Consider the following 121,896-nt stretch of genomic DNA (forward strand, 5'->3'; position numbering starts at 1 on the left):
AAAAAGGCACCGTTTGGGAATTTGCACCCGATCAGTGTGAATGAGGACAGGTTTTCAGTTTCACCCAGTTCTGGACTCCCCAAAAGGGTCCAGATGAAGGTGAGGGAGGGAGGAGAAATGCAAAAGTTGAGGGATAGGGTTAGGGGAATAGAGCTCATTCATTCAGTCGTATTGAGCGCTTACTGTGTGCAGAGCACTGTACTAAACGCTTGGGAAGTTCAGCTCAGCAAGAGAGACAGTCCCCGCCCACAACGGGCTCACAGTCTAGAAGGGGGGAGAGAGGCAGCAAAACAAGTAAACAGGCATCAGTAGCATCATTATAAATAAATAGAATTATAGATGTATATGTCATTAAAAATAAACAGAATTATAAATATGTACATATATACACAAGTGCAGTGGGGTGGGGAGGGAGCTTGACCCTGGGAGTCAGAGGACCTGGTTCTAATTCGTGTTCTTGCCCCTTGTCTGCTGTGTGACCTTGGACATGTCACTTCACTGTTTTGTGCCTCACCTTGTCTGAAAAATGGGGATTAAGATTGGCTCACATTGGACTGTGTGTACCCCAGCGCTTAGTACAGGGCCTGGCACATAGTAAGCACTTAACAGATACCATTAAAAAACATTAAAAGTGAAAGCGTGAAACTTGGGAATTATCACACATAATTAAATACAATGGGCTGGGTATTTTTCCTGAGGTTGGATCAGCCTGTTTGCCTTTCTTGGGAGTGTAATTCAGTAATTTACAGTATGGACTGGTGGATAGTGGAAAATGAAAAGTTAAAATCCTGTTAGTGTTAACCTATTGGTTACTTGGAACTAAATGGGGGAAAAGATTAGAAAAATTGAGGAGCAATTCCATTTTAACATAATTTTGGTGCATGGCTGTTTATCTTAAATGTTCATGTTAAAGGAACCTGGAGCCCCTTAAGGGAAATATTTACCTCACAGAGCAGTCTATTACATTTTTGACTATGAGGGTGTATCTGTAAGTCTAAAGCCGTTCACCTTAAGAAACATTAAAATGCAATCACTGTTGGGGTGATGAAATTGCAACCAGTAACGCAGGCTATATTTTAAGCTCTTTCAAGATGTTTGCTGTCTCGCATAGCAAACAGGATGTTGAAAAAGAGGTTGAAATCTTTTACCCTATTTTTTAATATTAGAAGTGTTGTTACTTCCCCCTTTGTGGTGTTTATTGTTTGGATAATGTTTCAAGTAGAGAAGGAAATTTCATTAAGTGCTACCATCAAGAGGGTTGAGGAAAACAATGTTGCTTTTGTATATATATAAAAAAAAAAATCTTTTCATGCATCATCAGGTGATCAGAAATTATAGGTAGAGGAAAAAGAAAGGATTACTGTTTGAATAAAGCCAATGTAACATGGTCAAGTACTAGAATACTGCTTTTATCAAATATTCTCCGAGAGTTACACAAACCTTTTGAAGCCTCTGACAGAGATAATGTCAAGTGAATGATGTCAGCCCTCAAATTAAGATTGTTTAAAAATGTTTGGTTAAGCTTAACAAAAAATGTTTTCTCTATAAGCAGCACTCTTTACATCTGTTAACCAGACCACAAATTAATTGTCCCAGTATCCAAACGATGGTAATTCAGAAGGAGTTGGTTTTTTTTTTTTAAATCACACTACTCAGAGTATATTAACAGGTCTTTGTAAATGCTCTTCTTTGTGTTAGAAAAAGCCTGCTAAATGAAAGCAGCTGTGCTTTTTATATATGTTGTTTCTACACTTGTAAAGTCGGGGCTGCAGGCTTTGGGACAAATTGACCTTGTGAGGGGTCCCGTTTGAGGAGGGCTGAGGGTAGAGGAGTTAAAAAAGAAGTGCAGGTCCTGCCCTTAAATTTCTTTCAGCCACCTACCTCTCCCCTTCCCCTGCCCCAACACTGTGGCCATCCCCACACTCTCCCACCCTTCTGACAGGTCTCCAGATAGCTCCAGGTCCTGAACCTTTGGGAAGCATCTGGCATCAGATTTCCAGATTTCCACCGCTCTCTTCTTCCCCATCCCCGCCTCGGCCGCACTTCTCCCGGGCCACCTGGAGCCACTGTCAGCATGGCACAGTGGAAGGAGCCCGGGCTTGGGAGTCAGGGGTCATGGGTTCTAATCCCGGATCTGCCATTTGTCAGCTGTGTGACTGTGGGCAAGTCACTTCACTTCTCTGTGCCTCAGTTCCCTCATCTGTAAAATGGGGATTAAGACTGTGAGCCTCACGGGGGACAACCTGATTACCGTGTATCTACCCCAGCGCTTAGAACAGTGCTCTGCACATAGTAAGCGCTTAACAAATACCAGCATTATTAGTATTATTAGTGGATGGAGTGCTCACCATAGGCTTGGCTTGGGAGGAAGAGCCAGTGCTACCCTCGTAGTAGAGAGTCCCAGGGAAAAGGGGCAGTGCCCTGAGGGAAAGGAGGGCAGGGGAGGAGAGAGTTGAATGAGTGAAAGCTCTTCTCTTAAAACTCCTTCTCCTGCCAAAACTCCACCATCACCTACCTTCCCACAGCATACTGCAAATGCAACTCTGGGGAGTTGGCCCCACTCAAAGGAGGAAGGGAAGGAAGGGGGTCTACAGGCACTTGGGCTCAGGAGTATGACCTCTGGCCATTTTCCTTTTGTCCTGCATGGTGACGGAGCTCTCCAGTCAATCAGTGGTATTAATTGAGCGCTACTGTGTGCAGGACACTGAACCAAGAACTTGGGAGAGAACCACCCAGTATGAAAGACACATTCCCTGCACAAACGAGCTTACAGCCCTAGAGGGGGAAGCACGTGAATAGAAATAAGTAAATTATGGATAGGTACATAAGTGCTGTGGGGCTGGGGGAGGGGGTGGTGAGTGAAAGGACAAAAGAGTGGGAAAAGGGCTTAGTCAGGGAAGGCCTCTGGGAGGAGATGTGCCTTCAATAAAGCTCTGAAGGTGGGGAGAGTAATTGTCTGTTGGATATGAAAAGGAAGGACATTCCAGGCCAGAGGCAGGTAGTGGGCCAGAGGTAGGCAATGCATCCTTCTCCAGACCTCGCACATGAGATTCTGTCAACTCTATTGTACTCTCCCAAGTATAGGACTCTGTACCCTGTAAGCCCGTCAAACGGCAGGGACTGTGTTGCCGACTTGTTCATCCCAAGCGCTTAGTACAGTGCTCTGCACATAGTAAGCGCTCAATAAATACTATTGAATGAATGAATGAATGTACCCAATAAATGCTTCATAAATAATAATGTTGGTATTTGTTAAGCGCTTACTATGTGCAGAGCACTGTTCTAAGCGCTGGGGTAGATACAGGGGAATCAGGTTGTCCCATGTGAGGCTTACAGTTCATCCCCATTTTACAGATGAGGTGACTGAGGCACAGAGAAGTTAAGTGACTTGCCCACAGTCACACAGCCGACAAGTGGCAGAGCCGGGAGTCGAACCCATGACCCCTGACTCCGAAGCCCAGGCTCTTTCCACTGAGCCACGCTGCTTCCCCTCAATCAAATGCCATTGATTGAGACAGGATGAGTGGCCATAATTGGAACTTCCCAATAATAATAGTATTTATGAAGCCCGTACTGTGTGCACAGCACCTTGCTAAGCACTGGGAAAGAGTCACAGGTGGGAATTAGGGTCCTTGGCCCTAACGAGGTTCACAATCACTAAGCATCAAATGGAGGAGAGAGACAAATAGGAGAGATGAAACAATGAAAACACTAAAACAATGAAAGACAGGGACCAATACCTATTCACTTTGGAGGTCTGGACACTTCCTTCATATTTGAAGGTACTGTAATGGCACTGTTGGGGAAGGTTAGCTGTTTAACACTTATCCGCATCTATTATGTACTAGATGCTGTTCAGGACAAGGGATAGTTCTAACTCTCTAGCCATTGATGAATCAAGTCTGTCTTCTATCAGTGGACTATGTAGGCAGAGCAATAGACTTCTTAAAGGACTACCTAGTCCCTATCTTTCAGAAGGTTGAGGGGTGGCGAGAAGAATGTTTTCCCTTCTACTAGTGTAAATTTACTGTCTGGTGGAGGGGTAGGGGTGAGAGGGGAGTAGGAAAAGGGAAAAGGAATTGGGAAGGGGGAGAGGACTACTACCTGGTTTCAATTGTCCTCTTTTCTTAACAGCAGTGGCAGGTGGCCTCTGAAACAGTACTTAGTGACTGTCTGTTAATGAGGATGGTATTTGTTAAGCGCTTACTATGTGCCAGGCTCTGTACCAAGTGCTGGTCACTGTTTTAAATGCCTGCTGTGTGCAAAGTGCTGAATACTAAGTCAAGGAAAGAATTAAACTGATGAGGATTAGACATGGTCTCTGGCCTTCCAGGGGCTCCCAGTCTAAAAATCAAGTGAGGAGGTTTGGTGTCAGATACACACAAAGTAGTAAAAAAGAGAAAACATAAAAAAGATAAGGCTAGGAACAAGTACCGTAACAGTTACAGAACACTGTGGCTGAAGGAGCTAATTTCATGTTTCTCACTGCCCTGGCAGGGTTGTTCAGAATCCAACAGTCAAAACTCCTAGCATCATTATCATTAATGGTATTTGAGTGCTTACTTTGTGCAGAGCACTGTATTAAGCGCTTGGGAGTACAACAGAGTTGTAAGCTCCTTTAGACTGTAAGCTTGTTTTGGGCGGAGAACCTGTCCACCAACTCTGTTCTATCGTACTCTCCCAAGCACTTAATCCAGTGCTCTGCACACAGTAAGCACTCAATAAATACCACTAATGGATGGATTGAGTTGATGGGCACGTTCCCAGCCCACGAAGTGCTTATGGACCGCCACCGTCCGAGAGGTTAGCTCTGTTGGAAGGCAGCCTGTCTCTCGCATTGTGCATATCACCTAGTCTGAGGACACTCATTGTTCTGAAAATTGCCTGGCTGTTGAACATGTCCTCCACCCCGGGCTCTAGCTCATTAAGGAGGAGAGGCACCTGATCAGGCTATTTCCACTTTTGACACCCACATCCTTCAGTGCTCAATGAATGCTCACTGGCCCTTGCAGTTGTCCGTCCTCTCCCCACCCTGCATTTCTCATTTAACAATAATAATAATGTTGGTATTTGTTAAGCGCTTACTATGTGCAGAGCACTGTTGTAAGCACTGGGGTAGATACACAGTAATCAGGTTGTCCCCCGTGAGGCTCACAGTCTTAATCCCCATTTTACAGATGAGGGAACTGAGGCACAGAGAAGTTAAGTGACTTGCCACAGTCACACAGCTGACAAATTCGGGTGGTTTTCCGTGGCAGGCAGGTTTTTCAGGTGTCTAAGGGTGCCTAACAGACGGCACTGTCAGTAGCTCACATACAAACCCTTCTGAAAAGGATTATTCCATACTTTCTTAGCGTCATTAGTGTCAGTGGTTGTTGAGACGAGATTGTCTAATTGACGTATGGGGGATTTTTTTTTTTGAACCACCCAATCTGGATAGACTCCTGCAAGAGAGAGGTCTTGAGGAGGACAAGGAAGATGGTCATCAATCAACAAATCAGTCGTATTTTTTGAGCACTTACTGTGTGCAGAGTACTGTACTAAGCACTTAGGAGAGTACAGTATAACAGCTGGTAGACATGTCCCCTGCCCACAGTGAGGTTATAGTGTAGAGGGAGTTTACTCTAGTCCTTAAGCTCACTGTGGGCAGGAAGTGGGTCTGTCAAATCCATTACATTGTATGTACTCTCCCAAGCATTTAGTAGCTTGGTAGTTAGAAGGAAGTTGCTTATGAAATAATAATTGTTAGATGGGAAGAAATGGTGTGGCTCAAAAAGGAAAGGTTGGGGGACACTGAAAAAATCAAGACAGGTTTGGAGCAGGAGAGACTTTTCAAAGCTCTCAGTGGGTGGGTGACCTTACTTAGAAATGGATTTCACTTCTCATTTACAATGAACCTTATTGTGCTAAGGGATGGTTGTGGGAGTTGAAAACCCATTCCTGGAGACTTCATTGCTCTTGAAAGATTCACAAGAGTATGTACTTTTGCATACTCATACAGTGTCTCATAATGTACTCATTCAATAGTCCAGAAATATTAAAGGACTATTACTCTTTGGCTTGTTTTCTTCCTGCCTTATAGTTTCAGAGCTTCTAATGTTTTCAAGGCCCATGAGGTGATCTCCCAGTCTTAATCTCCATTTTACAGAGGAGGTTGCGGAGGCCTTGAGAAGTTAAGTGGTTTTCCCAACACGTCACGCAGTAGACAAGTGATGGAGCCGGGTTTAGAGGCCAAGTCCTTCTGACTCCAGGGCCTGGGCTCTGTTCATTAAATCTGCGACTCTTTCCTCTGGCTGACTTCTGCTCTACTCTACAGCACTCTGCCCAGAGAACACTCTCTGAATGTCTTCTCTCTGCCAGGCAGGGACTAGGCAGGGACTAGGCAGGGAGGGACCTGCTGGAGATGAGAGGGCAGTTGCGCCCCTTCACTCTCTCCCTAATCAAGTGCTCTGTACACTGCTCTGCACGCAGGAAGTGCTCAATAAATAGGATTGACTGACTCTCCCTCATCTCCAAGAGAAGTGATATCCAGGAGAAGAGAGCATGCTTTTGATGTGGAGAGGAAGTACAGTCTACAGCCCGTGGAGATTGGAAGCTTCCTGGGGGCAGGGATCACATCTACCAACTCGAATAGTTCTTTTCCAAGCGCTTAGTACAGTGTTCTGCACAGAAAGTGCTCAAGGAATACCGTTTATTGATTAATGAGCAGGCAGTGGCTGCGATGTTCAGTACAGAGGCAGGAGTGGCAGAGTTGGGCTAAGAGGACTGGCTACCATCACTTGGTGTGGAGAAGAGAGCTAGAAGGGTAAGCCAAAGGAACATGCTTCCAGGCTGGGTAAGGAGAGAGAAGGAAGGATTGGATAAAAGGAAAAGGAGTGAAAGTTATTCATTATGGGGGTCAAAAGCTTCATTGGCATGTAGACCTTAGGGTGAAGGCATGTGCTAATTTGTGTGGTGAATTTGTGGTTAGAGGCCCTGTTTATCTTTTTATATTTCCATTTAACTGTTCAGCGCATGAATCCACTTCTGAGGTTAGTGGAAGCACTGCGTACAAAAGTAAAAGATCTATTTTTCTCGACCATTTAGGAATGGGAACCTTAAGATTGAATCACTTATCACATGATCCGAATTACTGACTGGATAGTTATGAACTGATAGAGAAGCAGTGTGGCTTAATGGATAGAGCATGGGTCTAGGAGCATAGGTCTAGGAGTCAGAAGGATCCGGGTTCTAGTCTTGGCTTCACCATTTGTTTGCTGTGTGACCATGGGCAAGTCCCTTAACTTTTCTCTGCCGCAGTTACCTCATTTGTAAAATAGAGATTAAGACTGTGAGCCCCATGTGGAGCATGGATTGTGTCCAACCTGATTAGCTGATATCTACCCCAGGGTTTAGATTGATGCCTGGCACATAGTAAGTGCTTAACAAATACCATAAAAAACAACAACAAAACTGTTAAATCGAATTTTCAATAATTGTATGTTCAGTTTGTTTAACCGTTAGGTTTCCTTAAATATTATTGTCTGAATTTATAACTCTTAAGGCTTGGATTCTTTAAAATGAGGTATTTTACTCATTTCGATCATCATTTTAATAAAGACTCTAAATCTCTAAAAGCTAAAGTAATGAAGACACAGAAAATGGCATATGGTATTTGAAGAGTTTATTTTTATAATAATATTGAGGTGGTTGACTTGACAGGCCAAACCAAGGGGAAGTGGGTTTTTCTGTGCAGCTGTTACTAAGTATGTACTCTGCATGATTTCAGAATGACTTGGCAGTAGAAGCAGAAGCAAAGTAGGTGGAACATTTGAATATCTGACTTTTCTGTTGCGGTGATAGTTGATCATTCTCTACACTTCTATTTCAGTTGACAAAAAAGCTTAATGAGATAGAGGATGGGCAGTCGGTTGGGCTTTCTGCAGTTATGAACCTGATGCTTATTGCAAACAAATATGTTCATAAGAATGCACAACTAGTTTAGTACTAGAAGGACTTGTTTCTCTAGAGACTTATTTTTATCATTTCAGCATTAGCGGGGGAAATGTGTTTTAGCTACCCAGCCCCAGTCAGGCTTTGTGCAAGCTTTGAGAAATGGTGGCTTAGCCAGACAAAATGGAGACCCGTCGCAGTCCATCCCTTGGCATTCTGCTACTCCTAGGGACTCCAGCTACCGGAGTTACTCCTGTTTGCTTAAACAAGATGTTTAGGAGGCAGTCAAGCAGACCTAAAGGTAAAACAGCTCAGAGGGGATGGGCTGAAGAGAAGGGGCAAATGCAAGTCCCAGACCACCTGGTTTCCACACCCAGAAGTGGCCTCCCCTTCTCTTCTGAGGCTGGCCACCCCTCCCTCCCAACCTGGATAGCCCAGTTGGCTCTGAATGATTGGATAAGCCTTCTTGGGCTTGAAGAGCAGCTGCCATCCAGTGCGGAGATTATTCGTGGTTTTACATCATTCAAAGGTTTTCTCTCACTAGCTCCCGAGAATACTAAATGGTTAGGAGAGTAGAATACAACAGTTTGGGTAGACGTGTTCCCTGCCCACAAGAAGTTCACAGTCTAGAGGGATGACCTGGGTAGAACAAAAACTAACTGGGGAATGTCTCTTGGAGGAGGTAGGATTTCAGGAGGGCGTTCAAGATGGGGACAGCTGTGGTCTGGTGGATCTGAAGGACTAAGAACTTCGGTGCCTGAGGTGGGAGAGAGAAAACAAGGAGCAAGTAGTTTAGTTGGGCAGGAACAAAGACAGTGAGCTGGTGTCTAGTGGAAAAGAGAGTGAATGTAAGAGAAGGAGCTGATGGAGCTCCTAAAAGCCAATGATCCAAAGTTGGTAGGCCCATTCCTTATCCACAGTGACCAAACAGCTGTTTGTATAAGGATGGAAAGCCCTGCAGATCACTCCAACCCCATTCAGTTGCAGAGGAAGTGACAATGACAGAAAGTTAGATTTACAGAAAAACCTGTATTTAGTTGGAAAACTGAAGTCTAGCAAGACATTTCTTCTAAGAATCTCACACTCTTCCTCAATGCCTTCAGGACCTCTAAGCATAAAAGGAAAAATGCTAAACATTCATCTGCCAGTGCTTGAATTCCAGAATCCATCAAATCCACTAATATTTGCTTGATTTAGAGACTTTAAGATATTTGATTACACTTGAGTCTAAGTATGGCTAAGACATCACAAGCTTTCAGTTAGTGGAAACTTTTCAGCCATTCCCATAGTAGTTAAAAAAAATCAGGTAGTGGCACGCCACAAACTAATTAGGAGAAATTATACTGTGGCAATTAGGGGTCCTTCCTTTTCCTAGTTATCATGAGGGTGAACTTGGCAGTGTTTCTTTAGTGGGGGACAGGAGAGGGAGGGGAGGAAGAGGGGGAATAAGAAGGGGAAAAAGAGGAAGGGGAGAGGAAGAACAGGATAGAAGACAAAGGAAAAGAAACACATTTGTGCTGCTCCTTCTCCTCTTCCTCCACTCTCACTCTTTGGGTTCTCAGGGCTAGGTCTGAGAGGTTCCTCTCTTCCCCTTCATCCTCCCCCAGCTCCAAAGCTCTGAAAGGAGGAGCCACCTATCCAGACAACCTCTGCACAGAGTAAGCGCTCAATAAATAGGGTTGACCGACTGACAACCTGAGATGTCCACCAGCACTGGGCCTGGGGCTGGGTGTTTTGGAAGACTGCCCCCACAGTTGCAGCTGCTGCTTTGGAACCAAGATTTTCCGGTTTCAGAAACACCCCAGCTCAATCACCGCAACCTTGGATCTCAGCCCAAAAGTGTGTATGATGCTTGTGTGAGAGGTGAGAGAGGATGGAGTCTGAGGCATAGGTAGAAGGGGGAAATTTTGAAAGCAGCTGGGAGAACCTTTTGAGAAACAGGAGAACGGAGGGTGTAGAATTGTGAGACGAGGATGAAGCAGCAAGGAGGTAATGGAGAGCCTGGTATTTCACTTTACTTGAAGATAATACTCTCATTATTGTTTTCAACCTGAAGAAGTTAACTAAACCTTTACTCTAACAAGTGGAAATCGCAAAGCCTTGTCATAAAATACCTCTAATAAAATTTTCCCCCAAACTGTTAAAAAATTGACAGATTGCCTCCTTTTCTTTATCTGCTTTGCAGATGGCCTTCTGAGAATTGGTCATATAGCAGCCATTCTCTTGGAAATGTGGTTAGGGAGTAGGAGTAAGCTTAAATGAATTATTAACAGGAAGGTAAAATGGTCAGAAAAGTCTGCATCCTGAATATACTGGTTGAAAAAGCCTGAATCCATACTATATCTTGAAAACAAGGCATCCTAAAAGTATTTGGATTACTAGAGAAATAATAGGTAGAGTAGAAACAAAGCTACATTTTTCTGTTACTCGCCAGGAAGAAAATATTTACTAAAAAAAGGATATTATCTTGAATTTAAATTTCAGATATTAGCAGAATTTGACTCTTGGACAGTCCTCTCAGGCCCAGTCTCTTCATGGCCTTTCTGTCTCTCCTTGTTAGCAGGTCAGAAACTTCTAATTCATGCATATGTTAATGTCATCTTTGTATATATAACCAATGGTATTTATTAAGCTCATATAATGCATAAACCCAAGATTATTTTAATTATTTATTTAGGTATATTAATATCTATCTCCCCTCAAGAATGTGAGCTCATTGTGGTCAGGGAATGTATCTGTTGTTGTATTGTACTCTCCCAAGTGCTTAGTACAGTTGTTTGCACACGGTAAGAGCTCAGTAAATGCAAATGAGTTAATTAATTATTTTAAACTTTGGTAATAATAATAACTGTGTTATTTGTTAAGGGCTTACTATGTGTCAAGCACTGGGGTAGATATGAAATCATAAAGTCCCACAAGGGGCTCACAGTCTAAGTAGCAGGGAGAGCAGGTATTTAATCTTCGTTTTGACGCACTGAGAAGTTAAGTTCATTCATTCATTCAATAGTATTTATTGAGCACTTACTATGTGCAGAGCACTGTACTAAGCGCTTGAAATGTACAATTTAAGTGACTTGTCTAAAGTCACAGAGCAGGCTAAAGGCAGAGCCAGGATTAGAACCAAGGCCCTATGACTCCCAGACCCATGCTCTTTCCATAGGGCCATGCTATTTTTTATCCTTTTCTGATTAGTTGCTTCATTCTGAAGAATGAAGGACAAGAGAGATCTTATACATTTCTTTTAGCATGTAGCAGCAGTGCTTATTAAGAGCAATAATAAGAAGAATGGTGTTTTAATTTCTAATCCATTTTTTCCTCTTTTTAAAGAAACCTGAATATTGTAATACTGATAATCAGCTGCTAGAATATTCTAACAGGAAGCACTACTCCTCCCTAATATAGAGCTCTAAATTATTTTTAATTTAAGAGTATCACTTATTAATGCCAGCATATATACAGTATCATGAACCAATCTGTACATATCTCAGTGTAAATAACCTTGATTTCTAAGCATTTCTCTGCTTATATTAAGAGCCCAGGTTTGATTTCAGATATTTGGTGAAGTGCTCATTTATTTTTACTGTTTAAGTTTATATTTCTACTGCATATATTAGCACTCTGGTGAACATCCTCTTTGTGTCCTTAATTTTATGCGTCTAGGGTTGCAGATCGTGGCAATCACAGGCATACCTGGAGATGTTATAGATATTTAAAGAACCCCAACTTTTGTTCTGGGAATGTGTATTTGGTATCTCCAGCAGGTGGAAGCAATCTCTTGCAGCATTTTGTTATATGTAACTGGCATTTGGTCTGTCCAGAATGTTAAAAAAATCACCAAATTTTATCTTGCATAACATTTTTCTGAGTACAGTTTCTTTTAAAGTTTTTAAAGCTGTGCCAACGTCCAGTATTGCCAGTATCATTTGAAGGGTATCTACATTAGTGAGAAGTATCTGAGTGAATGGTAGTGTTCATTTCCCTATAATCTATATCTATCCCAGAGTTCAGAACAGTGCTTGGCACATAGTAAGCATGTAACAAGTACCATAATAATGGGATTTTGTCACTCCTGATGTTGGGATTGGTTTGAATAATTGTCCTAAAAATGAATGGCTGTAAAGTGCTGTAAATCTCAGGAAGGGGGATTAAGCTGAAAGAATAACACAGTGGTGATTAAATTAAATTTTAGTATTAGCAGAATGAAACCATTTTGGTGCTTACCAAAAATAATTTGCTTTTATTTCTAAGATTACTTTCCAAGGGTAGCTAACTTTCTAAATGCTAAAAAGTGTTAGGTTCTTTCAGGAGTATTTGGGGTCAGATCCCAATCCGGGCAGGAGGGAGAGAGCAAGCAGAGTAAGCCTCTTCTCACTTTTGATTTTGTTCTCCAAGTTCCATCCCTTTCCACAGGTTTAGCTCTGGAAAATGGAGCTTCTGGGGATAGCGTTTACTGTGTCCTGTGCCTTCTGGCTATCGTGGAGTATGGTGGGCATACCTGCCTATTCCAGTTATTTTCAGCTCTTTTCTTCCCTACTCTTTCATCATCCACTTCCCTCCCTGAACCCTTTCAATCACCAGTTCTTCATATATCAGAAATAAGGTATAAACCAGATTCAGGCAATACATTCCCTGTTGCATTGTGACTTCTCTTTCCCCTCATAAATAGAGAGGCAGCGTGGTATAATGGATAGAGCACGGTCCTGGGCATCAGAATGGCCTAGTTTCTAATCCTGACTCTGTCACTTGTTTGCTGGGTGACTTTAGGCAATTCACTTCACTTCTTTGTGCCTCAGTTACCTCATCTGCGGAATGGGGATTAAGGGCCCCAGATGGAACAGGGACAGAGTTTAACCTGTTTATCTTGTATCTACCCCAGCACTTAGAACAGGGCTCGGCACATAATAAGCACTTAAGTACTATTATTGTTATTATTATTAGCAGTAAGAGACTCTCAAAGACACTCATGCTTGGGAATAGATTCTGTCCAACAGCAACACCATCTTTGAATCAAAGGATCATTGTTTTGTGGGTCAAGATAACATCTTTTATTCAGTCCCTAGTCAGCAGGGCTGGTTACCTTTTGACCAAGGTCCCTAGTTATGGTGGATAGCTTTCTCAAGTTCAGTTTATCCAAATGTCTTTTCTCCTACCTCCTTCTCTCACTTATAGCCATCTGGCCAGATTATGATGGTGAAGGTTTGTGACATCCCTCCTGACTGACTCAGAGGTGACAGGTTTACTGTGCTGGTAAGGGAGCCCTTCAGCATTCTGATGGAATCATTCAGTCTGATGAACTGTCACATTGAGTCAGAGGGGAGGACCAGATGATGATTCATTCATTTATTCAATCATATTTACTGAGCACTTACTGTGTGCAGAGCACTGTACTAAGAGTTTGGGAGAGTGCAATATAACAATAAACACATATTCCCTGCCTACAAAGAACTCATCGTCTAGAGGGGGTGACAGACAATAATATAAATAAATAAATTACAAATATGTTCAGAAGTGCTGTGGGGTTGAGTGGGTGGGGGCAGGTGCAAAAGGTGAATAAATAACCATATCCTATATTCTCAGATAAAATTGGTTTGTACTTACATCATTTTGACCTCACCTTTCAGGAGCCAATCATGTCATAAGCGTGAGGTGCGCCTGAACATACTGCTTCTTACCAAACATAAATTTCCAGTAGCATAGATTGCAAACATGGGGGTTTTGGCAACTAAGCTCTCCAACATTTTAAGAGCCTTTATAGCTGCCTTTTCGGCAGTTTCGTCTTCTCTTCTTTAACCTTTTCTTGTCTGTATTTATCGGTTAACATTTATTGAGCACCGGCTACATATTTTTCACAGTCTTCCTGAGAACAGTTGTGTTTTAGTGGGTGTAGCCTATTGTTAAGCACCAAGATTAAGGTCTTTGTATTTATGAGGTCTATGAGCCTAGGAGTGCCTCCTATGTTCATTTCCTTTTTTAGCGGTCACCTTTGCCAATATTATGTTTGGCTCCTGGTTTTGCAATTGACATTATAAGGATAGTTTCCTTTGAGGTAAGAATTCTTGAATATGTGGGCATAGCAATTCTGGATCAGCTACTAGAGAGCCATAGTTGAACCATTTTCTCAATCTGGAGAGACAAAAATGGCTGTAGCGGCACGGCCTATTGGAAAGAGCACAGATTGGGGTGTCAGAGGTTGTGGGTTATAATTCCGGCTCTGCCACTTGTCTGCTGTGTGACCTTGGGCAAGTCACTTCTCTGTGTCTCAGGTCCTCATCTGTAAAAATGGGGGTTAAATCCTACGCCTTCCTATCCAGACTGTGAGCCCCATGTGGGACAGAGACTGTGACCAAACTAATAACCTTGTAGATACCCCAGCACTTAGAAGAGTGCTTGTTACACAGTAAGTGCTTAACCAATACCGTAATTATTTAGCCTGTCATGAAAGCTCAGGTGCCTGTGGCTTAGGGAAATATGATCATCATCATAAATGGTATTTATTGAGCTTTATATGCAGAGCTCTGTACTAAGTGCTTGGTAGAGTACAGTACAACAGAGGTGGCACACACATTGCCTGTCCAACCCCTTTCTGATTATCCTGCTCATTTTGGTATAGATTTAGTAAACCTGTTAGATAATACTCTGTATTAACCTTTTTCTGATGGCCTTATGAAAACTATATAAGGTGTACAGGGTATATTTGCATTATTTGTATGTGACATGCATAGAACTTAAATTACTTTTTTAGGTTCCCCTGAAGGTTGTCATATTTTCACTTGATTTTTTTTTTAATCTTTCCTCTGCTGCTTGGATCATTTTTCTAAAAATACTTTTAGTGTCTCCCCAGTCCTCAAGAACTTCAAGTGGTTGTCCATCCAACACTGCATCAAGTAGAAACTCCTTACCATCAACTTTAAAGCACTCAGTCTTGTTGTCCCCTCCTACTTGCCTCCCTGCTTTTCTACTACAACTCAGCCCTTGTACTTCACTCCTAATGAAAACCTACTCACTGCACCTCGATCTCATCTATCTCGCCACCAGCCCCTCACCCACATTCTGCCTCTGGCCTGGAACTCCCTCCTTCTTTATATCGGACAGACAGTGACCATCCTCAACTTTGAAGTCCTATTAAAAGCACATCTCCTCCAAGAGGCCTTCCCTGACAAAGCCCTCATTTCCCCTCCCTTTGGCATCACCCTTGTACTTGGGTTTGTACCTTTTACTCACCCACCTCCCCCAGCCCCACAGCAATTTTGTACTTATCCATAATTTACTTTAATGTTTTTATCCTCCTCTAGACTCCAAGTAAGCTCCTCTTGGGCAGGGATCATGTCTACTAACACTATTTTACTGTACTTTCCCAAGCACTTAATACAGCCTATCAATGGGCAGGGATTGTCTCTATCTATTGCTGAATTGTACATTCCAAGCGCTTAGTACAGTGCCCTGCACATAGTAAGTGCTCAATAAATACTATTGAAGGAATGCACAGAGTAAGCTTTCAGTAAATATGATTGATTATCACTGTTATCAATATTCAGCATGTATGTCTCAACTGGACTTTTGTTCTTTTATGTTGTGTTCTGTCTTGAAGTAATAAAATCAAATTGTTAAACTGCATCGTTGTTCATGCTTTAAGGTCATTTGTTCAGGTAGAAGTGGAAAAAAAAGTAGCTGATCTTCCAACTTCCAAATGTGTAAATTTTACAGCTTAAATGAGTCCATTTTTGGTAAAGATTTTGATGATTAAAAATATTTTATTTGGTTTATATTGGAAGTCCATTATAACATGATATATTTAGTGCTATTAAGTCGTGACATTTACAGGATACTTTTTTTTGGGGGGTGAGCTCAATAAATTAATGTGAACTAATTAAGTTACTTATAAAGCTTTCATACTGTCAGGAAGTAGTGTACTTATTTTATAGCAGGCTGACCGAGACCTGAGAAATTTGTAATGTGTCACATGACCCCTGCCAAATCCAAGACAATTCTGGCCGCATAATTTATAATCTTGGTTTCCCTATCCATTCTCTCCCACCCGCTACCAAATGAAAATCCCTTGCCACATTGAGGAGGTATTTGATTAGTATACTGTAATATTTGTGATATTTGCAGTCAGTTCTTTTTACTTTTTTCACATGTATTGTGGTCATAGGGCCACTAAGGTTCACATAATCCTATATTAATGTTCCTTAGGAATATATTGAAAGGACAGTTTATAAACAGAAATTTGGAGGCCTATTTTAAAATCTTACAAAACATTTTTGAAAAATCAACTGTTAACCTCTGTGGTGAGAAAATTTCAAGAGAAGTTCCAGCAAAGGTTCATACTTCAACAGGTTCCCCTTCTCCTACAAGCAGTTTAAAATACTTGTTGTTGTTTGAACAGGAAAGTGTTTTTTGTTTTCTTTTTGTCATTTTGTATACTGAGGAAAACTGAAGTACCTTCCTCAACCAAGTAGTTTGAGGTGAGTCAGAGGAAAAAACAAGATGAGGACCTCATTTCCTTGACTTGTCATTTTTTGTTGAAGTTCACCCAACCGCGATGTTACTTGGTATGTATACTCCAAAGAACTAAGAGAGCTTTAATCAGATGCCAATAATTTGTACATTGGAAGTGAGGTTCACTCCACATTAGTATATAAATCGGATTGAGGCAACAGAAGGGCGGTAAACAGAGTCACTCTAGCTTTTCAGCAAACAGAACAGTATTTACATGTTCTGTCCCCTGTCTGGTACGGATTTGACACCACAAAGTTTTTTGGTCTGTTTTATGCTTCCGGAGGCAGCTTAATGGATAGACCATGGGCCTGGGAGTCAGAAGGACTTAGGTTCTAATCCTGTCTGCCATTTGACTGCTGTGTGACCTTGGACAAGTCACTTCACTTTTCTGTGCCTCAGTTACCTCATCTGTAAAATGGGGATAAAAGAGTGTGAACCCCATGTGGGACAGAGACTGTGTCCAACCTGATTAACTTGTGACTACCCCAATGCTTAGAACAGTGCTTGGCACATAGTAAGTGCTTAACAAGTACCTTATTTATCTTTATTGTTATTAGTGCTTCTGTCTTTTTGTCTTTGACTCCCATCACCAGCTCAGATAATAATAATAGTAATTGTAATAATTTTGGTATTTAAATGTTTACTACGTGCCAGGCACTCTACTAAGCTCTGGGGAAGTTAAAAGGTAATTGGGTTGGACACAGTCCCTGTCCCACATTGGGCTCATAGTCTTATTCCTCATTTTACAGATGAGGAAACTGAGGCACAGAAAAGTAAAGTGATTTGCTCAAGGTCGTGCAGCAGATTCATGGCAGAGACGGGATTAGAACCCAAGTCCTTCTGACTGCCAGGCCCGCAATGTCTGAGCTCACCCAGGCCTGGGAGGGGGTGGCACAATGTCTTTGTCGCAGTTGGGAGAGTCATGGTATCCTTGAGAATTGCTCTAGGCTTGGGCTGAATCGGGCAGGCTTCTGCACAGCTGGCGACCACGTGATGTTATGTCACACATACCAGCTTAATACATGTGACGCCACATACCTCTTGGTCTCCTTTTTGTTGTTGTTGTTGTTGTATTTTTTTTCCAGTGCTATTGCTGATATGCTAGTTGTACAAAGGGTATTCCTTTCACATGTCCTTCAACTGGTCCAAGGGAATGTATCTGTTTATTGTTATATTGTACTCTCCCAAGCTCTTAGTTCAGAGCTTTGCACAGAGTAAGCACTCAATAAATGCCAATGAATGAATGAATGAATGAGCCTGGGAAAGGGGGCTTTCATGATTCACTTACTCCTGGATTCCTGGCTGGTGTAAATGCATGTGTGTCTTTTGATCTTTTCCCACCTTTTACCTTTGACTGGGATGCTGTGTGACAATGAGAAGTTGTCCCTGAAAAGTGTGAGCTGCTGACCAGCTGAAGAGTCTAGCTAGCAACATGGAGCAAGACTGGACAGCCTGGGGAAGGATGGTTTGAGGAGATGGGATCTGAGTGCCCCTAATTTTGGAAAGATCTTGTCCCATTGTAGTGGTAGCAAGCAGTGGAGTGTTACCCAATTAGTTGGTGGAATTGGGCCTTTCCAATCTGCCCAGATGTAGGAGCAGCTTGGTGTAGTGGGTAGAGCTCAGTCAGGCCTGGGAGTCAGAATGTCATGGGTTCTAATCTCAGCTCCACCACATGTCTGCTATATGACTTTAGGCAAGTCTCTTCACTTCTCTGGGCCTCCATTACCTCATCTGTAAAATGGGCATTGAGACTGTGAGCCCCACATGGGACAGAGACTGTGTCTGACCTGATTTGTTTGTATCCAGCCCAGAGCTTGGTACAGTGCCTGGCACATAGTGTTTAATAAATACCACCATTATTATTATTATTAGAAATCTGGTGACATGACACTGCTCTGATAGTTTGCTTATGCCCAGTTCAGATGGCCCTGCTGTTTTCTGGCTAAGGTCTGTCTGGCTATGTACGGAGCAATTGCTTTTTTTTTTTGGTGGTGGTCTTTTTTTGTTTGTTTTTGCTTTTCCCTTGGTTTTCCCTACTGAGGAGAAAAGATCCCCACTAAGCCACTCTGAGTATGGTTTTCCCTCCCCTTCCCTTCCTTTCCTCCCTTCCTCTCTCCCTCTATATATAAGCTTGTTGTGGGCAGGGAATGTGTCTATTGTTATAATGTACTCTCCCAAGGACTTAATACAGTGCCTTGTATACCGAAAGTGCTCATTGAATGAATGAGTGAATATAATAGTAATAATAATAATAATGACGGTATTTAAGCACTTACTATGTGTCAAGCACTGTTCTAAGCGTGATACTGATGACTTACGTATTGGGTTGGAGATGCAGTGTAGTCATTGCTGGAGGTTTTGGTTTTTTTTGTAATGGTACTTAAGCGCTTAGTTTGTGTCAAGGACTGTGGTAAGCACCGGGGTAGATACAAACTGATCAGGTTGGACAAAGTCCTTGTCCCACATGGGATTCACAGCTTTAATCCCCATTTTACAGATTCTTTTCTGTAATCACAGAGCACTGTCCTCTCTACCAATTACGTCACAGTGCAGGCTGCAGGGAAGGGTGGGGGCCCTGACAGAGAGTGTGGATGGCTCAGTGCAGACCAATACCACTGTTGAACCACTATGTGCTTTTAACTCAAGCCACATGTCCTGCTGACATTCCTTTCCCCTGGCAATCAGTGGTGCTTGAGCAGGTTCACCTGAATGGTATGGGGCAGAAAAAGGTACACTACTGGATATTCATGGGTAAAGTATGTAAGAGATTCTTTGTCAAAAACTCACCCTCATGGATGCATCCTCATCCTCAAGCCAAAGGACAACTCTTTTGTCATGTCACTTGAATTTCATTCATGTGTTAGTGGAAGTTCAAGTCCAGATTTGCTTGAAAAAGGCTTTTTAAGGCTAGCTTCTTGAATGCAAGTTCATGTGTTTTTTGGCAAGATAGGTCACTTGATGTCTTTTTTTGTGGGTTCCTCTTAGCTATAAATAAGTCCTTTGTGTCTCAGCCTTTCTTTCGTTAAGGTTCCAGCTTAGTCCTTAATTGTTAAAAACCTGTTTTTCTGGAGGGTAGTTTTCCTTTTTTTTCCTCCCCAAGCCTAGCAGCTTTAAGGGACACCAATAATCCCCCTCAGATGAATTCTTTTATAGATGACCTCACTCCTTCCCACTCTGGGTGTTTGGTCACACCAAGGGTTTAACGGTTTGAAAATGTTATTAGTAATAGTGCTTATAGTCTAGTTTGCTTCTGTCCTGTTCCAATTCCCAGAATTTATAAAAAATGATCTTCCATTATTTAAGATGGATGGGTTCCCATGTACCCTCCAGAATGTATGTATTTTCCAAGACATTTGAGAATCTGGGTACACATTCCATTTAGAAGGACTTCTGATAACATTATAGGAAATTGTAAGAAAAAAACCTCAAGAATTGTGGCTATGAACTTCTGGTATTTCTCCTTCCTTTGAGAAAGATTACTCTGCAATTTCTCATATTTATTATTGCCTAGCGAAGCCAACTTAACATACTTGAGATGAAGTATGAATTTGCCAGTAAACAGGGTCTTTTGTGTGTGTGTGTGTGTGTGTGTGTTTGTGTTCGTTCCAAGTGACTGTTTGCTTCATAGTACAGTTCTGTCTTTTGTCATGTATTGCTTTTCAGAACTACATATTAGAATCCAGTAGACATGTCTTATCCCCATTTATCTAGTGAGTGTGTGTGTGTGTGTGTGTGCATGCACTTAGGGACACTAGGGAGTTTCATGAGGGGCAGAAGGAGTTTAATAATCAGAACCTGAGGACTTTTTAATAAAGAGGTCTCAAGAGTGTATCTGTTGGAGTAGAGGGGAATACTTTTTTATAATGATTTGGAGACAGCAGGTTGGGTAATGTTGAAAGACTCTTCATCTCTACCCATAATTTTGTTCAGCGATTTGAATTAGTCTCATCCTGCTCACTAAAATGCCAAATCATTCTTCTACTGTATAAGGAAGACAGTATTCAGTTTTAGCTGGAGTCTTCCAGCAGGAATGTTGAATGTGCCTTGGTCCTTAGATCAAGAACTTGCTCGAGGGAATCGATTATAGGGCTGTTGGCTTGTGCAACACCACTCGCATTCTTTCATCCCTCCTCATCTTGTTCCTAATGGGGTAGAGAGTGCAACAAGTGTGTTAGATGGGCAGAGGTGTAGCACAGTGCCAAGTGCACCGATATTAGAATCCAGGTCTTCTAACTTGCAGAACACTGCTTGATCTATTGGACTTAAACACCTTCTCCCTTGTGGAACTGACTGGTCCATATCGAGCTTCCCTCCCCCATTTTTTGAAGGATGTGTAAACTCAGCCCTGCCTGATTCAAAAGAGAACTGAATGTTGCTATGAATGTAGGCAAAGTTTGCCCCCATCTATCTCAAGAACCTGCCCTTAAAAACCATCTGAAAAATGGGGAGATTTGACTGATTGCTTTCTGTGGTTAGCTCCTTCGCCCTGTTAAAGACAGTGGAGCATATATGTGTTTATTCACCTTTCCAGTGTGCCAAAAAATAGTTTACCAGGGAGGGGACTGTGATCCATTTTCTTATTATCTTCATAGTATTTTTGACCAGAAAATAGGAGCAGAACATTCTGATTTTATTTTTAGAAATGGGAAAGCAAGGCACAGAGATGAAGTGATAGGGATAAATAAATGATGGGATTAAGGTAAATTGTTTATACTGTTATAGAATAGCTTTGACAATTAAAATAATTATTCTTGTTATCTAGGTAGTAACATCAAGTGAAAGCTTTAGATAATGTGCTTGCATCACACGTGAGAGTTATGAAGAAAGCATGGCACGTAGAATACTCTAGTCTGAATAGGTTCTGATTTAATGTTGTTCTAAGACACAATAAAATACCACTGAGTGCAAAGAGAAAGTCACTTAGCTGTTTAATGTGATTTTAATTTTTTTTTCTTTTCTGAAGGGATGTATTTCTGATCCTGCTCGTGTAGTTGGTAAATTTAGGAAGGGGAGCTATGTGAGCCATTGAATTTGCTGGAAGGTTCTATGGAACCTTTATAGAAACTAAGAAGAGCTCTTTAGAACACATGAGCATGGAAAATTGGATCTAAGATAATAATAATAATTGTGGTGTTTACGAGTTTATTGTGTGCCCAACACTGTTTTAATCCTGGGGTAAATACAAGATCATCAAGTCAGTCAAAGGCCCTGCCCCACATGGAATCCACAGTCTACAAGGGAGGAAGAATGGTATTTAATTCCCCATTTTTCAGAGGAAGAAACTGAGGCCCAGAGAAGTTAAGTGACTTGCCCAAGGTCACACAGCAGGCAAGTGGCAGAAGTTCATTCATTCATATCATTTAATTAGAACCCAGCTGTTATGAGTCCCAAGAGCAAATAAACTGTAAGCTTGACTGCAGCAGAATATGCAGGCTGGGATATTCATGGACATCAGAAAGGTGGGGCCATGTGGGGAAAGGCTAAAAGGCCAGAATTCTTGTCAGATGAAGCAAGAACATTGATCTATGTCAATTCCATAAAGATTCCAGTGACTGGAAGAATTAGCAAAAGATAATTAAAAACACTATGGTTGGGAGCTAAGAGAGGGAAAAAAAGATGTTTACACCAAAGAGGAGTAGAAGATTCACTAAACTAAGCTTTTAGGTAGTTTTGTTCAGCAGAGAGTTCCACAGAGCACTTTGTGATTAAGATTTAAGATTTGTGATCGTGGGTTAGAATCCTGACTCTGCTGCTTGTCAGCTGTGTGATTTTGGGCAAGTCACTTAACTTCCCTGTGCTTGTTACCTCATCTATAAAATGGGGACTAAGACTATGAACCCCATGTGCGACAACCTGATAACCTTGTATCTACCCCAGCGCTTAGAATAATAATGTTGGTATTTGTTAAGCGCTTACTATGTGCCGAGCACTGTTCTAAGCGTGCTTGACACAGAGTAAGCGCTTAACAAATACCATCATTATTATTAACAGTAAAAATTCTGTCAATATTCACAGAAGCACAAAGCCCCTAAAAGTACCTTAGCTAATACAATATTGGAAAATAATTCTTCTGTCAGAATGAAGACTCTTTGAAGGCAGGTATAATGCCTGCTAACTCTACTGAAGTGCTTAGTACAGTGCTCTGCACAGAGAAGATGCTCAATAAATACTGTTGATAGAAGGATAGATTGGAAAATCTCTTGAGTAGGGAACGTTCCTACCAACTCTGTATCGTACTCTCCAAAGTGCTTAGCTCAGTGCTCTGCACAGAGTAAGTGCTCAACAAATACGATTGATTGGCATACTGATTGAGAGAGATGGTGCCACTAAATACTGAAAAATCTTAGATCCTCAGTTAGGAATTAGAGCCTTCCTCTGTGTTGTTCTGTTTGTCGGCATACCAACCAGATATAATCATAATCATGGCATTTGTTAAACGCTTACTATGTGCCAGGCACTGTTTTAAGCACTGGAGGGGATGCAGGCAGTTTGGGATGGACACAATCCCTGTCCCACTTGGGGCTCATAGTCTCAATCCTCATTTTCCAGATGAGGTAACTGAGGCGCAGAGAAGTGAAGTGACTTGCCCAAGGTCACACAGCAGGCAGGTGACAGTGAGGGATTAGAACATATGACCTTCTGACTCCCAGGCCAGTGCTCTAATCTTTATGCCATGCTGCTTCTCTAGCTGCTCTGTGCTGCTTCTACATCGTAGAGGAGTAGAAGATTCATTGAGCTAGAGTTTTTAGCTTTTAGGTTGTTTCCTTCACCAGAGAGATCTAAAGAGCACTTTGTGATTAAGATGTAACACTAAAAACTCTGTCAATACTCACAGAAGCTACTCCTCCTTTATATAATGTTCTATAAAAAGGTCCCTAAGTCTAGAAGTGTTGTCAAGCCATAAGTTTCCCCAGGGCACATGCAGATTTTGTATCACAGTTCAAGGCTTAGACATCTGTTTTTAGCCCTAGTGAAAACGAGGGGTTTCTTCAACCCTGCATACTGAGTCCCAGTCATCCGATCCAGACTGGCCACAGGGGCCTAAATTGTTGAGCTGCCTGACAGCAGGTGAGGCAACAGCTCAATTTAGAAGGCAATAGAAACAGCTTCGGAAAAGGATGATAGGAAGGAAAGGCAATGTGAGTTTTGGGGTGGAGGAAGAGGAGGAGATGAATTGGGAAAGAATTACAGAAGTGGGGTAGGTGGAATGTGTAGTCTTGGGGTGTTGCAGGGAGGGGATAGAATCTGGCATACTCTTGCCTAGGGCATAGTACAGTGCTGAGCACACAGTAAGCACTTGGGTTTGTGCTCCATAGCATTTTGGTGTTCATCCCATCTCCAGCCCTACAACACTTGTGTATGTATTGCCATACTCCCCATTTTCCCGTAGCAATATTTCAGTGTGGCATAGGGGAAAGAGCATGGGCTTGAGAGTCAGAGGACCTGGGTTCTAATTGCAGCCTTGCCTCTTGTCTTCTGGGCGACCTTGGGCAAGTCACTTTAATTTCTATGTGCCTCAGTTACCTCATCTGTAAAATGGGGATTAAGACTTTGAGCCCTTTGTGGGACAGGGTCTGTGTTCAACCTGATTAATCTTGCATCTACCCCAGTATTTAGTACAGTGTCTAGCATATAGTCAGCCCTTAATTACCATAAAAAAAAGAAACAAAACTGGAGTCACACCAAATGCAGACAGGGTGTGCTACGTCTAGGTAGGGTCTGATTCAATAACATATTTTGCATGCTGTGAGACCAGTTTTAAAAATAAGAAAACATTCAAGTATGAACCATTTAGCGGCAATGAAAGGCTGTTCACATGAGTGGAAAGAATGTTAAATGGATTTTGCAGAGGTGAGTGCTCTTTTAAGGAAATTGGCTAGATTCTAGCCTGACCTAACCGAAGTTAGGTTATGAAATCTTAAATTGGTTGAGATTAGAGAGTTGCTGTTGCAGCAACATATTTTAGAAAGCATGTAATAATGTTCGTATTTGTTAAGCACTTACTGTGTGCTGAGCTCTGTTCTAAGCGTTGGGGTAGATACAGGGTAATCAGGTTGTCCCACGTGAGGCTCACAGTATTAATCCCCATTTTACAGATGAGGTAACTGAGTCACAGGGAAGTTAAGCGACTTGCCCAAAGTCACACAGCCGACAAGTGGCGGAGCCGGGATTAGAACCCATTACCTCTGACTCCTAAACCGGTGTTGTTTCCACTGAGCCACGCTGCTTCTTTATTTAATATAGAACCAAATTTCATATTAAAAATTTGTCAGTTTAGGACATTTAGCATAGATGCAGCTGGGGGAATGGAATGGGGAGTATATTCTTAAAAATGTATTGCAGTTTGTATTATGTGTAAGAAGTACACGTATGAAGTAATTGCAATTGGTTATATTTTATCAGATGAAGACACGCACGCTTTCTCTCATCCTTTTCACTTATTGAAAAAAGATGTGCTGGATGGAGAATAATGATATTCGTATGTAACGTCAAGGTCAGAGAAACCATTGTTACCCAAAGTACTTGGAATATGCCTTATGTCATCATTTTTAATTGGCAATACACGAGGGCAGAGATTGCCTGTACTGAAGCGATGGCAACTTGCTTCATTCCCTTCTGCCTGCAGCATCCAATGGTGTGGAAATGTAGCAGTGAGCCAGAATCCCATTCTGACTCATCACAGCACAGTAGCCTCACTGAGGGGCTGTGGAAAATCCCAACATAGCCCCCAAACGGCTCTGGAAGTTTGGGTTAGGCCAGGGGCTCCCCAGAGAGCATGTGTGGGGCTGGGTCTGTTCCAGAATGACCCAAACTTTTCTAAAAGGCCCAGAGAGAGACCTCACTGGAATTGGGTAGGGAACGTGTCTACTTACTGTTGATTGTACTCTCCCAAGTGCTTAGTACAGAGCTCTGCACATAGTAAGCACTCAATAAATACGATTTAATGAATGAATCACTTCTGGATTCTCTCAAGAACCTTGGGAATTTTGCAGCTCTAAATTGGATCTGGCCATCTGCAAGCTGTGTTAGGCATGAGTGAACCATCCTCCCCACCCTTGCCCTCATGCTCATTTTTTAAAATCGTATTTGTCAGTAATAATAGTAATAATAATATTAATACCTGTGGTATTTGTTAAGTGCTTACTGTGTGCCAGGCACTGTACTAAGCATTGGGATGGATGCAAGCAAATCAGGTTGGACACAGTCCCTGTCCCACCTGGGGCTCACAGTCTCAATCCCCATTTTACAGATGAGGAAACTGAGTCACAGGGAAGTTAAGCGACTTCACCAAGGCCACACAGCAGACAAGTGGCGGAGCCAGGATTAGAGCACTTGACCTCAGTCAGTCGTATTTATTGAGTGATTACTGTTTGGAGAACATTATACTCTGCCCACAGTGAGCTCGCAATCTAGAGTCTACAGTCTGTTTGTTAAGCGCTATACCAAATGCCAAACACTGTTCTAATTGCTGGGGTAGGTACAAGTTAAGTTGGACACAGTCCCTGCCCTGCATGGGGGACACAGGAGGGAGAACAGGAGAACTGAGGCAAGAGAAGTTAAGTGACTTGCCCAAGGTCACCAAAGCAAACATTCAGCAGAGCCGGGATTAGAACCCAGGTCCTCTGAGTCCCAGGTCTGTGCTCTTTCTATTAGGTGGGCCATGCTGCTTCTCATGAATTGCTGGGGAGAGACTCCTGTTTCACACCAGTAAGTCAGATGTTCTGGCAAACCATCTTTCTGCCGTATTCTGGAAGTTTTCGCAGCCAGATCCGGGTCCTGTGACTTGCTGGCACAACAGATTTGACTGTTCTAGAGGTTCCTTTCTTTCCCACCTGCATATTCTCTTCCAGCGCTTAGTACAGTGTTCTTCATACAGTAAGCACTTAGTAGCTACTACCACTGCTATTACTATACTATTTTAATATTGCTCTTACTAATGCTACTACTAATTTTATTCCCCAGTGTACTTATTGGGTTCTGGAACCTCACGAAGTCACTCAAATGAGGACACTTGGTATTCATACTTATTTTCACCAGAAAATAATATTCTAGTGTTTCCAGAATGATGCCTTTCCAATATTATTTGCCCTTTTTTAATCTCAAAATACATTTGGGCATAGACTTATTTATTTTGAGTATTAACTTTAGTCTAGCAACCCAACTATTTTAGCCTCATGCCCAACTACCTAAAATGGATATTACATTTACATATACACAAGGATATTACATATTCACATCTGTACTCTGAAAAGAGGAATAAACTTTGTGTTGCTGCTTATTCTGTGTCAGTTATAATGTGGTGGCAGCTGAAAAGTATCTTCAATAATGTCAATTCAGTGATATTTTTGTCAAGTTATTAGTTCGACTGCCCTTTCCCCTTTTTTTTTTTAAATTCCGTAAAATGTGAGCTTTAGTCATTGTTTAGCAACAGTTTGGGCAGGCGTTACCAATTTGCTCTAGTGTTAAGTAAATAGTTGAGAATTTTTCTGCCTCTGAAAAATTTGCTACTTAGTGTGAGACAGTGTATCGATAGACTATATTCTTAGTATAATTTATAAATTTAAGAGAACATATGAGGGTAACTTACTGAACTATGAAAACATATAACTAACCTTACGGTGAGGTTTATTTAATATAGAATGGCAATGTATTTTGAAAGAAGAATCCTGTTATTATGTGGAGTCAGAACCCTCTGTTATAGCAACTGATTTGTGTTTACCTAAGAGAACCTGTTGCTAAAATAGTAATGAGTAAGGTTGTAATGTAAGTATGGTCATCACCCTTGCTCGGGAAGTAATCAGAGCATTATGTATGCATGTTGTTCAGTCTTCTGTTGGAAGGTGGAAGTAATGTTGTGTCCGTCTCTCTCTTGTACAGCCTAAAATGACTAACGTGTGATTGCAGTGGAATAAATGGCGTCCAAAGTAACAGATGCTATAGTCTGGTATCAAAAAAAGGTAAGCCAAATAGCTATAATAAATATTGAAAAAGGAAGAAAACAAACCAGAAAGCTTTGAAGTAAAAAAAAAATTCAAGTTTATCCATTATTAGCTTTTTTCCATTTGCTTTCTGAGAGGGTTTTACTATTTACTGTATTTTGGTTTATTTTCTGAAGTAATTTTAAAAAGTCAATTTCAAAATATACTTTTAACTGCTAAGTTCAATTTCATTTCTTGTGGGCTGATTGTACTTCTGAGAGGCTGAAAGTTGTGTGTACCCCACCTTGTTTGAACCCCTAAGATCCTAAACTTTTTTTGGTTTAATCTTTGTTGACCATAGTGTATTCAGCACAAAAGTAGTATTCTCTAAGTGGTACGTTTCCCTAGCTAATACAACCAGTGTAGTTGAGAGAGCCCAGGAAAAGCTTATCTTTGCATAAATCCTAAATTAATCGCTATCTCTTGCAAATCGAAAAAGAACTTTCATTCTTCTTAACTTAGAAGTTTTTAGTTCTTTTAGGTTAAATAAACATACAGGAGACTTCCCCAAGACCACAAATGAAATATGAAAGTGTTGATGTTGATGAATTAGAAATTCTTAGCTTCCCTTCATATCTTTTTTTAAATACAGTTTTGCAGGGGATAATTCTTTCGGTTAATGAAGAGTATGTCTAAGATACCCAAATGATCTATTTTGAAAAGTGAATAGAATGTTAACTTTTGATTTAGGTTTCTCCTATTTTAAGTGGAGTTCTTAAGTTCAGAACTGCTCTAATTTACTGATGTTTGTGATGTTCTATGTAAATCTTTCATTCATGCAATAGAAAGCAAAGTCCTTTCATGTAAGAAGATAATCTAATGGCCGAAAGGTTTTTGAAGAATGATTGTTTTTCAAGATTCTTTAGTTGGGGAATGAAAGCAAATGGTGATTTAAAAGCTATTTTAAAGGTGAGGGAAACCCACAAGATAGTCATTCCAATTTTTTCTGACTCGCTTTATGAGCCATTTAGTTCCATAGTATGTTGTCAATAGGTATGTCTGGTTTCATATCGTTGTGAGCATTGTAGTGCTTACCTAAAGCAAATAATGTATTGCTTTCCAAGTCATTTTCTTGTAGATAATTTCACCAATAATTTATAATTTAACAATAGAAATCATCTTAGAAATCATCATTAATTAAAATATTGTGATAGTGATTTTCCTTGGTCAGTTTGGGTAGGGTAACTGCAGATCTGCTTGTTACAGTAGTATGGAGAATTCAGTTCTTCAAAGGTGAAAAACCAGTAAGACAGTAAGAAGCTGTCACTGATTGGCATTGGCTACACTCCACATATATTAGAGGAAAGAAATCTTAAAAATTAAGCAGTTAGTGCCCAGTCTGAAGATGGTAAAAGTGGTAATAATAATAGTATTTGTTAAGGGCTTACTGTAGGCCAAACATTGTTCAAGGAAGGTAGAAAGCCAGAAATAAAGCCACTGGTAGTCTAAGGAAGGTGAGAGAGCAAGATATAAAACCACTCACCTTTCTCCACAGGGTTCAAATTGGTGATAATTCAGGGGAAAATTCCATCTAAATCTTTGCAAGTGAAGAACTCACTCCGAAGCATGAAATTAACTGTTTAATATGCAGGCCAACCAATGCAGTTGATCTCTAAATTATTCTGTCTACCAAAATAAACTTGCTATAGTGTTTGCAACAAAGCAGAATAAAAGAGAAAAGACCATTTGTAACAAGACCTGGGATTTAATAGGAGGGAAAATTTCAATTAAAAATATGTTTACAGTATCTAGACAGAGTTTGTGGAGTTGAGATTATTTAGTCCCCACCAACGTTTCTTCAGAGTTCATCAGCCTTTCTGCCATTAAGGTTTTGAAAAATAAGCTAATTCACATTCCTGACATTCTTAATCTATGGCAATATAAGTGAAATCTACAATTCATATATTTCTTAAAGGTTAAATATAAAGAATAAGATAGCAGAAAGCAATTTCAACAACAAAACACAAACTTCTATAGAAGCCAGGGGATCCTAGAAAAATTATTTGGAAATAAACTGCTTTTCAAATATTTTGGTAGACTTGCTTGCAATTATAAAGAATAGACCAGTAATTGGCTTTAGTACCCATCCAGAAATGAAATACTAAGACAGATGCCTCTAAAAATATTCCTAAAAACGTATAGCCCTAGAAAGACTCAAATGCATTATGTGTAAAATTTTACTGCATAACTATTTATGAATTTTCTAGGGATGTTTTTGAAAATACAGGACGATCCAATGCAGTCTAGCCAGATTCAGTTGGTAAAAAAATTTCATAGAGTTGACCAATCTCTTCTGAAAACATCTAACGTTGATTTTAACCGTTACAGTTCTCTGCTGATTCTCCTCTTATTTCTTGGGCTGCTCCTTATCAGTCTTCCACTAGCTCTTCTTCTTCTCATCCCTTAACTGTGGGTGTCTCTCCTGGCTATGTTCTGGATCCCCATGTAGCCCCACTTTACACTCACTCCCTTGGGGAGCTCCATCTACTCCTTGGCTTCAGCATTTTTTAAATGCTGTTTGTTAAATGCTTATTATATGCCAGGCATTGTGCTCTGCGCTGGGTTAGATACAGGCTTATCAGGTTGGACACAGTCCATGTCCCAGATGGGGCTCACAGTCTCAATCCCCATTTTACAGATAAAGCAACTGAGGAACAGTCATTTGCCCAAGTTTCCACAGCAGAGAATAGAGGTGGAATTAGAACTCAAACCCTTCTGACTCCCAGGCCTGTGCTTTATCCACTAGGACATTCTGCTTCAATTTTCACTTCTATGCTAATAATTCTCAAATTTCTCTTTGCTAGCCCTCAACTCTCACCTCCTCTACAGATTCACATTTCTCTAAGACACATATCTGTGGGTGGCCTGCCAGCTTCAAAAGCTCAATATATCTAAAGCTGAACTCCTCATCTTCCCTCCCAAATCCTCTCCTTCACCTAACAGTTGACAGCACCCACATCCTTCCTGTTTTAGAAGTCTGCAAACCCAATAGTATTCTTGACTCTCTTTCTGCTTTCATATTTGACTTGTCACTAAATCCTGCCGATTCTTTTCCAGTTTCGCTCCTTCCCCTCCATCTAACAGGCCACCTGCCCGCCTTGACAATTCATAAAAACTCAACTAGACTAGTATTTCAGCTCCCTTACTCTTCTCACTGCTTCCAGTCTCTCTCATTTCCAGTCAATAAATACATTGTTCTACTGCCCTCATAATTTTTTTTTAATGATCTTTAAGTGTGCCAGATATTGTACTAGGCACTGGGGTAGATATAAACTAATCAGTTTGGACACAATCCATGTCCCAGATGGGGATCACAGTCTAAACCCCCAATTTACAAATGAGGTAATGGAGGCACAGAGAAGTTGTGACTTGCCCAAGGTCACATTGAGGGAGCTGGGATTAGAACCCAGGTGCTCTAATTCCCAGGCCTGTTCTCTTTCCACTTAAGCCACACTCCTTCTCTTTCTAAGATGTTGTTTGTCACATGCCTTTCTATTCATCAAAAACTTGTCAGCAATAAGAAGAAACTCCTGATCACTGCCTTTAAGGTGCTCCACCAGCTGCCTCCCATTTATTCACTCTTTTCTCCCATTAAGCCCCAGCTCATGATCTATTTTTCATGTCCAGCTAAACTACTTGTTCCTTGTTTTCTTTCTTCCACCTCCTGCTTTGAAGTGTCCCTAGCCCTTTAGAACCACCAGACCATAATTATCCCCATCTTGAAAGCCCGTCTGAAATTCTACCTCCTTCAGGAGACATTCCCCAGTTAGCCTTTGTTCTTCCTGAGTCATCGTTCTAGACTTTAAGCTCTTTGTGGGCAGAGAATGTGTCTACCAACACTCCTGTACTGTATTCTCCCAACCACTTAGTACAGTGCTCTGCACCCATAAGCACTGAACAGATATCATTGAATGATATCCTCCTGAATGCCACCTCAGTACTTCTGTGCCACCTGTCTCCTCAGCTAGATTGTGAACATGTTTGGGGTAGGGATTATCTCCTTTGAGCAGAAGAATTTTTTCATCTGTTTAGCTATTCCCTAAAATGGTGCCTGGGTTTTTGCTTCATTTTTAAAAAGAGGAACTGAAAAGTTCTAAAGAATTGAAAAATATTTTTACTGGTCTTATGCTTTACTTGGTTTTTGGTATTTTTATTGATGACATAATAGAAATATATAAAATACTCTTTTAAAAATAGCATTCCATTATCTAACACTTGATAATGTGACTGCAGTAATTTACAGTAACTCCATCCTGTTGCTATGTATCGGAATCAAGCATTTGGTAAATTTTTTTTAAATGTTGTTTTTAGAAACTGAAATTCACAATTTCAGTCTCCTAGCCACCCCCACCCCCACCCCCCCGCTGTCCAATCCAGTTCTATTTTACTGAAGTGAAAATGAGTGTATTAAACATGAGAGAATCAAATTTTACATCAGCAGTAATAATAATTATTATGGTATTTATTAAGCATTTGCTGTGTGCTAGCAAATCACCCTTCTAAGCACTGGGGAAGATTATTAGATAATCAGGTTGGATACAGTCCCTATTCCACAAGGGGTTTACCGTCTAAGTAGGAGGAAATAGTAAAGTAACTTGCTCAAGGTCACATAGCAGACAAATGGCGGAGCCAGAATTTAGAACCCAGGTACTCTGACTCCCAGGCCTGTGCTCTTTCCACTAGGCCACTCTACTTCCTAAGCCCCTAATGGATCACCCCTCATTCCCAGATAAATGGAACAGGAATAGGTGAAGATCAGTCTTTCAGTCAGTAGAACAATCATTCAATCTTGCCCAAAAGCTTTTTTTTCGGCATGTACTATGTGGAACTCCATACTAATTGTTGGGAGAACACATTAGAATTAGTAGACATTATCCCTCCCCCAGACATGTTTATAATCTAGCTGGGGAGACAGACATTAAAATTCTGAGGGGCATTAAAGGTTTTAGACAAAGGGAAAACTTCAGCTTCATCATTCTGGAATACTAGGATTTGAATACATTTCAAAGCATGAAATATGCAACAGACTTTTTTCCCCATAAATTGTGTCATACACTAATGGTATTCATATTTTTGGTACCTAGAATTTCTTTATATGCTTGTTAAGGAATATGCTACTTCCCACGAAGCAGCTTAGAATTGATAACTAAATTTTAACAATCTCATATTGTTCATTGAATTGAGGCTGCAAATGTGTGTTCCATTTATGCATTATTGATAAACATGTCATATTCTTTCCCTTCAGGGAAGAAAAACACATGTAAATGAAACACTGTTTTTTAAGGTTTTGGTTTTAGAGAATGGTCAAGCCTACTTGGATATAAATTATAAATGTCTCTTGAAATATTGATCATTTCCATTGGAATCACAAGACTTTGAGGGTATAGTGGTACACTGATACAGTGTGACATTTGTTTAAGGTGAATACTGATGATGGGGAGGGTTTGACATTTAAACAGCTTTTTTAAAAGGTGGAGTTCTTTGTGAAATAACTTATTATGTAGTATTAGGGCTGTTTTTATGTTGTTCCCCCTTCACAATCCTTCCACTTCGGGTTTTTCTAAATACACCATACTCTGCAGAAGCAGTGTGTCCTAGTGGGAAGAGCAGGAGCTTGGGGGACAGAGGACCTGGGTTCTATTCTCAGCCTTTCCCCCACCTGTTGTGTCACCTTGAGTGAGTCCCTTAGCTTCTCTGTACCTCAATTTCCTCATCTGTAAAGTGGAGATTAAATCCTCCTCCTTCTTACTTAGACTACGAGTTCCAAGTAGCATAGGGATTGTGTCCGACCTGGTTATCTTATATCTACCCCAAAGCTTAGAACAGTGCTTGGCACATAGTGTGTAACAAGTGCCATGACTTATTTTTAATCTATTCTCTGAAGTTTGCCTTTGAAACATTAACTCAATTACAGCTACTTCCTTTGTACTAATTATAATGTGTCGCTGTAAAATTTGGATTGAAAAAAATCCAAAAGAAAGTTGGATAGTATCTCAACTTTCAACAGGTGGGAATATATAGCTTTTGCACATCTTTGTTCTTTCCTAAAAGGTTATACCGGTTTTCAAATGTAACACTAGGGAGAGCCATTTTGTGTGCAAAATATACTGGGCCCTTGGGTCCCATGGTGAACTTTTCATTAACACTTGCACATCCTTGGCTGAATTTCATCTTGTGGTGTTGCCTTTGAATGCAAAGGATAATGTTAAACACACGCACCCCCCCCCCCCAACCCCTTTTATTTCTGCAGAAAAACACCTTAGTTTGAGATTACATGTAGTTCAGTCAATCAAATTGGTTGAGCATTTACTGTGTATAGAGCACTGTACTAAACCCTTGGAAGAGTCCAATATTGGAGTTAGTGGACAGTTTTCTTGCTCACAATGAGCTTACAGTTTAGAGGGGAGAACAGACATTATTATAAATAAACGCCAGATTCATGCACAAGTGCCATGGGCTGAGAAGGGTAGCACAATAAATTAATCATTGACTCTTAATTTATTTCTACTTATGAAGATTGGAAAAACCTTAAATCAGAGAAATACCACATAGGGATTTAAAGGATTTTGGGGGGAGGGGAAGGGAGGAAGGTGCTGATATTTGTTAAGCACTGCCTATGTTCCAGGCACTGTACTTTGTGCTGGGGTAGATACAAGCCAATCAGGTTGGACACAGTCCATGTCCCACTGTGGAGAAGCAGCGTGGCGCAGTGGAAAGAGCACGGGCTTTGGAGTCAGGGCTCATGAGTTCGAATCCCAGCTCTGCCACTTGTCAGCTGTGTGACTGTGGGCAAGTCACTTAACTTCTCTGTGCCTCAGTTCCCTCATCTGTAAAATGGGGATTAAGACTGTGAGCCCCACGTGGGACAACCTGATTCCCCTGTGTTTACCCCAGCGCTTAGAACAGTGCTCTGCACATAGTAAGCGCTTAACAAATACCAACATTATTATTATTGTTACATGGGGATCATATTCTTAATCCCATTTATACAGATGAGGAAACCTAGGCCCAGAGAAGTGAAGTGACTTGCCTCAAATTACCCAGCAGACAGGTGGTGGAGCCGGGATTAGAAGTTGATCCTTCTGGCTCCCAGGCCCATGTTCTGTCTACTTCTCAAGAATTCTGTTTTTGAAGGAAAGCAAAGGGGAAGGGCATGGGAGAAGAATGCTCTGAAGTTACAGCTCAGCACTGCTTCACTGTGGAACCAGGAATGTCTGAGTGACTATAGAAACAGCACACCCAGCCCTTGTTGGGATTGAGGATAGGGAAAGAGGAAACGAGAACACACCTTGGTTTGTTCCCTAAGTAGTACCCTTCGGGCAGAGAGCAGGCAAGATTGACAAACTTCGAAGAGACTTGTGTTGGAATCTCCCAGATGTAAAAGATGATAATCCTGTTGTCACAAATGACTAAAGCATCTTGGCTCAGTCACGACTTTGGACCGAGAACCCATATAAAGGAACTGATTATAGTCACAGGGGTTTGCACACCCGCCGTCTCAGCCCTGACAGTCACGTTCCCCCCGAGGGGAATGAGACAACAGGCGTGCAAATCTCTATGACTATGATCAGTTGGGCAATGGGCACAATTAGAAAGGACGAGGCTGAGGGCGCATCACCTTGTGAAAAATCTTATGTACGAAACCGGCTTATAAAGTGACTGCAATCTAATGTCGGTGCTAGCTGGGTCATCTAGACCCTCAAGGCATTTTCCAGGGTGAATGCCTTAGTAGCCACTGAGGTCTTCGCCATCCATGTTGGCTAGCTATTTTTAGGATTTTTGCTGAGCCTGACAACTACGTGAAATGACCCAGGTTATAATTCAAACAGAAACCTCACTGCTGATGGGCTAGCCCTAACAGGCATTCACCTACTTCTTTTTTCCTTTTTTTGTAATTGGTATTTAAGTTCTTACTATATGCCAGAAATTGTACTAAGCACTGGAGTAAATCTCTAAGCTAATCAGGTTGGACACAGTCCATGTCCCACTTGAGGCTCACAGCCTTAATCCCCAGTTATAGATGAGGTAACTCGAAGGCAACTCTGAGACACAAAGGATCAATCAGTCTTATTTATTGAACTTACACTATTCAGAGCACTGTACTAAGCACTTGAGGAGGAGAATCCAGCAGAGTAGGGGGACACATTCCCTGCCCTCACTGAGCTCACAGTGTAGAGGGGGAGACGGACATATAAATAAATAAATTAAGGATATGTATATAAGTGGTGTGAGACTGAGGGGAGCAAATCAGGGTGACTCAGAAAGGAGTAGGAAAAGCAGAAATGAGGGCTTAGTCGGGGAAGGCCTCTTGGAGGAGAAGTGCCTTCAATAAGGCTTTGAAGATGGGGAAAGTAACTGTCTGTGGGACATGAAGAGGGAGGACCTTCCAGGCCAGAGGCAGGTCCTGGGCTAGAGGTCGGCAGTGAGATAGACGAGATTGAAGTACAGTGAGTAGGTTGGCATGAGAGGAAGAAAGTGTGCAGGGTGGGGTGTAGTAGGAGAGTGGCAAGGTGAAGTAGGAGGGTTCAAGATGATTGAGTGCCTTAAAGCTGATGGTAAAGGGTTTCTGTTTGGAAACAGTTATTTTTGAGGGGTGGGGAAACCTGAATGTTAAGTGATTTGCCCAAGGTCACACAGGAGACAAATGGAGGAGCCAGGATTAGGACCCAGGTCCTATGACTTCCAGGCCCGGGCTCTATCCACTAGGCCATGCTGCTTTTCCATTTTCATCCCCTCTATTATGATGAGGGCTGGGATGTACTTTGTGAAGAGCTATAAGGAGAATAACAGAAACCATTGAAATAACTGGCATTAAAACTTATTTGGCAAAAGTATAGGTATCTAATAAAAGTAGTAAATTCAAAGAAACTTAAGAGAGTACAAAATTCTGAAATGTTTAGTATTTGTATAATGACTTCATAAATGCTAACAACTTCAACACTCTTCTGAAGTAGGTTTTGCCAATATGAATAAGACAGTTTCTGAAGCAAAGAGCTTTCTCTACATACGGGGAAAAATTTCAGTTATTAATCAGTGGCATTTATTGAACCCCTACTTTGTATCGAGCACTGTCCTAAATGCTTGGACATCAGCAAATCAATGGTATTTAGTGAGCACTGAGTGCAGAGCACTGTACTAAGCTGTTGGAAAAGTACAGTACAATAGCACTAGTAGGCATGAGCCCTGCCGACAAGAAGTTTACCGTCTAGAGGGGAGCCAGACGTTAAAATAGATTATGGATATTAGAAATAGAGTTTAGGAATATTGAATTACTGTGGGGCTGGGTAGTAGTAATAGTATTTATGAAGCACTTAGTATGTGCAAAGACTGTACTAAGCTGTAGAAAAGAGACATATGGATGAGCAATAGATACAATCACTGGCCCCCCCAAGAGGCTCACAATCTAAGAATAAGGAGGAAAGGGTTGGCAACAGACACTTAAGGAAAGGCAAACAAAACTGAAGGACAAGGATGACAATAATACATTGGAATTAGTAGAGCAGAACCTTGCCCTCAAAAGAGCTTTCAATTTAGCCGGGGATGCAGACATGAAAATAAATTATAGACTGGAGGAAAGAGGAAAAGGTTCTATGTGGATGATTTAATGGCTAAATAATAGGGTATGATGCACACACATGCACATCCATAGTATGGAAGGACTTAAATGCTTAGGTGTCGCAAGAGTGCTGATATAGCAGTTTGGGAGATATAAGCAGGGGAGATCAAATTAAGCTGCTAGACCTCCTGGAAGAGATGTGATTTCAGAAGGGTTCTGAAGATGGTTGAGAGCCATGATCTGATAGATTTGAAGGAGGGGAGAGTATCAGGTTGGAGGAGTATGTAGTAAAGTGAGAGGTCAGTGGTCAGAGCAATGAGAAAGGCACAGCGAGTAGGTTAGTTTGAGAGGAAAAAGCTGGGTGAGCTGGGGTAGAGTGGGAGAGGAGAGGAAGTAGGAGGGAATCAGCATGGCATAGTGGATAGAGCATGGGCCTGGGAGTCAGAAGGACCTAGGTTCTAATCCTGGCTCTACCACTTCTTGGCTGTGTGACCTTGGATAAGTCACTTCACTTCTCTGTGCCTCAGTTAACTCATCTGTAAAATGGGAATTAAGAGTGTGAGCCCCACATGGGGCAGGGGCTGTGAATAACCTGATTGTCTTGTATCTACCTAAGCTCTTAGAATAGTGCTTGATAAATAATAAACACTTAACAAATACCATCATTATTATTATAATTGAGCACTATAAAGCCAGTGGTCAGGTGATTCTGCTTGATGCTGAGAGGAATGGGCACCTTTTGAAGGTTATGAGTGAAGAGATGTGTGCAAAATGACATTTTAAAAATATGATCTAGGCAACAGAATGAAATATGGACTGGAGATGGGGAGACTGTAGTTATGGGAAGGTTTTTTTGTTTTTGTTTTTAATGATATTGTTAAGCGCTTACTATGAACCAGGCACTGTGATAAGATCTGGGGTAGATACAAGCTAATCAGGTTGGACATAGTCCATGGCTCACATGGGGTTCACATTCTCCATACCTATTTTCCAGATGAGGTAACTGAGGTTTAGAGAAGAAAGTGGCTTGCCCAAGGTCACCCTGCAGACATGTAGAGGCGAGATTAGAACTCAGGTCCTCTGGTGCCCAGGCCTGTGCTCTTTCCACTAGGCCATGCCGCTTCTCAAGTTATGGCTAGTACCTGGACTAGTGTGTTGGTTGTTTGGAGGAAGAGGTAGGGGTGGGCCCTAAAAATTTTTTGTAGGAAAAGTAGATCGGATTTCATGAAAGATTGACATCAGAGAGTGTGAGAGTGAACTTTGGAGGGGTTGCTGGAAGTTGGGGTGGGGAGGGCGGGGTGAACAGAAAAGGAAGATAAGGAGGCAGGAAGGGAACGAATGGAAGATGTAGGAAGAGAGGGGAAGGGGAGAAGGAAAGCAGAAGCAAAAAGTGCTAAAGAAGGGAGCATCTTCTTCGCTGTCACCTCATCACTGGGCCTCACTGGGTAATGGGACTGGATGCAGGTGACTGTCTTTGCCCCCTTCTGCTTGCCTTCCCTCCTCCGCTGATCACATGACCAATAGGACCACCTGTGAGCCCTCCCTGAGACATCTCTGTGAGACCAGGTTCATGCCTCAGAGACCCCAGCCTTGCACTTACCTCCTGCTCACACCAAGAAAAGACCAGCCAGATTTGTGCCAGGTTGAATCACAGCCCAGGCCAGTCCCACTTTGTGCCACGAGGGCCCCAGCCCACAATCAGCTTCCACTCGTGCCCAAGAAATTCCATCCTCTGCAGCACACAACTATAAAGAGGCAAAAGGGGTAACCCACCACTTTGGCTCCTCCTGTAATTCTTTAAATCGAAGAGCAAGGTGGGCTAATTCTCCTACCCCTCCTGCGTAAAATGGTTGGGGAAACCTGTGGGTCAAAGATCATGCCAAGAAAGTAGGTTTCAGAGATGGGCAGAATGGTGCAGTTGTCATGTGGGATGTGAAAATTAGCTGGAGGAAGGGATTTGGTAGGGAAGATGAGGAATTCAGTTTTGGACTACTGAGCTTGAGGAGTTGGCGGGATTTTAAATCTATCTTTGCTTTACAGCCCCTTAGGTACTAAGTTCATCCATTCATTCAATCATATTTATTGAGCGCTTATTGTGTACAGAGCACTGTAATAAGTGCTTGGAAGTACTATTCAGCAATAGAGACAATTCCTGCCCACACTGGACTTTAAGTCCAAAAGGGGGAAGACTGCCATCAAAATAAGTAATTTGAAATCCTTAGGAACAGGGACTGTCATAATCGATCTTTTTTCTACACCAGCACTCAGTCAGTGCATGACATCTAACAAGTGCTTAATATTACATTTCCTTGCATAATTGCCCCACTTTTGAACATAATTCTTGCCATGCTAAAGCAGAGGGCCTACTAGGTAGGAAAAAAATCTAGTAGTAAAAGAAGCAGGAAAAAAGGTTAAGAAAGAAAAGAAGAGGAAGGTAAGAGGGCACTTGATACTGCTTCTCTTTTACTGCATTTTACCAAGTGCTGTATTCAGTAGGTACAAAATGAGTTAAATCCCTCTCACCTCTGTTGTGTTTTGACCCTTCTATTTTTCCTGTGTTGGCCCCTGGCAGTCTTAATGAAAACCCCACCTACTTGGTCTTAGTTTCACCCTTCTGCTCCTTGTCCTCATTCTCCTCCTCCCCCTGCCTATGGCTATTTCTGGTTACAATTATATGGTTCAAAAAGTAATCTCTTATTTCCTCAAATATCGGAGAGAGGCAATGCTCTGGAGTCAATGCTTCTCAATCCCCAGCTTTCCCGACACACACTTGTAGAAAGGAAGAGGAGTTCAGTGGCGGCAGATCTATTTGGAGTTGGCAGGTAAATTTCCAAATACCACACTATTTCCATGTTTGACTTAAGGGATCTGTGTCAGGTAATACATGATAAATGATGAGCTTAATTATGACCACCAGAAGAATAGGAAGGGTGTGTGCCACATATCTATTATCTGCCATTAGGAACAACTAGATTCCATCTCCATACTAGGATTTCTGTTTGGCTAAGGAAAAAAAAAATAAGCTAGAGGCAAAATTAAGGTGGTGATGGCTTGGTGGAACTTAAATTGATGGTTCTTCATTTTATTTCATTCAGGCTTTTTTATAAGGTAACTATTATTTTCAAACCCAAGTTCATAGCTTCCTGACTATTTAGATAATAAAATAGACATTGTCACCATTGAACTGTTGAAGTCTTATTTAAATAGCTTTGAGCCACCTTTAGTGAGTAAGCTACTTGTAACATTCTGGGAATGGAAAAAGTATTTTGAGAAAAGCTGGAAACTATTCTCTAACCTGTTTCTTTCCATGGTGAATGAGTTTAAAATAGGGCTATATTTTTTGAGGATTTATATACTTGCCAATTATCCTCCAAATGTCATGCAGTTTAAATATAAATACAGTAACAAGCATCATGGTGGTGGAATTAGGTGCTAGGTTGCTATTGGCAGGTTAAAATTAACCTTCGTAGTTATGTAAGCATATGAGCACCACGGCGTCAACTTTTTACTAGTTTGCCTCTTAGTATAGACTCACAAGTACACAGTGAACGCTTTGAAATGCTGTTAAGCAGGATGTTAAATTAGCATGTGTTACACCGCCTTTATTTCATGAGCTTTTACATGAGCAGATGACTGCTGTTGTATTATTTCATTCTCCAAGATGGATTCAGAGAGACAAAAATGATAAGAATAGGTGCAACTTCAAAGTAGTCTGAGTTAATCAGATAATTTCATTGACATTTTATTTGCAGGTGCAAATAAATCTCTAAATCTCTAGGCAACCTTTGCCGATCCCTAGGATAGTTTTAATTTTGTAAATATATTTTATTTTGCCTCGTGTTTTCTTTTCCCTCATATTTATATCCTAGTTTATGATCTATCAAGCCAGCTAAGGTAGTAGATTGTCAATACCTCCTGTTTTTAGGGAACCAATCTTATTTATTGAGCACTATCTGTAGAGCACTGGACTAGATGCTTGGGTGATGCAGCAGGAAAGAGCATGGATCTGAGAGTCCAGAGTCCTGGGTTCTAATCCTGACTTCACCACTATCTATCCTACTTTGTGACCTTGGGCATGATATTGAACTTCAGTGTCCCTCTGTTTCCGCATCTATAAAATGGGGATTCACTATCATTTCTCCCTCCTACTTTAGACTGTTAGCCACATGTAAGACAGGGACTGTTTGACCTGATTATCTTGTATCTGGCTTAGTGCTTAGAACAGTACTTGGCATACAGTAAGCACTCAACAAATACCATCATCATCATCATTATTATTATTATTACAGTCCACTAGAGTTGATAGTTAAGAGCCCTGACCATAAGGAGCTTGTAGTCTAGAGGGGGAGACAGGCATTAAAACAGATTACAGATAGGAGAAATTGGCAAAGCGTAAGTTTGTGTGTGTGTGTGTGTGTGTGTGTATCGCTCACCATCATTGATATTTATTTGAGTGCCTATTATGCACAGAGCCAGTCAGTCATATTTATTGAGTGCTTACCAGGTGCAGAACAGTGTACTAAGCACTTGAGAGAGTATGATATAAGAGAAACGTCTCCTGCCGACAGCGAGCTAGCACTTGGAAGAGTACCATACCAGAGTTACCAGTCAGGATCCCTGCCCACAAGAGCTACAATATATATGAGTGCTGTGGGGGTGAGGTGAATGTCAAATGCTTGAGGCATATAGACTCAAGTACATAGGTGACACGGAAGGGAGGGTGAATAGGAGCGAGGATTTAGGGCAGTCCTTGGAGGAGATATGAGAATGGTGTAGTGGATAGAGCACGGGCCTGTGAATCAGGAGGTAATGGGTTCCAATGCCGGCTCTGCCACTTGTCTGCTCTGTGACCTTGGGCAAGCAACTTCACTTCTCTGTGTCCAGTTACCCCATCTGTAAAATGGGGATTGAGACTATGAGCCCCACATGGGACAGGGATTGCGCCCAACCCTATTTGCTTGTGTCCACCCCAGTGCTTAGTAGTTTGTGGCACATAGTGAGTGCTTAACAGATACTACAGTTATTATTGAATTAGGGCTTTGACGGTGGGGAAATTGGTGGCCTGTCAGATATAAAGGGGGAGAGAGTTCAAGGCCAGAGGGAGAACGTGGGTAAGGGGCCAGCGATGAGGCAGACTTAGAGCAGACAAAAAGGACTTTGGTGAAGGAAAAGTTAGTAAAGTGACGACTCCTGTAACATGATTGGTGAGGAGTCAAGTTTGATACCGTTGCTGCCTTAAGCAGTTGGGCAGGAAGCAGCTCAGACTTTAGTGGCTCTTCAGTCATATTTATTGAGCAGCTACTGTGTGCAGAGTGCTGTGTGCAGAGTGCTTAGGAGAGTACAATATAACAATAAACAGACATATTCCCTACCCATAAAGAGTTTACAGTTTAGAGGGGCTTACTTTTGGAGCTGCCATTGTCCACTGTGTTTGATAACTCTTTTTTTCTTGATGCAGCAGCTTTCCTTTTATTCATCAGGACGTTTAAGGGAGGACAAAGACGTGGGCGGTGCTGATTTGAGTATATAATGTACTTGTTACAAGGTGATGCTACCCATGGTCATAGTTTTATCCCCATGGGCCAGTGAGGCTTAAAAGGCAAATGAGGAACTGATAATCAGATCTATGCAATATATATCTAGCGAAAGATGAAAGTTGTGCTATTTTTTTCTTATGGTGCCATATGCACTTATGTACATTACTGTAATTTATTTATGTCAATATCTGTCTCCCTGCTCCAGACTGTAAGCTCTTTGTGGGCAGGGAAAGTGTCTACCAACTCTCTTATATTCTATTCTCCCAAGCATTTAGTACAGTGCTCTGCACACGTTGAACACTTCAATAAATATCACTGATTGTTTGATTTTAGAGTATTTTTCTTATGATCTTACCAAAAGCCTCTGTTTTTGAAAAGCCTTAACCAACCCGATTCTGGACCATCATGTTGGTTCAGGCAAAAATTGATTATTGTGAGTTTTTCCATTGCAGGGTGATTTACTAACTGTATTGAATGATACTTTCCCAAACACTAAGTACAATGCTCTGCACACAGTAAGTGCTCAATAAATATCATTGACCGATTGATTGGTTGACTGAGTGTTGTGAGCAGACTTTACCCAATCTCTGTATATTTCAAAGATGTTGACATGGTAGAAAAAACATCCTTTGACTTTTCTCAGATTTTAGCCCTACATGGTTCTAGCTTCCAAATTTTGATTCCCTTTTCTCCTTTGACCACTGACCCCTCCCTCACCCTTCTCTAGATCCTCCTCTGATACATATCTTGACCCAGTTCACTCATTCATTCATTCAGTAGTATTTATTGAGTGCTTACTGTGTGCAAAGCACTGTACTAAGCGCTTGGGAGAGAGCAATATAACAATTGCCAGCATTGGGTCCTCATTATAGTAGTTAGGCACATCACAAAACACTTAACCATGAATTCTGTGTGTGTTCCTCTTTTGAGTCCAGGCACTGTATAACTATAAAAAACAAAACTAAGTCATTCTATTTTCTGGCCCTATTTTTCGGTTTAGAAGCACACTCACCAGCAGTTAAGTGGTAAGTGCCTGATTTTGAGCCCTGATTATAGGTGAATTGCATGGAATTATCAGAAACCTCCACTGTTTTTCCCCAAAATATTTTATTGTATACCATCTGCTGCTGATTTGAATATAGAAAATCTGTGTTGTCATTAGTACTTAATAAAGTAATTCAAGAACTATATGATTTAACAGAAAACAGCGAAGTGGCGTGGCCACGATAATGCCACAGTAAGTACCGTAATAATAATTGTGGTATTTGTTAGGTGCTTAGTATGTGCTAGGCACTGTACTAAGCGCTGGAGTGGATACAAGTAAATCAGGTTACACAGTAGTGGAAAGATCCAGGATTTGGCAGTCAAAGAACCTGGGTTCTAATCTCTGCTCTGCCACTTACCTGCTATATGACCCTGAGCAAACTTTTTTGTGCCTCAGTTCTCTCATCTGCAAAATGGGGATTCCGTACCTGTTCTCCCTTCTACTTAGACTGTGAGCCCCATGTGGGACCTGTTTTCCTTATATCTGTACCAGCACTTAGTTCAGTGCTTGGCACATAGTAACCACTTAACTTTTTTTTTTTTAAATAAAGTATTTTAGAATGGTAGCCATATTGGGGTTCCTGATGTTTTCAGTCCTCCTAAAGTTAAATTGCTTATGATTTTATTTTTACAATAGAAAATATAAAATGTTATAAGGAAACACTAGTGTAAGGGCCCCATGATGAGTGAAAATGAAAGGAGGGAGCCATGGTGGGGTGACAGGAAAGGGAGCTTGGAGAGAATTTTCACAGGGGAGCTTGAGGGAAGAAAGCAAGGAGGCCAGTAGGAGAACTGATCACAGACCACATTTCCTGGCCACTCCTAACTCCCTACCTCCGGATCATTCTCTGACCCCTTGCTTCCCAATCCCAAAGTTCTTCCAGGCCACTTTTATCCATATCCTTTTGTTCAACCAATCATTCATTCAGGCATATTTATTGAGTGCTTACTGTGTGCAGAGCACTGTACTAAGCACTTGAAAAGTACAGTTCAGCAACAAATAGAGACAGTCCCTCCCCATAATGGACTCACAGTCTAGAATGGGGGCTTGGTGAGATCTAGATCCAGAAACTTCACAAAGTACTGCACCTACACCAACCTACTTGCTTGTTGCCCTCTGAGCCCCTGTGGGAAAATGACCAGCGGGGATGAGAGTCCGAATGGGGCTGGACAGACCAGAAGCACTCCAATCCATTCTTTCACGCAAGTTCTCCATCCTAAAGTCTCAAGACCAAGATTTATGCATTGTTCCTGACAAAAGATTCTGTAATCATAATCCCTAATGTGAAAGACCAAGTTTTCGGGACCATATAATGTCAATGAAATCAATCACTTAGATTTTTTGAGCACTTATGGTAATAATAATAATAGTGGTATTTAAGTGCTTACGATGTGCCAGTCACTGTACTCCAAGTGCTGGGTGGATTCAAGCAAATCAGGTTAGAAACAGTCCCTGTGCCATGTGGGGTTCACAGTCTTAATCCCCATTTTGTAGATGAGGTAACTGAGGCATAGTGAAGTGACTTGCCCAAAGTGACACAGCAGAAAAGTGGCGGTCGGGATTAGAACCCATGACCTTTTGATTCCCAGGCCTGTGCTGTAGTCACTACACCAGGTTGCTTCTCTTGAATGATGTGTGGGGCACTCTACTAAACACTTGGGGGAAGACAACAGAAACAAAACCTGTGCTCCCTGCCTTCAAGGAGTTTGCAGTCTTGTGGGGGAGATGAGACATTACTTCAGTAGGGCAAAGGAGAACTGTATACACTGCTTGGAGACAAGTTGGAGAAGTTGTTGAAAGAAAGCATGTCCCATATCATGTATAGTGATATGCTTATTAGAGGTTATTAGAGGTTGCATTCTTAGATTTTTCTAGTTCTGTTTCTAAGTTATTTGTGACTTTGGTGCCTTTCAGGTTTGTTTGTTTTTAGAGGTATTTGTTCAATGCTTTCTATGTGCCAGGCACTGTACTAAACATTGAGGCAGATACAAGATTCCCCCTTTTAGACTTTGAGCCTGTTGTTGGACAGGGATTGCCTCTATCTGTTGCTGAATTGTACATTCCAAGCATTTAGTAATAATAATAATAATAATGATGTTGGTATTTGTTAAGCGCTTACTATGTGCCGAGCACTGTTCTAAGCGCTGGGGGAGACACAAGGGAATCAGGTTGTCCCACGTGGGGCTCACAGTCTTAATCCCCATTTTACAGATGAGGTAACTGAGGCACCGAGAAGTTGTGACTTGCCCAAAGTCACACAGCTGACAAGTGGCCGAGCCGGGATTCGAACCCATGACCTCTGACTTCAAAGCCCGTGCTGTTTCCAGTGAGCCACACTGCTTCTCTACAGTGCTCTGCACTGTATAGTACAGTGCTCTGCACACAGTAAGCACTCAATAAATGCGATTGAATGAATGAATACAAGATAATCTGGATTGACACAGTCCCTGTCCCACATAGAACTCACAATCTTAATCCACATTTTACAGATGAGGTAATTGAGGTACAGACAAGTGAAGTGACTTGCTCAAGGTCATGTGGCAGACAAGTGGTGGAGTTGAGATTAGAACCCAGGTCCTCTGACTCCTAAGCCCATGTTATATCCACAAGACCACCCTGCCTCACATTTTTTGAACCATCACTGAGTCTGATTTTACAGAAGTTTAAACGAAAGAAACTCTTCCCTTGGAGTTAACTGTTGAGGTTGACTGCCTACTTGTAGTCTGTAGTCTTTGAGGGATTTATTCATGATATTCCCAGAAAATGTTGCCCTGGATCTTTGAAGGAATTTTATCCTCTGATATACATAAATACGTTTGAAAACAAGGAATAATAGGAGAGATGCTGTGAGCATATGAAATCCAGCACACATGGTCAAAATGCTGCAGAACATTATTTTGGATTAAAAATTTACAAAATGATTATTTGTCAACATAAACGGTAAATGTTGCTTGGCATTTATTACACATTCACAGTGTTTTAGATACTCTACTGGATTTGTACTTGAAGGCTAATGAAGCTGGTCATTGCTATGAATAATTAAGTACAAGGGGTGGTGTTAACTTTAAGTCATTTAATGCGAGCATTAAATTTCTTCATGGCTTAAACTGTTCTCTAAGTGATTACTCAACTGTTTGTCTTCTCTGCTAACAGTCTCTTGGAGCAACAAAGGTTGTCTAAAAATCAGACCACAACTTAACTCTTAAATATAGGTTGTCAAAGCTCCCTATAATCTGGAAAATATTACCTAGTAAAGCCAAGAGCTTATGTCTTTCTCCCAGAGATCAGTCAGTCAAAAGAGATTTAATGTGTTTGATCCAATGGCAGTAATAATAAAGACGGTATTTGTTAAGCGTTTACTCCGTGCCAGGCACTGTACTAAGCAGTGGAGTGATTACAAGCAAATCAGGTTGGACACAGTCTCCCCATTTTACAGATGAGGTAACTCAGGCTTAGAGAAACCAAGTGACTTGCCCAAGGTCACAAAGACTTCGTGTGGGATTACAGCTGGGATTACAACCCATGAGCTTCTGACTCCCAGGCCAGTGCTCCAATCCATTATGCCAAAGATCTTTGCAGGCAGGAAATGTGCCTGCCAAGTCTGTTGTCTTTTACTTTTCCAAATACTTAGACAATGTTCTGCACCTAGTATATGTTCCATAAATGCCTTTGATAGAAAATATAGTAGAAAGGAAACTCTCACCTACTGCACTTTGTCTTGCTGTACCAGGTTATTTACATCCCAGCAAACTGAACCAATTCCCATCAGTCAACCAATCAAAGGTATTTATTGAGCCTTTACTGTGGGCAGAGAAGGTGCTTATCTACAGTCTAGGAAATGGTCTCCTCTCCATCCCTCCTGCTCATCAATGTAAAATCACTGTGGTCAGGGAATGTGTCTACCAACTCTGTTGTACTGTACTCTCCTAAGGCTTAGTTCAGTGCTCAGCACACAGTATGTGCTCAATAAATACCATTAGTTGATTAAATATATGCAAGGATTTTGAAAGGTGTGCTTATGTAGCAATGCATCCATTCCTGGGAGCCATGTCTGGGAGAATCCAGCTTAATGTGCATTAAAGCTTGCTATAATTACTTAATTTTGACAACATGAAGAATGAAACCTCTCAAATATTTAGGCTTAAAGTTCCTTGAACATATACTTAACAGGAGCTCTGTTCCCTTGAGATTCAGGTTTTACCAAACTGATGATGAATGTTGAATATGCAGGTGAGTGCACTTTCCCAAGTCAATCTAGGCAGAACAGTCATATAAGTATACTCTCTGACCCATAAATAGATTAATCTGATAATCCTGTTGAGTCAGGATTATAAAAGAAAAACATGCAATCATGTTTCTTGCCAACTGATTTATTAGACTGATGTCACTCTTCAGTGAAGCAACAGAAGAGCAAATAGTTTCGTTAGAAATATTCATTCATTCAGTCAGTCATACTTATTGAGCACTTCCTGTGTGCAAAGCACTGTATTAAGCACCCGGAAGACTACAAACAATAACAACCAGATACAGTCCCTTCCCATAAAGAGGCTATATGTGACTGCTTCATGAATTGCCAACACCCTTGTGAGGCAGGGGTAATATCGTCTGGTTTATCATCAGGGAGGTTAGGCTCTTGACACCAGGTCATAGTTGGGAAGCAGCGTGGCTCAGTGGAAAGAGCCTGGGCTTCGGAGTCAGAGGTCATGGGTTCGACTCCCGGCTCTGCAACTTGTCAGCTGTGTGACTATGGGCAAGTCACTTAACTTCTCTGTGCCTCAGGTACCTCATCTGTAAAATGGGGATTAACTGTGAGCCTTACATGAGACAACCTGATTACCCTGTATCTCCCCCAGCGCTTAGAACAGTGCTCTGCACCTAGTAAGCGCTTAACAAATACCAACATTATTATTATTATTATTGTTATTATAGTTTGTCTAGTGCCAGGACTAGAATGAAAGTTGATCTTCCCAGATTCAATTCAGTGGGATATGCTACCTCCTTCCACTGCACTAGATTGGAGTAATTTCCCCCAGGATGTCAGTGGGGAATTCAGGCTTCGCTGCTGTGGAGAAGGTTGGACAGCAGTAGATCTCTGTAGGTCTTTAGTTTTTCATTCATTCATTCGATTGTATTTATTGAGCGCTTATTCTGTACAAAACACTATACTAAGTGCTTGGGAGAGTACAGTATAACAACATACAGACACATTCCTGCCCACAGCGAGGTTACAGTCCAGAGGGGAAGACAGATATTGAAATAAGTAAATTAAAGATATATTTAGCTATATACATTTGTGCTGATGGGAGGGGGAATGGTTGAAGGAGCAAGTAAAAATGGCACAGAAAGGAGTGGGAGAAGAGAGGAGGGCTTAGGAAAAGTCACGTGTGCCTTCAATAAGGCTTTGAAGTGGGGGAGAGCAATTATCTCTCTGAATGGAGGAGGGAAGATATTCCAGGATAGAGGTAGGATTTGGGTGACTGGTTGATGGCGAGATAGAGGAGATTGAGTTACAGTGAGAAGGTTAGCATTAGAGGAAGGAAGTGTGGAGACGGGATTGTAGTAGGAGAATAGGGAGGTAAGATAGGAGGGGTCAAGGTGATTACGTGCTTTAAAGCTTATGGTGAGGAGTTTTGGTAGACGTGGAGGGGAATGGGCAACCACTGGAGTTTCTTGAGGCATGGGGAAACATGGTCTGAACATTTTTGAAGTTTTCTCTAGAGCTTAGTTCCATTGATACTATAGTCTGTTTGACAGTCTCCCAAAGAGTGAACTGGCCTTCTTAATTTGATTTCCGATTTTCTTATAATAATGTTGGTATTTGTTAAGCGCTTACTATGTGCAGAGCACTGTTCTAAGCGCTGGGGGAGATACAGGGTAATCAGGTCGTCCCACGTGAGGCTCACAGTTAATCCCTATTTTACAGATGAGGTAACTGAGGCCCAGAGAAGTGAAGTGACTTGCCCACAGTCACACAGTTGACAAGTGGCAGAGCCGGGAGTCAAACCCATGACCTCTGACTCCGAATCCCAGGCTCTTTCCGTGTGTGTATAGCTTCCCTGGTGCAAGCTGATACTTTGTCTTGGCTTTATTTAGACCTATCTGGTAACACCCAGTCAATTCAGTGTAGTGGCTTATCCAGCAATCGGTAATATTTATTAAGTACTTATCTCTCCTCTGACTTCTCACCCACATCCTGCCTCTGGGCTGAAATGCCCTCCCTCCTCATATCAGACAGATAATTGCTGTCCCCCAATTCAAAGCCTTATTGAAGGCACATCTCCTCCAAGAAACATTCCCTGAATAAAGCCTTCTCTCTTCTTCTCCCACTACGTTCTGTGTTCACCCTGACTTGCTCCCTCCTTCCCTCTTCCATTGCTTCCTGAGCGCAAAATGTATATATCTGTAATATATTTGTTTTTGTATATTAATGTTTGTCTCCCCATCTAGACTGTGAGCTCATTGTGGGCAGGGAATGTGTCTGCCTGTTGTTGTACTCTCCCAAGTGCTTAGTACAGTGCTGTGCACACAGTAAGCACTCTACAAATGTGATTAAATAAATTTCTGTTGTTTGCAGAGCACTGTGAGAGAACAATAAATATTAATGAACATTATCCCTACCCTCAAGGCACTTCCAATCTAGTTTCCAATCTATTTTACAATCATTTGCTTGTCTTCTTGGAAGATGCTCTCAGGCATCTATGTATAAAAATTCTCAAATTATCGTCTCTAGGACTTTGGCTATGTTCACTAATACAGTCATATTTATTGAGCGCTTCCTGTGTCCAAAACACTGTACTAAGCACTTGGGAGAGTACAATTATAGCAATAAACAGACACAATCTCTTCCCATGCAAGCAGAAAGATTCTAACACCTGCATCTGCAACTGGTGGAGTTCTTCATTCATTCAAACGTATTAATTATGAACCTGTTAAATATGTGGGTTGAATGAGAGAGCTGAGTTGAGGATAACACCATGGTTATGTGGTTGTGAGATGAAGGATGATGGTGATGTTTACAGTGATGGGAAAGTCAAAGGAGAGAACAGAGTTTGGTGAGAATATGAGGAGTTCTGTTATGGACATGTTCAGTTTGAGGTGTCGATAGGACATCCAAGTAGAGATGTTCTGAAAGGAGGAGGAAATATGAGACTTCAGAGAAAAAGAAAAATCACGGCAGGAGATGTAGATCTGGGAATATTCTGCATAGGAATGTTTAGTAGGTGAAGCCATGGAATGGATGAGTTCTCCAAGGGAGTGAGTATAGATGGAGAATAGAAGGGGACCCAGAACTGAGCCCTGAGGGACTTCTGCAGTTTGGGATTGGAAGACAGAGGAGGAGCCCATGAAAGAGACTGAGAAGAGAGGTTAGAAAGATATGAGGAGCATCAGGATAGGACAGTGTCAGTGAAGCAAAGATTGGATAATGTTTCCTGGAGAAAGGGGTAGTCGGGACTGTTGAAGGCAGCTGAGAAGTCAGGGATGATTAAGATGGCAAAGAGGCTGTTGGATTTGGGAAGAAGGAGATCAGTGGTGACCTTTGATAGGGCAGTTTTGGTGGAGTGAAGGGGATAGAAGCCAGATTGGAAGGCCTCAAGGAGAGAATTGGAGGAGAGGAAGTGGAGACCAGGAGTGTAGACAGCTTGCTCAAGAAGTTTGGAGAGGAATGGTAGGGAGGTAATGGGGTGATAGCTGGAGGGAGTCATGGGGACAAGGGAGGGGTTTTTTAATGATAGGGAGACATGAGCCAGTTTGAAAGTAGTGGGGAAGAAGCTGCTGGAGAGTGAATAGTGGAAGGCAGTGGTCAGGGAGGGAGGAAGAGAGAAGAAAAGCACTTCGATAGGGTGTGAAGGAATGAGAATGAAGGTGCAGATGGAAGGGGTGGATTTTGAAAGGAGGCAGGATACTGCTGAGATACTGCTGGGAAAGATGGGAGCATTGAAGAAGGGGCAGGAGAAGGGAGAAACCGGATAGGAGTAGGGAGGATATTAGGAGATAGTGCCTGATGGTTTCCTTTTTCTCAGGGAAATAAGTGGCCAAGTCATTAGCGGCAAAAGATTAGGGATGTGGGGACAACAGAGGGTTTTAGGAAGGTGTTAAACATCTGAAATAACTGGCGAGGGCAGTGGGCAAGGGAGTCAATAAGGATGGGGCAATAATATAGTGGGGCAGAGGAGAGGGCAGAGTTAGTTCAGTCAAGGGTATAAGATGTTGCTGGGTGGAGTGGCTGTGATTCTTACTTCAGAGATTTCAAGTACTGTACTGAGTTCATTGTGGAGTCCTGTCTACCAACTCTGTTGCAGTGTACTCGCTCAAGCTTTTAGTACAGTTCTCTGCGTGCTGTAAAAGCTCATCAAATGCCATTGATTAATTGGAGGAGGGCACCTCATTCAAAAAGAGTTCCAACTGGGAGGAGTACGCATGTCCTCTGACCACCCTTTATTGCTGGTACTGTCGTCATCCATAATTAAAATTGCATGTGAGTGATTCATCTTCCCCATTCAAGCTGGTTTCTTTAGCTGTCATTAATTTCTTTTCAAGAATAAACCCCTCCTTTGTTTATCATCTGTCAGGTTTTGAGCTAAGTGTGACAGTCTTAACTATCTTATCATTATTAGCCTTGAGAGAACATTTAACTGTTTTAGTTTGGTTTTTTCGCATACCATCCGGGATCATAAAATTGGGTTCCATCTCCTGGGAGACAGGAAAATTGTTTTTATCTTGATGGCCATTCCAACAAGCCTGATTCAGATGACTTTTTCCAGCTAAATGAATTTGTTTTAGTTGTTGTCCTTACAGTCATCTAAGGTTGTTACTTCTGAGTCATTTTAAATTTAGACTCCCAGTTTGACTTGTATCCCAGGGCTCTTAGAGCCTTATGGAAAACTCAAGGAATCAAAGCCAACGGGTTTATTTATGATCTTATTTTGGGGATGCTATTGGGCATTTTGGTTGTGAAGTTACGTGTTTTGGGATCACAATTTCCTGGCTTAAGCTGAGACTTAGGTCTTCCTCTTTGTGACAGCAACGTGGAGGAGCTTTCTCATTTGTTTTCCTGTGATACCGACTACTCTAATAGACTTGTAGATTGTTCAAAGGGAAGAAGAAACAAACCGTTGCTCCTCATACTTTCCTGTTGTCTTTCAATACATTTGACCTGAAAAAAAAATGCAACAAAGTTTAGAATGATGACTGAGCAAGTAGTCTGGGGAGAGAAGTAGCAAATTGGAATTTGGGAGTTTAGGCTTCTATTTTCTGCTCTACCATTAGGTTGTTCCATGTTCTCTAATGAGTCTTTTCACTTTGCCATCATTCAATTTCCACCACTGTAAAACACAGATAGTGCCCCATCTCTGCCTTATAATGAAGATGAATTGTATAGGTCAGCCAGCCTTGAGTGTGGATTGGTAATGGGAGTTTCTGTGTATCAGTTGTATCAGCAAGTGTGAACCACAGTGGAGTCTGAGCAGTTGTTTGTTTTATTGTTTTATGGGATTTGTTAAGCCCTTACTATGGGCCAGGGAGATACAGACTAATCAAGTTGGACACAGTCCATGTCCTCCACTGTGCTTACAGACTTAATCAGTGGTATTTGAATACTTATTGTGTGCAAAGCACTGTACTAATACAATAGTGTTGTATTGTCCTCCTACACATTATTTGATCACAAAGGGCTTACAGTCTAGAGCGGGAGACAGATATTGAAATAAGTTACAGATAAGGGAAATGGCAGGGTATGTGGTTCTTATGTAAATGATGAGGGGCTGAGGGTGGGTTGCATATCAAGTACTTAAAGTGTACAGATCCAAATGCAGAAGGGAGAGCCGAGTTCTGAGTAGAGAAAGTGAAGCTTTAGTAGGAGGAGGTCTCTTGGAGCAGATGTGTTTTTCATTAATACTGTGAAAGTGTGACTGTGACTGTGGAGGTCTGTCATATATGAAACAGGAGAGAGTTTCAGGCCAGAGGGAGGAGGTGGAATGGCAGTTTACTGAAAAATGCAGACAGTGACTGCTTATGATACTATGGAGGAATGGACATTTGGAACTTTATTAATATTGGCCCACAGGTTTACAGGATGGTTTCCATCCCACAGGATAGAAAAGAGGACCTAAAATAATCAAATTCGAAGAATTAAAAATATTTAAAAGTTAAAACTTAAAAATGGGGATATTATGGTGTTGAATGCCAATGGAATGAAAATTTTTTCAGGGAGAGAATTTGCTGCACTGGTATTTTGGGAAATAGCTGCAATTCTCTATTGACTTTGCCTCCAAATTGGAATTAATTCAGAATCTATGGGCTCTTAGAGCACTGTCAGGATTTATTGACTGCATTTAGAGCACCAAGAGACTGTTGAAGCCATCAGTGCCAGCAGAGTAAACCTAGCTGCCCAGAGGTAGACAGCCTCAAAGATAGACACCTATACTGGTCCCTCAATCTGCCCACAGCTGTACAAATCGTTTTGTTTATAGGGTTATTGGTCAAGGCATGAAGTGTATTGCTTGCCCAAGGTAATGCTTGCCCTCTCCCTTCTGCGTTACCTCTACCTTTTGGATCTGTGCTCTTTAAGCACATGATATTCACCCCACCTTCAGCCCTACAGCTCTTCAGTACTTATCTCTAAGCTTGTCTCCAGACTGTAAACTCGTCGTGGGCAGTGAACGTGTCTACCAGTTCTGTTGTGTTGTACTCTCCCAAGCGCTTAGTATACAGTACTGTGCACATGGTAAGGGCTCAATAAATACCTTTGATTGAGTGATTGATAAATGCCTGGCTCCTCTTCTAGTGTGTAAGCTCCTTATGGGCAGGGAACATACCAACTCAGTTGTATTGGACTCTCACAAGCGCTTAGTGCAGTGTTCTGCCCAATGGGTACCAGTGAGTTGTATTTATTGAGCACTTAGGCTATGCTGAGCACTGCACTAAGAGCTTGGGCGAGTAGCATATGGCAGTTGGTAGACACATTACCTGCTCAAATGCTCAGAAAACGCTCAATAAATACGACCTGCAATGAGCTTACAGTCCATGCTGCTTCTCTGACTCTCTTGTACTCTCCCAAGCACTTAACTATAGTGCCCTGAACACACGATGTGCTCAGTGAATAGTATTGCTTGAATGATTGCATATCAGTAGAGGAGCTGTATGGTGTAGTGGGTAGAACATGAGCCTGGGAGTCAGAAGGTCATGGCTTCTAGTACTGGTTCCCCTGCTTGTCTACTGTGTGGCCTTGGGGAAGTCACTTCACTTTTCTGTGCCTCAGTTACCTCATCTTAAAATGGAGATGAAGACTGTGAGCCCAGAGCAGAACAGGAAGTGTGTGTGTGCCCAACACGATTTGCTTGTATTCATTCAGTCGTATTTATTGAGCGCTTACTGTGTGCAGAGCACTGTACTTTCCAAGCACTATTCAGCAATAGAGACAATCCCTGCCCACAACAGGCTCACAGTCTAAAAGATGGGCTTATGCATCCCAGTGCTTAGTATAATGGCTGGCACATAGTAAGCGCTTAACAAATACAATAACAGTAATGATAAGAATAATAACTCACTCTCCTTCCAGCCCGCCATCAGTAAGCTGGAACCAGGGTTGAATTCAGTTCCAGTTGGAACTGGAGGAGACTCTGGGGGTAGCAGCAGCATGAATAATAATAATAATGAAGCAGCATGGCTCAGTGGAAAGAGCCTGGGCTTGGGAGTCAGAGGTCATCGGTTCGAATCCCGGCTCTGCCACTTGTCAGCTGTGTGACTGTGGGCAGGTCACTTAACTTCTCTGTGCCTCAGTTGCCTCATCTGTAAAATGGGGATTAAGACTGTGAGCCTCATGTGGGACAACCTGATTACCCTGTATCTACCCCAGTGCTTAGAACAGTGCTCTGCACATAGTAAGCGCTTAACAAATACCAACATTATTATTATTAATAATGGTATTTGTTAAGCGCTTACTATGTGCCAGGTACTGTACTGAGCATTGGGGTAGATACAAGCAAATCGAGTTGGACACAGTCCCTGTCCCATGTGGGGTTCACAGCCTGAATCCTCATTTTACAGATGAGGTAACTGAGGCCTAGAGAAACAAGTCGGGGTCTTGGAAGGAGTTGTGGTGTCCAGCCCACCCTCTCCCAGCCCCACTGTCTACTCTCTTTGGTCAACAGCAGCACCAGCAGCTCTGTCTCTCTAATTTTACTCCACCCCGAGGCCCTGGATGACATGCCTGCCATCTTTAATAGCTGGCTCTACTGATTCTCCGGCCCCTACCCAATAACGCCCTCCTCTCTTCCTAAAAGCATGCTCATCCTTGTGATGGGTGGGAAGGTGACGGCGGAGTGCAAGGTAGGGGAGGCTGCTGATCTTCCAGTTAATTTTTTGTTTTTTATTCCCATCGTCTAAGCGCCCCTCGAAAAGCCCACCTCTTCCAGGAAGCCTTCCCCAGTTAAGTCATGACATCTTAGTCTCACAGTTCAACAGCCAAATGTTCAAATTGCATGTGGGGAATAAAGCTCATGTTGTCATCAACTCTCAAAGAAAAGACCTTAATTTGCCATTATGTTTTCTTTTCAGATTGGTGCTTATGATCAGCAAATATGGGAAAAATCTGTAGAGCAAAGAGAAATCAAGGTAATTTAAAAGTTATATTTTGGTTTGTATCCTGGAATGATATGTGTAAAATAATAATGGCAAACAACAGTTTTGTTTAGTACCACCCAAGGATGTTTTCAATATGAAAATGTTATTTTTCATTTGCATCCTAAAATTTAAATTGAAAGTCTGCTTTTAAAGACACATTGCATTTTCACTTCATTTCATTCTCTAACTCTGATCTTTTGATGAGAGTTTTGTATTCCACTATCTTCCATGTTTTCTCTGTGAATTCAAATGTTGGTTTTCTATCAGCTTTCTTATTTTGTGGGTTTTTCTACTTTCACTTAGTCACTTTATTCTTCCAGTTTGCTTTTCCTTTCTGATGCTGTCATTGTTCTGTACAGTTTGTTAGCCTGGTAAGTATTTCTGGGTTTCCTTCCCGAGTGACCTACCACAGAATCTGCCTTGCCCGTTTGGGATTTTGTGTGGCTAACTGAATGCGACTGATATTAAATCCTCTCTGGAAGCTTCGTCACCGCTATTAAAATTGAGAGTCATTAGATATTGGCCAGAGACCCAGCCTCTCATTCACAGACAACAAGGTGACTTTATAAGCTCGTTGCGGGCAAGGAATTTTTCTGCCTACTCTGTCGTATTGCTCTCTGCACATAGCAAGCACTCAGCAAATACCATCGATTGACTGATTAGCAACCTGACCCCTAGGTCCCTGCTTTCTGTGCTCTGTCACGCTAGTGAGTTGGTGCATTGCCATGGAGAGTTTCTCTTCCCTGTCCCTCATGCTTCTGCTAGAACACAGAGTGCTGAGAGCAAGTTGGTGGGCTGGAATGCAGTGTATTGCAAAGTGCACACGAAGCCTTTTTTCATGTTCAAGGGACGTCAATCGAGTGCCGAAGATGCTGTGACTCAGAAGGGTGTTGCCGTGGGGGCCGCTGTGGTTTTTTGCACATATGGTGGCCTTCTGTTTGTCAGGATTCCTGCCAAACCTCTTAATAAGTAGTCATCGCTTCTCTTGAGGGTTGGTATATCATGGAAGGATCTACGTTCATTTGGTGTTTTTAAACTCTTACTGATTTCAGTGGTGGTAGAGAATGGAGTAGTAAGAATGTTTGTGTAAGATTGCTTCTTTTCCCCCCGTGGTATTTCTTAAGCACTTACTGTGTGTCAAGCATTTTTCTAAGCACTGGGGTAGATACGAGTTTTATCAGGGTGGACACAGTCCCTGTCCTACAAGGGGCTCACACTTTACATGGGCAGGGAATGAGTCTGCTAATTCTGCTGACAGGATTCTGTCATACCTGCCCCACTGTATTGTACTCCCCCAAGTGTTTAATGCAGTTCTCTGCACACAGTAAGCAGCCAATAAACTCTTTTGATTGAGATTATATGGTTTAGGATGCAGGAAGTTATTTAGGGAAGGCTTATTTATTTTTATGGTATTTAAGGGCTTACTATGTGTCAAACACTGTTTTAAGCACTGAGGTAGGTACAAGTTAATTAGGTTGGACACAGTCCCTGTCCCTCTTGGGGCTCCCAGAGGAGGCTGGATTTTAGGAGGGCTTTGAATTTACAGAGAGTTGCAGTCCATCTGATTTGGGGAAAGTGACAGTGTGAGAGGGGGGAGTGAGGTAGAAGAGACGGGAGTGGGGTTCAGCTAGAAGATTGGTGCAGGAGAAACAGGGAGAGTTGGGAATAGCAAGTGAAGAGAGCAGATAGCTAAGGCAAAGCGAGGTGATGGACAGCATTGAAGCCAATTGTAGGGAGATTTTGTCTGATGCGAAGAGAACCCAGGAAGCCAGGGTTGGATTTTAAGGAGAGTAGAGTTGTGGATCAAGCAGCCATCTAGGCAGCAGAGACTGGATGGGAGAGAGCCTGGAGGCCGGGAGATCAGTGAGGAGGCTGATGGAGCAGTAAGTCCAAAGCATCAACCAGGTGGTAGAAATTTGGGTGGGAAGTAAGGGACAGATCCATGAGACACTGGTGAACAAGGTGAAGGTGAAAGGAATCTGGAAGTCTGAACAGCCTGGAGGGACAGGTAATAAATACCTGCCACCTCCAATGTTCTGGGCAGCAGATCAAGACTTGCAGCAACCGACTGTATATCGCCTCTGCCCAGAGCTTGGGATGCCTGTTCTGTCGGCACCAATTATGAGGAACCAAGAGACAAGTGAGTGTCCTGCTGTGCACTCATGGGGCCGTAAGCTAGGCGCTCTTCTACGTGCGAGTAATGCATAAGTGAATTCCTCCCAAGTGAGAAGTGTTCTTGGGTGGGAGTGAAGTGCTTTGCCACGTGCGAGTGACACATAAGTATATTCTTCCTGAGAGGGAAGTGTTCGTAGACTGCAAGGCGCCAAACTAAAATAAGTATATTCCTAAGAGGGAAGTTCAATTTGCCACATGTGAATAACCTAAATAGTGAACGTATTCCTCCAGAAAGGGAAGTTCAGTTCTCCACGTGGAATCAATTTTATATGGCTCAGCCTTTCCGGTCTCTCACTCTTGCTGAGCCAATCCTTGGACCCTACTCCTCACGGAGGGTGATGGATGTGTGAGAAGAGGCCAGCAGGATTTGTCACTAGAGAACACTGTGGTTGCTGACTTCTGGACTGGGGAGGGTGGTGGTGATGTTGACTGAGATGGAAAAGTTAGGTGGAAGAGTGGTCTAGGGGAAAGATGAGGGGTTATTTTTAAGAATGAAGCAATCTTAGAGGCATACCGATAGAAGGCGTTCTGTTTTAGAATGACCTAAAAGGGAAAGGTTCTGTTTTAGGACTTAATGTTATTATATTACGTGTACATTTCATTGAGTAATGGGGTAAATGACAAGAGTTACTCTCTTCCTTTAAATAATTGGCATTTTTAGAGTCTATAGTGAGACACCTCTGTCCCACAGCTTGGGGCTAGCAACCCCTTGGACATAGAGGATGGCAAATCAGAGATTGGCTTGTAATGAATTATTAGAGGGAAATGGGAAAACAGTCTTTTTTGTTGTTGTCGGGTTTTTTTTTTTTCCGGTATTGGTTAAGCTCTAATGTGCTAGACATTATACTTAGCACTGAGGTAGGTAAACTAATCAGATTAGACATAGCTATGTCCCACATAGAGTTCACAGTCTAAAGGGAAGAAGAACTAGTATTGAATCCCCATTTTACAAATAACACAGCTGAGTCAGAGAGGAATGAAGTGACTTGCCTGTGGTTCCAAAGTAGGCTAGTGTCAGACCTGGAGTTAGAACCCAACTTTTTGCTCTTTCCATTGAGCCACCCTGCTTCTCACTCATCTTCACAACCTTTTATAACCCCAGCCCCTCCTCCCCCATATAGCCACCTCAATTCATCATCTGCTCTCTAGAGCCACCCCAGTTGAAAGCCTCTTAAATGGAATCTTCATGTCATGAAAGAAGACTAAACAGGATTTCCTTTGTTAAACTGTTCATTATGGTTTTCTTTGCTGATAGAGGAAAAAAAAAACTGCAGGAAATCCAGATAAAGGAACAGAAATATTCCTAATTTTAAAAGCCTCCTTGCTTAGCAAATTCACCTTTAAATATTTACTCTTTGGGCTTAAGGTAAGAGCGATACATTTTACAGCTTATTTGATAACTCTCTTAACTCTTTTGTACTATTTATAGAGGCTCTGCTCTTACGTAAACCACTAGAAGTAATGGAGTCGAGAAAAAAACAGATTCATAGTTCTTAAGAATTGACTGGAGATTTTCTTGTGCATTTATATTATGTTCCTAAATTTCTGTTCTCCATTTTCCCTTAGTTACTAATAATGCTTTCACTTTTTCTGTGTGTATGAGGTACTGTACTAAGTGCTGTGGTAGATAGAAACTAATCAGGTTGGATGTAGTGCATGTTCTACATGGGGCTCATAATCTTAAACTCCATTTTACAGATGAGGTAACTGAGGCACAGTGAAGTGACTTTCCCAAGTTCACGCAGTAGACAAGAGGCAGACTGGGATTAGAACCCAGGTCCTTCTGACTCCTAGGATCTTGCTCTACCCAATAGGCCATGCTGCATCTGCTTATATATTTGCGTGCCTTTTTGAGAATTCTTTTGATAAGAATGAGTACCAACAGTACAGCTGTTTTATAAAACAAATGGCACATTGCTACAGTCTGTATTTTTCCATCTTAATTTGTCATTTTAAAATGAAATTAGATTGTATATATCCCCTTAGCCTCATAAGTATGATTACATTTTGAGTGGTACTGATTACCAAAATTGGAATTTTATGTTGCGCCGTCAATGAAATGATTTTCTTTGATCATGCACTCTGTTGATTAGTGGCCTTTATTTCAGCCAATAGATCTTATTGATTGAGCATTTACTGTATGTAGAGCACTATACTGATCATATGGGAGAATATAATACAAGAGTTGGTAGACTCGTTCCCTGCCCACAGGAGCTTACATTCTAGAGACGAGTTTATATGCTGTTGAATTTTTATTAACAAAACTGACAAGTTTTTTGAAGAATTTTTTTTTTTGGAGCCAGAATAGAAAAGATTAAGATCTATTTTTTTCCCAGGATGAATGGACTACAAATAGTTATTGGAACAAAAGGGGCAGGTTGAAAAACATGTTAAGACTTGGAAGATGGAGTTGCATGTGTTGTCGGCCCTGTATGATATATATCATAAATAGTTGTAATTCTCACAGGCTTCATTAAGATGCTTATATCCCATTTATAAAAATAGTCAAGATTGTTTTAGAAGGGAAGGCCTATGGTATGAACAAAATCATATGGATTCCAATTAATATACTGCAGTAATAATTATAATTGTAATATTGTAAATAATAATTATTTGGTATTTAAGCACATACTATATGCCAAGCACTGTACTAAGCACGGAGGTAGGTTCAAGATAATCTGGTCCTATGAGGGGCTCACATTTTAAGTAAGAGGGAGCACAGGTAATGAGTCTCCATTTGCAGCTGAGGGAACTGAGGCATAGAGAAGTTAAGTGACTTGCCCAGGGTCCCACAGCTGACAAGTGGTGGAGCGGGGATTAGAACCCAGGTCCTCTGACTCCCAGGCCCGTACTCTTTCCACTAGGCCACTCTGCTTCCCCAAGGACTTCATACAGTGCGCTGCATGCAGTAAGTGCTCAAAAAATACCATCAATTGATAATGAAGCTTGTCCAAAGTTATTTTATTATGGAGAGGTCTGATTGAAAAGCTTGCTAGTTTTAATGCCCCATATATGCATTCATAGTCTCATATACCTACAAATAAATTTATATCATGCTTTCATATTTGAAAATGTTGCTTCTGAGGTTGAATTTTATGTGTGTGGGTGTGGCTGAAAAGACTGCATGATTTGCCCTTTGAACTTGCTCTGAGGTTGCATTTGCTTCTTGCAGCCCCTGGCACCGTTTTGAATTGTTTCATAATCTTTCAGCAGTGTTGGTTTGAAAAGCACCACACCCTTTCCGATTGTGTGACACACTATATTCACATCTCTTGGGGACAGCAGGGGTGTCTGCCTCAGGAACTTGAAGGTCCTAATTCATATATAGGACTATGGAGAGGAGGAGAGGAATCTTTATTCCCAGAGCAGGTGGATGGGTCATATCACAAGGAAAATGAGTCCAGTGCCATTCAGAAGGTACCTACCGGGGGCAGGAACTGGTAGTGTTTGAATTGGGAATGTCCCGCCCTCCCAATGAACATGCTCTAGTCTAGAATTATGAACCCAGGAACACCTGCATCTTTAATATCCTGCTCCCTCCCTCTTAGGTTCTCTTTTTTTCCCAGGAGAGGGGCCCTGACCCAGAACCTTGAACCGTGGCCAAAGAGGACGGGGAGGTAGCACATCCATGTTCACGAAGTTAAACACTTTTTGCAAAGCTCACTCATTTAATTACCACCCAAATCAAATTCACGTATTTTGAAATTTGGATATTCAAATGAGATTTTCAGAAATGACCCTTAATAAGAATCCTTCTCCTCTACTTTTGTTTCATCTTGAATTTTCATCTGTTTTCCAGGGATTAAGAAACAAACCAAAGAAAACTGCACATGTGAAGCCAGACCTTATAGATGTTGATCTTGTAAGAGGTGAGTCATGAAGTGATGAATACATAATTGGACAGAGATGGATTTGGAACTGGGACAGAGTTGGAAACAATAAATTGCGTTGACCTGTAGGAAGTGCTTAATGAATACTATAATTGCTAATAGTTTACTTACTGGTCCCTGCTCTGTAGTTCATACCTGTAGATGTGAAACTGAAATCTAGCAATAAGTGGGCTTGTTTTTCCAACTCCATTTAAAAACTTAATTGAAAAGGCTACTCAATATGCAAGATTTTCACTGGAGTGCCAAGAATCGACCACTTAACTTTCATTAAGAACTTGTATAGTATATTCTTCCAAAATCTCTGATCCAAAAAAAGGATAATTAAATTGATCAAAATTGTGGCTACTCAAATAATTCATCTTATTAAAAAAAATGCCTCAAAGAACAAATCCTTTAGCCAGACATGCTCAGATGATCTGGGAGGTTTCTCTTTTCTTCCCTTTTTCAATTATTTTTACATTTCTGGAATAAGCAAAAAAACTCTAGTTTTATAATACAAAACAAGATTTGTGAGGTCAGCTAAAGTGAGCATCTAAATATAGCCAATTTAACTTTTTGTTCTGTTATAAAGGTTGAGGAAAAGGTCTTTTGTAAATTATAAAATAGAATTCCAATAAGTAATGTGCTTTTAATGTGAATAATGTGAAGTGTGTGAAAAAATTCATGTTGTATGAAATGTGCTAATGCTATCAGTATGTCTAAATAGGAGCGATGTGAATTTTTTTTTTTACTTGCCAACTAACCTCCCATCTCCTCCTTAATATTGAGCCTATCTTTTCTAAATGCCACTTAATTATACTGAATATGATCTTGTCCCCTGCGAAGAAGCAGAAACTCCTGATTATTGGCCTTAGGGTATTCCATCAGCTTTGTCTTCCCTGTTTATCATCGCTTTTCTCTCACTACACAACATCTCACAGGGTTCATTACTCTGGAAGTCAACCAACTCACTGTGCTCTCCTATTGCCAACCTCTTCCTCACATTTTCCCTCCTCCCTGCAATCAGTCAATCAATCAAAGGTATTGAGTGCTTACTACATCCAGAGTGTTTGGGAGAGTACTTGACTGTCCTCCCCATCTTTAACAGCCTCTGGAAATCTTCTCTGTCCCAGGAGACCCTCCCTGATTATACTCTCATCTCCCTACATTATATTCCCCTATCCCTCAACTCCCACATATTCCCCAGCACTTGGACACTCACAATCCCTATAACACAGATGTTACGTATCTTTATACTCTTTTATTTTCCAGTCTCTGTAAATTATTTTAGATGGGAGAGTTCAGATCAATAAATTTATTTTTTGGGCTCTTTGCAGGATCTGCATTTGCTAAAGCGAAACCTGAAAGCCCTTGGACCTCTTTGACCCGAAAAGGAATTGTTCGAGTTGTGTTCTTCCCATTTTTCTTCAGGTGGTGGTTACAAGTCACTTCGAAGGTCATCTTTTTCTGGCTACTTGTCCTTTACCTTCTTCAAGGTAGGAGCAAATGACAAACTATAAACTAGTATTATTGTTTTACTGCTTGTGGAATTAGGAAACGTCTCGTAATATTCCAGAAATGCTTTCGGTTTTCTGAAACACATGTAGATATATCAAGGAAAGTTATTTTCAAAGGATTCCCCAAATCCTGTGCTTTATATGATCAGCTTCTGGTAAAATCTTATCTATTTAGGTAAATGCATTTTGATTTCCTCGATGTAATGGGGCTGTAATAATATAGTAACAATGGTATTAGTTAAGCACATACTATGTGCCATTTCTCCTGTAAGGGAAATTTGGGAAGAATCAGGACTAAAGTGGAGAGAGGCTTGTCTAAAATTTCTCTATTGTACCTCTGAATTGCTGTTATGGGTGTAGGACAAATTTGTTTCATACAAGTAAATCTTGCTTACTTTAAAGGTTATCTACCTCTCCCTTTGGCGATCACTTGGCATGTTTCAGCAAAATTGCAAATATAAGTTAAGATAATTGGGGGAAGGTAATTAATTGGCTTCGGAGGGCTTTGTCTATGGCATGACAGAGTCTGGGCTTTCTGACATTCAGGCCGTCCCTAACAATATTTGAGAAAAATTGGCACCTTGAGTTTGTCAGATGTACTTTTTATGGTTTGAGTTTTTTCCAAGGAGTGTATGGTTTTTTTTTTTAATGGTCTAAATGAATGGTTAAAGATGCACTGTGGCCTTGGAATTCAGATTAAAAATTCCAAAATTTTGCTTATGCTAGGTTGCCCACAAGTCCAAGATATGAAGCACTGTGCTTAGTGGAAAGAGCACAAGCCTGGGAGTCAGATGACATGGGTTCTAATCCCTGCTCTGCCACTTGCCTGCTGTGTGACCTTGGGCAAGTCACTTAACTTTTCTGTGCCTCAGTTTCCTCAACTGTAAAATGGAGATTAAATACCTTTTCTGCCTCCTACTTAGACTGTGAGCCTTATGTAGGGCAGAGACTGTGTCTGACTTAATTAACTTTTACCTACCCCAGTGCTTAGAACACTGTTTGACACATAGTAAGCACTTTACAATTACCATAGGGAAATAAATGAAATATTATTTGAGCAGCTAAACTTACTGCTGAGTTTTGTAACTTTGGCTAGATTTGTACATTAGTCTAGACTTGGAAGAGCTTGAGAAATATTCATTCTAGAATGAGGCAACCAGCAAATTTAAACTCATTTGAAACTGTTGATCAATCAATCTTCCTTCCAAACTGGTGATCTGTTATCAGACATATTGTAATTTTTCTTTATTAATATCATTATTGTTATCAAATATTAAGCATCCTTGGATGCATGCTTGTTTTAGATATTATTTTTTATGAAGCACTTAGAACAAGTTGTGCACGTGAAGACACTTAATATTAGTTTCAATTCTACAAATATAGCTTACATTCTAGCTGTCATAAAGAGTGTGGTGTTTTGTGTTATACAATATAACCAGTGGTTACTGTGTCCCTTAAATTCTTAAAATGCTCTTTTGGTTTTCTCAACTTTTGTTGCTAAAGCATATCAGGGTAGATTGCGGCCAAAATTGTGCATGCCCTGATAGAAGCCTCCACAAACTCAAGGTACTGCTTTTTCTCCTTGAGAAAGGGATAGTTAGAGATAGGTCTTGGGCCATGGACCAAATATCAGTAAACCCAGACTCTGTCATGCCAGAGAAGCAGCATGGCCTACTGGATAGATCACGGACCTGGAAGTCAGAAGGAACTGGGTTCTAATCCCGACACCGCCACTTGTTTGCTGTGTGACCTTGGGCAAAGCATTTAACTTCTCTGGGCCTCAGTTACCTCAACTGTAAAATAAAAATTAAGACTGTTAGCCCCATGTGGAGCAGAGATAGTGTACAACCTGATCAGCTCATATCCTCCCCAACGCTTAGTACAGTGCCTGGCACACAGTAAACACTTAACAATACCTTTAGAAAAAAAGGCTGGAAATATCACTGACAAAGCTCTCAAAAACCAGTAACCTTCCCCCAGTTCTCTAAAGTTGTATTTGGAGCTTAGAATCATGCCAAGTCATCTCAGTTTGATGACCAGTTAAGCACTTTGAACCAGGATCGGTGGAAGAAGAATATCGATTAAAAAAATACTTGGGTTTGGCACAACTAATTCTGAGAATGTTAAAGAATGATAATTTTTGGTCTCTGTGTGTTTGTGTGTGAGATGAACCAAGTCATCAGTTTTAGTTCTCTGTATGCCTTTCTGAACACTTGCTGGATGAAATTACTACTGTTGAAGTCTATAGCTAGAATAGCTCCCAGGTGCCACTATAACAGCTAAAATGTAGCCTAAGCTTAGCCTTACCTAAAGGTGGTTTGGGATGTGGAAAGAGCCCTGGTCTGAAAATCAGGAATTGGGTTTTGGTCAAAGTTGTTCTTCTAGCTAGGAGATTTCTTTTTATGGTGCTTGTTAAATACTCGTATTATGCCCGGCACTGTTCTAAATGCTGGAGTAGGTACAAATTAATCAGGTCAGATTCTGTCTCTGTCCCACATAGGGTTCATAGTCTGCCTGAGGGAGGTGGATTACCATATTTACTTGAATAGTGCCCCATTTTGTTGCAAAATTTTTGCAATCCCCAGAGAGGGATGGGATTAGGAAGTCAGAATCTGTGCTTAATAAATACTATTGAATTAGTAATGACTTTGAATGGGCAGCATCGTTTTCAATATTATCAATACAGAAGTATTTCTGGGGCTAAGAATTCCCAAATCCAGAAGTGCTGGGATTAAGCTCTGGCAAGACCTGGTATGAATTAAGCACTGGTTGTACCTTGCTGACCAATTGCATTTGTTACATTTTGAGCCAGTGGTAGCTCTGAATTAACTAGAATTCTGTTGTGCAGCTTTCTCAATGTGGTTTTGCTGTTTTAAGAGGAATCTGAACTTTAATCAGACAAGAAAGCTGCTCCACTTTTCGTGTACTTCCTCCCTGGTCTAAGGTGCCTGAAAGCAGCAATTTATTAGTGAAAATTCACAACAGGTTTTCCATCTGTTGGAGATAGAAAATAGCTTTGGCCTTAACAGATTATTATGGTTTTTGTTAAGCAATTACTATGTGTCAAGCACTATTCTAAATATTGGGGTAGATTCAAGTTAGCATCAGACATGGTTGGTCACTTGTCCCACATGGGGCTCTCAGGCTAAGTAGAAGGGAGAACAGATATTGAATCCTCATTTTACTAATGGGGAAACCTAGGCACAGAGAAGTTAAGAGACTTGCCCAAGGTCACACAGCAGGCAAGTGGTTGAACTGGGATTAGAACCCAGGTCCTCTGACTTCCAGGCCTTTGCTCTTTCCACTAGGCCAGGCTGCTCCTCAGATATAAATTTTTCAGTCTGAAAAAAAACTGTGTGCAGCCCTAAATAGCATTAACCAAAGTTGGCGAGCCCAAATTCTTGAATCTTCTCTGTCTGGATCCCCATCTCTAGTTGTCATCTTTCACTGCTAAACTTTCAGCTGTCACTCTTTTTTTCCAATCCAGAAGGTACTTTATAGAATTCTAAAAGTGATTCATTTCTGTCATTTTAAAAATAGAAGTTATAAAATATTTCAGATATTTAGATCTCAGAAAAGTTATCTTCCTGTCTTCTAAATTGTTCATGGGAAGAAATGCTTTTTTCACTTGAAAAGCTATCCTGATGTTAAGGGAAATTTTTATCCCTCATTGTGTTTGTAATTAACGAGCTTTCTCAAGCTTTCATTTTTTCCAGTGTGGGAATGGAAACTCTTTAAATCAGTACTGTTAGCAATAAATAGCACAATTAAAGCTTCCGGCCAATAGGTATTTTCATTACTGGAAGACTCAGTACCGTTTAACAAACTTTCCATCATTTGGATGGGCTAATAGATGTATTCTGTTGGAAACTGTTTTGATTTCTACTAAATCATTTTTCTGTGTTAGGACATTTTTATAAAACCAGAGCTAAGTAGTTGAGGGACGATGGTGGATGAGCCTTGGTCTTGAAGCTGCAGTTCCAAAAATTACTAGAGAGGAATTGGTTTCAGTGCTAGCAACTTGCCCAGTGTCACTTGCACTCTCCCTTCAGGGTCTGTCATATTCCCACTGGGACACAGAGCAAAGACCTAGTAAGCAGGCAGGGGTGTAGCACGTTTTGAAGGGCATGTTCCATCTTTGCCCATGTTAGCCAGCCACAAGTAAAACTGGGACTCTAGAACCATGGCCTACTGATTCCAAAGCAATACTCTTTCCACTGGACCAACTGCAGGTTGAGGAACATAAGAGAGTGTAGCTGGTCATTTTGATTGAAATGAAATTGAACTTTTTTTCCCATGTGAGATTTTAGTTTTAGGAGAGTGATATTTTTACTCATTAATTTTCCTGATTTTGAGACTAGAAGTATTATTGGAGTCAGAATTTCAGGATCATGCAGAAGTCAAGGGAAGATTTTCAATTTGTAGGAGTTAAATTTAAATCTGGAAACCTGAAAGTCTCATCCATCTAGAAAACCAACTGTGTTGGCAGGCTTTCCCTAATGCTTCCTGGGAAACTGAAGCCTGATCTGGCAATTTGCCAGGAGCTTTTGTGTTTGGTTGATTGTCTCCATGTGTACACTCTTCCCTTTGAAACAATTTTCAAACTACCCTTGGGGGCCGGGGGGGTGGGCGCGGGAAGGGGGTGGTTTGTATAAATCTGCTAGTATATTTGAATTCTGAATTCAGACTTAGTGAAACTTTGTCCTGAAAACCATCTCCTTTTGGAAAAGCATTTCCTTTAAAGAACACTTTTTAAGCAGGTTTAATAACATAATACTTGGGGTTTAGGTAAGCACTTGCTGTGTACCAAGCACAATACTAAGCGCTGGGCGTAAAGACAAGATAACCAGGTCCCCACCTGGAATTCACAATCTAAGTAGGAGGAAGAACAGGTATTGAATCCCCATTTTGCAGATGTCAGTCAATCCTATTGATTGAACGCTTACTGTGTGCAGAGCACTGAACTAAGCACTTGGGAGAATACAGTATAACAGTATAACAGACACATTCCCTGTCCACAGTTAGCTTACAGTCTAGAGGGATGAGAAGTGAAGTGACTTACTCAAGATCATACAGCAGACAAAAGTGGTGGAGCCAGGATCAGAAATTGGGCCCTCTGAGGACTCCCAGGCCTGTGCTCTTTCCACTAAACCACGGTGCTTCTTGTTATGACAATTCTTGGAAGTGATTGGAACACAGCTTTGTAAATGTTGTGCCTAATTATTATTATTATCACTATTATTATGGTTCCTGTTAAGCACTTACTAAGTGCCAAACATTGTTCTAAGTGCTCGGGTAGTTACAAGTTATTCAGTTTGGACATAGTCACTTTCCCACATGGGGCTCACATTCTTAATTCCCATTTAACAGATAAGGTAACTGAGGCACAGAGAAATGAAGTGACTTGCCAGAGATCACTCAGAAGACGTGGTGGAGCCAGGATTAGAATCTAGCTCCTTCTGACTCCCAGACCCATTCTCTATTAACTAAACTAGACAAATAATAAGATGCTTCTATTGGCCTCTACTTCCTTTGCTGAGATTAAGATTGTGTTAGAATGTGGTTTGAAGCCCTCCTCCTCTCCTCCTCTCCCTACAGATATAGGCATGCCTACCCTTAAGGAAATACCGACCTTTGCTTTTCTAGCTACATGGAAGCCTCTTCTTGAGTAGATTTTTGAGCACTCAAATCTATTGCTTTATTCTTTGCTTTCGAAAAGGAAGAGCACTTGGATCTAATTTTTTCCTTTGCCTTGGCAAAAAGAAAACACCAAGAAACTCTTCTCCAGCATCGATGCCCTCTAAGGATCTACTCGAAGATTGGCCAGGGAAAGTCATTTAAAAGACACTGAGTGGAATCATTCCATCCTGCAATTCCTGGATTGATTGGGTGTATTCTCAGAGAAAATGCTGTCAAGTTTACTTTGCCTTAAGCACTTACTCTCTCCTCCCTTGAATAGTCTCTCAGTATAGCCCATTTCAATTTAGCATAGATAGTGGAGGATCGATTTAGCATAGCTAATGACATTTCTAATGTATTAGCATAAAGTGCCCTAATGGTCAGTAAGTAGGGTGTGAAAAATGATGGTTTGAAAATTCAGTACTGTATTTATGTATGTACAAAAAATAATTCATACCCGTTCATTATAGGTGCATATTTATATTGCCTTTTGACCATGTAGGTTTAATGCATTTTATATGTATTTAATAGATCAAAATGTATATATATATACATTTATATAGTTCTGTAAATTTCTACACCATATATAATACAGTAAATATAATAAAATTTAATACACATTTAAATATATTTATATTATTTTGGGTCTTAGGGATGTGTTATACATTTAACATTATTAACATTTAGCATTATTTCCTAGGTATGGTTTAACACTCTTTCATTGCACACTGTTTTCGCTGAAACAATTAAGAGCACCAACTCTTTAATCCTACTATAATTTAAAGCTTATTATACTACCCCTCTATTTGGGGGGAAAAGAGGTAAATAAATACATTGAAGGATTTCCTTCAGGGCCTATTCCCTTTTGAGATCAACAATTAAATTGCACCCAGAAGGTTTCCTAGTGCAATTTTGCTTCTAAATATAGGGGCAATAAAACACTATAATTTAGAGATTTAAGTTAGGTGTGGTTCTAGTTCCCAGAGTTCATTGAATGGCATGTTTAAACAGTTACTGGCAGTGAAAGAGCCTGAGAAGGCCTGGCCACTACAGCTTTTAACTGTTTTATAACCTCGAAAAATATTGTTTCAATTTGTTGTATTTGTATGGTACTGGTTAAAGCCAGATCAAACTTTTAGGAAATCAGTAACCAATATAAAATCGAACTTTTATTTTTTTTTCTTCTTTGCAGTTGCCGCAATAGTATTATTTTATTCAGCTCCAGTCCCACATAGCATACCTCTGACTGAAGTAATTGGGCCAATATGGCTGATGTTGCTACTGGGAACTGTCCACTGCCAGATAGTTTCGACCAGAACCCCTAAGCCTCCTATCAGCACAGGAGGTAAAAGAAGAAGGTATAGTCTATGGTTTTTGAACATATTATTTTAATCTATCAATTAAGGGTCATGAAGGCATGAAAGGATTCTGGAAATTTGAGTCTCAGACTGTTTGCAAGGTTAAGTGGTGTTTTATTTGATCTTCAATGTAGAGAATGTGAAAAGTTGCTGGGTTTGGGGAAGCTATTTTTGAAAAAATTATAAAATACTAAAAAACATCCAATATGTCTTTATTTTTGAGGCTGTTTGATTTCTCTCCTAAGGAAACCTTTAGTCTCCAAATTTTATTTAGGAAACTTTTTGGTGTGGCTCACAATCTAATGTTAATGGAAATACTTGATACTAAACAATATACTGTAATTCAAGCATAGTTTAAAGAAGAACATCCCACTTAATTAGATTCCATTTTGCTGAATGAACTTTGAAGCTGTTACATTAATTAACAAGCATGGCAAGACTCACTGGTAGTCAGCACAGTGGAATTCTGTTTTAAGGGTCAGCTAGAACAGTTTCTCCTTTGATTGTTATTGCTAAATGAATGCTACATTTGTATCTTAAGAAGTGAGTTCCTCATTTGGAAGCAGTTTTATAATCAGCCTCTGTTTTTGAAAGACAATATTTATTCTTGGTGGTTTATTGACATGTCAGGCTAGATTATAAATGGTTCTAATTGTAATTTTCTTCTTTCTTCATCTGCAGATAAGTGGCACTCTAGGGACGAGATGCTTTTGTAAACATCTGTCCAATTTTATCCTTACAGCTGAATGTCCACTGATATGTCAGTATGAACAAGGAACAAAATACGTTAGCACCAGTAGAAATTGGCTTTTGAAATGTACCACTTCTTGTGATTCGGATTAAGTCCTAACCAGAAAATCAGAATTGATACTATGTGTTAAAGCTCCTGTATTTCATGTTGACCCCCCCCAAAAAATGCTGAAGCCTCTCAGAGCAAGTGACTATCACTTATAAAGATACCTTCCACTTTTAATCTCTTCTGATGAAGGAAATTAAGAAAAGCTGCACATTTGGAAGTCCATAGGGAAGGAGATGGCTCTAGTACCACAGATAACACACAGGAAGGAACAGTGCAGACCTACGGTACAAGCACCTCTTACAGTATTGGCGCTGTCTTCAGAGATCTCTGGCATGCTGCTTTCTTTTTATCAGGGTTTGTATTTATTAAAGGCTATGTTTGTCATAAAGATGCACTATCCCTTTTCTGGAAGAGTAAAGCTGAAGGGATCCATATTTCTCACTTTACCCTGCTCAGCTCCAGTACAACCATTTGTCATTGTTTAGATACATTTCAGTAGTTTAGGCAAAAGAGAGTGGAAGACATTTTATTCCATTTGGATGAAGTATGTGAATAGAGTTGAAGAAATAGTGGATTTTGGTTTGAACTTCTTCATTTGATTCATTCTTGATTTCTTTGGTTCCAAAATCACAATGTTTTGTAAGTAATTAATTCATTTTTTTCTTCATTGTAATTACCAGTTGATTTTACTGGTTTACTGCCCAAGATTTTTGAAAAATTTTTACTTCAAATCATTACTTTAATGATCCCATCATGTGGCAATTCAAGCACATAGGGGTCTTTGTTGAAGTAAAATAGTAGCAAGCCTAATGTACAGAGACATTTTTATTACTACTTTAATCCTTTTAAGATTTCTGAGGACAGATGGACTTCAAGAAAAAATTTGGCCAATTTTACCATTTTACCATTATTCTTTTAAAAATGAGTTGGACATGAAAGAGCTCTATTTATGTAAATGCAAATAGTCAATGACAATTCTTTTAGGTAAACTAGTATATGGTTTACTATGTTGTCAGTGAAGAAAAGGGATAATGCAATTAACTGTGTGTAAGTATCGTCTATGTTACCTCATATACTAATACCATCATGTCATATGTGATTATGCTCTTTAACTGATGAAGTTTATCCCATATTATAAAATTACTCACTGATGAGCTTTTATTTTGCTGAGGGTTTTTCTCAATGGAAATAATTCGGACATGTTTCAGCTGTATGGGAGGACTTTACTGATTGAGCGGATCCTTTGCCTTTTTAGCTCCTCCATTCAGCACAAGCACAAGGCAAGAAACCTTTTCTGCATAGAGGAGGCTTCTTTCTCTAGCCACACTACCTCTGCCTACCTGTCTTGTCTTTAGCTTTCCTTATCCTGGTTGGTACTGCTATTTCTCCTCAAGTATCACTTGAATCTTTCTTCCTCTCCCTCCTCCCCGCATCATAATCACTCCAGGTGCCATGGGTCTCTCTGTGAGGTGGTGGCATCTAGAAGATTTCAAACAAAAACAGAACCAAATTTTGTTCCTGGCTAAAAGGCAACTAGTTTTTTCCACCACAGAATGTGTTTTGAAGGACTTAGACGGCTTACTGCTCGAAGGAAGGAATCTACAGAGACTCTCTAGAAGCCATTTTGAAGAAGTGGGAAGTCTCAGCTCTGACGTACACCTCTCAGGAGCCTATTTATTGGGTGTTAAGGGTTCAGGAGCCCAAGCTGGCATCCCTTTCCTCAGTTAGAGCCTGTGGTCCACGTTTGAGGATTAAGGCCAAGAATAATAATAATGATGATGATATTATTAAGCCACCTCTATACTATGCCTAGCACTGGGCCAAGTCCTGGAATAGGTACCAGATAATCAGAGGAGACACAGTCCCTGTTACACATAGGATTAACAGTCTAAAAGGGAAGGGGAACAGGTATTTCATCCCCATTTGACAGACAAAGAACCTGAGGCCAGAGAGGTTAAGTTGCTTGCCCAAGGTCATTCTGCATTCTGGTAGTGGAGCCAGGACTGGATCTCCCATCTCCTAATTTCTAGTCACAGGCTTTTTCCACTAGGCCATGGTGCCACCCCAGTATTTTTTTCCTGGATTAGAATTTGGGACTTTTGGCACCCAGTGACCTAGCATCTAAAATTTTTCTTAGAAACTTGCTCATTTTTATAGGAGAGAGAATGTTAATATTTGAATTTCATTTCTGTAATTAGCTTATATCTGACCCCAACACAAGTTTTCCCCCTACAAGAGGAAGGAAACTTTGTCCATATCACAATGCCCAGTTTTTTTATAGTCCAGTGGGCTCAAATAGCTTTTCATGTAAAAAAAAAAAAAAAATCCAATCCACTCAATCTCAGAAATGTTCTTCTGAAGCAGAATTTCAAATATGCTTATTCTACAATTGCACCTGTGGCAACAGGATAAATGGGGAAAGTGACTCAAGAACCCTACATAGATTGAGATAGACCCAAAGACACGGTTTGGCAGAAGCCAACATGAGCGAGTTTTGTCTGAGTACTGATAGGCCCCCAAATACCTTCATTGTGGGAAGGGTTATAGCATGACAGAGAAGCACTTCTAAACACAAAGTGAACCTGCTTCAGAGCTGCAGTTGGTCAAAACCCATGTAGCAACTTGTTCAGGTGTAACAGGAACACCAAAGAGGAAGTTCACATGTGGCTGTTGGACTTCAGACCCATACAGGAGGGTTTCTAAGACAGAGGGTCACAGTGGTCAGGTCTAGACTAAAACCTGGATTTCTGTTGCTCCAACCGTTAAATCGTAATGCCACTACATGATGATTTCCTTTCCGTTCCTCACTTCTAAGTGCTTACTAACTTGGGCTCAGCCCCAAAGCCATCATCTAGACAGTTTAGAAGGATAGAGTGGGATCTTGAAATAATTTTGAGTATTGCTTCTCAACAAGACAGAAAATTCACTGGCCATAAGAGGTATATGTTAATGAGTCCTGTTTCCTGCCTATTCCCCAGACTTATTTGGCCCTGTAAGATATTATTCTTATTGCTTCTTGTGCTTTCGTGCCTCAAAATCCATGACTGTGCCAGCAAATGTGTTCAGCGTATTTCCTGCATGGTCATTTAGAGCAGTACTAGAGTTTTGGCTCTGCCTACTGATTGTTTTAGCAGCCTTTTTATGGACTGGCACATTTTCTAGAAACAATGCAATTGTTTTCCCAATTTGATTAGGAATTAGGATTAGGAATTTGAATTTGATCTTCCTTTGTGTCTGGGAAACAGTGTACTAGTATTTTAATTAGTTGCATTAATTGCTTTTGCAAATATTTGCAAAGAGCTAAGACCATACTCCTTATTCATTTAATGGTAGCTGAATTAGGCCCATTTCCAAAGGTCATTAATTTCCTCCCAGTGATTGGAAAATATTCTGTTTCATTATCTATTTTGTATCAAATGTACCATTTCATGTATCTGGAAGACTTCAGGAGTCTTCTGAGAAGCAGCGTGGCTCAGGGGAAAGACCATGGGCTTTGGAGTCAGGGCTCATGAGTTCAAATCCCAGCTCTGCCACTTGGCTGTGTGACTGTGGGCAAGTCACTTAACTTCTCTGTGCCTCAGTTCCCTCATCTGTAAAATGGGGATTAAGACTGTGAGCCCCACGTGGGACAACCTGATTCCCCTATGTCTACCCCAGCGCTTAGAACAGTGCTTGGCACATAGTAAGCGCTTAACAAATACCAACATTATTATTATTATTATTCTTGATAGAAACCTGGAGACCCAGTTGTAGGTAATGTATTTTAATTCTGAGGCTTCGTAAATCTCACTGTACTTGAAAGCCAATGACAAACATATTGCTTCTGGCAAACCTCATTTACTCACTTCCTGTTGTCAATATCATAACCCAATTGCCTGTGACTCATACTGTTTGGGCCATTGTCAGGCATTATTTAAACATCAAAACAACTGAGTATAGGGTCATTTTAAAAGAGAGTTTTGGATCCACATGTAAGTGGGAAGAATGGAAACACTAGCAGTTTCCCTACCAGTTTCATCTGGGTCTCTTGTTTATTTTGAAATGGAAATGCCATTTATTTTGTTCACTAGTATTCTTTCCTTTATTTTTAAATGTTTTGTTGTTTTTTAAAAAATTACCATACTGGGGGAATGATACTATAAGAGACTGCTACTTCAATTTAGAATTAATATTCTGTGTTCCTCTGGCTGTAAACTCACTGTGGGCAGGGAATGTTTATTGTTATATTACAATCTCCCAAGTACTTAGTACACTGTTCTGCACTCAGTAAATACAGTTGACTGACTACAGCAGTCTGGAGAGTTTTGATCTCCTTGAGCAGAGAATTTGGAAACATTGGACACCAAGAGGCCAACCTGAAACAGAGACAGGCATTAGAAGTAGCAAATATAGCTATGAAACAAAGATGTTTTTATTTGCATTTGGTTAGGAATGGAGGGACAACTTTGTTGGGATAGGCTCTCCCCTATGTAGTAAAGTCTTAGAAATTGGAAGAGAGACATACACTCTCCTCACCCCACTCACACAAATACACACATAAGTAATCTTTAATGATAGAGGCATGATCCCTCCTAATATGGGAAGATGTTTGGGGAATTCCCTTGGACCTCAAAGTACCCCAGTGAAATGAAAGTATCTTCTCCTCCCTTTTTAATCCGAATTCTAGGCAAAAAGTGGATTTTAAAATAGTCCCTTCTAATTAGTGAAGAGGGGATGGCTTGTGCCTATTTATTTCTAAAGCAGGTATTTTCCCATCCTGGACCCCCATACCAGTAGAGGGAACACAGGAATGTCACTAGTATTTTGGGAGGGAGTGAGGAATATCTGAATTGATAAAGGATACCGAAAGTAGCATAATATCTGAATTGATAAAGGATACCGAAAGTAGCATAATGGAGTTTCATTCTAGTGGTAGTAATCTACAAAGGCACTTGCAGTTAAGGATTTCTTCCCCAGAGACCCAAAGTGTCATTTGTTAATGCTGTCTCTATATGGGAAATAGTTACATAGGTGATGTATGAAAAATAAGTCGGTTACCCACAGTAGCTCTAGATAGCATCCAAAGAGACTGGACAAAAGTTGTGTGTTTTATCACTTGCTTAGCTCGCTTATTTTGCTCACCACATTTTGAATTAAAGCCAAACAATTAGATTTTTAATGATAAGAAAATTGTGATTCCTAGTTCCTTGTTCAGTAAGTTCTGAATGAGCAGGGCTAACTGGTTCTTAAGGAATTAAGTAGTCTGGTGTACAGTACTGCAGTTTGGAACTACATGAAATCATCTCCTAAAGTAGACTGTATTTACTGCATAATTGCCTCCACCACAAAATTGCCCTGCCCTTATTTTTGTGGAAGAAATAAAATATAGTTTTTGTACCACATAAATGTAAGCATTGACACCTGAATTTTTTATGGTATTTGTTAAGCATTTACTATGTGCCTGGTACTACACTAAGCACTGGGGTAGATACAAGATAATCAGGTTGGACACAGTCCATGTCCCACATAGGGCTCATAGTTTTCATCCCCTTTTTAAAGATAACATAACTGAGGCACAGAAAAGCTAAGTAACTTGCCCAGCATCACATAGCAGACAAGAGGCAGAGCCTGGATTAGAACCCATGTCCTTCAGACTCCCAGGCCCATGCTGTATCCCCAGGCCAATCTGCTACATTTACTCAGGAGGAGTAGAAGGGTGAGAAAATATGACGAGATGGGAAATTAATTCATTGAGTAAGGTCTTCAGCCAAGGCAAAGGAGAACTGGAGAGTGAGTAGGGAAATCAGTTCATTGAGTGCATACTGCCTGTAGCATTTGGAAGAGTGCAATAGAAAAGACTCAGTCTCAAGGCCCTCTTGTCTTCCTCTTCCTTCTTCCTTCCTTTCCTTTTTTTTCTTCTGTTTTTTTCTCCATCCCACTTCCCCCAGTTGCCAAACTTAATTCATATGACCTAAGTCTTAACCCCATCCCTGCTTTAATGTTATAAAAATAGTGTGAAAAAAGGGGCAGTTATGCAAGTAAATATGGTATTTTTGCATGGCATTCAATATTTATCATCTACCTCATTAGAGACACTTTTCTGGCTTTGTTTTTCCTTTTCCTATATTTTAATAGACACATTGCATAGTTGGCTGTTTTTACATTAGGTTTAATGATAAACTTGATCAAAATCGAGCATATTTTAATGTTCCTGAGTTTATACAAAACTTTAACCGATTCTTTGATTTCTTTTTTCTTTATCCACTGAAGTTCAAGAGAAAGGTGATGTGGAACACTGTCAGTTTATCCAAATATAGCTGCTCCTCTTTCTTAGTTTATCCTTTATTCTTAGTTTATCCTTTGGCACTGTAATCAAGGTTTTTAGTGTGATCCTTTAAATTTTATAAATTAATATTCTGGATCCCATCCATTGACAGTAAACATACCTGTTCTTTCAGAAGGTGAAACACATGCTCCCTTTATTCTCACTGACTTTCTCATTTTCAAGTATTTCATCATTTTAAGGATGGTTCTCAAAGTGGCTTTAGTAGGTTTCTGTATTTGAGTTTTACATATAAAGTTTCAATGTTTTAAAATGGATTCCTTCAGAGTTATTGGAATGTAACTGTACTGAAGCTAGTTGGCATTGCTCACAGCTTCAGCATTGTAGATACATTAAGTCACCCTTTTATTGCCTGGCAAAATTTATGCCATGGTGTTCACTTTTGTTATGTATGTAAGATATTTTCTTTATAACGACAGTGTGCATAGTTGCAACAGCAACTGTAGTAGCTAGATATTACGTATTAATTCAAGTAGCCAACTGTGGTTTCCCCCTTCTCTGTCCAAAGGGCATTACAGCTGGCTTTCCCAAATAGCAAAGGGGAAGAAATGCTTCTCTGAATCCCACTACTGTGCCCTCCTCCAAATCTGCAAGACCCGGCCATCTGTGGTAAATTGACTGTGCTGCAGCTGCATTCCCAGCTGTGTTGTGGCCAAGAGGACACTTTTCTCTCACAGCTAGGAATGCAGCCTCATGCCCACAGCCGGCTTGGGAATGAGCAAGTGGGAGAGGCATAGGGAACGGGAGATAATGGCAGCGGAAGTGTCCCCGGCTCCTGTCCCTTTCCAAGGGCCATTCAACTGGTTTTGTTCTTGAAATAGATCCTCATAGAGGTATCTCTTCCCTTTCACTTGAGAAAAGGTCATTTTCCCATGCACAAAACCCTAGAGGATGTCTCTCCATAGATTCCCTTCCATTTGGGGAGAATTTGGATAGGTAAAAATTTTCCAACTGCCGGAGCTAGCTGTCATGTATCTTCTTTTTTTTTTTTTAAAAAAAAAAGTATCCGTTAAGCGCTGGGTAAATGCCAGACACAGTATTAAACACTAGGGTAGGTACAGGGTTGTCAATGTCCTTGTTCCACATGGGGCTAACAGTCTTAGTCCCAGTTTTACAGATGAGGTGGGTAACTGAGGCATGGAGAAGTGAAGTGACTTGCCCAAGTTCACGCAGCAGACAAGTGATGTAGTCGGGATTAGAACCCACTAGGCCACGATTTAGGTAATATGTTCATTTGCCAATAGCTAAGTCCTTGGTTGAACATATTAGAAAAATGAAATTAGTTTTATTTGGGCTTTAAAAAATGTCCAAGTGGAAAGCTTTGTTGTGGGTAACATCTCTGCCTCTCTAGCTTTTCTTTCAATTAAACAAATGTGACAGGAAAATCCAATTTTCTTTCAGGGCTCTCTGAGTTGGTATTCATAAGGACTGTGGTTTTATGAAAGCTCAGTTTCTATGAATATGTACATATACTTTCCTGTTGGAATCCATTAAATTGAATAATCACCTCATTTACATACTGAATGTTTTGTCAATAGTCTGTTTCTAAATGATTTGCATTTTATGAATGAGTAGACTTTTAAAATAACTGGGTGATAAATGTCAACCAGGAATGAATCCATTGCTTGGCTTATTTTGATTTCATCTATCCCATCAGTAAAACCATCATAAATGATTTGAAAAAGTTTGAAACCTTCATAAGCCTCAAGAAATAGCAGTGATTGATTCATAAATAACATCCATCGTATTTTCCCTTTTAGATCAAAGAAAACAAAGATTTCAATTGATAAGTCAACAGAGACTGACAATGGCTACGTATCCCTTGATGGGAAAAAGACAGTTAAAAGCGGTGAAGATGGAGCACAGAATAATGAACCCGAGTGTGAAATCATTAGGTCAGAAGAGGCAAGCTGGAGCACAGGAACTGTCAGGAACACCCCCCCAAACAACAATCAGAACAAAGTAAGTGTGATATGTTTCCCCTTACTTTAGAGTAGTTTTGCTTTGCTTCATTTGTAAGGCCACAGATGCTTGAGTTTCACTGTAAATTGAATAGGTTCTTGTTAACTAATTTTGTGCTACTTCAATGGCCATAATTTAATTATAATACCAATGATGGTATTTGTTAAGTGCTTACTATGTGCCAGGCACTCTATTAAGCACTGGGGTGGATACAAGCAAATCGGGTTGGACACACAGTCCCTATCCCACATAGGGATCACAGTCTCAGTCTCACCCAGAGAAGTGAAGTGACTTGCCCAAGCTCACACAGCAGACAAGTGGCGGAGCCGGGATTAGAACCCATGACCTTCTGACTCCCAGACCCGTGCTCTATCCACTACACCATGCTGCTTCTCCAACTAATAACTAATTCTGAGCTCCTTTATGGCCAGTTTCAGCAATCAAACTGGAATTGAAAAAATGCAGGCAAAAGACCTGGCACGTGGAGCTTCTTCCCCATCCCTTTGTGGCCGGCAGTCACCAAGATCTGAAAGGTCAATAGTAAGCAAATTCAGCTCAAACCGCCATTCCTTGGATCTACTACTTCCCCCTCCAGGACCCTCTGTACTTTACTGTAGATGTCCTGGGGCCTCACACTCATCTGCCTCCAGGGGCAGGACCCTCGCTCCTCCAGGGCTCTGGCCTTTGGATCCCTAACCTCTGAATATTCTTATTGTGTCCCTCAACTTGAAATAAAGAGTGCTGTCTTCATCCCCAAATTTTGGAAATCTATATGACGCCGAGTCGGTTTCTCCATTTTTAAATGGGGGTAAGAATTTGCCTGAGGTCATCCATTAAGTTGGTGCAAAAGCTAGCATCAGAGTTTGAAATTGCTCATTTCCAGTCCTGGCAGTCAACAAAGCTGCCTCAAAGCCTGCATGGCTATTGTTATCGTCCTTGGAGTTGACACCAGTATTTGCAGCTGCACACCAAATAAGGCATAAAAAATCGCACTCGTTAAGGATGGTAGGGATTTTAACTACTTCAATGTGCCTCTTGCTAATTTCCCTGAACTAATAGGTAACAGCTAAAATGTTTATGCCCGCTTTATTGCAATTAGCCCAGCTGTCCCTCTCCTCTATGTGAACTGTTGTCTGGTGAAGTATTATAAAAAGGATTTCAGCATCATTGGCAGCATTTGTAGTTTGCTATGCCAGGCTGGAGGTGATGGGAGAGTTAGATGAAGTGTTTGCCAGGGCCATGGCAGCTGTGGCATGACATTCAGAGTACTTTCCAGGGGACTTTGGTTGGAGCAATAGGGGCATGGCAGAGAGCTGAAGTGGGTGAGGGAACATGATGGCATTGTCTCAGCAACCACCTCTAAGCGCGTGAGCCCAAATATATCTCTCCAGCCCCCACGACTCATCCAACCTGCAGTTCCACATCACCCCTTGCCTGCAAGACAACTACTTGGATACACCCCTGGCATTTCAAACTCAATACTCTTCCTCTCTTTTAATCCCACTCCTCCAAACTTTTCTACCTCAGATAATAGCACTGTGATCTGCCCTATTTCAGAAACTTAATGGCTGTGACTGGAGGATATACAAGGGAGACCACCTGAGTACCAGTTCGAGTCATAGCAATGAGACTATTGCATCAGCCTCCTCACCGGTCTCCATGCCTCCAGCCTCTACCTGCACCAATTTGCATTACTCTCAGCTGCAGGAATCATCTCCTCGCTGCATCGCGCAACATACATCTTTCCACATCTCAAAACCTCCACTGGCTTCCATGTCCTTGGGCATCAAGCAAAAACTCCTCACAGTTGGCTTCAAAGCTTCCACCAACTCACCCTACCTGACCTATCTGCTGTTTTTACCCACCTTACTCACTTCATTCTCAAGCCAACCTCCTAGCCATACCTCATGCTCACCTCCTTCCTGCCCCTCCCCACCTGGCTCATGCAGTTCCCCTAGCTTGTAACTCCCTCCCCAAATTTGACTAATCACACTTTCCCAGTAGTCAAAGCCCGTCTGACATTTTATCTCCTCCAATAAACCATCCCAGATTAATTCCCAGCACCCCAAGAAGAAGATCCCCATCAGCCATTTCCAGCACTCCTGTGCTTATACGATTGGCGAGTATGAATGTGTTTATTTGTGTATAGTTATTTAGTTGGTTTATTCTACAATTACATTTATGACTGTCTCCATGAATTAATGGCAGCTCCTTGTAAGCAGGGGATGGGAATGTGTGTTTTCTGTGTTCTGTGGTTCTCAAGTACTTAGTACAGTGCTCTGCCGCCAGTGGGTGTTAACTAAATGCTGATGCTGCTACTGCTTTTTCTCCTCTCCTCCTCCTCCTCTTCCTTCTCCTCCTATTACTACTGCTATTAGTACCACTACCACTGCTACTATGACTACATGGGTATCAGGAAACCCAGAACATTGGAATGGGAGTAGGAACTTTGAGGTAGTAATGAAGACAATACAGAATTTCCCAGGTACCTAGACTGTAACCAAGCTGTAGCAGGGGATTGATATGCCAGGTAAAGTGGTATTTGTGTCAACAGTATTACTAAGTGGTAACTGAGTACAGAGCACTATGCCAGGCCAAAGCAGTAAAATAATCAGTCCTTCCCTTGATGAGTTTACATCTTGATGGTCCTGAGAGGAGTAGGAAGGACCTGCGTTCTAATTCTGGCTCCACCACTAGACCTTGGACAATTCACTTTGCTGTTTTGCATCTCAGTTACTTCATCTGTACAATGAAAATTAAAACTGTGAGCCCCATGTGGGACAAAGACTGTGTCCAAAATGATTAGCTTGTATCTACCGTTATATCTATACGTTATACCCTTGTATCTACTGCACTTAGTACAGTGCCTGACACATGGTAAGCGCTTAACAAATACTATTAAAAAAATAAAGTTAGACTGAAATGGATGCAGATGAGTTTCTGTGGTGGACAATTTTCACAGTGGGTCATCCAAGTCATAGTTATGGAAGCTGTCCCTATTATTATTATCATTATGGTTTTTGTTAAACACTTACTAAATGTCAAGTACTGCTGTAAGCATTGGCGATACAAGTTAATCGGGTCAGCTACAGTGACTGTCCCTGTCCCACATAGGGCTCACAGACTAAGTAGAAGGGAGAAGAGGCATTGAATCTCAATTTTATGGATGAGGGAACTGTGGCACAAAGAAGTGATGTGACTTGCCCCAGGTTACACAGCAGGCAGCTGGCAGAGCCGGGATTATAACACAGATTCTCTGGTTCCCAGGTCGGTGCTCTTACAGCTAGGCCATGTTGTTCCTCTAAGTGAGAGGTACTGTCTTAAGTACATACAACCAGAACAGATCGAACTGTAAACTCTTCCTCTAGGCTGTTAGCTCATTGTGGGCAGAGAATATGTCTGTGTATCGTTACATTGTACTCTCCCAAGTGCTTAGTACAATGTTCTGCACACAGTAAGCACTCAATAAATATGATTGACTAAACACAGTCCCTGTTTCACATGGAGCTCATAGTCTAACTGGGGACAAATAACAGTGGAAGACAAGATAAAATCAAGGACCAAATTAAAAAAATCCAAGATAATGTAAAATGGATCAGTGCAACCCCATCCTTAGGGATAGGACTTACCATGGATTTATCATGGCTCCAGGCCCAGTTCCTGCAGCTTCCCCAGTGTATGGACAGGGTAACTAATGAGACTGGTGTCTCACATTTGTCCAGCAGCATGGTTTAAGTCTGGATCAGTGAGGAGTGGCTGCAGGGATCCTAATGTTCCCACTGTCAGTGGGGTTCTGGATCTCTGGGGTCTGTAGCATTGCCCATCCCTAGGTTTTTGTTGTTGTGTTTAATGCTGCTTGTTAAACGCTTACTCTGTGCCAAGCACTGTATTAAACTCTGGGGTAGGTACAAGGTCATCAGGTTGGACACAGTTCCAATCCCACATGGAACTCCGAATTCTATTCCTGCAGAGCCTTGGGACCCTGGGGCCGTGTCTGAAAAACTGACTGAAGGGTATGGTGTCATTCTATTGAATGGGGCCAGCCATCTTTAAATTTGGGCCAAGACAGGTTTATCCCCCTTTCCCCCTTTTTTTGCCCCTCACCCACCACTCAAATTCTTCAGCTAATGTTAATCTTAAATCTGTCTAAAGTGTATATCAATTTTTAGGGCATGCTACATTGGCCTAGTTTGTTTAAATCCTCAGTTAAACTAGTGTTAGCAAGGATCTGAGCTGGCTAATGTGAGGGCCACTTTCAACAGTGGCCTATGAAGTAGGCATGGGCACAGCAGTAATAATAATAATAATTATTATTATTATTGTGATATTTGTTAAGGGCTTACTGTGTGCCAAGCACTGTTCTAAGTGCCGGAGTAAATACAAGGTAATCAAGTTGTCCCACATGGGGCTCACAGTCTCAATCCCCATTTTACCGATGAGGTAATTAAGGCACAGAGAAGTTAAGTGACTTGTCCTAGGTCACACAGCAGACAAGTGGTGGAGCTGGGATTAGAACCCATGATCTCCGACTCCCAAACCCGTGCTCTTGCCCCTAGGCCATGCTTCTGCTGTTGGCGAGTTCTTAGAGAAATTTTCTATCCAGTAAGCAGTGACTACAGCAGCTTGGCACCCTTGCGAGCAGGCTCTGAATATGCTGTTGGCCACTGGAAGAAACAACCATGAGAAATGTGAATGACTCAGTGCATTCCATCACCACCAGTTGAAAAGTAAAACCAGCACGTGTCCAAATGAGACTAGGCTACATTTTCTTTCTTTCCTGTACCTTGGATGTTGCTCATTTGGTTTCTGAAGAGGCAGGAGTACTTCTTGATTGTACCTTTGCCAGCTGAGCTGCCCTATTTAGGAAAGCAGTGTTTATGGGGTAGGAAAGATGGCCTGTTCTCCTTACTTGTGTACGATATGGAAAGGACCATCTTTCTGGCGACACTTACACTCCTGGATAAAATCTTGCAATCAGTAGCATCATCTTGTCTCTCTCCCTCTGTGCAGTCCTGCATTTCCTCCTGCCTTCAAGACATCTCTACCTGAATGTCCTCCCGTCACCTCAAACTTAACATTTCTAAAACAGAACTCCTTATCTTCGCACCCAAACCCTGCCCTCCTCCTGACTTTCCCATCACTGTAGATGGCACCACCATCCTTCCTGTCTCATAAGCCCTAACCTTGGCATTACCCTCGTCTCCTCTCTTTCATTCAACCCACGTATTCAATCCATATCAATTTTTAGGGTGCTCTACATTGGCCTAATTTATTTAAAAACTCAGACTATTCAATAGTATTTATTGAGCACTTACTATGTGCAGAGCACTATACTAAGCGCTTGGAATGTACAATTCGGCAACGGATAGAGACAGTCCCTGCCCATTGACGGGCTTACAGTCGAATCGGGGGGAGATAGAGACAAAAACAATAGCAATAAATAGAATCAAGGGGATGTACATCTCATTAACAAAATAAATAGGGTAATAAAAATGTATACAAATGAGCAGATGAGCACAGTGCTGAGGAGAGGGGAAGGGAGAGGGGGAGGAGCAGAGGGAAAGTGGGGGAAAGGGGGCTTAGCTGAGGGTAGGTGAAGGGGGGGCCAGGGAGGCAGCAGAGGGAGCAGAGGGAATAGGGGAAGCTCAGTCTGGGAAGGCCTCTTGGAGGAGGTGAGCTCTCAGTAGGGCTTTGAAGAGGGGAAGAGAGTTTGGCGGAACATTAGCGAGATGCTGAGATGGCTGATGTGAGGGCCACGTACGACAGTGGCCTATGAGGTAGTCATGGCCCAGCAGTGTGCCAAGGGTGCTTCCTACAGTGCTCTGCACACAGTAAGTGCTCAGTAAATACGATGGACTGACTCACAGCCCCACTCATAACCATGCACATCTGAGTTTTAACTTGGAGCTTTTTTGGTTTTAGTTGGTGAGCACCAACTGATTTAGAATATCTCAACTTTGAGCAGAATTCTGAGCAGAATATCTCAACTTTGTCAAAGAGGCAAGGCCAGAGGCAGCTTCCATGGCTTCCCTCCTACTCACTTATACACTGTGACACACATTCACACTTGTTTCACCAGGAAGGAGTCCAGATGGAGGACTGGGTCTTCCACCACTCAGAAATTCATTCACCCTCAAACACTCTCTGCCACACATTCACTTATATTCCCAATTTTCAGTGTCGTGCATTCTTTTTTCATTTGCTCTTTCCAGATGCTTATTCTTCTCCCCACTCTCATCGACAAGCTGTATGGTATTCTTGATATGTGAGACTTTTGTTGAGTGCTCCATTTTAATATATTCAATGTTTGGGGTTAGTTAGAATTCTTGAGGTTGCAATTTCAGAAAATACTTGTTGAGCAGAAAACTTAACTGCATTTTCTGCATGGGCCCAATCGTCTTGACCAACATAAAGCTATTGTTCAGAAATAAGTTTCCAAATGGAGGCTTTGACAGAAAATAACATTCTTTTCACATCATACTGAGTTAGTTTCCCGCTGAAAAGATCATACTGTTCATGAAATCAGCCTTAAATGCAGAGCCATTTTTCATTTCTGTGTTCTTATTGTGTTCTCTGTTTTACAAAATTTTTGAATCTGAAAGAAGTCAGATCTCCCCATGATAACATTAGATATGGAAAAACCAACCTAAAAAAGTAAATATACGTTTGTCTTTTTTCTTAAATTAAAAAAAAGTTTTCTTACTATATTCAAACTCTTAATTTACATCTGGAGTGAAAGTAAATCAGAGTGATCCGGAATGGGATGTTCATAGTAGAACAAGTGCTGGATCGGTTGTTCTGATTTGAATTCTCAAAGTGGATGCTTTGTGGTTTTTGGGGGGCACTGAATCAACTCTCTCCTGTGGGCAGGAAACGAGTCTATCAGCTCTGTTATATTGTACTCTCCCAAGCGCTTAGTACAGCACTCTGCACACAATGAGCGCTCAGTAAATTCCATTTGATTGACTCCACAGTGGTTGGGGACTAGCATGTATATGCCCAGGAGTGGACATGGGGCCCATTTGGGCGCTAGGCCCTGCTTAAATCCTGTGGCATAGAAGCCAATCTGCAGTTTGCTAGGCAGCTGAGGGGGGCCCTGGTAACACTTACGCCCCCCTCCTCCCCAACCCACCCACCCAGCCATCTGGCATGGCTCGGGCAGGGGTGTGAAGGACAAGAGAAGCCTGCCGGCACTTGTGCTGCTCTCACTCTTTTTTGGTCAGCAGGACTTGGCTAGAAATCAGAAGATATTTCACATCATCTGTATCCATAGCCACTGTCATTTTGTTATAGTCAAGTCCTGCTACACAAACAATTTTAAGAGCAACGTCAAAGAGGGGAATTTTGTACACCACGTTGAGAAGCAGCATGGCCTAGTAGATAGAGCATGGGCCTGGGTGGGAGAAGGACCTGGGTTCTAATCCCAGATCTATCACTTACTTGCCTGTAATGTGACCTTGGGCAAATCACTTTTCTGGGCCTCAGTTGTGTCATTTGTGAAACAGAGATTCAGACTGTGAGCCCCATGTGGGACTTGGATTGTGTCCAAACTGTTTAGCTTGTATCTACCCCAGCACTTAGTATAATGCCTGGCACATAGAAAACACTTAATACCATAAAAAAAACAAGTTAGCTAAAAGGTTACTGAGGTCCTTCTAGTTTGAAAAAAGAGTCATTGAAACTTGCTTACACTTTTCTGTTTTAAAGGAAAAAATTGCTCCAGAAACGGGACTTGGGCTATGGTTGTGTTTTGTAATGGCAAATATGGATCGTTTGTTTTAGGACACTCACAGGACTGTAACAAATGTGTCAGATGAAGTTTCGAGTGAGGAGGGCCCTGAAACGGGATACCCATTACGCTGCCACCTGGATAGAACCTCTGACAGTCTCCTTCGAAACCGAAAGCCACACCATTACAAGAAGCACTACCCCAATGAGGTAAGTGGGTTTTGATCTTCGGCTTTCCTCGGTTGACCTCCTGACTCATCTCCTCTCTTGGACCTCCTGACTCATCTCCTCTCTTCAACTTGACTTAAATGTTATATAAATAAGTAGGACCTTTCCGTCTTTTTGTTTATTGCTTTTCTCCTGACCGCTGTCAATTTGGATCCATGTTCAGCAATTGAATAGTAAACAGTAAAGTGTTAGAGGGGAAAAAAAAAACCTCTCCTTATCATTACAGATGTCCATAGACTGTCCCAGAAATGTATATTGTTATGAGTTGAAGGAACTTTGTGACCTTAGAGGAGCCCCTGATGCTTTTTATGTTTTCAACATGGTGAATTTCAGAAAAAGTCTAATTTGGACTACATTTTAAAAATGCAGTTTTAGAGGAAGAAATGAGTACTTTGTATACACTGTAATATTTAAGTCAGAGGACTGAACCCTATAGGATATCACTGTTAGGCAAGACAAAGCACAAATTAAGTTTAATGAAAGTATATAATTTACCTCCCACACCCAATTCACTGAAGTGGCAGGGTGGTCTAGTGGGAAGTGTATTGGCCTATAAGTCAGAGACACTTGCCTGCAGTGAGGCCTTGGGCAAGTCACTTCTCTGTGCCGTAGTTTCCTCAACTTCAAAATGGAGATTCAATACCTGTTCTCCCTGCTACTTGACTTAGTACGTAGTTAAGGGCTTAACAAATACCATACAAAGTATCTAAAATTTATCTCATCGATGACTAGAGTTTTGGGGAATATCGAGCATTTACTTATTCTAGAAAATATCATAATTGTACCTTGCTGGAGGATTATGGAAACTGAAATTGACAGTTTTATGAAAAGTTCTGAGTCTTACATATGGAGCACAAACCAGATTCAGCTCATTCTACTATAATGCAGGGCTATCGTTCTTGCTAACCTCAGGTTAAGCAAAATGTTAGTAATGAGGTACGTGATGTTCTTGCTTTAATTGACACCCTGTACATTTGTACTAATGCTTCCTCAGCATTGCTCATGCTAGACAGACACCTGTTGCTGGAAGAAGAATGTGTTAGGGATTTCTAACAGTGGGAAAACATTCATTATGGAAGAACTGACAGAGTCTGAAAAGGAATTGAGGAAACTGTGAACTTGTTGAGAGCAGGAATGTGTCTGTTGTTATATGGTACTCTCCCAAGCGTTTAGTGCGGTGCTTTGCACACATTAAGCGCTCAATAAATATGAATGAATGAATGAATGTACTCTCTCCAACTGGGGCACATGCTACAGGTCTGTTAGCACTATGTCCATCACTGTTAATACTTTCCATTTGTATGGTGCCTTTTCCCAGAAAAATGTGACACAAGTTCACATGTATTATCAAGTGTCCAGCATCATCTTTCATTGGGTTGATGGCTTGGCTAGCCAACTCCAAATCCTTTTAAACTTTCCTGACAGCCCCATTTCCATTCCTTTAGTTATTTTTGTTGCTCTTCTCTAAACCTCTCCAGCTTCTCTGCATCTCGTTTAAAATACAGAGGTCAAAACTGGATCTTGTGCTCTGAAATAGGCCTGACCAATATCAAGTAAAGTGGAAGGAAGCATCCATATTCCTAATTAATTGGTCTGAATCCTGTTCTGTTTTTAATTATATCATCACATTTTGCTGTCCTATTCCGTTTAGGAATCATGTCTTTTTTCCAGATGCTTATGCCTAGTCAGTCTTCCTTCCACATCTTTTTTTTTTAAATTTTAATTTTTATGGTATTTGTTAAGCACTTACTATGTGCCCGGCACTGATCTAAGCGCGGGGTAGATAACAAGCTAATCAGGTTGGACACGGTTCCTTTTCCACATGGGACTCATAGTCTTAATCCCCATTTTACAGTTGAGGTAATTGAGGCCCAGAGAAGTTAAGTGACTTGCCTAAGGTCACAAAGCAGGCAAGAGGTGGAGTCAGAATTAGAACCCAAGTCCTTCTGATTCCTAGGCCCATGCTCTATCCACTAAGCCACACTCCGTCTCATGAACTGCATCTTTGAAGTTCATTTTTTATCTAGAAATGTACGCCCTTGATTAAGTCATCGAAGCACTTCATCCTTTATCAGAAGACCCATTTTTTGACCAATTGTCCTGGTCATTTCTAATTCTCTTCCTTGCCGCCAAGTGTTGTCTCTGTAATGGAAGGTGATGTGCCTCATTGGCTCAACACGATAGGAAATCTTGAGATTACTCTTTTCCCCCATTGGCAGGAAGCTCTTTTATTTTTCAGGTTTTGTCTCTTTTTCATGGAGGGAGCAGCAGTTCCCTGATAGGTCTCAGGCAGCATCAGGTTGCTCTCCCTGTCTGAGTTGGCTGTCCACAGAAAGTCACTGAGGCACATACCTGCTTTTTTTTCATCCTTTCTTCCTTTGTTAAGATACCAGACAAGAAGGGTTTCTTTGGTTTTTGTTTTTCTAAAAAAACAAAATCAAAAAGCCCCAACTTCTCCAAGTAGTTGCAGAAATGGGAGTTTAGAGCCAGGGCCTTGTAGGCAGACAGTCAACTCTGTGGTATTGTACTCTCCCAAGTGCTTAGTACAGTAGTCTGTATAAAGTAAGTGCTAGGGGAAGGGGTCAGCGTCTAGATAGATGAAATTGGGGCACAGTGAATAAGCTGGCGCTTGAGGAGCAGAGCTTGTGGGCTGGGCCGAACTGGGAGATCACTTAGGTGAGGTAGGATAGATAGACACAGATTAGACAAAGTCCCTGTCCCACTAGGGCTCACAGTCTTAATCCCCATTGGAAACCGAGGCACAGATATGTTAAGTGCCCAAGGGCACGCAGCAGACAAGCAAGGGAGCCGGAATTAGAACCCAGGCTCTGTCCACTAGGCAACACTTTTTCTCATCTGGCTAAATGGATTTGGTGGGACTCTGCACCTCTCAGCTATATTAGGTTTTTGGTTTTTGCACCCAGTTAAAAAAAAATCAATTTCCACAGTGACATCTGGCCTAGATTTGGGAGAGTCCTTGGTCATTATTGAAACCATGGGCATAAAGTGGGTAGCATTCAAAATACAGCCAACCCAAAGCTTTGGACCCCAGAAGAACTCAGTGCCACCAAAAATGGTTAGTGCTCCGCTTGTGGGTAACTCAGCCCTACTGGAAGATCTCTGCACACAGAAAATGAATGACTGAATCTGGTTGGCTGAGGGTCAGCTTTAGCCATTCCCTGAAGACTAGCATGTAGTAACATCAAATGAAAGATACCAGATAACATTCATCTATACATCACCAGATTGCTTAAGAAACACTTCCCACCCTTCCCACTTCCCCTAATGAAAATAACTTATTCCTAAAAAGTTCGTTGTTTCTCTCTCCCCTTTCTCTCTCTCCCTCCCATTTTTCCTCTATCTTTCTATCTCTGTCTCTTATCAGGAAGCCTATATTGGTCACAAAAGAAAGGTGCAAATAGAATCTTAGAGTAGGTTTATCCTTGGGTGGCCAAAATTTAGATCCATGAAAGATTCAGTAGTCCATTTTTGAAGTGAACATATCATGGGTTGAAGCAACCTGAGTCTGCAATCCAAGCAAACCCAGGCACAAATCCTTCCCTAAAAAAATTGGGTTACTCTAGGGGAGTAAACACAGTATTTTCCAGGTACCTTTCATATATTTTGGAAGATGAATCTCTATACAATCATCCTCTTTTTTTTGGTACTCCCCTTGAGTTATTGGATTTGATTTCCAGTTTCTCTCTTGACCCCTAAGGTCTTTCAAATCTGTACTCAGTTCCGGATTTAGCAACTTGGCAACCGTAATCCTTTCTGTCTTTCTGTTTACTAGTTTGGTTTGTACTTTTCCTTGAGGAACTTTTGTTTAAATAGAAACTAGCTGTCTTGAATGTCTTTGTCTCAGTCCCTTTTCCGTGAGGTCTTCCCTATCAGTTCCCTAAATTTACTGAAATCACCTTTCTTCAATTTAACGTTTTGTCTTGCTGATTTCTCTGTGTTGGATCTTAAAAATTTTCCTCTTGTGATTGCATTCACATAGGTTTCCATTCACATTTAGATCATCAAATTCCTCCTCACATGTAAAAAGATATCTACCTTATTTGATCCTTCCTCTTTCTATGGAAGGAATGTGTTCCATAACTCAATCTCACAGTTTTCCTTCTAAAATTATAGTAATGATGAACAAATTAAGAATTATTAATACAAATTAGAGAAATTTTAAATGAAGCAATTTACTATTAAGTTTGAGACAATAGAAAACTTAACAATTGTATATAGTTCCTTGTACATAACCTTACTGATATGCACGGGAGTCAGAGAACCTAGGTTCCAATTCTGACTTCTCCCTGCTGTGTGACCTCGGGCAAGGCACTTAATGTCTCTGTGCCTCAATTCCCTCATCTATAAAATGGGGATTCAGTACCATTTCTCCTTCTTACTTAGACTTCTAGCCCCATATGGGACAGGGAATGTGTCCAATCTAAATGTACTGTCTCTATACCACTACTTAGTAAAATGCTTGGCATATTGTAAGTGCTTAATAAATGTCATTATTATTATTACTATTATCATACTTTCCTACATAAAACAAAGTAGTCAGTTTTACAATGTAAGAATTTATTGTTTATGAACCTCATGTTGAGAAAGATTTACCTTTAAATACTCACCCCTTGCCCAGTGCTACGCACATGCACAAACCCATTTCTTTCAATACCTCGTTATGTTATATCCAAACATACATGTGTTGTGGAAGAAAATTTTTCATCTAGTTAAAACACATACTAAGGCAAGACATATACCGCAAAAAGAAAGAGCACCCAGGTGGAATCTAAGTGAATCAGATTAACTTTTTCTTCCATCCCTCCTAGTATTCTTAAAAAATAGCTCACTTTTTGTTAGACATCTGGCATTTTGTTCTACAATAGGACTGAAAAAAAACACCTGTTTAATCTCTTTGATCTTAATGGAGTCCACACTTTCTACTCCTACTCCTTTCCTTCCTTTTTGACATATAACACAGGCTTTTGTAAACTTGATTGCCTCCATACCTAGTCACAAACTGAATGGAAATAAGAGCAGGTTGTGTAAAACATAATTAACAAACCTGAGAAGTGAGCCAGATTTTTCCCATTTTTATTTTGGAACCAAGTAGAACATTTTTATATTTTAAAATGACTTCTTTCAGTTAGCCCTCAGGTCCTTTCGTAAATCTTTCCTGGGGAGGATTTATAAATCTTTTTTGTATAACCTACAATATAAGTGCAACTTTTTTCAGATGTTTTGATTGTTCCTGGTAAAGGGTTGAATTTGAAACTGGCTTCCTGGAACAAACAGAGTGCAGTTATTATCATTAAATCTTGAATGGCTACATTATATCTAGTGCAATTCAGACCATAATCCATCCCCAGTGATCTTAATCAGAATTTATTGGGAAGTTTAGAATATAGTTACGCTGCCTTTAAAGGCTACCAGGTCTGGTTCATAAGAGTAATTGTATAACTGTGAATCCACATAATTGTGTGACTCTGAAAAGTTAGTGTGCTACACCTGCTCCACCTTCCTCCAACTGACAGTACGATATAGAAAATTTGGGAAAGAGAATCTTTTCTTAGTATTATCATTCTAGGTTGTGCTGCTGTTCATTGGCACTGGATGATAAAATTATGAGATTAGATTATGAGATAAAATGGTAAGATTATGAAAGAACTGGTGTTGCTTTAATTTTTCATGGTTTTTTTTAAAGCGCTTACTATGTGCCAGTCACTGTACTAAGTGCTGGGGTAGATACAAACTAATCAGGGTGGACACGGTCCATGTCCCACATGGGGCTCACAGTCCTCACCATTTTACAGATGAGGTAACTGAGGCCCAGAGGAGTTAAGTGACTTGCCCAGGGTCACATAGCAGACAAGTGGCAGAGCCAGATTTAAAACCAAGGTCCTTCTGACTCCCAGGCCTGTGCTGTATCCAGTAGACCATACTTCTTCTCTAGTTGAATGGAATGTGGTAACAGTATGTAAATTGCATTAATATCAAGTATGTTTCTTTCAGGATGCCCCTAAATCGGGTACTAGTTGCAGCTCACGCTGTTCAAGTTCCAGACAAGATTCTGAAAGCACAAGGCCAGAGTCTGAAACGGAAGATGTATTATGGGAAGATTTGTTGCATTGTGCCGAATGCCGTTCTTCTTGTACCAGTGAGACTGATGTAGAAAATCCTCAAGTAAATCCGTGTATGAAAAAGGAATATAGAGATGACCCTTTCCATCAGGTTAGTGTACAGAAACTTCCAAGTGTCATAAGCCTGTCAAAGGAAATGGAAAAGAAAAATGGTCTTAAAAGTAATACTCCATTTCTTTAAAGCTTTCTTTTGGTATGTGTTCTGACATTTTAAATCATTTTTCAGTTCTCTGACTTTCCATTCTGACCTTCTGATCTAGAAATGAAGTCAGTGTTACTATTTATTCTGTTTAGAAAATTAAATATTTAAATATTTCAGATGTATAGGAGATAGAGTGTTCAGCTTGATGAAATGGATTCCAGTCAATCAACCAATGGTATTTAATGAGCATTTACAGTGTGCGGGGCACTTGGGAGACAATAATAGAGTGTAGCATTTTACAGTTGCACAGCATATATAAACTAGGAAGTAAACACTGAAATGGAAATCTAAGGTGTATTTAAGAAGCTGATTGTTCTGGTGTTTAAGGATCTTGAAATAAACTCCAGGAATATGGGTCATGGAAATTATAAAATGAATAAGCTCTCTTCTCCCCAAGTAAAATTAATGGTGCTATGAGTATTTCCACACAATGAAAGACACTGTTCAAAATTCAGCAAATTATCTGTAGTTCTCCTTTTAATAATAATAATAATAATAATAATAATAAATTATGGTATTTAAGTGCTTACTAGGTGCCAACCACTATTCTAACTGCTGGAATAGATACAAGCTAATCAAGTTGGACACAGTCCCTGTCCCACATGGGGCTCACAGTCTCAATCCCCATTTTACAGATGAGGTAAACTACTTGTTTTGTTTTATTGTCTGTCTCCTCCATTTAGACTGTGAGCCCATTGTTGGGCAGGGATTGTCTCTATCTGTTGCCGAATTGTACACTCCAAGCGATTAGTACAGTGCTATGCACATAGTAAACACTCAATAAATATGATTGAATGAATGAATAGAAGCACAGAGAAGTTAAGTGACTTGGCTAAGGTCACACAGCAGACAAGTGGCAGAGCCAGGATTAGAACCCACAACCTCTGACTCCCAAGCCCGTGCTCTTTCCACTAGGCCATCATCTTTAGCAGCAGAAGTTACATATGCATAGACCTGCTATCATCATCATTTACTTTTTCCCCATCTTGGCTCAAGTGTTGTGGTTGTTGATGCTATTGAATATTTGGAGTTCTTTCTTTCTCTGATTGTAATTTAAAATTTGCTGTGACTATAGTTGGAAATAATTATAGTTAATATAAAGATGAGAAGGTGAAGTGTATGAGACAAGTTTTTCTAAGACTGTAAGGTCAAGCACTTTGAGAAATACAGATTTTAGGGAATATGTCAAGTTTCTCATTGATTTTGGCTGGATGTGGATTATAAATAACTTTAATGTCAGAATAAGAAGAATCTACAGTTACATATTTTGGTGGAGTAACAGATTTAAAGAGTAAATTAAATACTTTTAAAGAAAAATTACAGCATTGAATGTAGTAGGTTTAAAAGGGAACTACAGCAAACACTCTCATTCTTATTCTTTTATAAAAGGCTTTTATACATAAACTAAAAAGATAAAACTGAACAAGTGAAATCCTTATGTAGAGGGGCAGGGGAGATGCAGTGTGACCCACTAGATAGAGCACGAGTCTGGGAGTCTGAAAGACCTGGGTTCTAATCCTGGCTCCATCACTTGTCTGCTGTGTTACTTTGGGCGAGTCACTTCACTTCTCAGGGACTCAGTTCCATCACCTGTAAAATGAGGATTAAGACAGTGAGCTCCGTATGGGACAGGGACTGTTTCCAACTGGATTACCTTGTATCTACCCCAGCAGTTAGAACAGTGCGTGGCACATAGTAAGTGCTTAACAACAACCATGTATCATATTATTATTATTATGCTTTTCTCATTGTTGTCCTTAGTAGTGTTTATATTCGCAGTAGGTTAGTCCTTGGGTTCTTCCCGGAGAGGAGGAGGTGGGATTTGAGGATACGGTCTGAGTATGAAAGTGACAAGAAGCCCTCTTTGGAGCCAGATGGAGATCTAAGCAGCAAGTGAGATTAAACCATCCCTGTTTATTTTTTTCTTTTCCTTTTTTTTCTTTTTTTTGACTCCCATATCCTGGCTTGGTCCAAGGAAGGCAAGTTCCCCTGCCCATTTTCTCCTGGCTAATGCGGAGTAGAGTGAACAGGGCCTCATGCGCTCTCATATTTCACTCTTTTCTGTCTCTCTCCTTTATAAAGTACAACTGACCCTTCCACATTGAATCTCCTTTGATCTCCAGTACTTTGGAAACAGTCTAACTCTGCATGTGAGGAGACTTGCATTCTAGTCTCAGCTCTACAAGTGGGGGAATGCCTGCCAGGGCAGTGCCATCAGTAGATAATTTTTTGTTGTTGTTGTTGTTTTTTAAATGGTATGTGTTATGTGCTTCCTATGTCAAACACTGTTCTTAGCACTAGGGTAGGTACAAATTAATATGGTCAGATACAGTCTCTGTCCTTCATGGGGTTCATATATAATCCCCATTTTAGAGTTGGGGAAACTGAGGCCTACATTGGGAGCCCCATTCAGGATAGGGACTGTGTCCAACTTAACAACCTTGTATCTACCCCAGTGCTTAGTACAGTGCCTGACACATAGTAAGCGTTTAACAAATGCCATTTAAAAAAAAAAATGTCTTGCCCAAGTTCACACAGCAAACAGTTGACAGAAGTGGGATTAGAACTGAGGTTCTCTGAATCCCAGGCCCCTGTTCTTTCCACTAGTCCACTAGTCCTTTTCCAACTGGAAAACCCCTGGGGCTCTCTGCAAGATATCTAGCCGCAGCAGGAATGCCCCAGATTGGCTGAGTAACTTAGGCAGCGAAGATCATAGCGGTTATCAAATCGGTTATCAAAACCAACATCTGCTGGTTTATGGCATGCATGTCAATTGGCCATAAATGGGTCCTTCATATAAAAAGTCATTATGAGCACTCCTCAGTCTGTTGGAGAGTCCCGACCTCCTACTTGCCTGTTGCATAGCATTCCCCAGTGGGAGTTGGGATCAGGATCGTGTGAGCGATACCGAGAAAACCACTCAATATGTTCAATTCCTCGGCATCGTTCCCGGGCCTTCAGATTCAGGAGCGAGGCGGGAGACTCCATCTTTTCATCGTAGCTGCTGCAAAGGGCACAGTTTTCTGTCATTTTCATTGTTACTTGAATTTATTTATTCCATGACTTTTTCCACTGTAGCTCTGCACATTTGAGAGTCTTAAACATTTGGATTCTACCAGTGGGTTGGCAAGTTCATCTGCTTCACCCGAAGTTGAGTCATGGTGAGGTGGAGAAGTTACCTTACATCTAAAGATTCCAGATACAATTATTGTTTTCACTTGAAAGGCAACTTATTAGTCTTCCTGTGAACCTAGGCAAAGTGACATCAGCTGCTAGTTGTGGTCAAGACGGGTTTCAACACAGCTTGCTATAGGATCTGTTTCTCAACATTCAGTTAAAATAGTCTTTGACCGCATGGGCCTGTTGGCACAGGTTTTCAGCTTTCCACTGTAAATCTAGAATCAGCCTATAAGAAAGAATCTCCCTGGAGATAATCCGTCAAAGTCATGCTAGAACGGAATCGTGGTACACCACTGGAGAAGAAATATTAAAAGATGATGATTTAGGTTCTTCATTCTTAGCCAAAATTTTTCATTCCTTTCATCCCTTAAAACTGGAAGCATTATCCTCACCCAGATCATCACTTCTAGTTTCCATTGCACCGATCATGAAGCACGAGGGTCCCTTTTAACTTCCTAAATTCATCTTGCTGAGTATAAATGACTAGTTTTCCTGTTTTAACAAAAAGTGGCCTTTGCTCTTTTTAGTAGCGCTTTTCTGTGCTTCTGTGATTTTAAATAGTATGGAGTCCCTAGTCACCTACCAGTAATTGAGCACTGTGAAATGGTGAAGATTTTGAATTGCTGAGCCCCTGATTTAGGTCTTTATTACCGATTCAGATGTGTGTGTCCCTGTCCCACCCATCTAGTCTCTGTTGAATTGTTTTCTGGGTTCCTCTTTGTACTTTCGTGGCCTCCTGAGCCATGGTTGATTTTCTGCACACCACTCAATGCTTTTTCCCTTGCCTTTGCTGTTATTGATTAGCCTTCAAGGCTCTCCAAGAGCCTTGAAGCTGGAGGTGAGTGAGACACTGGCAGATTACACATCATCAGTCATGTATTTTTTGAGAACTTAGCATGTGCAGAATAGTGTACTAAGCACTTGGGAGACAAAAGTACCACAGAGTGGGTAGAAATATTGCCTGCTTATGTGACAAGTTTAAAGAAAACATAGTTGTTGAACCCACTTGTCCCTGGGAATCCCAATTCACAATGGGATGTTTTCATTGGCAACACAGAATTTAATGCTGGACCAGATTCTGCCACTTAAGAACACTGTTCCAGCATGCCCTCATATACAAAGAAGTAGAAAAGCAAATTAAGAAGGTGAACATTTCTTAGGTAGATTGTTTACAGAGTGATGTATCAGCAAACATGGAGCTTCATATAAAATTTGAAGATTGAAAAACTGTAGTTCAATCCAGCCTTCCCTGACTGTGGGAGACCTGCATTTATGGCAGTGAGCTCTCTAAAGCTGCCCACCACACGCCCCCTCCCCCCCCCCAAGCTGCTTCATCAGCATATTCAGCATCAAGTGTCAGGATGACATTAGCAGCAGTGGAGCCCTGAGATACTTTGAGGCAGCAACCTCTCACAACTCAGTGTCAAAGGAAGGGATGGATGCATGGCATGGACATGGAAGGCATGGATACATGATACATGATAACAGGGTACTCAAACAGCTGCCAGGTAGTCACTGGAAATGGGACAGACAGGTATTTTTTTTAATGGTGTTTGTGAAGCACTTACTTTGTGCCAGGCACTGCCCTAGGCACTGGGACAGAGACAAGCTAATCAGGTTGGATCAGTCCATGTTCCATACGGGGCTCACAGTCTTAATTCCCATCTAACAGATGAGGGAGCTGAGGCCCAGAGAAGTGAAGTGACTTGCCCAAGGTCACACAGCAGACAGATGGTCGAGCTGAGATTAGATCCCAGGTCCTTCCGACTCCCAGGCCTGGGCTCTATCCACTAGGCGACACCACTTAGTAAGAAGCAGCATGGCCTAGTGGATAGGAACGGCACAAGGAATGTTTCAAAAACATAGTGAAGAACATTGCAATGCTGCAGAATGTTGAGTGAAATGAAGAACATTGCAATGCTGCAGAATGTTGAGTGAAAACAGGCGATGGGGCTGGCCTACTTTGAGAGGATGGTAAGGGTAGCTGCCCTTGAGCTGACTTTAGAAAGAACAGGAGACTAAAGAACGATTCAAAAAGGGGCAAGTGCAGCACAGCAGCCAGGAACCAGTGTACGTGAATACAGGAATACAGCGGGGAGTGAATCATCAATGACACACACTTGTCCTTTCAGTCACATGTGTGCCTGGAGAGGATTCCAGCATCAATAATTGTATCATAAAACTGAAAGAGCTGGTGCATATTCTTCCTCTCTTTTCCACCCACAGATAAAGGCAAGCTTTAATTGGACACCAGAGACATCTACTGCTTGTTTCTTGAATTGCAGATGAAACCTTTTTTTAGGCATCTGATATTTAGTTACGTTTGTATGATTGTATATACCTCTATTTGTTATTTGTAGTAGAAGATGGTGTTACTGATAGTGTGCGATCTAGTGGCAATAGTATGGGCCTAGCAGTCAGAGTACCTAAACTGTAATCCAGGCCCTGCTGCTTTACTGCTACATGATCTTGGGCAAATCACATAACTTTTCTGGGCCTCAGTTTGCTCATCTGCAAAATAAGGCTTAAATATTGGTTCTCCCTCCCATGTAGATTGTGAGCCCCATGTGGGACAGGGACTGTGTCTGACCGGATTATTTCATGTCTACCTCAGAGCCACTGTATCCCAGACTCTACTCTGCTTGGCAAAGAGTAAGTGCTTAACATATATTACTATTATCATCATCATCATCATCATCATCATTTTTGTTGGTAGGGACTGAGTCCAATCTGATTAATTTGTATCTACCCCAACACTTAGTACGGATCTTGGCACATAGTGCATAACAAATACCATTATTATTATTATTATCATTGGCATGTGGGACAGTGACTGTGTCCAGCCTGATGATCTTGTATCTATTTCAGCAGCTAGTACATACTCGTCAACACTTAACAAATACCATAATAATGATTAGTATTATCTAAATCACACCTTGTTTTTATTATTCATTAACTTTTCTTCTATTGATAGTGGTGCTTGACTATGGTTATAACTTCATATCTAGAAAAATGTTTACTATTTGCAGTGGTGGGGTAAATAATCTGATCTCATGAAAGGAATTATGATTGTCACTCTGCTGTGTTTTTCCCTGTGTGTGTGCATTTATCACTGTATATTTAAAAGTTGAAACACTGATGCAGTTTTACTCTCCCAAGACTCAAAATGTTACATGAATTTCTTAAACCTATCAAAACTTTTTCCCTCCTATTAGTGTATTTAGTGTTGTCATTAAGTGCTTTCTATATGTCAAATGCTATTCTTAGCATTCTGGTAAGATGCACGTTAGCTCAGGTACAGTCCTCATCCTGCATGGAACTTGCACTGTAAGGAGGAGGGAGAACAGGCATTGAAACCCCATTTTACAGAAGAGGAAACTGTGGTACAGAAAAGTTAAGTTACTTGCCCAAGATCACACGGCAGTAGAAGGAGTGTGGCCTAGTGGAAAGACCCCTGGGCCTGGGAGTCAAAGGACCTGGGTTCTTATCCCAGCTCAGCCACTTGTCTTTTGTGTGACCTTGGGCAAGACACTTAACTTCGCCATGCCTCATTGTCCTCCTCTGCAAAAATAGGGATTTAATACCTGATCCCCCTCCTACTTAAACTCTGAGCCTTATAGGGCATGGAGACTTGTATCTGAACTGATGAACTTGTATCTACTCCAGCACTTAAAATAGTGTGCAACACATAGTAAGCATTTAACAAATACCATCATTATTTACAACCTATAAAGAAACATGAAAAATGTACAAACAAACAAGAGCTATTCAGGGAAAGGAATAAAGAAATGGAGTAGTAAGGAGATTTCTCTGGTATTTGTTATTTGAAAAAAACAACTCCCTTGTAGGGATGAAGTTAATTAACTGGTGGGAGCATAAGACAGCGCTGTTTCTGGCTCAGTCTAATTGATCATGCAGCCCAGTATTCGGACTCCAACAGCATGCTAGATCCAGTACTTAGAACCATGCTTGTCACATATTAAGCACTTAAGTACCATAATTATTTTTTTACTGTTATTTTGGGGGAAAGTGAGACAGTCTGCTTGGCCTCCATCATAACGAATAAGGACGTAGTATTGAATGTTCTTACCTTTTCCCTCAAATTCCTTACTTTCTCTCTGATAACTCATTCTGGATCCCTTATCCAAATCTACCCAAAACCCCCTTTAAACCTGTTGTTATGTTTGTGGTACCTATCAATCAATCAATCGTATTTATTGAGTGCTTACTACGTGCAGAGCGTTGTACCAAGCGCTTGGAAGAGTACAGTGCAACAGAATCAACAGACATGTTCCATAATCATTTGTTCAATCATATTTATTGAGCCCTTAATGTGTGCAGAGCACTGTGCACTTGGGAGAGTACAAAACAACAATAAACAGCATAAATACAGAAATTACGGATATGGACATAAATCCTGCGGGGCCAAGGGTGGGGTAAATAGCAAGTGCTAAGTATCCTAAAAAGGAAATAAGATCCAAATCTCAACCTCCCCAGTGCATCTGAATTCTGTAATCGGTTGTATTATGTGCTAATAACCCTAATCTGGCAGCAGTAATATGAAGGTATTTAGATACAAGGACAGGCTTACAACTAAGCATTTCCTGTAGACATCATTTTAATATGGCTTTCACAACTAGCCCGTTATGGGACTATGGGAGAAGTGTTAATTAAAATTGCATAAAAAGAGAGCTCAATTTTCTAGTACTTTTGGTAGGAGTGTTAACCCTTTCAGGCCTCTAGGGAACTATTTTAGTGTGTCGCCTCAGAAGTAGTAGTGTACCCTGCAGTGATGTAATGGTCCCCTGACATTTTAAAAGGGTTAGTGCTCCTCAAAAAGTGTTCTACTTGCTACCAGGGAGCAGGCACTGTGAAACCTGGGTTCAGTAAACTGAATAATGCATACTATAAAGCAGTGCTCAGCAAATACTTTGGCACATGCCAACTCATTTATGCCGATCATCATATCTTTTATATATACATTTATTTGATGGTAAATTCACTTTTTCCCAAACCATTCTATTTGTAAATGTTTTTATGTCTGCATTTGCTGTTTAGAATGTAAGCTCCTTAAGGGCAGGGAACGTCGCTATTTGGGGGGGGGGGGGTTGTTTACTTGTCAGGCGTTTAGAAAAGCATGTAAATGAAAAGTGAAAGTTGACTATGCAGATTGGTGAACTAAGATTACATTTTTTGAGCTCTGTTAAGATGTTAATCTGGAGGGAAATATTTAATATATTTCCCATTAATAATGATGGTATTTTGTTAGGTACTTACTATGTGTCAAGCACTATTTTAAGCATTGTGTTATATACAAGTTAATCATTGTGGTGATTATCCAAAGCACTAATCTTGTGATCTTTCATTTCTTCAGAAGGTATATAGAAACATTTCCAAATAAGTGCCTGTACCATTTTGATCTGTATTATTCTTTTTCTAGAGTCACTTACCCTGGCTCCACAATTCCAACCCAGGGTTAGAAAAAGTCAGTGCAATTGTATGGGAGGGTAATGACTGCAAGAAAGCTGACATGTCTGTCCTTGAAATCAGTGGAATTATTATGAACCGAGTAAGTATTCTTTCCATTTGTCCTTTTAATTCACCTCTAAAACTTAAACGTCGTTAGATGGTTGGGGGAAATGTCATCTGCGGTTCTTTTCTCACAGCTTGGGATATGTCTAATTTTAAGAGTGGTTTAGAGCTGTAATCAGTAAGACTAAGCATTACTATGAAACACATCTTAATTCATAAGATCTAAAATGCTGTTCTTTCCTCTTAGTCCTTGTTTGCATGCTTTTTATCCATCAGAAAGAAACAGTAGCTAAGTCCCTGTGAGCAGTGGTATACTTGCATTTCATTTCTGCCCTGAAGAAGAGTTCACAAATGGTTCAGTATATGGAAATGTTCATCAATATAGATAATGTTTACTGTTCTCTCTCTTTCTCCCTCTCTCTCTCCCTCCCTTTCCCCCCACCCACACATACTGACATCAGTTTCAGTGGCAAAGAGCATCAGTAGCCTAAAGAGCAGTATTCATGAAGAAGTTTTCATAGAAAGTTTTAGTGTCCCAGCATTAGATTTTTATTTTAAAATCGTATGGAGGCTTTGTAATCTGCATAGGCATATTTTTTTTTGTATTCTCCTGGGTGTGAGATTTTTGATTCTCCGTTGTCTCTGTCCTTAGAGCAGAGCCTGAAGCTTCTTACCTCACGGCTTCCATGTACGATCAGCTCTCCGATAACACAGGGGCTGTATTCTTGAAGAACTCTGTGTTCAAGAACCATTTCCAACCATTTCTAACCATTTCTAGCCGGACACCACCTCTGGCTGCGTCCTGACTGATAGAAGTTGTCAGAAGAATGTTCCTTAATTCTTCCAACACCTGCTATCCAAAATGCCTAGTCAAAAACACACATTGTGGAAGAATTGATTGTATCTCCCCACTATGGAATTCTCTAAGTCTTCCCGCTAGTTTCTTTTCTATTTTTTTCTCCTTGTTACCTCTCTGTCCAATTACTACTGCCATCCCAGTGGTTTAAAGCTTTTCTGAGATTTTTGGTGTCTAAAAGTTCGCTGGGTGACTCTTTGGAGGAAACATACCTTAAAAATTAAATAAGTGAGTTGGCAGGAGCTCTTCAGACTAAACTGAATGAATTGAACTATTGTGGTCAGGACAATTTTTTTTTTTAAATGAGACTGCTATTGCTGCCTTTGTCAGGAATATTTATATCAATCTTGATTAGTGAAAGTTTAGAATAGGCCAGAAAATCTTAAAATGATGAACAATTCTGAATTGCTTCTGACTATAAGAACTGTACTACTGTTTGTGATTTGACTAGATGATGAACTAAAATGGAATGACTAATTTTATCTATATCTCTATATGTAAATTTAGTTTAGTAACTAATGATGCTTAAATAATGGAAATTGTCACTCATATCTATCAAAGTAGTTCTGAGCTGTGACTAATGAAGTTTTGCATCACGTGAATGCACCAAAGGCAAGAAGTAAATTTGAATAATTTATCTCTTTTTTAGGTGAACAATTATATACCAGGAATAGGATACCAAATTTTTGGAAATGCAATATCCTTAATCCTGGGGTTAACTCCGTTTGTGTTCCGGCTTTCCCAAGCAACAGACTTGGAGCAGCTCACAGCACACTCTGCTTCAGAACTTTATATCATTGCATTTGGCTCGAATGAAGATGTTGTGGTCCTCTCTATGGTTCTGGTCAGCTTTGTGGTCCGAGTTTCTCTTGTCTGGATCTTCTTTTTTCTCCTTTGTGTGGCAGAGAGAACATACAAACAGGTAGGCATGATATAAGCCTTTCATCATTTCTTCATGGAAGTAAGAATTCAGAGTACGTCGTTCAAAAGCATTGCTTAAGACTTGAGGGAAATAGAATATGTTAAAGCAGGATTGTGACTGTGTGTTTTCCAGGTTGGGATATTGACTGATTAATAAAGACATACAGAGTTCAAAACTTTAACACTTAAGTACATATATTTTATGCTCTATTGCTTTGTCCTAGCTATAATTTATTTGAATGTCTGTATCCAGACTAGAATGTAAACTCCTTGAGGGCAGGAATTATTGTGCACTCCCAGGTGTACAGTATAGTACTCTCCACAGAGGATGTAATCAATAAATGCTATTAACCGATTGATGTACCTCTGCACATAACTGCTGACACCCTTGCTGCCAGGGGACACAGAAAGGACTTGAATCAAAGCCTGGAGCACAAAAAATAGCAATGGAAATGGCAGCCTAAGAATATGAAAAAGATTCTGTAATTCATTTTGTACCCCTGATAAAACAACTGATAAAATCTGTGAAAATAGCCCAGTATAATAATACTTTATTGTATCTTAATTTAGCCTTGTTAATTCCATTTCTACCTAGTTGAATAGTATCATTTAAACATTGATAGCCAATGTTTATCTGATCTTGCTGTCCTTCTTTTTATCTTTTGCTCAACAATTTACTCTCCTGTTGATCATCTGCAGAGACTACTTTTTGCCAAACTTTTTGGACATTTAACATCTGCTAGAAGAGCTCGAAAATCAGAGGTGCCTCATTTCCGACTGAAGAAAGTGCAGAATATAAAAATGTGGCTCTCTCTACGTTCTTACCTTAAGGTAAAATAGCTCTGATGAGCTGTCTTTGGGTTGAAAGTCACTTTAAATGTTCTATTTCCACCAATCTCTAAACCCCTCACTCTTGTCTGTCAGTGTGTGTGTCTGTGTGAATTGCCACATGAAACTGAAGTCATAAGGTCACACTGCTTTTATAGTTCTGGTTGAAATATATCCCTGAGAAATTTGCCTGACAATTATGTCCAGTCAACTCTTTAGAACTTTTATTTTTCATGTCTTTTTAAAATGCTTACAACCACCCAAAGTAGGTGACTCTGGGGCATTTATAAGGAAATCACCAGGAATTTGAGCACCTCTCAACTGGATAGTAAGCACTTAACAAATACCATCATTATTATAGTGCTCTCTATGGAAAATTATTATTATGTTATAGCATTTAATAAGCACTTAACTGTGAGCTAAGCACAGGGGTCGATGCAAGCTTAGCAGTTCAGACACAGTCCCTGTCCCATTTGGGTCTCACAATCTGTTTTACATATGGGGCACAGAGAGGCTAAGTGTCTTGCCCAAGGTCACCCAGTAGGCCAGTATTAGAGCTGGGATTAGAACCTGGGGTCTCCTAGTGGATAAAGCATGGGCCTAGGAGTCAGAAGGACCTGGATTCTAATCCCATCTCCACCATGTGACTGCTCTGTGACCTTGGGCAAGTCACTTAACTTCTCTGCACCTCACTTACTGCATCTCTAAAATGGGGATTAAGATTGTGAGCCCCATGTGGGACAGGGACCATGTCCAACCTGATTACCTTCTGTCTATCCCAGTGCTTAGTACAGTGCCTGACACATAGTGTTTAATACCATTAAAAAAATAAAGGGTCAGGGAGTCCCAGGCCAGAAGAGAGACGTCATCGCACCCAACTTCCTGCCGTCTAGGACGAAAAGTTTCTGCTGCTTTACCTAACAGTCTTCTTGGCCAAGGGATTGTACAAAAGTAGATGCTTAATTCTGGATGTCGTGTTTCTTGTTCCCATGAGCCAGCAGAGGGAGCCCACTTCTTAGAAATAACAGCACAGAGCTCGAGAAAGATGATCTCCAGCGTTGTCTCCCTGACTACCGCATTACCAGCCCTGTTGGGTATCCTGTGGAAAGAGCACCGCTCTGGGAGTCCGAAGACCTAGATACTAACCCCGTTCCACTTGCCAGCCTAGGTGCTAATCACTGCAGTGGTTACCTTGGCAACCAACAGCTGTGTTATAATACTACAAGAAATAGTGTCACTAGTGGAACGTGTTCGGGGCTGGGAGGTGGAGGACCTGGTCCCATCTTTGCCACTTGTGTGCTGTACACCCTTGGGAACTCATTTCATGGCTCTGTGACTCAGTTTTCTCTGTAAAATGCAGAACCAATACCATTTCTCCTATTTAGACTGGGACCTCCAACAGGGACTGCATCTTAGTTGATTAACTTGTATCTACCCCATTGCTTAGAATAGTGCTTGACACGTAGTAATCACTTAAATACTATAATTATTATTACAGCCCAGCATCAGCACTGTGCGGCTATCATCTGGCCATAAATGAGCCCTGCACATAAATAATATTATCATTATTTATACAGTACAACAGAATTAGCAGACACATTCTTTGCCAAAAACAAGCTTACAGTCTAGAACAAACCACTGTTAGCAGGAGGAACTGTCAACTGTGTGGCTGATATGGGGAATGACTTGCTTGTGGGAAAGTGATTGATGTAGTGACAGAGAAGCAGTGTGATCTAGTGGATAGAGCGTGGTCCTGGGAGTCAGAAGGACTTGGGTTTTAATCCAGGCTCTGCCACTTGGTCTGCTGAATGACCCTGGGCAATTCGTAGTAAAGTGCTCTACAATTAACTCGATTGAACGAATGAATGAAGTCACTCAACTTCTCTATGCCTCAGTTATCTCATCTGTAAAATGGGGGTTGACTGGGAGCCCCATGTGGGGCATGGACTTTGTCCAATCTAACTCTCTTGTATCTACCCTAGTGCTTGGTACAATGCCTGGTGCATAGTAAGCACAAAACAAATACCATAGAGAAAAAAGTGTGACAGCCCCCAGATCATCAGAGGGGTTTCACCCCCGACTCTTGTAGATTTCCAATCCTGGGAGTGGATGAGGTGTGGGGAAAAGGGTGGACCAGTGGCAACCAGAGCGGGAAAGTGGAGGAGAAATCATGTGGACCATCAGGAGAGGGAGGCCAACTTCAAAGTTGTGAGAACCAAGACACAAAGACCCACCTCCAGTCAGCCCTGTGACTGGGATCCCAGCAATCTGAAGGTCTGGGAGTCTGGAATCAGATTGACGAATCCCTGATATGCCCGATATGAGAAGAAATGGCATGCATCGTGATCAATAATAAATTCAGCGACCCTTCACGATGTAGGCCATTTCAAGACCCTTTTGTCTTACTAGATTGTAAGCTCCTTGAGAGCTGGGATTGTGTCTACCAACTCTCCCAAGCACTTAGTACAGTTCTCTACGCACAGTAAGTGCTCAATAAATACCATTGATTGATTCTCCGTTTTCCTGCTGTTGACAAGTCACTGGGGAATAATCACACTCTAGTCCATTTAATAGATGAGGGAGTTTATAAGATTTTTGAGCCATCATGGAGTGTGATCATTAACTGCATCTTCAGTTGTTAATGACTAAAGGCATAAATAAACATTTCCCTTTTCAGCGGCGAGGCCCCCAGCGATCCGTTGATGTGATTGTATCATCTGCTTTCCTGTTGACTATATCTGTTGTTTTCATCTGCTGCGCTCAGGTGAGTTAATTTGCCTCAGGTAGGCACAATCTTGACCAAATTATTACCGTAATAATAATAAAAAGCCAAACAGTCCTAGCCTAGAGCCTTTACCTTACACCATTTTTTACTCGGTTGGTAGAATAAATGATTGGTAGCTAATTTTTTCTCTTATGTTTGTGTTCTTCGTAACAATGATGGAAATAATTAGGCTAGGGAAAGAAATAGTCTTGTAAAAGAATACTTTTCCATAGTTTGCATGTCATCAGTGGCATTTATTGAGCGCTTACTCTGTGCAGAACCATGTACTAAGTGCATTTATTGTTTTTTCTGGAATTCCTTAACTTCAGATCATCATTATGACGTGAATGTTACAGACATAAAACAGGCTTTTCAATAGTTAAGATTAGCCTTTCCTCCAAGGTATATGAAAATAATGAGTTTATTGTTCTCCCTGACACTTAGATGTAGTGTTACTAATTCTAAAATATTGGAACCCCTAATAAACAATTTATGACATGATATTCATTCCAATTTGTTGGCTAGCACAGAAATTCAATATCTCACCTTAGATATTCTTGATATATTGTAGACTAGACTTATTTTTGTTTTGCAGAAGCTTAAAGCGACTTCTCATCTCCTCCTTATACCTGGAATAAAATGCACAGTTGGTGGTCTTTGTTAGGCATTTGTTAATTTGACAGATAATGAAAAGGCTTAGGATTCAAATGCAGTACAGTACAGATGTCAGAGTTACGGGTGCAGAAGCTTAAATCTGAAGCTATTTGTGGCAGATAATGTGTAAAATTTCACTATGTTTCTAGTGTTGGATTGGCTCCAGCGTACAAACTCCTTTGTCACAAACCAATGAGTAGCAAAGATATTCAGTGCCATACTACAAGTCTTAATGAACTCATATATAACAACATCTTAGATCCAGTTAAATAATATGACGTGCCTTGAGGCCACCTTTCAATATTCTTTCAAGTTAGATTTTTATCAGATCCCGTAAATCGCATGCCCCGTTCTCCGCTTTGGTATTCAGAGTTTGGGTTATGGAAGTCTTTTTTTAAAAAATAGAAATAAAGTCAAAATGCTCGTGTGCCCCCAGAAGGCATGTTTTCACTCTGCATTTTGGATAGCATGGGACAGCAGAAGTAGGCAATGGTTTTCCAATGTCATGCCTCTGTCTCAGTATTGCATGATGCAGTTTCAGAAAACACGTATGCACAGTTTTGGTTGGAGGCTGAGTATTAGAATAATAAGAGGTTCTTCAGGAATGTAGCCACTGCATTCTATGAGGTTTAAGAGAGTATTTTACTTTTGGTTTAATTCTTTCTGTTCCCTTTTGCCTTAGCTGCTCCATGTTCACGAGATCTTCCTCGATTGCCACTACAATTGGGAACTAGTTATCTGGTGTGTCTCGCTAACACTGTTTCTGCTGAGATTTGTTACACTTGGATCTGAAACAAGTAAAAAATATAGCAATACCTCAATATTACTTACTGAACAGGTGAGACTGCTTAATGTGCTATAAAGTCATGTTTTGAAAAGATGACAAACATATAATGAGTTGCATAAAGAACTTCTAAAAGGAAAGTATTCATGGACAAAGCTTATTTTTAAGTTCCAGCTACAGTATCTGTACATCTTCTTTTATTGTATTGATTGATATCCCACCTATAAACATTGGCTGAAGTAATTCTACATCTTAGTAATCCATTCATTGGATACATTTCCAAATCGACTAAATGTGTTTCTCAAATTTATTATTTGGGTTTTGATCAAACCAGTATTTTACCCTGGTTGGTCTCTGAACAAGCTATTCGGTGAGTAAACTTTTTTTCTATTCACTTTTCTGACATTGTTAAAAATCTTTTAAATTGATCTCTTTGGTTAGATAAATTTGTACTTGAAAATGGAGAAGAAACCCAACAAGAAGGAGGAACTGACCCTGGTGAATAATGTTTTGAAACTTGCTACGAAGTTACTGAAGGTAAGAATGCAGGATCCTGTAAGGTTAAATCTAGTGATTTGGAAGTTCTCTGTACAGCTTGTCCCGGTTCTAAGTGCCTTCCCTCATTCTGTGTCAAAATTCTGTTTTTCCATTTTCTAGAAGCTGAACACAAGGCAGTCACTGTTGAGTAGGAAGCCTTGTTCATTTGACCTACATTGGAGCAATGTTCTGAGCTTCTTCCAGTTTAGCATTAGATAGCAATTTCAAAATTTGTAGCAAAATTGCCACTGACCCTTATGTCCTTCATTTCAAAAAAAGTGTTCCTTTTAATGCCGATTGACAGAGTCTGTCTTGATTGTTAGATTTTTGTTTCACTGCTTTATAGCATCAGCCCATGGTTTGTTAAAAAACAACAAGAAACCCTCCTTATCTACAGATAAGGTTATGTTATAGTTGTGGTTATGTTCCTTTAAAAGATTTAAAAACAGCAAATAGAAGATCACCCGATACCATGGAGTATGGAGTGAGTTCTTTCAAAACTCTGGATCAAAATAATATTAATTTTGAGGGAATGTACCAATCACAGGGTACCAATCAGTAAATACAATTGAATGAATGAATCACAGGGGCAAATGGTGGAACTACTTTTATTTCTAGCTAATGCTGAATGGAAAGTGAGCCTTAAGCTGGATCTATTTGCCAGACCCCAGCTCCTTGTAAGGGTGACCACTTCCCCGAAGGCACTTAATAAAACCTGTTGCTACCTGCTGCTGCCGGAGACTAGATCATTAGGACTGATGTTTCAGGACAATATCGTGAGAGAGAAAATAAGTTGTAATGGAGTACAGCCTTGCAGGAGTGGTGTGACTGCTGCAGAGAATAGAGTTTTTGCCGTCAAAAATTGCAGAAATTCAAGGAACAATTCTGAACTGAGAGCACCAAAGAGAATGGACAGGGAAAACCAAAGCCTCCATAATAAAACCTATAAGTGATGTGTCCTGGTAGTTATTTCTTAAAAAGGGAGACATTAAAAATATTTTATTTCCCCCGAAGTGTTTTTGTTTTTAAACTAACTGAAATTTATAATAAGTCTCTGTGCTTTATAACTTTCAAAACAGCAGTGTAACTGAAGCCTTTGGCTATGGCAAAAAACATGCACCACAATCGTGTACATATTTCATGTTAGGAAGCTGTACGTCAGGATCAACCAGTTGGTTGATTGATTTATTTACACAGAGAATAATGGATGAGATACATTCTAACAAAAAAGTCCTCTAGAGCAGTAGAAGCAGTTCCTTGAAGCAATCTTCCAGTCTCCAAACTGTGCCCTCAAAGATTCTGACTTAGAAGCTACACAAAGTTGCCAGGCCCACGCTGTTTCGTATTCCAGTTGATGTGCTCTGATTCCTTCCGTTCTCATCATTTTGATTCTTACCCTGTGTTGCTGTACAGTCCTGCCATGTTCCAGTGAGAATAGCTCCTGTGATTGAGATTCTCCTTCATAACTTTTTGTAGCAAACCAAAGAACCTGCTTGGGAATGCTCTCTTCATTCTTGGATTTGCCTTTTTAAAATTGGGTTTACAGTGCTACAGAAATTATGTCTTGAATATCTCATTCTGGGTGAAAGAGGAGTGAGTGTGTGTGTGTGTGCGTGTGCGTGCGTAGAGACATGTTCCCAGTATTGCTCAGTAAGGCGAGAATAGACAAAGGGTAGAAAACTGAATCAAGATGGCTAGTATGCCTTTTGGAAGGCTGAATGCTGATGGGAACTAATTATACCCTAATTTTAGTTCATCATCTTATTATAAAAAATTGAGAATAAATGTGTATTAGTGTGTTCCAAATATAACACATTTAAAGTGAAAATATAGTTCGCTTTCTATGACTGAATATTTTAGCCGTTCTGTAAAAAGACCAAGAAAACACTAATCCTAGCCAACTATTATTCCTTGTAAGGAACTTTATCTGCACAGTCCTATGAAGATGTATGCTGCTTGTATCCAGGCAATTCCTTAGATCGTATCTAAATTCTAGGGAAGTAAGTGCATTTGCTTGGAGAGATGCCCTTTTGCTAAAATCAGAATTAATGCCTTATATAGTTTTAGCACAATTTGCCCCATGAATAAACTGATAAAAGGATCAGAGCTGTCATGTTAACTCTTTGGCATCAGAGCACTGTTGGAGAAATCAAATATATTATATTGTACTGATAAGTACCAGTAAATTTCAGCCCTAAACACAAAATGCTAGGATTAAAATTGTATTTGCTGAATTGTCTTTGCTAAACAGGTTTTCCAGAGTAAAAGGGAAGAATTTCAGGTTGAGATTTTTCACTCACCCTACTGATATTCCATGTGTTTTTTGCCACTCAGTGTCTCCCTACTATAAATATGTGTGGCACTAATTTGTTACTGAATATTCTGCGCTCATAGTCCTAATAATAATAATTGTGGTATTTGCTAAATGCTTACCGTATGTCAAGCCCTTTTAAGTGCTGTGGTAGATATAAGGTAATCAGGTCAGACACAATCTCTGTCCCACCTAAGGGGGAGTGAGATCAGCTATTTAACCTTCGTTGTACAAATGAGGAAACTGAGGCACAGAGAAGTCAAGTGACTTGCCTAAAGTCACACAGCAGATAGATGGCAGAGCTGGGATTAGAACCCAGGTCCTCTGATTCCCAGGCCTGTGCCCTTTCTGCCAGGTCACATTACTTCTCATGAACTCTTGGTTAAGGCTGAGAAGCAGCATTTCTCAGTCCCTCCGATTGAGCAGTTTAGCACAGTAGGTTAATTCCCTAGTCCGTCATTTAGAATTCAAATAATTGATCGAGGGGAGGAAAGGAGTTTATTTTCCATTCAGGACTCTTTCATGTTTTGGTGTTATTTTTTAATGGTATTTGGTAAGGGCTTACGATGTGTCAAACACAGTTCTAAGCGCTGGGGTAGGTACAAGTTGATTAAGTCAGATGTAGTCCCTGTCCTACATGGGTTTCACAGTTTAAGTTGAAGGGAGAACAGGTAATTAATCCCCATTTTACAGTTGAAGAAACTGAGGTACAGAGAAGTCAAGTAATTTGCCCAAGATCACACAGCAAGCAGTTAGCAGAGCCCACATCCTTCTCATTCCAGGTCCTTGATCTTTCCACTAGGCCACACTGCTTCTCCAGTGGTCATGCGTAATTTTTAAAATGTTCTCCATAGTTTAAAAAATGATTTAAAGACCTCCTTCCGTCGCCCTGAGGTCCTAGGACTCCTGACATGTAGTGTGGGCTTAGGCATGTGAAGCTTCTTCTTTCTAAAGATGTAAACATATTTTTGTCCCTGCTAGGAATTGGACAGCCCCTTCAGGTTATATGGGCTGACGATGAACCCGCTGCTTTATAACATTACCCAGGTTGTCATCTTGTCTGCCGTTTCTGGTGTTATCAGTGACTTGCTTGGATTCAATTTAAAGGTGAGAACTTGCAGAGAATCTTACTCTCTAGTGCCAGTTTGGTGCTATAGCTCAAACTACCCAAATATTTCAGGTGCCCAGTATTCCAGTCAATAAACTGCATGTTTAATTTTCGAGAATGTGCTACTGAAGACGTTGCACAGCGGGAAACATTTTAAAGCTGTTTGATTCATCAGCCAGAAAATCAAATGATTTGAATTGACTAAATTATCTTCAGGACTGGCATCTGGTTTGAGCTCCAAAAATACCCCCATCTGCTTTTCCTTCTTTTATACGTTTTCTACAAACCACTTCCTTTGTGAAGCCTTCCCAGATAAATCTGTTCCTTTTTCCATCACTCCCTTGGTCACTGTATTCACCCCAAGAACTTATTTGAACTTTCATCCAGTTGTCTCTTCCCTTCACCCTCCCTCAGATTATAAACTCAGCTGGAGAGGGGTTTGTGGTGTTTTCTTCCTTTGCAATTCCCCCAGATCTTAGTTCAGTGCTCCACATAAAAGTAGTAATTTAGTGGTGGTGAAAGTCACCCGATACTGTTTCTCTTTTTTTAAAATAAACCAGAAAGAGAGAGAAGAGGAGTGGGTATTCCAGTATGAATTATTTGGAAACTTCGAGTCTTGCTTGGCCTTGGGTTGCCCCAGGCTTGTCACTGACCTGGAGGGAGGCGCATGGTGGCAGCTGCGTTGGACTTAAGGCGGTGGTCGCAAGTGCCCCTCATTGTCCTCTGCTCCTTCAGCGAGGCCAGCATGGCCCCTGGCCAGGGGTTGGTGGGATCAGGGGACACAGTTTTGAGGGGGGGGTCTGTCACACCGGGGGGATTTATGGGTAGCGAGCATTGCTGGGGGAGATGGGTTGGTGGTAATGTAGGCACACAGGGTTATGCTGGGTGGCATTCTTTCCGCATGGTCCGGTTCAGCCTGGCCCCTCAGCGGCCAGTTTGCCAGCCATCCACCCAGCTGCTCAGGGACTCAGCGTCTTGCTGCTCCCTGAACCCAGCCATCAGGCTTTTCCTGGGGCAGAGGAAAAGACGGTGGCCTATTTGCTTATTTTTCTTCCCTCCTTCCCTCCTGTCATCTGTCTTTCTTACTTCCCTCTCAGGGTGCCGGAAGGGTGTTCCAGGGAACAGGTTAACAGTCGAGCGGGGGAAGGAGGTGGGAGACTTTAAGCCCAAGTAGGAAGGGCTAACCCAGCTCCGTAGGCCTTGCATTACCAAATTGTGGTTCTGTACTCCCATCAGGCTGCAGGGAAAGAGTCACCCGTGTTCAGAGGTCACAGGGGGAGAGGGATTAGGGGCCCTTCAGACAGGTGGGAGGGTGAAAGGGGCTGAGTTCCTTGGAGTTCATCCCCTATGCCCCCTCTACCATTTTTATTTTTGCCTGTACATTAATCAGGCCTCACCTGTGACATCTTCATGCTACTTGTCCAGTGTAACCTTTGTTACAAGACTTTTTTTTTTTGCTTTCACCACTAGTGTCCAGTAAATATCACTGAGGATGGACTACAGCTGATGAGCCACAGATGCTGTAGTCTTAGCATCCTCTTTGTGCTCCAAGGGCTGTAGAATATCACCTTCCTCACCCACACTATTGACCTCATCTGGATTAAGTGAGGTATACTCCACTGTAGTCCAAGTTCTCCTAAGGCTCCTTCCCAGATATGCCGGATGGGGGAAAAGCCCCTTCTTATTTGCTTTAAAAAAGTTGGTTTCATGGTACTCCCCCCCCCCCCCAAAAAAAGAAAAAGGAATGAAACAGGGCCCATGGCAGTCTTCCCCCTGGCTTTTTGGGGAAGTGGAAACATAAGTTAAAACTAGTTAAAATATGCAGATTTTTCACTGTTTGATTTTTGGTTTTCAGCTCTGGAAGATCAAATCATGACATGCAGAGAACAGAAGATGTAGCACAACACTCTGGAATAAGAGGACTCTGACTAATAAATGCTGCCTCAAAACGGTCACTGAATCTGAAGCCTGGCCCTGCTTCAAGGGCACAGCTTGGAAAATCGAAGTGTTTACATCTGACTGTCTTGTGCAATCCTTATATTTATTTTACCTTTTCACTGTTTTTTTTTACACTTATTTTGGTCTTTGTATTTTATTTTCAAGCATTGATATGCTTAGTCTCAAAAGGGTGATAAAACTGATATCCACATACTTGAGATCCTGGTAATTGTTCAGACTTAATTGAAACTTTGATAGCTCTTGCCAGTATAAACCACCGCTAAGCATTGTTCCCCACTGGTCCACTGCCCTGGCTGTATATTCGATCCATAAGCCAGACTTATTTATAGCAATTCAGAGTGGCCCAAGCACCTCTTGCTAAACACCTAGCATTCTGCCAGCATCCCAGAGTGCACTGTGTGAGTTCCAAGCCCCGACTGTACAATCAAGGAAATAACCGATTCCCTTTTTTTTTTTTCCTAGTAACACTAGAGGCAGTCAGGGTTATATGCCTCTCTTGTTTTGGGAACATTGCCAGGATCTAAACCGATTAAGCTGCAGTTTAAACACCCTTCAGTATTAATAAACTAATATGGGATTACATAACAGGTCAACAAGTGCTCTTTGATAAAACTGTTAATAGAGCAATAATTGTAAATGGTTACCATAATGTAAGGTATTTTGATAAAAATGAACTAGTAATAATTGTATTTATTTGAAACACTGGGCTGTTTGCACAGCTCCAACTGTGCATGCTCGAAATGTGCACTTTTTAATTGTTACTTTTAGTATGTATCTCTCTCTGCCTGGGATCTGCTATAGTGGACTGGGACACAATATGGTATCTCATCTCACAAATGAAGTGCCTATTGATTTTACTAAATACAAACTTCCCCAGTGCATTATGGCATATGCTGCCACTTCTGTCACACCCAACTGAACTGAGGACGTTTCTCCCAAAATGTGTCCCTTGTGCATATCTGTTCTGAAAAACAATTTCTCAAGATACACCGTTTGCAAAATCTGCCCTCCATATATCTTTCTCTCCAGTGATAAGGGCTAGTCCAGATCCAAGTATCCCAGAAAAATGATTGTTGACAAGTTGCTAATGAGTCCAGGAAAGATCCCTTCAGATCAGCAGACCTGTTTATACCTAGACTTAATTTGACAAGATCCTATTTGGAGCTGGGCCTTTCAGGCTACTACATTTGCATAATTGTGATTTTTTTCATTCTGGTTTCTATGGGGCATTTCGAGTGTGTGGAAACTGGATGTCTTCATCCCAAGTGATGTCTGAACCCAGTGCGTCATTTTGAATGTCCTCAAGCCTTTGACACTTTTAGTGACTTTACACTCATTTGCAAATGCACCATTTTGCTGGTGTATCCAGTATTCTTAAATCACAGTTTTCAGATGAAGAATGTGTTAGATATCCCTCTGTTTTCCCCATTCCTGAGAATTAGTATGTATCTGAGGTTATTTTGCCTAATTTGCGTGGTATATGATCTTTATATAAAGCAACAAAAATGAGTATTTTTTTTATTTGCCTGTGTACTAATATGTTTAATAATGACCAAAGTGCATTCTGATATTTGTTTGAAGAAATGTATTACTGGAGCTTTAAGAACATTTCGGTTTTTCATGTGAAAATTTGGCTGCATTTGATATGTTTCTTCTTCCTTTGTTGTCTGATGTTGGGATTGTTTTTAGGAATTATATTTTATAGACAACTTTTCCAAAATAAGGTACACACCTACACAGAACTTACATTTTGCACAGAATATATTTTGAGAAAAAAAGTACAACATGAGTTCTGCTGGGGGTAAGAGATGAGACTGTTTTATCTCATAAAAACTTTTATTTCAGAATGAAAGTATTTTTGAGAAACTTAAATGTTAAATATAGTGATTTAAGTAAAAAAGCTTGTTTGCGGTTGAAGTTGGGAGTTGGTTAGTAACTACACTGTACCTCTCAACAATTTATTAGCAATATGCTGGATGATGTCATTAACATGGGCAGCAGTGGAAGAATACGATGACAGTTTGGCATTGGAGTTGGCCTGGTGATATTAAAGGAGTTCTCATTGTAGAAGCGTGAAACTTTCAATTGCTGCCATTAGGTTTACCATTATTATAAGAAAATGAAAGAATCGTTATACGTCACATAATATGGAAAAACAAAACAGTTCAAATTAGAGGTAAGTGGAGATGTGGCAGATATTGTGTGTTAATTGTTGTGTTTTGCCACATGTATTGTACCTGAAAGTTTGATCAGCAGGCTTGAAATAAAGCATTCTATGGCTGATGGTTTTAAGAGCTCTTCAGTGGGATTTGTTTTTTTTTCTAACGTTGCAAAATCCATACCCTTTTCCAGGGTAGTGAGCTTGTCCAAGCTGTAGATGGGGGCTGGCTTCTGCTCTCTAAACTGAGGCACGTCTCTTGTTCTGACAGGAGACTGCATTGTCTCTAGCCAGTGACAATGGGAATTGATAACACACAGGCCCCATGATGCCTTATGACTTTTTCCTTTTCTTCTCTTCCTGGTTTTCTGTGATTAGGAGGTCCTCCCTGACTAAGCTCTCATCTCCCCTCTCTATTTTCTCTCCCTTCGGGGTCACCTAGGCACTTAGGTCTGTGCATTACTAATCTCTAGGCAGTTATGCACGTGTCCTATTGCTCTGTTCCTTCTCTTCTGTGATTTATCTGAATGACTGCTCCCCCAACCTCCCTAGATTGTAAGGTCCCCAGAGGGCAGTGTTAGGGTATAACAACTCTACGTTACGCCCCCAAGTCAGTCAGTCATATTTATTGAGCGTGTGCTGTGTGCAGAGCACTGTACTAAGTGCTTGGGAAAGTATAACAGACAGACCCTGCCAACAAAGAGTAGTGTTGGCACACAGTACAGTATTCTGCACATAGTAAATGCTCAATTGCTCCCGATGGATGGCACTGCTTTAAAAAACAGATGAGGCATCTTGAGTAGTTTCTAGATCCTAATAACCTCATTCACAAACAGCAGGGGGAAAGCAATTTGAGGAAATTGAACCACAATCTCAGTATTTCACCTACATCTGTAGGAAGATCACATTTAGAGGGAAATGCAGCCCCCTAAAAGGCCTTCAAAAATTTTGCTCAGGAATTGTGGGTCAGTTGCCCGCAGAACTCCAAAAGAAACGGTGGGCTGGGCTCATTTTAGCAGGAACCACAGTTTATCTGTTGATGGGATGTTTCATTTCCAGCTGAAGTTAGTATTTGAATCCTGGCTTCCAGAATCACAGCTGAAATCAATAATCATACACCTCACTGAAAACTGCTTTTGGGTGTGAAGGGTATTTCCTCCAAAGAAGGCAGAGGGAGAGTTACACCAAGAGACTTGACTTACAGTTTCTGGCAACACTTAATGCTGAACCTACTTACTGTGACCGCAGACAAATTACTTCCCACTGGGTCATTGACTCTCCATCCAAAATGGAGTTCACTCAAATTTTAACCTTTGACCCAATGAAAGCAAAACACTCTCAGGAGCCTGTCAGGGGACAAAATGTTGCCTATAGTGCCAAGTAAAGAAGGAAGTTGAGAATGCCAATCACTGTACCAACACTTGGATAAATGTGAGATACATACACAGTCCCTTTCCCATTCGCACCTGCCAGTTTAATGGGGAGTGGGAGGACATGACAGGTATTTCCCTTTTTACAGTTGAGGAAACTGAGGTACAGAGAATAACTGACTTTGCTGAGGTCACACAGAAAGATGAGTCATGATCTCAAGATTAGAGACCAGACAGCCTGACTCCTAACCCAGTGCTCTACAGGACATCATACTGCCTCCTGGTTTATTGTTGTTGTTTTGATTCCCTGCTCTACTATTACTTTCATTCAATTCATTGAATGGTATTTATTGAGCACTTACCGTGTGCACTGTACTAAGTTCTTGGGAAAGTACAATATAACAGTAAACAGAAACATTCCCTGCCCACGATGATGAGTTTACAGTCTAGAGAGGAATACACACATCCCTATAAATAAATACAGATATGGACGATTGTCTGTTTACTTGTTTTGATGTCTGTCTCTCCCCCTGCACCCCCCGCCCCCAAAGATTGTAAACCCGGTGTGGGCAGGGACTGTTATTGATGAATTGTACTTTCCAAGCATTTAGTACAGTGCTTTGCATACAGTTAGCACTCCATAAATATGAATGAATGAAGACGCTCCAAAAATGCAGGCCTCCCCTTTTGGAGCACCCTCCAGTCCGCACCCCACCTCCCTCTCCAGGAAACCATCCTCCCCGAGAGATCCCTGAGGCGACCCCTCCCCTCATTTGGTGGAGGGAACAGGACAATGCAGAGGCTGGGCCTCACCTGGTGATATTTGTTTTCTGAATGGAGGGAATGAAGGTGTGCCAGCCGTCCGGCCCGGTTTGGGGAGAGTGGGGGTGTCCAAATGGGTGGGAGGGCTGCTGGGAGTCCTGGTGGGAGGGAGGGAGGACTTCTGGGGGTCCTGGTGGAAGGGAAGGAGGGAGGCCTGCTGGGGATCCAGGTGGGTTAGGAGGGAAGGAGGGCTGCTGGGGGTCCAGGTGGGTTAGGAGGGAAGGAGGGAGGGCTGCTGGGGGTCTTGGTGGGAGGGAGGGCTGCCAGGGGTCCAGGTGGGTTAGGAGGGAAGGAGGGAGGGCTGCCGGGGGTCCAGGTGGGTGGGAGGGAAAGAGGACCTCTGGGGGTCTGGAGGGAGGGAGTGTGGGCTGCCGGGGTTCCTGGTGGGAGCGCAGCGGGATTGATTGAGGAGCGTGTGCCCAGCTGCGTGCCCTGCGCCGTGCTGCGCTCCAGCTGCGCACCTCGTGCGCTGATGCGCTCCAGTTGCGCGCCCGCAGACGGGGCTGCCGGACACCACGGGGCTGCCGGCTACCTACCGCTGCCTGCCGCTGCCCACCGGCCCCGGGGACCCCTGCGGAGAGGACCAGCCCAGGAGCGGCTCTGGGCGCCCCTCGACCACCCTGCTGAGCCCCGGCCTGCCCGACCCCGCGCCCAGCTGACCCCAGGCCCGCGCGGCGCCCCAGGAGCGGAGGTAAGTTGGCTTCAGCCCGTTGGTTGGGTCTGGGCTCCCACTGGGCCTCTCCACCCGCCCCGAAGCGGGAGCCGCCCCGAAACCAGCCTCACCGGGCTCCGAGGGGGCCCCCGTGCCCAGATAGGGACCTGAGTGTCTGGGGAAGGGGTCCAAGTGCCCGGGCAGGGGACCCCAGTGTCCAGAGAGGGACCCGAGTGTCTGGGGAGGTGTCCCAAGTGTCCAGAGAGGGGGGCCCCGTTGTCCAGAGGCAGGTCCCAAGTGCCCCGGGGAGGGGGCTCAACTGTCTAATAATAATAATAATAATGTTGGTATTAAGCACTTACTATGTGCAGAGCACTGTTCTAAGAGCCGGGGTAGATACAGGGTAATCAGGTTATACCACGTGAGGCTCACAGTTAATCCCTATTTTACAGATGAGGTCACTGAGGCCCAGAGAAATGAAGTGACTTGCCCACAGTCACACAGCTGACAAGTGGCAGAGCCGGGAGTCGAACCCATGACCTCTGACTCCCGAGCCCGGGCTCTTTCCACCGGGCCACGCTGCTTCTCTAGAGAGGGACCCAAGTGTCCAGAGAGGGACCTGAGTGACTGGAGAGACACCGGTGCCCTGGGAAGGGCTGGAGTTCCCAGGCAGGGCCTGCTGCTCTTCATGGGGCAGCTGGACACCAAGTAGCCGGACCTGGGCAGGCCCCGTTTTTCTGCTCCTGAGAGAGTACTGTATGCCCAAACCGGGAGACGAGAGCCTTGCCTACAAAGAGCTGACAGTTCAGAAGGGAAGGCAGAACTTTAGAAGCAGCAGCGCAACAGGGTATGATGATGTGCTTTTGGGCTTGGGTAAGTGTCAAAGTGCTTTCAAGGATACACACCAAAGTGCTTAGATGATGCAGAGGGGCGGGTGAATAAGGTGGAGAAATGAGGGTTTAGGGAGAGCTATTGGGAGGAGGTGTGATTTCAATAGGGCCTTGAAGATGAGAGTGGTAGTTGGTCAGATGTGAAGCCTCGTGGGAATTACACTTCATTCATTCAATAGTATTTATTGAATGCTTACAAGGTGCAAATCACTGTACTAAGTGCTTGGAATGTACAATTCAACATCAGATAGAGACAATCCCTGCCCAATCTAAGGAGGCAGGGTTTGAGAAAGGGTTGAACAGTGAGAGAGATGCAATTTATGGTAAGTAGCTTGGTGTTAGAGGAGCAAAGTGTGTGGGCTGGGCCAGAGTGGGAGAGGAGTGAGGATGAGTAGTGGGGAGTAACCTGAGTGCATTAAAGC

General features: G+C 41.3%; 1 protein-coding gene across 5 annotated transcripts; it reads left to right on the forward strand.

Annotated features, from left to right (window-relative positions):
* The first annotated feature begins 13,158 nt into the window (after positions 1-13,158).
* PHTF2 (putative homeodomain transcription factor 2) lies at positions 13,159-117,876 on the forward strand. Of its 5 annotated transcripts, none has more exons than XM_007670961.3 (18): positions 13,159-13,179; positions 27,310-27,389; positions 56,104-56,160; positions 62,144-62,213; positions 63,551-63,709; positions 70,602-70,767; positions 71,756-71,920; positions 79,649-79,850; positions 87,633-87,788; positions 93,819-94,037; positions 102,769-102,897; positions 104,366-104,638; positions 105,337-105,468; positions 108,143-108,229; positions 109,566-109,721; positions 110,109-110,204; positions 113,497-113,622; positions 115,479-117,876. In XM_007670961.3, the coding sequence occupies exons 2-18, from the start codon at positions 27,345-27,347 to the stop codon at positions 115,497-115,499; spliced, it is 2,259 nt and encodes a 752-aa protein (XP_007669151.1). In that variant the 5' UTR covers positions 13,159-13,179; positions 27,310-27,344; the 3' UTR covers positions 115,500-117,876. The 5 variants fall into 5 exon arrangements, with proteins under 5 accessions (XP_007669151.1, XP_007669152.1, XP_028933513.1 ...); XM_007670962.3 differs by lacking the exon at positions 13,159-13,179 and adding an exon at positions 19,036-19,160; XM_029077679.2 differs by lacking the exon at positions 13,159-13,179 and adding an exon at positions 26,081-26,139.
* Positions 117,877-121,896: the final 4,020 nt, after the last annotated feature.

This window comes from Ornithorhynchus anatinus, chromosome 13 (genome assembly GCF_004115215.2).
Source record: "Ornithorhynchus anatinus isolate Pmale09 chromosome 13, mOrnAna1.pri.v4, whole genome shotgun sequence".
NCBI lineage: Eukaryota > Metazoa > Chordata > Mammalia > Monotremata > Ornithorhynchidae > Ornithorhynchus > Ornithorhynchus anatinus.

Excerpts from the sequence above, each read along its gene's own strand:
- PHTF2 (XM_007670961.3), top strand. The coding sequence starts at position 27,345 with ATGGCGTCCAAAGTAACAGATGCTATAGTCTGGTATCAAAAAAAG. Across the intron at positions 56,161-62,143 it reads TAGAGCAAAGAGAAATCAAG|GGATTAAGAAACAAACCAAA; the intron begins GTAATTTAAAAG and ends TCTGTTTTCCAG. Across the intron at positions 102,898-104,365 it reads GTGGAATTATTATGAACCGA|GTGAACAATTATATACCAGG; the intron begins GTAAGTATTCTT and ends TCTCTTTTTTAG.